This window comes from Aethalodelphis obliquidens, unplaced genomic scaffold, assembly GCF_003676395.1.
Source record: "Aethalodelphis obliquidens isolate GAN/ISIS:26980383/991018 unplaced genomic scaffold, ASM367639v1 scaffold128, whole genome shotgun sequence".
NCBI lineage: Eukaryota > Metazoa > Chordata > Mammalia > Artiodactyla > Delphinidae > Aethalodelphis > Aethalodelphis obliquidens.
Genome location: NW_020838072.1, coordinates 1,079,152 through 1,223,330, shown reverse-complemented (window position 1 = coordinate 1,223,330; position 144,179 = coordinate 1,079,152). Strand labels below are relative to the sequence as shown.

General features: G+C 43.6%; 2 protein-coding genes and 1 non-coding gene across 6 annotated transcripts; 1 reads left to right on the top strand and 2 right to left on the bottom strand.

Annotated features, from left to right (window-relative positions):
• Positions 1 to 337: 337 nt before the first annotated feature.
• On the bottom strand, positions 338 to 19,289 carry POLE4 (DNA polymerase epsilon 4, accessory subunit). 2 transcript variants are annotated; one of them, XM_027099064.1, is made up of 4 exons: positions 19,048 to 19,289; positions 18,351 to 18,435; positions 17,640 to 17,681; positions 338 to 662 (listed from the first exon to the last, which is right to left on the bottom strand). In XM_027099064.1, the coding sequence occupies exons 1-4, from the start codon at positions 19,255 to 19,257 to the stop codon at positions 649 to 651; spliced, it is 351 nt and encodes a 116-aa protein (XP_026954865.1). In that variant the 5' UTR covers positions 19,258 to 19,289; the 3' UTR covers positions 338 to 648. The 2 variants fall into 2 exon arrangements, with proteins under 2 accessions (XP_026954865.1, XP_026954866.1); XM_027099065.1 differs by lacking the exon at positions 17,640 to 17,681 and having other exon boundaries at positions 19,048 to 19,286.
• Positions 16,298 to 16,400, top strand: LOC113616020 (U6 spliceosomal RNA). Its single transcript, XR_003431181.1, has one exon. It is a non-coding gene; the product is annotated as a U6 spliceosomal RNA (small nuclear RNA).
• A 37,890-nt stretch (positions 19,290 to 57,179) lies between the features above and the next one.
• HK2 (hexokinase 2) lies at positions 57,180 to 118,822 on the bottom strand. Of its 3 annotated transcripts, XM_027099107.1 has the most exons (18): positions 118,322 to 118,822; positions 99,008 to 99,170; positions 83,291 to 83,439; positions 78,081 to 78,200; positions 77,376 to 77,471; positions 76,493 to 76,592; positions 75,984 to 76,167; positions 73,185 to 73,340; positions 71,585 to 71,818; positions 70,135 to 70,439; positions 68,659 to 68,807; positions 68,284 to 68,403; positions 65,104 to 65,199; positions 64,556 to 64,655; positions 64,271 to 64,454; positions 62,796 to 62,951; positions 61,352 to 61,585; positions 59,086 to 59,481 (listed from the first exon to the last, which is right to left on the bottom strand). In XM_027099107.1, exons 1-18 carry the CDS (start codon positions 118,382 to 118,384, stop codon positions 59,337 to 59,339), a joined length of 2,754 nt encoding a protein of 917 aa, XP_026954908.1. In that variant the 5' UTR covers positions 118,385 to 118,822; the 3' UTR covers positions 59,086 to 59,336. The 3 variants fall into 3 exon arrangements, with proteins under 3 accessions (XP_026954910.1, XP_026954909.1, XP_026954908.1); XM_027099109.1 differs by lacking the exon at positions 68,284 to 68,403 and having other exon boundaries at positions 57,180 to 59,481; positions 118,322 to 118,786; XM_027099108.1 differs by lacking the exon at positions 77,376 to 77,471 and having other exon boundaries at positions 57,180 to 59,481; positions 118,322 to 118,785.
• Positions 118,823 to 144,179: the final 25,357 nt, after the last annotated feature.

Here is a 144,179-nt window from a genome sequence, read left to right as displayed (position 1 = left end):
AACAGTTTTACATATCTGTGAATATATTAAAAACTACTGAAATGTACACTTTAAATGGGTAAATTGTATGGTAGGTGAATTATCTCTCAATAAAGCTACTGAAATATTTTAACTGGTTTTAAATCTAGGATCACATTTATTTGACCTCTGAAGACCTTAAGTGACATCCTATAAATTCTGGAGCCACACTCTGCTGATGTGCTAAAAAAATGAACAAATAAATGAAAGACTGGGGTTTACAATGGCTAGCAGGGAAGATCAGAAAAATCTGTGGCTAGGCATGGTGGCTCTCCAGTCATGACGCAAGAACAAAGGCAAGATGATAAAACACACTAGGTTGAGGTTGATCAGAAACTTTTATTTGGTCCTTATCATTTATTAAGCAACCTACAAAATCATTTTTGATACCTCTACCACAAGCAGCAGCAGCTGCATCCAGGCCAGAAATGGAAGACACAAGTAGTGGAAGACCTTATAAAGAAAAGCTAACAGGTGAGATCTCTGCTTATCCAGGCTTAGGTGAAGGCAGAACAGGAAAAGTGTGTAAGTCCAGTATTCCAAAGACTCTTCTTCTTCAAAGCTGAGACCTGCAGAGGGCCTAGCTGAAGGATGCAGGTACAGGCTCACAAAACTGCCCAGGCTCAGCAATCAATCCAAAGTACCTAAAAACACAAAGAGCAATGTTGAAAGCAAGGTGCCTCAAGAGCTGGATGAATGTAGCAAACTGGGCAAAGTTAAGTGGCAGCTGCTTTGGTACTGGCATTTCTTCTAAGACCAAAATACTCATTTTGAGGAATATCCATCCAAAAGATCCTTGGGGAAGAACATGTCATTACAGAGGCTGGGCAGTTGGGTCTGGAGAGTTCAATTTAGAGGTGGGAAAAGGGCTAAGAAATTGTGTTGGTTAATGAGCATCTGTGGAGACTACAACAAGGGGTGAGTGATACAAAATAAATAAGTTTTCTAAGCAGAGTGTATAATCTTTGAAAAAGTTCCAAGTCAAGATGGGAAACTGGGGACTTCCCTGGTGGCACAGTGGTTAAGAATCCTCCTGCCATTGTAGAGGACATGGGTTCGATACCTGGTCTGGGAAGATCCCACATGCCATGGAGCAAATAAGCCCGTGTGCCACAACTACTAAGCCTGCACTCTAGAACCTGCGAGCCACAACTACTGAGCCCATATGCTGCAACTACTGAAGCCCACATGCCAGATCCCATGCTCCGCAACAAGACAAGCCACCACCATGAGAAGCCTGCACACCGCAACAAAGAGTAGCCTCCACTCGCCGCAACTAGAGAAAGCCTGCACGAAGCAATGAAGACCCAATGCAGCCAAAAATAAAATTTTTTTTTAAACTTTAAAAAAAGAAGGGAAACTGGACCCTCAAGTTTGTATGCCCTCCCATGCAAGATTCCACGTGAAAGGAAAAAAATCTTTTAACAGGTATATAAATCTACAACAAAGAGATTTGGTTGAAACAAAAAACTGACTGACAGAAATCTGACTGAAGTGTGTTTATAAATAGGGCAGAGGAAAATAAGCCTACAATAAACAGAGGGGGGTGCAGCAGAGGTGGGAACCCATCTAACTAGAAAACTCATGGGGAGGATCTAGACTGACACCAAAAATGACAGAAAGAGATGCAAGGCTAACATGGGTAATGACTAGAGGGTCTATATGAGAAACAGTTGACCACATCTCCTCACAACCCTCCCAAGTGTGCAGCACTACCAGAAAACAAGCATTTAAACTAAATCTAACTTGAAAAAAATCAGCGGGCTCTCTTCTAAAGAACTAAATGAATTATCTGGAGAAGAAGCGGCTTCTGAAAATTCCAGCTTCCCACAGTCAAGTTTTCTGCAATTCTGGCCTTTGGAGGCCCCCAACATAACATCTGGTCCCACCCGCTACCCACACTAAAGTAAAACTGCAAGGCAATAACCACCCTCCATACACATACATACACAGGTTCCAAAGAGCTTTCTTACTCCCTCATTCTAAAATAGAATAAAAATTACAAGGCATCTGAAGAAAGCCTATCCAGTAAAAGGAAAGATTTGAAAGAATAATTCAGGGAAAAGAACACATAAGAAAAGAACAAAGCAAAAAAACCTCAAAATTTTTTTAATAGCCTCTGCTTTTGATAATGTCAAATTTCTGCTGATACCAATTGATAGAACTGATTAAACTATTTTTAAAAAGAAAATCCTTCAGGCATTAAATAGGCCTCAAGAAAAGGCAAACCCAAAATCTAGAGAAGGCAAAAACACAAAGAAAACCCAGCCTTCAAAACTGCTTTTACCTCAGGGGAATCTGCCAATCCAAAAGAGAGCTGAAAAACGTTTGCGATTTTGGCTAAGCAAATGAAGGGTCAAATCTGAGAATGTGCCCAAGTGGAAAGGTTTGATAATTTCCCCCTTTCTAAAAGCTGGATTCCCAAAAGGCTACACCCTCAGAGTAAGGCTGAACTAGAATTAAATCAGTCCCCTCACAGACCTGCCATCACAGTTGATATCACCACAGTGATCAAGGAATCCTCAAGTCTTAGATTCAAAAAGGAGGTTCTGCACTGATACATGCCCCTAGGTGTCTTGCAGAAGCAAATGAAAATCTTTGAAGAAAGGTCTCATTATACTGGCCTCAAATAATTATCCAACAAATTATTTTTTCAAATATTAATACAATGACAAATATACCAAGATAGGGCTTCCCTGGTGGCGCAGTGGTTGAGAGTCCGCCTGCCAATGCAGGGGACACAGGTTCGTGCCCCAGTCCGGGAAGATCCCATATGCCACGGAGCGGCTAGGCGCGTGAGCCATGGCCACTGAGCCTGCGCGTCTAGAGCCTGTGCTCCGCAACAGGAGAGGCCACAACAGTGAGAAGCCCGCGTACCACAACTATATATATATATACACACTAAGATAACTAAGCAAATAGAAAAACCATGAGACAGTACCAACAGAAACAATAGACAGAAAAGTAAATAAATAAGCCAGGCTTAAAAGGTTTTGGATATTAGATTGGACACAGACTATAAACAATTGTACATACTACATTTAGTGATATAAAACACAAGTTTCAAAACATCTGCAGCAAATACAAACTGACAAAATATATTTGAAAAATAACTAAATGGAATTCACAGAAAATGAAAAATACAAAAACAAGAACTGAAACTAATAAATCAACAGGAAAGTTTAAAGGAGACAAGACTACTGAACAGAGAATTAATAAAATGTAAGGTCAGAAAAATTACATATAATACATCATGGAGTGGCAAAATGATGGTTGACTTTTAGCATACATTTAATGTGAATCCCAGAGAGAAAGGAGAAAGAAAAAGAGAAAGGAGAGACAAAGAGACTTCTCCAGGACAGATGAAAGACATCAATCCATAGATTTAAAAAGCCTAAGTAGTTGCTGCCGCCACCAAGAAGCCTGTGTGTGAGCACAGGTTATTATCCACAACCCCCTTCCGGGGAGCCTGTGCAGCCCACCACTGCTAGGGTCCCGGGATGCAGGGACAACTCCCCCGGGAGAACACACGGCGCACCTCAGGCTGGTGCAACGTCACACCGACCTCTGCCGCTGCAGGCTCGCCCCACATTCCATTCCCCTCCCTCCCCCCAGCCTGAGTGAGCCAGAGCCCCCGATTCAGCGGCTCCTTTAACCCCGTCCTGTCTGAGCGAAGAATAGATGCCCTTCGGTAACCTACACGCAGAGGCGGGGCCAAATCCAAAGCTGAGCCCCTGGGAGCTGTGAGAACAAAGAAGAGAAAGGGAAATCTCTCCCAGCAGCCTCAGAAGCAGCGGATTAAAGCTCCACAATCAACTTGATGTACCCTGCATCTGTGGAATACATGAATAGACAATGAATCATAACCAAATTGAGGAGGTGGGCTTTGAGAGCAAGATTTATGATTTTTTCCCCTTTTCCTCTTTTTGTGAATGTGTATGTGTATGCTTCTGTGTGAGATATTGTCTGTATAGCTTTGCTTCCACCATTTGCCTTAGGGTTCTATCCGTCTGTTGTTTTTGTTTGTTTATTTTTAAATTTTTTTCCTTAATAATTATTTTTTTATTTTAATAACTTTATTATATTTTATCTTATTTTATTTTATCTTCTTTCTTTCTTTTTTTCCTTCCTTCCCTCCTTCCTTCCTTCCTCCCTCCCTCCCTCCCTTCTTTCTTTCTTTCTTTCCTTCTTTCTCTCTCTCTTTCTTTCTTTCTTTCTTTCTACTTCTACTAATTCTTTCTTTCTACTTTTTCTCCCTTTTATTCTGAGCCATTTGGTAAAAGGCTCTTGGTGCTGCAGCCAGGAGTCAGTGCTGTGCCTCTGAGGTGGGAGAGCCACCTTCAGGACACTGGTCCACAACAGACCTCCCAGCTCCACATAATAACGAACGGCGAAAATCTCCCAGAGATCTCCATCTCAACACCAGCACCCAGCTTCACTCAAAAACCAGCAAGCTACAGTGCTGGACACCCTATGCCAAACAACTAGCAAAACAGGAACACAACCCCACCCATTAGCAGAGAGGCTGCCTAAAATCATAATAAGTCCACAGACATCACAAAATGCACCACCAGACGTGGACCTGCCCACCAGAAAGACAAGATCCAGCCTCATCACCAGAACACAGGCACTAGTCCCCTCCACCAGGAAGCCTTCACAACCCACTAAACCAACCTTAGCCACTGGGGACAGATACCAAACACAACGGGGACTACGAACCGGCAGCCTGCAAAAAGGAGACCCCAAACACAGTAAGATAAACAAAATGAGAAGACAGAAAAACACACAGCACATAGAGGAGCAGGATAAAAACCCACAAGGCCTAAAAAATGAAGAGGAAATAGGCAGTCTACCTGAAAAAGAATTCAGAATAATGATAGTAAAGATGATCCAGAATCTTGGAAACAGAATGGACAAAATGCAAGAAACATTTAACAAGGACCTAGAAGAACTAAAGATGAAACCAACAATGATGAACAACACAATAAATGAAATTAAAAATACTCTAGATGGGATCAATAGCAGAATAACTGAGGCAGAAGAACGGATAAGTGACCTGGAAGATAAAATCGTGGAAATAACTACTGCAGAGCAGAATAAAGAAAAAAGAATGAAAAGAACTGAGGACAGACTCAGAGACCTCTGGGACAACATTAAACACACCAACATTCGAATTATAGGGGTTCCAGAAGAAGAAGAGAAAAAGAAAAGGACTGAGAAAATATTTCAAGAGATTACTGTTGACAACTTCCCTAATATGGGAAAGGAAATAGTTAATCAAGTCCAGAAAGCAAGAGAGTCCCATACAGGATAAATCCAAGGAGAAATACACCAAGACACATATTAATCAAACTGTCAAAAATTAAATACAAAGAAAACATATTCAAAGCAGCAAGGGAAAAACAACAAATAACACACAAGGGAATCCCAATAAGGTTAACAGCTGATCTTTCAGCAGAAACTCTGCAAACCAGAAGGGACAGGCAGGACATATTTAAAGTGATGAAGGAGAAAAACCTGCAACCAAGATTACTCTACCCAGCAAAGATCTCATGCAGATTTGATGGAGAAATTAAAACCTTTACAGACAAGCAAAACCTGAGAGAGTTCAGCACCACCAAACCAGCTTTACAACAAATGCTAAAGGAACTTCTCTAGGCAAGAAACACAAGAGAAGGAAAAGACCTACAATGACGAACCCAAAACAATTAAGCAAATGGGAATAGGAACATACGTATCGATAATTACCTTAAATGTAAATGGATTAAATGCTCCCACCAAAGACACAGATTGGCTGAATGGATACAAAAACAAGACCCATATATTTGCTGTCTACAAGAGACCCACTTCAGACCTAGAAACACATACAGACTGAAAGTAAGGGAATGGAAAAATATATTTCATGCTAATGAAAACCAAAAGAAAGCTGGAGTAGCAATTCTCATACCAGACAAAATAGACTTTAAAATAAAGACTATCAGAAGAGACAAAGAAGAACACTATATAATGATCAAGGAATCAATCCAAGAAGAAGATATAACAATTGTAAATATTTATGCCCCAACATAGGAGCACCTCAATACATAAGGCAAATACTAACAGCCATAAAAGGGGAAATCGACAGTAACACTTTCATAGTAGGGGATATTAAAACCCCACTTTCACCAATAGATCATCCAAAATGAAAATAAATAAGGAAACACAAGCTTTAAATGATACATTAAACAAGATGGACTTAATTGATATTTATAGGACATTCCATCCAAAAACAACAGAATACACATTTTTCTCAAGTGCTCATGGAACATTCTCCAGGATAGATCATATCTTGGGTCACAAGTCAAGCCTTGGTAAATTTAAGAAAACTGAAATTGTTTCAAGTATCTTTTCCGACCACAACGTTATGAGACTAGATATCAATTACAGGAAAAGATCTGTAAAAAATACAAACACATGGAGGCTAAACAATACACTACTTAATAACGAAGTGATCACTGAAGACATCAAAGAGGAAATCAAAAAATACCCAGAAACAAATGACAATGGAGACATAACAACCCAAAATCTATGGGATGCAGCAAAAGCAGTTCTAAGAGGGAAGTTTATAGCAATACAATCCTACCTTAAGAAACAGGAAACATCTCGAATAAACAATATAACCTTGCACCTAAAGCAATTAGAGAAAGAAGAACAAAAAAAACCCAAAGTTATCAGAAGGAAAGAAATCATAAAAATCAGATCAGAAATAAATGAAAAAGAAATGAAGGAAATGAGAGCAAATATCAATAAAATTAAAAGCTGGTTCTTTGAGAAGATAAACAAAATTGATAAACCATTAGTCAGACTCATCAAGAAAAAAAGGGAGAAGACTCAAATCAATAGAATTAGAAATGAAAAAGGGGAAGTAACAACTGACACTGCAGAAATACAAAAGATCATGAGAGATTACTACAAGCAACTCTATGCCAATAAAATGGACAATGTGGAAGAAATGGACAAATTCTTAGAAATGCATAACCTGCCAAGTCAGAATCAGGAAGAAATAGAAAATATGAACAGACCAATCACAAGCACTGAAATTGAAACTGTGATTAAAAATCTTCCAACAAACAAAAGCCCAGGACCAAATGGCTTCACAGGCAAATTCTATCAAAAATTTAGAGAAGAGCTAACACCTATCCTTCTCAAACTCTTCCAAAACATAGCAGAGGGCACTCACAAACTCATTCTACGAGGCCACCATCACCTTGATACCAAAACCAGACAAGGATGTCACAAAGAAAGAAAACTGCAGGCTAATATCACTGATGAACATAGATGCAAAAAAAATCCTCAACAAAACACTAGCAAACAGAATCCAACAGCACATTAAAAGGATCATACACCATGATCAAGTGGGGTTTATTCCAGGAATGCAAGGATTCTTCAATATATGCAAATCAATCAATGTGATAAAACATATTAACAAATTGAAGGAGAAACAACATATGATCATCTCAATAGATGCAGAGAAAGCTTTTGACAAAATTCAACACCCATTTATGATTTAAACCCTGCAGAAAGTACGCATAGAGGGAATTTTCCTCAACATAATAAAGGCCATATATGACAAACCCACAGCCAACATTGTCCTCAATGGTGAAAAACTGAAAGCATTTCCACTAAGATCAGGAACAAGACAAGGTTGCCCACTCTCACCACTCTTATTCAACATAGTTTTGGAAGTTTTAGCCACAGCAATCAGAGAAGAAAAGGAAATAAAATGAATTCAAATCAGAAAAGAAGAAGTAAAGATGTCACTGTTTTCAGATGACATACTATACATGGAGAATCCTAAGATGCTACCAGAAAACTACTAGAGCTAATCAATGAATTTGGTAAAGTAGCAGAATAAAAAATTAATGCACAGAAATCTCTGGCATTCCTATACACTAAGAATGAATAATCTGAAAGTGAAATCAAGAAAACACTCCCATTTACCATTGCAACAAAAAATAAAATATCTAGGATAAACCTAGTTAAGGAGACAAAAGACCTGTATGCAGAAAATTATAAGACACTGATGAAAGAAATTAAAGATAAAAATAGATGGAGAGATATACCATGTTCGTGGATTGGAAGAATCAACATTGTGAAAATGACTCTACTACCCAAAGCAATCTACAGATTCAATGCAATCCCTATCAAACTATCACTGGTATTTTTCACAGAACCAGAACAAAAAATTTCACAATTTGTATGGAAACACAAAAGACCCCGAATAGCCAAAGCAATCTTGAGAACGAAAAACGGAGCTGGAGGAATCAGGCTCCCTGTCCTCAGACTATACTACAAAGTTACAGTAATCAAGATAGTATGGTACTGGCACAAAAACAGAAAGATAAATCAATGGAACAGGATAGAAAGCCCAGAGATAAACCCACGCACGTATGGTCACCTTATCTTTGTTAAAGGAGTCAGGAATGTACAGTGGAGAAAGGACAGCCTCTTCAATAAGTTGTGCTGGGAAAACTGGACAGCTGGGAAAACTGGACAGCTACATGTACAAGTATGAGATTAGATCACTCCCTAACACCGTATAGAAAAATAAGCTCAAAATGGATTAAAGACCTAAATGTAAGGCCAGAAACTAACAAACTCTTAGAGGAAAACATAGGCAGAATACTCTATGACATAAATCACAGCAAGATCCTTTTTGACCCACCTCCTAGAGAAATGGAAATAAAAACAAAAATAAACAAATGGGACCTAATGAAACTTAAAAGCTTTTGCACAGCAAAGGAAACCATAAACAAGACCAAAAGGCAACCCTCAGAATGGGAGAAAATATTTGCAAATGAAGCAACTGACAATGGATTAATCTCCAAAATTTATAAGCAGCTCAATAACAAAAAAACAAACAATTCAATCCAAAAATGGGCAGAAGACCTAAATAGACATTTCTCCAAAGAAGATATACAGACTGCCAACAAACACATGAAAGAATGCTCAACTTCATTAATCATTAGAGAAATGCAAATCAAAACTACAATGAGATATCATCTCACACCAGTCAGAATGGCCATCATCAAAAAATCTAGAAACAATAAATGCTGGAGAGGGTGTGGAGAAAAGGGAACCCTCTTACACTGTTGGTGGGAATGTAAATTGATACAGCCACTGTGGAGAACAGTATGGAGGTTCCTCAAAAAACTAAAAATAGAACTACCATATGACCCAGCAATCCCACTACTGGGTATATACCCTGAGAAAACCATAATTCAAGAAGAGTCACGTACCAAAATGTTCATTGCAGCTCTATTTACAATAGCCCGGAGATGGAAACAACCTAAGTGCCCATCATCAGTAGAATGGATAAAGAAGATGTGGCACATATATACAATGGAATATTACTCATCCATAAAAAGAAACGAAATTGAGCTATTTGTAATGAGGTGGATAGACCTAGAGTCTGTCATACAGAGTGAAGTCAGAAAGAGAAAAACAAACACCATTTGCTAACACATATATATGGAATCTAAGGAAAAAAAAAAAAGGTCATGAAGAACCTAGGGGTAAGACAGGAATAAAGACACAGACCTACTAGAGAATGGACTTGAGGATATGGGGAGGGGGAAGGGTAAGCTGTGACAAAGTGAGAGAGAGGCATGGACATATATACACTACCAAACGTAAGGTAGATAGCTAGTGGGAAGCAGCCGCATAGCACAGGGAGATCAGCTCGGTGCTTTGTGACCGCCTGGAGGGGTGGGATAGGGACGGTGGGAGGGAGAGAGACACAAGAGGGAAGAGATATGGCAACATATATATATGTATAACTGATTCACTTTGTTATAAAGCAGAAACTAACACACCATTGTAAAGCAATTATACTCCAATAAAGATGAAAAAAAAAAAAAGCCTAAGCAGACTCCATAAAAGGAAATTATACCTAGATAATGAGTGAAACTACAGAATAAATAAAGAGAAAATCTTCAAAGCAGACAGAAAAAAGGGACAAATTTGCTTCAAAAGAGAGAAGAATGATTGTTTCAAGGTGCTAAAACAAAATTCCACCTAGAATTCTATATTCAGCAAAATATCTTTCAATTAAGAAAGTAAATCATTGAGCCAGAGCAGGCAGAGAAAAAAAATAAAATAAAGGCTTTTTTATACCAAAAAAGAAAAGCAGAGTTTGCTACCATCAGACCCTTTAGGATTTACTTCAGAAAGAAAGAAATGATCACAAACGGAGGAGCAGAAATATAAAAAGGAAAGATGACCAAAGACAGGATAAATATATGGATAAATTTATATATCACTGTCTGAATAATATAGCAATAATATAACATAGCCTTATGTGGATTGACAAAGACAACACAAAATAGGTGACAATACCAACATAAGTGGGGGATGAGGGACTTGTAAATTGAGCTAATGGATTCTAAGATCCCATTTTGTTGAGGATAAAGGGAAAGGTACTAACACTAGGCTCTGATAAATTAAGGATGCATGTAGTAACTGGTAGGGTAGCAAAAAAAAGAGTATACAACTTCCAAATTGAGAGGGAAAACTGAATAAGTTATATTCAAAAAAGGTAAAAAATGGAAAGAAAAGAATAAAATAAGACAGATAGAAAGCACAAAATAAGATGGTACTTCTAACCCATATATATCATTAACTACATTAAATTAAATGCCCCACTTAAAGACAAAGAATATAAGCCTTAAAATAATTCACATCACACACATCAAAAATACATCCACATGTGGAGGAATTCTCACTGAAAACTACCTGGAGACTGTCAGAACTCCTGTACAACCAAAGCTGTAAGAAAGATCCACACAGAGTCAGGTAGGAAGGGAAGAGAAGTGGTCAGATTGGGACAGCCTTGGAGATTCTCCCTGGGTAGGGAGCAGTTTGAATCACAACATGGGCACCCCAGCTCTGGGGTCCAACACAAGGAGGACGAGTCCTCTTAGCTGGTTTGAAATCCAGTGGGACTGACAGTGTGGCTGTAAGAAACCTAGACTCCACTCGTGAAGGGTGCACACACGATTGCTTACTCCCAAAACAAGGCAGAGGAAGCAGACTGAAACTGTGACCACCCAGTGCGTGCCCCAGCCCACACCAAGCACCCCCTCCAGCCCCCCTTACTCCACAGCACAGCTCCACACTAGGGCTAAGGCTGCCACAGCTGAGGAGAGCACACAGCTGTGAGGGACGGAGCTGGCTTGGATCTGGCACAGCACCTGAATAGAGCAAGGGAACCCATGACTGGAGGTCACAGGGCAGCAAATCAGGAGTGGTCTGGAGTTCTGACTGGTGCTGGGACCACCCCAGCACGTACCCCAGTCCACGCCAAATGCCCACTCTGGCCCCTCTTGCTCCACAGCCGCTCCCCACTAGGGCAAAGGCTGCCACTGCAGAGGAAAGTGCACAACTGTGGAGGACAGAGTAGGCTCAAACTTGGCACAGCACCCAAACAGGGAAAGAGCACCCATTACTAGCATTCACAGGGGCAGCACATCACAAGCAGTCTGTAGCTCTGACTGGTGCCAGGACCATCCAAGTGCAGGCACCAGCCTCCACTGGGTGCCCAATCCGGACCCTCTGGTTCCAGCACTGCTCCCCTCAGAGCAAAGGTGCTGATGTGGGGAGGGGGGAAGAGCACACACTCAAATTGAACAGAACCAACTCAGACCCTACTCTCAGGGTTTCTGCTCCAGCAGTTTGGGACCTGACACCACTCCTGATAGGGCAGTGTTGGCAACTGAGGAGTGGAGAAGACCCAGCTCGCACCTGCCTCTGGCTCCAACCCCTCCATGTCCAGCCCCACCTTCTACCAAGGTGATAGCTGCCAGCACACTCTGGGGTAAGATGTGACTTGTATTCACTTCAGATCCAGCTCTCCCATCAAAGCCACTGAGCACACACAGACTATATAGTGATGCTCCCACACAAGCACACCCCTTCAAGACCAGGATGGGTAACTGTTTCACCTAATTTCACAGAGACAGAGAAAGTTAAGCAAAATGAGAAGACAAAGGAATTTCTTTAAAATGAAAGAACAAGGAAAAAACCCTGAAAAAACAACTAATGAAACAGAAATAAGTAATTTGCCAGATAAAAAGTTCAAAGCATTAGTAAACAAGAGTGCTAACTGAACTAGGGAAAAGAACAGATGAACAGTGAAAGTTTTTACAAGGAACTAGAAAGTATACGAAAGAACTAGTCAGAACTGAAATGAAAAACACCCCAGAAGGAATTAACAGAAGACTAGGTGATACAGAAGAATGCAAAAATGATCTGAAGATAGAATAACGGAAATCACCCAATCAGAACAGCAAAAAGAAAAACATTAAAAAAGGAATATAGTATAAGGGACCTCTGGGACAGCATCAAGCATACCAACATTCAAACTATAGGGGTCCCAGAAGAAGAGAGAGAGAGAGAGGGATCAAAAATGTATTTGATGAAATTATGGCTGAATACTTCCTGATCCTGAAGAAGGAAACAGATATCCAGATAAATAAAGCAGAAATGTTAAAGAGTCTTCTTTACGTGGAAAATAAAAGGCTACAACAGGAAGAAAGAATCTATAGGAAAGGAAAAATCTCAATTGTATAGGCAAATATATATTAAAAGGCTGTAGATCAACCTCTGAAATAAGCTAGTATGAAGATTAGAAGACAAAAACCAGAGAATTCCCTGGTGGCCCAGTGGTTAGCACTCAGCGCTTTCACTGCCATGGGTCCAGGTTTAACCCCTGGTCAGAGAACTAAGATCCCACAAGCCACATCGCACAGCCACAAAAAAAAAAAAAAAAAGGATAAAAAATTGTAAAATCAACTATAACTATAATAACAGTTAAGGAATAAACATAAAGATGTAAAATATGACATCAAAACCATAAAACATAGGGGAATGGAGTGAAAAAATGTACATCTTTTAGAATGTGTTTGAACTTAAATGACTACCAGTTTAAAACACGTAGTTATATATAGGTCAACATATATGAACCCCATGGTAACCACAAATCAAAATCCTGTAACAGATAAACAAAAACTAGAGAGAAAGGAACACAAGCATAACACTAAACAGAATCATCAAAGCACAAGGGAAGAAACTAAAAGCAGAAGAACAGGAAAGAACTATAAAAACCAGAAAACAATGAACAAAATGGCAGTAAGTATGCACCTATCAATAATGACCTTAAATGTCAATGGACTAAATGCTCCAATCATAAGCATAGGGTGGATGAAAAAACAATACCTATCTATTATGCTGCTTACAAGAGACCCACCTCAAAGCTTCAGACATACACAGACTGAAAGTGTGGGGATGGAAAAAGATATTTCATGCAAATGGAAATAACAAGCAAGCTGGGGTAGCAATAGTCCTCTCAGACAAAATAGCCTTTAAAACAAAGTCTATAACAAAAGACAAAGAAGGGCATTATATAATGATAAAGGGATCAATACAAAGATAGGATGTAACATTCAGTAACATATGCATCTAATATAGGAGTACCTAGTACATAAAGCAAACAGTAACAGACATAAAGGGAGAAATTGAGAGTAATACAATAGTAGTAGGGGATTTTGACACCCCACTTACATCAATGGACAGATCATCCAGATACAAAGTCAATAAGGAAACTGTGGTCATAAATGACATATTAGACCAGTTAACTTAAAAGATACCTACAGGATATTCCACCCAAAAACAACAGAATACACATTCTTTTCAAATGCACAAATAATGTTCTCCAGGACAGATCACACGCCAGTTAACTAAACAAGTCTCAACAAATTTAAGAGGGCAGAAATTATATCAAGCATTTTTTCCCACCACAATGCTGCGAAACCAGAAATCAATCACAGGAAGAAAAATGGGGAAAATACAAACATGCGGAGACTAAACATATGCTACTAAAAAACCAATGGGTCACTGAAGAAATCCAAGAGAAAATCAGAAACTACCTCAAGACAAATAAAAATGGAAACACAACTTTCCAAAATCTATGGGATGCAGCAAAAGCAGTTCTAAGAGAAAAGTTTGGAGCAACAGAGGCCTACCTCGAGAAATGAGAAAAATCTCAAACAACGTAACCTACCACCTAAAAGAATTAGAAGAAAAAGGACAAAGCCGAAAGTCAGCAGAACAAAGGTAACAATAAAGATCAGAGAGAAAAAAAATGAAACAGAGAAACATAAAACAATAGAAAGATCAATGAAACCAAGAGCTGGTTTTTTGAAAAGATAAACAAAATTGAAGTCTTCAGTCAACTCATCAAGAAAAAATGAGGATCCAAATAAACAAAATAAGAGATACAAAAAAATCATAAGAGACTACTACCAACAGTTATATGCCAACAAATTGGGCAATCTAGAAGAAATGGATACATTTCTAGAAACAGACAACATTCCAAGACTGAATGAGAAAGAAATAGATAATCTGAACAGCTGGACCACCAGTAGTGAAACTGAACTATTAATCAAAAAACACCCAGCAAACAAAACTCCAGGACCAGATGGCTTCACAGAGAAATTCTACCAAACATATAAAGAAGAGCTAGTACCTATCCTTCTCAAACTATTCCAAAAACCTGGAGGATGAAACACTCCCAAATTCATTCTACAGTAAGACCACCATTACCTTGATACCAAAACCAGACAAAGAAACTACAAACAAAAAAATTACAGGCCAATTATCACTGATGAATATAAATGCAAACACCCTCAACAAAATACTAGCAAACCAAATCCAATAATATATTTAAAAAGGATCATACAACATGATCAAGTAGAATTTATTCCAGGGATGCAAGGATAATTCAATATTCACAAATCAATCAATGTGATACACCACATTAACAAAAGGAAAGACAAAAACCACATGACCATCTTAACAGACGCAGAAAAAACATTTAACAAAATCCTACACCCTTTTATGATAAAAACGCTCATCAATGTTGTTCCTACCAGACTGGCAAAAATCAAACCCTGATAATACCAAGTGTTGGTGAGAATGAGGAACAATGGGAACTGTCATACACTGCTGATAGAGATGTGAATCAGGTATACAGGATGTTTGGCAGTATCCAAAAAAGATATACATATTCTATGCCATACTCATTTCATTAGGAAAGGCTTAAAAAAGAATATATATATACATATACATAAATATATATAACATATTTGCATTAAATATATATATATATAAACATATTTGCATTAAATGTTTATTTGCATTAAATAAATGTTTATTTGCATTAAACATATTTGCATTAAAATACCCAGAAGATTACACAAGAGACTAATAACCGCTACGTGAAGGGAGGGGACCTATATAAGGGATTAAAGGACAGAGAGGGTAGAGGAAGACTGTTCACAATACCGTTTTTCAACTTCTACACTCAACCTATATAGCATGGAAGAGCTAATTATGATAAGGAGGTATGTTTTCAGCCTTGACACAAAGTGAGAGCTACAAGTGAGCTAAAAATGGGAAAGGAAGGACTAAGAGAACACATACCTTACAAAGTGAGGAGCCAACAAAAAAAAAATGTATTTTAGTATGTTATATAAATTGTAAAGGTAACAAAGGAACTAAAAATAATGATAAAACTACAAAAAATCAGAAAGGAGGGAAGGGACTGAGAGGGTAGTATAGGTTAGCCAAACCTTCATTTATCATAGCAGGAAGTCAAAACATAAGATCTACAGTTGATAAATCAACAACAAAGCATATTATTCAGAAATATAAGAAGCTATCTGAAAAGCTAAAAACAGAAATAATAAAAGGATGAGGGCCATTTCATTATAAGTCGTTAGGTAACTATTTCACTTTTAAACAGGAATATATACTGACTCAATTAAAAAGAAAAAAAATTTCACTTAGAACATACACATCTAAGGACATAAGAACATTTATTTTACCAGGTACAAAATAATATAATACTGACTAAATCCAAGGGGGCTAAAATGACCAAAATTCAGATCTACTAATGTAGAATAGAGCAGAGGGATTCAACTACTCAGATTATTGAATCCAAAGATGAAAATGAACACATCCACCACTCATTAAATGGCCATTTATTAAAAATCCAAGCCAAGCACTATGCATGGTATAGGCTAAAGTGGAAAACTTTAAGTTCTCTCCACTTCTATTCCTAGCACCCTCCAATTTATCATCCTGGCACCAGAGGTTGGCAGTTTTATGTCTTTAAATAGAAATTTGATCACATCACTCATCACTTTGAAAAGATGGTAATTAAAAATAAACAGGTAGGAGTGCACTTCAGCAGTACACTTACTAAAATTGTAACGATACAGGGAAGGTTAGCATGGTCCCTGTGCAAGGATGACACACAAATTCATTAAGTATTCCATATTTAAAAATAAAAATAAACAGGTAGGGGCTTCCCTGGTGGCACAGTGATTGCGAGTCCGCCTGCCGATGCAGGGAACGCGGGTTCGTGCCCCGGTCCGGGAAGATCCCACATGCCGCGGAGCGGCTAGGCCCGTGAGCCATGGCCGCTGAGCCTGCGCATCCGGAGCCTGTGCTCCGCAATGGGAGAGGCCACAACAGTGAGAAGCCCGCGTAACGCAAAAAAAAAAAAAAAAAAAAAACAGGTAGAGTTAGGCTCCAAACATTTTTGATTGAGGAACTGATAGGATGTCAGTCACAAGAAATTGTCTGCCTTAGGTAGGGAGCTAACAAGTTATTTTTAAGAGAAATGAGTAATCAGAAAAGAGATTTTAAAAAGATCTACAAATTAAGAGAATACTCAATAATCTAGGCTCAAAGCTAGCCATGGGAATATATCTTAAAAGACATTTAAAAGAATATATCAAGAGGGCCAGGGGCCTAGGTTGATTACAGATGCAGAACAAAGGAGTAAAAATAGTGAAATAAATAATTCAAGAAAAGATTTCTGAAAGTAATGAGGCTTCAAGGAGATAGTTGAGAACATCCTGGTGTGATAAAGGTGAGAATGAACTGAAGGTGCACGGCTTTCGCAAAGCTCTTCAATTAGAATATATGTAGGGAATAGTAAGCTGATCAGATTTAGGAATTAAGTAGGAGAGAGAGCTCTAAGAGAAATTAGTTAAAATGCGGTATCTCAAATATTTTCTATTTCAATGACAAGATTTAGTTAGTATACAAGAGTTAATCTAAAATTCCTAAGAACAAATAGATACAGGCCAGAATAGAATCTCACTGCGGCAAAATAATCACTTTACACAGACTGCTGAAGAAGAAAAAAGAACAAGAAGCAACCCTTTAAATGTTGGCAATCATTTCTGATCCCTAGCATTATGATGAGGGGTAAGATTTGTATCTAAGAATGGAGATCAAAGTAAGAATCAAACTTCTGAATCCACCTAACTACACTGGGGTCTTTATAGTCCCTTCCATTTTTTTTATGGTTAAGCAGTTTTCAGGAAGAAGTTCTAACTACCCAAGGGAATTTGAATTAGAATTTGTTTTTCCTATCTTAATAGGAAATGGGGAGAAAATTATTCCTACATGAACAAGGAAGAACCAGGCCATCGGTTTTATAAGGTTTTGAAGTCAGATCGTTAGCATGGGAAAGACAGGTGGAAATGATTACCCCGTGATAGAGAACTCACCTTCCAGGAAAGCAAATTCATCCACAGCTTCTATTGCATTATCTGAAACACAAGGTAAAGGGACACCTGACTAACTTCGGTTGGGCATCAACCTCTTACAAAAGCACAACCCACAGTGAAGGGCATGAGGCTTTATGCATATTAGGGCATTTATAAAATTTGTCCCTTGCTATCTTGAGATCCATATCTACTCCACCACCAAATCTTACGTATCAGCTGTCTCTCTGAGAGTAAGAAAATAAGAAAAGCCTGGTTAAATACTGCTCACTGAGGGGAACATCTTTGCTCTGAAAGTCATCAGAGAAGTGTTGCCTATACAGAAGGGAAAGCGAGATTATGATATATGAAAGCTTACAGATGTTCTAGGGTTACCAGCTAAAAAGTAGAGTCAGAAATCAAACCTCTACTTTCTAGGTGAATAAAAAACAGTCAAGCCTGGTACCATATGGCAGAAGGTACAAAGGGGTCTAGTTAGCTTTGGCAACATCTAGACTCCTTCGGTTCTCTGTCCCAGCACCTCTCCAGCCACCCAAAGCAGATTTTCAAAAGGTAGGGTTTTCTGGCACTGTGGCAGCCCAAGAGAAAACATCGTAGGAAGAGACCTGTGGCACCGCTCATCTTACAGTGATGCCATCTTAAACAGTGTAAGGGAAAACCTCAACCAGCCCTCTCGTCTGCCCCCAGATCCAAGATACCAAAGTGACACTCTACCCAAATCTCTCCTCTGAAGGGTTTTCCTCTTCCCCTGTTGAGCACAACAGTAGGCATCTTTTGCAATGGTTTCCACAAACAGTTCCTGTGAAGAAAAGCAGAAAAAAAATTTAAAAAACAATAAAAGTTATAATAAACCAAAATTGAAAAAACAAAACAACCAAGCAGAGTTGTATGGATGAATTCTAGTACAATTCTTGTGTGTGCTTCTGTTGGCGGTGGGGGAACGGACAGGGGTGAAAGAGAGGTTCTCAGGGAAGCTGAAGGTTCTCCTGGACTTCATAAAAGTCTAGTCCCCTTCCCCCTCCTGCAGTCGCCCATGACACATCCGTCCCTCCCTCACTTGTAGATCCACCACACTCATTTACTTGAGGTTCCTACAAGTTCAGTGTTAGACTGGAGATGCAAATTAAAGTCGTGTTCAGGCCCTCAAGAAGAGGTAGGTATGTTAGCAAACCAGTACAACCACTTTACGCGACGCTTTTTCCGTCCTCCCTTCCTATGCTCACACCTCAGAATCCGGCCCCAGAACCTCTCTCACCTCCCGGTGCTCAGCACACCCCGCCCCACATCCTCTTCTGGCTTCCCGCGTTCCCCAAACCTGGACCAAAGGCTCGCTAAGCCCCGCCCTTCGGAAAGGCCCCGAGCCCCGCCCGTCGCCAGGCACCCCCGCCACCCCATTGTGCCCCGGCCGCACCGCGGCTCGTGCCAGAATGAAGATGGCTTCCTGTCCTGCGAGCGTCACGTCGGGGTCCGCCTTCACCAAGGCCTTCACTCGCGCCAGAGGCAGCCTCGAGAGACGAGCCCCGGGCGCACTCGTCGGGGCATGGGGCTGCGGAGCCGCTGCGTCCCCACCGGTGCCCTCCTCCTCCTGGAAAGCCCCGTTTCCAGTCGCCACAGCCGCCATCCACGCCCCGAGCCGGCTGCGCGCGCAGCCGCCGACTGTGTGCACGCAAGCGGTGCCGGCCCCCTCCTCGCGCGCGCTGGAAGCCACGCCCCCTACGGGCGCGTGACTCCGCCCCTCACGCGGCGGGGCGCCAGACTTTTTGCCGCTCGCAGCGCTTCTGGGGGCCTGGTGGCCTGTCTTGCCGTCACAGATGACTCTGACGCGCCATCCTGCCTAGTTGAGCCCTCTTTTGAGAAATTTGATTGTAAAAGTAAACACAGCAGTAATAGAAATATATACAGGAGAAACTTGAACAAGTTTACGTGCTACTGGAAGAGACAGTAAAGTAGAGCAATAAAAATGTAGGAGGGGGCTTCCCTGGTGGCGCTAGTGGTTGAGAATCTGCCTGCCAATGCAGGGGATACGGGTTCGAGCCCGGGTCTGGGAAGATCCCACATGCTGCGGAGCAACTGGGCCCGTTGAGCCACAACTACTGAGCCTGCGCATCTGGATCGTGTGCTCCGCCACAAAAGAGGCCGTGACAGTGAGAGGCCTGCGCACCGCGATGAAGAGTGGCCCCCACTCGCTGCAGCTACAGAAAGCTCTTGCACAGTAAACGAAGACCCAACACAGCCAAAAATAAATTAATTAATTAATTTTTTTTAAATGTAGGAGGGAAAAGAAACAAGTTATGGACATCATTTCAACAATTCTTCCCTCTTTCTCGTGACAAAACCTCATCTATATCAGTTAGGGTCCAATTAAGAGAAAGAAACCGCACAGGGTTTGAGCAGGGAAAGTAATTTGAACAAGAAAGTTTAATATAAAAGTTCCTACCTTTAACAGGGAATTGACTATTAAGGGGCAAAGAAAAGTCTAAAGAATAGAGGAATTGCATGTATGTTCCCGGGGCTGGGGTAGAAAACCCAAGGATGGAATGAACATGCGAGAGCACCCCCTCCCAGCAGAGCTGAGATCAAGATCTTGTTGCAGAGGGCCAGCCACGACTCACTGAAGTGTCCACTGGCAAGACTCATGGGCAATTCACTTTCCTGGGGTGCTTTGGAAAGATGCCTAAGGAGAGGTGCTGCACACTGGTGGCCACTGTGCACTACAAAAACCTGCTCCCAAAACACACTGGGACCAGGAAATGCCCCTTTTTGTCCTCTAGTGCTCTCTACTGATACAGCATAACATCCTAACATCATAATCATCGGGCTGAGGAGAAACGTTCTGACATCACCAGCAAGCAATGAAGATGGACCTGGAGCTAAGACACAATAGGCTGATAGCAGCACACCACACCCGGTTAAATCGAATCCTATGCCTATACTACAGTGACACCCATGCAGCTGTATGTGGACAGAGACAACAACAGAAAACGTCAACAACAAAAACCAAACCAACAACAAAAAAAACCAAGTCTTACCAGTCTTGTCCTCAGTCTCAAGTGAAAATGAAGGGAACCAACAACCCCACCACATTCTGCTCACTTGCCTACTCACCAGATGATTATTTGACACCTTCTCCTCAATCCACTTGGCTCTCTCTGCTGATGATATCGGTTGCTATTTCACAGAGAAAATAGAAGCACTGAGAATGGAGCTTCCGCCGGCTCTCATCACTATGCCTATACACCTAACAGTACCTACACCCAGGTGCTCTGCCTTCCCACCTGCCACTGGACTGAAATGTCATTGCTCCTCTCCAAAGCCATCCCCTCCACGTTTGTCCATTAGATTCCTAACCCTTCTTACCTTCTCAAGGAAATCACTCTGGCATCTCTTTTCTCTCTCTTGCTTTTGCTCCCTTGCTGTCTTTCTCTCCCTCTGCTGAACCATTCCTATCAGCATACATCTTTTTTTTTTTTTTTTTTTTTAGAACTTTGTATATACCCCTTTATTAGCTTCTGGAATGGATGTTGCTGGGGAGACCTGTTAGAGGAGCTTGATTTTTTTTTTTTTGCCTTATAGAAGAAAAAATGTAGAAAGTACATTACATGTATTACATTACATGTAATGTTATGTAATATATATTTTACATACTATTGTACATATATGCATATACACATATACATTAACACATGGGTTTTGATATGTATGCATCAATTTTTGTTTTACTATTGTGTGTTTTTTCAGTATACAGATTTACTTCATCATTTAAGGAATAATTTTTGTTTTTATGATAGGGTTTTTTGTGGGGTTTGGGGGGGTTTTAAATTTTATTTATTTATTTATTTTATTTATTTGGTTGTGCCAGGTCTTAGTTGCAGCATGTGAACCCTTAGTTGCAACATGTATGCAGGATCTAGTTCCCCGAACAGGGATAGAACCCGGGCCCCCTGCATTGGGAGCGTGGAGTCCTAACCACTGCGCCACCAGGGAAGTCCCTATGGTGTTTTTAATGGTTGAATATCTTTTCAGGGATACTAGTTATCCCCAAGTTAGATCATCTTTGTCCTCCATGTTGATTGCCTTGTAATTGTTTTGATTTTGTTCTTTTTTCATTCATTGTGGTTACGTTAAGCCTTGGTTTCATGTCAGTAATTCATTTTATACCTGTGTTTATCTGCTTTCTTTTGTTTCTAATTTACTTATCAGTTTTATAATAATGGCATCTCGGCTCTTAATTTGCTTCCATAGCTATATAAACAGCAATTTAGTCTCATTCTGTTTTTTCATCATTTGCCATCTAGGTTCTTGTTTTAAGTCTTATTAAAATTTTAAATCACATGAAGCACTTGTGGGCAATTTTCCTATTTCACAGAGCATGTTTTCTTCCAGATGGGGTTCTTCAACTGTCTTTTGTACACCACCTTCCATTCTTTTAATATTTTACTTTAGCATATTTGTACATTAGCCATACTCTTTTGTTATTTTTAAAAATGTTGCCTGTACTTAATGGGAGAAGTTCTAGTTAGTCTTCTACTTGCTTGATATAACATAAATGAATTTTCCATGACTCCTTATAATCTACTTGTCCTTTTTGAGTAGTGGTGGGTCCAGTATTTTTTTTAATTTACATCTTTATTGGAGTATAATTGCTTTACATTGTTGTGTTAGTTGCTGCTGTATAACAAAGTGAATCAGCTGTACATATACATATATCCCCATATCCCCTCCCTCTTGCATCTCCCTCCAACCCTCCCTATCCCACCCCTCTAGGTGGCCACAAAGCACTGAGCTGATCTCCCTGTGCTATGCAGCTGCTTCCCCTAGCTATCTACCTTACATTTGGTAGTGTATATGTGTCCATGCCACTCTCTCACTTCTTCCCAGCTTACTACCCTTCCCCCTCCCCATGTCTTCAAGTCCATTCTCTAGTAGGTCTGCGTCTTTATTCCTGTCCTGCCCCTGGGTTCTTCAGAACCATTTTTTTTTTAAGATTCCATATATATGTGTCAGCATACGGTATTTGTTTTTCACTTTCTGACTTACTTCACTCTGTATGACAGACTCTAGGTCCATCCACCTCACTACAAATAACTCAATTTCGTTCCATTTTATGGCTGAGTAATATTCCATTGTATATATGTGCCACACCTTCTTTATCCGTTCATCTGTCGATGGACACTTAGATTGCTTCCATTTCCTGGCTATTGTAAATAGAGCTGCAATGAACATTGTGGTACATGACTCTTTTCGAATTATGGTTTTCTCAGGGTATATGCCCAGAAGTGGGATTGCTGGGTCGTATGGTAGTTCTATTTATAGTTTTTTAAGGAACATCCAAACTGTTCTCCATAGTGGCTGTATCAGATTACATTCCCGCCAACAGTTCAAGAGTGTTCCCTTTGCTCCACACCCTCAACAACATTTATTGTTTGTAGATTTTTTGATGATGGCCATTCTGACTGGGGTGAGGTGCTACCTCATTGTAGTTTTGATTTGCATTTCTCTAATGATTAGTGATGTTGAGCATCCTTTCATGTGTTTGTTGGCAATCTGTATATCTTCTTTGGAGAAATGTCTATTTAGGTCTTCTGCTCATTTTTGGATTGGATTGTTTGTATTTTTGATATTGAGTTGCATGAGCTGTTTGTATATTTTGCAGATTAATTCTTTGTCAGTTGCTTCATTTGCAAATATTTTCTCCCATTCTGAGGGTTGTCTTTTGGTCTTGTTTATGGTTTCCTTTGCTGTGCAAAAGCTTTGAAGTTTCATTAGGTCCCATTTGTTTACTTTTGTTTTTATTTCCATTTCTCTAGGAAGTGGGTCAGAAAGGGTCTTGCTGTGATTTATGTCATAGAGTGTTCTGCCTATGTTTTCCTCTAAGAGTTTTGTAGTGTCTGGCTTTACATTTAGGTCTTTAATCCATTTTGAGTTTATTTTTGTGTATGGTGTTAGGGCAGCATACATCTTCACAAAAAATTCGCTCTTGACTCTACACACTCCTGCAGCTTCTGCTTCATTACTTTATTTTTATTTTGAAAACATTTTTAAAATTTTTATTTATTTATTTTTATTTTTGGCTGTGTTGGGTCTTCTTGCTGTGTGCAGGCTTTCTCTAATTGCAGCGAGTGGGAGTTACTCTTCATTGTGGTGTGCGGGCTTCTCATCGCGGTGGCTTATCTTGTTGCGGAGCATGGGCTCTAGGCATGTGGGCTTCAGTAGTTGTGGCACATGGGCTCAGTAGTTGTGGCACACAGGCTTAGTTGCTCCACGGCATGTGGGATCTTCCTGGACCAGGGCTTAAACCTGTGTCCGCTGCATTGGCAGGTGGATTCTTAACCACTGTGCCACCAGGGAAGTCCCTTCTGCCTCATTTCTTTGCTCTTAATTGCAACAAAAGTCTTTTGCAAACTTATCTATATTCATTGTCTCCAATTTTTCCCTTTTTGCTCCCTTTTGCACTTATTCCAGTGAGGTATTTATCACCACCAGTCCACTGAGGCTGCATTTTCAAGATCACCAATGACCGGGCCACCCCTGATGTGCAGGAACTCGGAAAGATATTTTTTAAGGGCTCTTGTCTATCTAAACAATTTGATTTTAAAATGTATTTCAAAATTTATGGGCCCATGTGAAGTGTTGATATTTAATCAATGAAGATTTAGAATCATCAATAGAGGTATTTACATATTTGTTCATTGTATTAAGACTGCACATGAAGACTCTTCATAGAGTCCAGGCACCAATTATTCCTGTTCAGGTGCAGGAAACATCTTTTTATGCTCTTTTGGCTTATGTTACATCTCTCACAGTGAGAAAAAGGCAGCAACACAATAGCGATAGTAATTGCTCACAATGCCAGAGCTCTTTGAAACCTGTTTGTATTGAAACAGTATGGTTTTGGGTTTGGGTTTTTTGTTTGTTTTTTGTGCCTCTTCAGTCCTCTAATCCCATGTATTTAATTCTGGTTGTATCATTACTCATGACACTGCAACATGGATCATGGCATCTGTGCATACTCTCTCAAAGGGTGTCTCTGTGCTTCATTGATGATGACCAAAAAATGCAAGCCTTACCAAGCCTTGTATGCATGAAAGTATGAATGATAATCAATTTTCTGATTATGTTAAATTTTCTGCTTGAAATTTTATAATGTTAGCATAGAACAACACATCTTCAAACCACATATTCTCTTGAATTCTTTAGGCTGTAATCACTGCATTTTTAAAATGTAATCATTTTTAGTGTTGCCTGCAGTTCTGCTTCCAAACACTACCATCAACAGGGAGGAGAGGTAAGGAAACATGAATAGAGCAAGAAAAACAGTCCTGGTAAAACAAGAAATGTTTATTCCTTGTTGGGCATAGCTTAAGACTGACCTGGGAAAGCACACTATCACCATACCATTTGGAGGCAAGAGAGGACATTGGTTGGAAGAGCCTGTTGGCATTGCAACGCAATAGTCTTAAAAGCCTTCAGAGGAGGTATGCACATCCACCCCAGGAGGACTTTCTGATGTATGGTACAAAGCTTGAGGAGGGCAGGGGATGACAACCCACAGTGGCAAAGGGGTATACAGGGTAAGGAATGCCTGCCACCGTCCCACACCTTTGAGTGCTCTAAATCAGAGATGACACTATGGTTGGAACACAGATGGGTGACAGCTGAGGTATGGGCCCACACATGCAGCTCAAGTCTGAGTAGTGGCAGTGGATCATTAGTAGCCCAGTGCCCTGTGTCTGATGTGAGAGTCACCCTAAATCAGTGTGTCAGTTCCATTCTGGTGACTCAATCTCACACAATTCCATATCAGCCAGTAGGAGCAATTTAGTTGCCAGGCTGCCCTCCCAGACCAGGGCCCAGCCAAGAGTCCTCAGAGGACCCTATTGGCACAAATCTTGGGGTTTCTCAAGACAACAGGTCAACCCTACAAGTGGAGTAGAGGTTGAGAGAGTGCCCCCACAGTGAAAGAAACCAAGGATTGGGGTCCACACATGTTCCTGTCTAAAAACAGGGGCTGTCATTTGTCCCCAACCCCTGGGGTCTACCATGACTAAGTGAGCCCTACTAGAAGAGGAGATCAGATAACCCCATTTATATTTTTCCACTTGCATTGTTGCCCAAGCTTTCTCTCCAGGGATCCTCATTTTTGTTCAAGACTTGACCTTACCCTTGATCACTTTAAGGCCCAGATATAAAATTCCTCATTGTGGGGTTTCCCTGGTGGCGCAGTGGTTGAGAGTCCACCTGCCAATGCAGGGGACATGGGTTCGTGCCCCAGTCCAGGAAGATCCACATGCCGCGGAGCGGCTGGGCCCATGAGCCATGGCCGCTGAGCCTGCACGTCCGAGCCTGTGCTCCGCAATGGGAGAGGCCACAACAGTGAGAGGCCCGTGTACCACAAAAAAGAATAAAAATTAAAAAAAATTCCTCATTGTGAAGAATTAATTTTTATAGTCTTTGGAGATACCCAATGATTCATTAGGAAGTTTGTTTTTTCCAAATATGCTATAGAGTCACAGAATTTCCAAGCTTGAAGGGATTTGAGACATTCATAAAATCATAGACAGTCAGATCTGGAGGAGCTTTAGGGTCATTCAGATCAATTCTTTGTTTCTGAATTCCCTCTTTCTAAGACTCCTTTCTTGGTTTCCATAGCATCCAATACCCTAGTTTCCCTCCTATCTTTCTAGTCACTCTTTCTCAGTCTCCTTTGCAGGCTACTTTTTCCAGAGGTAAACCTTCATACTCTTCGGCTCACTCTAGATCCCTAGGTGAGCTCATCCAGGCCCATGGCTTTAAATACCATCTATATGCTAATGATTCCCAAATTTATATTTCCAGCCCCACTCTCTCCAAGAAGTTTCAAGCTCATATATCCAACTGTCTATTCCTTGCCACTAGTATATCTCTCAAACGTCTCAAACTTGAAATGCTTAAAAATGGACTCTAGAGTTTACCTTTCACACATATCAATGAGTTCCTCCCTTAGTATTCCAATCAAAGGAAATGACTCCACAATCCATGTAGATACCAAAGCCTGAAACCCCAGAATCCTTATTCTTACTTACTTTCTTTTCCCTCAGTCTCATATCCAGTCTGTTAATAAATTCTTTCCATTCTTCCCACCTTCTTTCAAGTACATCTATTTCGCTTAATCTCCAATAACATTCTTATCCAAGCTATCATCATCTATATCTCCTCTGGACCACTCCAGTAGTGTTCTAACTGTTTTTCCCTGTTCCAATATCACCTCAATCCATGCTCTGTATAGCAACTGGAGGATTCTTTCAAGGTGTGAATTTAAATCTTAAATCATCCAATGATTCCCACTTACCCACAATAAATTCCAAACTCATTACTGCTTCAGATGGCTCTGTCACCTCTAACCTCATCTCATACAGCCCCTCTTGCTCACTGTGCTCCAGTATTGCTGGCCTATCATTGCCTTGAACACACGAAGCTTTTTCTACCTGCAGGGACTTCACATACTAAGACCTCTTCCTGGAATATTCTTCTACTAATTTCTTCTTTAGGTCATAGCTTGTCATGGTTTTAAACACATCTACAAATTCTTGGGCTTTAACCTATCAAAAGGTCGAATCTGATTTTCCCTCCCCTTGCTTCCAATGAATAAAATGCTGCAGAAGTGACCCTGTTTAAAGTGACTCTTGACTTCTAAAACTAGGTCAAAAAAGGTGATACAGCTTCCAACTTGGTTCTCTCTCGGAAGACTCACCCTTGGAACCCAGCAACCATGAAAGGAGCCACATGGAGAGGCCACATGCATGTGTCTTAGCTGACCGCCCAGTTCAGGTCCCTAGCAACAGCCAGCATCAACTACTAGACATGTAAATGAGGAAGATTTCAGATGAGTCCAGTCCCCATCCTCCACGCTGCCCCAGTTGATGCTAGGTAGAACAGAGACATGCTCTACCAAGCCCCACCTAAATAACAGATTTGTGAGCAAAATAACAGCTACCATTGTTTTAAGCTGCTAAGTTTTGGGGTCGTTTGTTGCATAGCAATAGATGTCTGGAATACAGCCGATATGTCCCCTTCTCAGAACTGCCCTCCCTGACCATCCTATCTAAGTGTCTGCTGATTCCATCCACCACTAAGAAATGATTAATCATTATTATTAACTTCAATGCCCAGCCTAGTGCCTGGCACATAGGAGGTGCTCAGTGAATATTTGTGGAATGATCGATTAAGTGAGTGGATACTCTTGTCACATTTGAAGCTATCAGTCATTAATAAGATGGAAGTTTGTTTAATCATTTGCAGGGTGGTAACATCAAACATCAACTCAGATAGAGGGAAGGGGAGTTACAGAGCATGCTCTCCTGGTGCTGCTGCATGGGCAGGGTGGGCAGACTTGATGGCCACCACTCAGGGGCCTAGATAACTAGAAGTCACTAGGGCCTGGGAAGTAGAGAGGGAGCCCCAAAGACACTAGTCCTGGTGTCGATGTAGCAGACAGTCTGCCTTATCTGCTATTGAGGAAACAAGTGACTCTCCTTGTTATTTGTTATGCCTGCCAGCACATGTCTTTCTCAGAGGTGGCATATTCCCAATTTGGAAAACAGAAGACAGGTGGACTGAGGCAGAAGAATTTCAGAGAATCATTCTTGCAAGAGATGCTTCACTTTGGCAGAGTTGATAATGACAAACCTCAGATGATTGAGTTTCAGGCTGGTTCCTGGGGGCCCTGTTCATTGCTTTCCACTCCAACTTGTGGTTTCCTTGGTGACAGGACAGCTGCTGGGCAGATGGTGGCTTTGGGACCACCTGACTAGCTTTGAAGCTAACTGACTCTGACAGCTTTGATTGGAATGAAAAGATTTAGGGTTCCTACCGGCTTTCTTAAATTAAACCCTCCCTCCTGGAGTGAGTTTGTTTATAGATGTTGCATTAGATTAGGGGATTTTCCTGTGACAAGAGAGTTCCTTTACCATAGATGTTGACTAGTTGGGGTTGCTGGCAGGTTTTCTGAGGTTGGGTTCCTCAAAGCAGCCCAGCCAGGCAAGGCTACACCCTCATCTGTTCCCCCAAGCAATGCCTCTCAGTGGTGTGTACCAATCAGGTCTCAATAGGAAAACAGAAACCACACCAGTTATTTTGACAGAAAGAATTTAACCTAGGCAATAGGTGATACAAGTACTGGAGGCTGAAAAGGTAAAAAACGAATTTCAAGATAAACACAGAGGCAGTAGCTTCATCAGGCAGCTCCATCTCTGGGACTGCAGAGCAAGGGGAAGAGATTGGGGTCCTAATCCTTTAGGAGTTTGGCAGATGGGCCCTGCAGAGCTGGACCTCCAAGGAGGGGCAACTGCCTAGCATCTGTGAGGCTGGTGCTGGGAGTGTAGAAAAAATTGGAAACTGGAACACATTGCTATTAGAAAGAACAGTCATTGCTAGAGTTATGCTCATGGGAGCAAGAAGCAGTGAGGAAGGAGCGATTCCCTGCTCCCTCCTCCAGCCTCGTAACCCACCTTGTTGACAGAGCCTAACCTGAAGCTAGCTGGCCACAGAGAATTGTGGTTTTTAAAGTCACAGCCCCAGTGTCACAGAGTAGAGTGTAAAAGGGTGGGTCTGAGCTGAGAAACATTAGCTTCATAACCAGCACAGGATTCTGAACAAAAGGATCACAGTAGATGACAAGATAGAACACCCAGGCCACGAATACCCACACCTTCTCTTTCACTTAGTTCTTTGCACATTACAGAGAACTTCTTACATTGTCTTATGTAAGACCTCCAGGATCCCAGCATGACATGTGAAGGAGGTGGGCTCTCCACAGATGGACACTGGGCCACACCCTGGCTGATGGTGGGGGCAGGGGGAAGGTGAAGTGGTAGCTGCTTACAAACTAACTCTAGAAAAGCAGAAATATGATGTTTCTTCACTTTGTTGTGCTTGTCAGTTTTAAGTCTTTTCCCAGTTCTGCCCACCACCACCATACTCTCTTAAGGTTCAGAGTTCTTGCATTTACAACCCTTCATTTTAGTGCCTAATATATCTTTTTTAAACTTTTCATATGGAGAAATTCAGTGAAAGGTAAAAGTAGATAGAAGAGTACAATGAACCCATATGTACCCATCACCCCAAACTTGTTCTATCCAAAATCCCATCTATTTCTCCCCTCCTGTGTTATTTTGAGGCAATCTCAAGTATCATTTGGTTTCATCATTTAATATCTCAGTGTATACCTCTTTAAATTGATTCTTTTAAAAAATTACCTCAATGCCTCTATTAAGGAAGATAAAAATTCTTTAATATCATCAAATATCCATTCAGTGTTCTCATTTCCTTGTCTCCTAAATATCGCTTGTGGTGCTTTGGGAGGGACCCTGGCAGGAGCACAATGTGAGACAGGACAACAGTGGACCTGGCTGTGGCCCAGACCAGGTGAGTGCTCAAGGTTCAAATGGGGGGAAAAATGGTAGGAGATGCCCAGGGAGCATGGGACCATGAACCAGCACTGAGCAGAGGGGACAGAATCCTCTCCTGTTCCTTCCCAACCAGAGGGAAAGGGGAGGTTTGAATAAGAAAGCACTGTCAGAGAACAGCCAAGTTCATTTTCCTCCCTTCTCTCCTGGGAACCTTCCTGGCATACTCACTCCCAACACTTTTGTCTCCCTTCACAGCCTGGAGGCTCCTGAAAGGGAGACAGTTTCTCCTTCACCTGCTCATCTGCAAAGCAAACAAGGTACTTGGTAAATAGTAGGTGCTTGAGAAATGGTTTGCTGGGCACTACCTGGCCATTGTTGGAATACAGGGCAGGCTACTGCAAAATGTGCCTCAATGTCCTATTGGTTATTTTGAATTAAAGTTACTTAAGAAATGCCCAGTGTAAGAGGGACACTCTGTCCCTCCCTTCTGTCTCCCTGAGGGCAGGAAATAAAGGTGCACTCCTGCCTCTGAAGGTAAAGTTCCTTATCTCCAGAGACAGGGAATTTAGGCCCAGAAGCCTATATAAACAAACCTTGTATGAGTGAAAAAGTGTTGCCTGCCATATCAGTAGACAAATGATATTGCAGCCATCAAGCCGTGACCTTACAGTCACCCTGATGGTGAACCCTGAGGGAACTCAGAATAGAAACAGGATGCCCGCCATCAAGCCATCAGCCACTGCAGCCACCCCACAAGTGTGCATCCTGAGGAGACGCAGGATGAGACACACAGGATACTGGCCCCAGATAGCTGAGGTCCATATCAAAGGAATGATTTCAGTGAGCCCAGATTCTTGCATCTTCCCATACATAGAAAATTGCTGAATTCCTTAACTTGAGATGTCTGATTTTCTTTAATTAACAGTAATCTTTTGATGTCCCGACTACCTGGTCTTTGTTGCAGATCTCCTGTGTATCCTGGCTCCTCCCTCACCTCTTCAGGGCAGTCCCTCAGAGACATCTGAGAGGCTGAGACCCAGGCTGAAGTCCCCAGTTTTGCCTGCCAAATAAAACATATTTCGTAACTTTTAGGTTGTGCACTTTTTCAGTTGACACTTATTACTTCTTTAATTTACTACCCCAGGCCCAAACTCTGTATAGAGATTTTTCACTAATTGGGCACCCAAAACCTAACTTTTTTTGTCTTGTCAATTCCTCACAAATGTATTCTTTCTTTGTCTAAAAGTATTAAAGCTGCCTGCTTTGGCCACTTCTTAGGTCCCATTTCAGTGAGACCTCCATGAACATTAATTAAACTTTATTTATTTTTCTCCTGTTAATCTGTCTTGTGTCAGTGTTATTATTGGCCTGCCACAAGGACTCAGGAGGGGCGGAGGGAGAAATTTCCCCCTCCCCCACACTGCTCAGCTCAACAGAGGGAAACAGGGTTGCCAAGTTGGGAGCCTCCAGATGCTGGCGCCAGACTGCCTGGGTTCTAGCCCTACCTCTGCTACTTTCTAAATGAGCAATCTTAGACCTCTGTACCTGGGTTTCTTCACTATAAAACAGAAATTTATATTTTAAAAATTATTTTATTATGTACCTTTGAGGTAATGTGGATAAAGTACTTAGAACAATTCTTGACACCTAGTAAGTGTGCTGGAAAAGCCACGCACTTGCTGGTATCGTTATTATGATAGATGTCAACTGAAAAAAAAAAAGCACAACCTAAAAGTTGAGAGCTGTGTTTTATCTGTCCGACTTTCTGAGGACTCAAGCCCAAGAAGCAGCCTTTCAGCTCTGAAGGACTGCTGCAAAGAGGTAAGGGAGGAGCCAGGTTATCTAAGGCTTTTTGAAACAAAGACCAGGGAGTCGGAACATCAAAAGATTACTGTTAATTAAAGAAAATCAGACATCTCAAGTTAAGAAATTTAGTGCTTTCTATGTATGGGAAAATACTAGAGTCTGGGCTCATGGAAATCATTCCTTTGAATGATAGCTAAGGCCCCACCTTAGCTATCTGGGGCCAGCACCCTGTGCTTTCCCAATCTGAGTCCCCTCGGTGTGCACCACTGGGGGTGGCTGCAGTGTGTGACCACTGGGCAGCCTGTTTGTTTCCATCCTGAGTTCCCTCAGGGCTCACCTTCAGGGGTGGCTACAGTGGCTGATGGCTTGATGGCTGCAACATCCTTTATTTACTGATATGTAGGTGGCATTCTTAGTCCACACAGATAAATAACATTTTGTGTGTGGGCGTGTTGCAACTGTCAGCCATCAGCAGAGGTGTGACTCCTTCACCTGTTGGCATGAGAGGCTTAGATATCACCCAAGAGGCACCGCAAGGCAGCAGTCCCCTTCTCCCTCCCCAACTAACATTCCAGAGCTATCTGCAAGGAGGCCCAAGAGCTCGGGGAGGCGAAGTCCCCCTGCCACAGCTATGTTTTGTCCCAGAGATGGCAGTGCGTCCACTGGGGCCCAGGCTGCTCTCTTGCCAGGGACCTGCCTGACGCCGGCTGTGCGCCCCGCCGGCGCAACCGGGACTACTGCCCAGGACCACCTGTGAGCACCGGGCGCCATCTGGAGGCCACCTCAGAATCTGCGGGGATGCCACGTGCACTTCGGGTGGTGGCAAGGTCCTTTCATTCTATTTCATCCTCTAAATCATTTATTAAGCCACTGCTGTGTGTTAAGCTCTGGCAATGTAGGCAGAAGTAAAGATAACGTCTCTTCTCCCATGGCATTCATGGCATGATGGAGAAGACAAACCCTCAACAAATGTGCAATACCAAGGGCTGGAAAAGAGACAGATATAAAGGAAGGAATAGCTAACACGGTCATTCCCCGAGAAGTTTATTGGTGCCAGAGACAGTCCAAGGCAATAAAAATAAAGAAAGGAACGAAACAGTGCTCCTGCTCCCAGGGAGCTCATTGTGTGGAGGACAGACAAGCAAATTTAGAGGTAAGGTGTAATAGGAAACAGCAAATCTGACTCCATATTAGATCTTTTTTTTTTTTACTTTAATCTTTGTTTTCTGATGGTTTTGCTACAAGTTAATCACTAAAGGAATGTTGTCTATACCTTAAAGTATACATATGGCCCATCTCTGGAATCCTGCCCCCATGCCTGAGTGTTAAACTAAAATATCTTTGTTCAGCTCACAGAAAACTTCCTGACCCTTCCCACCTGTGAATGGCTGCAGGGAAGAAGAAATTAATACATCCCCTCCTGGAGTCTGGCCAAAACCAGGAAATAGTTGCAACAATTTATGGCCTTTTCACTGTACCTCCTCATCTCCCCACTTTGTTCTATAAAAGAAACTAGAATCGAGACCCTGGCAAGATGATTCTTCAGTAATGTCACAGTCCACCGTCTTTTTGGACTCCTGGCTTTCCGAATAAAGTCATGATTCCTTGCCCCAACACCTTGTCTCTCAATTTATTGGCCTGTTGTGTAGTGAGCAGTAGGAGCTTGGACTTGGTTGCAAGGGACAGAGCTAAGAAGGAATTAGAGGTGTCCAGAGGGAGGTCAGGGAAATTTTCCAATTTTCCAGTCTTAAAGAATGGGCAGGATTTTGCCAGGTTGGGAGGTGGGGGAGGAGTATCTTCTGTAAAATTGTGGAAGCAAAAAGATAGGATATGGGTTGGAGAGAGGCAAGTTTCTGTGTCTGAAGAAAAGAAACACAGAAGAGAAGTAGTGCTGGACCTGGGACTGGAAAAGGAGGTGTGGTCAGGTCCTGAAGGGCTTGGTTTGACAGGTGAAAATGTTCAAACCTGATCCAAAGGGCAGCAGGGAGGTTCTAAAGCAGAGCTCTGTGCAATAGAAAGCTCACTCCGAAATGCAGAAGTGAAGATGGGAGAGAAAGCTAACAGCTCAAACCTATATGTGCCAGGGACATGCAGAGAGAGCGCTTGATATCCAGTTTTATTTTTAATCCTCTAAATTGGTCTATTGGTTAAGAACTATCATTATTCCAATTTACCAATGGATAAAACAGGCAGCCATCAAATGCCCACTAGATTCAAGCTAAGTTCAAAGTCAGCCAGCTGTGGAGCCTGAGCTCTTCAGCGGATGAGCAAAGCCAGGGGTGCTGGTGAAAGGGGCAGCATTGCAGTGGGTAAGAGTAGAGTCAAGGCCTGCTTGGTAGGTGGAACCAACAGTATTTAATGATTGTCAGATCTGCAAGATGAAGACTAGGAAAGAGCTGACAATGAGACTCTAATAAAAAGTTTGTTTTTGAGATAATTTTTAGACCTGAAAAAACTAATTGGTCATCCAGAACAACCCCCTGTTCTACCCATGCTCCCGGCACTGCATCAACCCCCATGCATCTGTACCTATATTTCTGCCTCCCCCCACCCTGCCCAGGAAGGATGAGGCTGCAGTTCCCAAATGCAGGCCTCCATTGGATCCCAACCTTGTGCCTACTCACGGCCACCACTTCATCCATTGGCTCATCTCAGACCACCTGAATAATTTTTTATTTTTCTACTGAATCATATCCCAAAACATACGCCCACTATAATTTCCCCCATCCTAAAACAAACAAACTTCCTGACCCCAAAATCTCACCCCACCATCACCACTCTATTTTACTCAGACTCCACTTTCTCTCCTCTTATTTTTTCTTGAATCCATTTCATCAATTTCATTCCCACAACTCCACCAAAATTGCTTTTCTTGTGATCAATAATCACTCCCCATTGAGAGTTTTCATCTTAGGTGACCTGTCAGCAGCATTCAACACACTTGAGTCAGTTCACTCTCCAAAATGAGCTCAAACTGGGCTGTCACAGAACCTCACAAAGGCACACTCTGCTGATCCATGAGTCCTAACACCAAATGCGTCGTAATTAACCTGATCATGAACCTGTTTTGGGCTCACATGGAAGATCCAAGACCCCCAGCTAGCAATTTCCCTTCCCTCCTCCATCATTATTTATTCACTCTCTGTCTCTACTGGGTCATTCTCATCATATTAAAAACATGCTACAGCTCTATTTACAATAGCCAGGACATGGAAGCAACCTAAGTGTCCATCAACAGATGAATGGATAAAGAAGATGTGGCACATATATACAATGGAATGTTACTCAGTCATAAAAAGAAAGGAAATTGAGTTATGTGTAGTGAGGTGGATGGACCTAGAGTCTGTCATACAGAGTGAAGTAAGTCAGAAAGAGAAAAACAAATACCATATGCTAACACATATATATGGAATCTAAAAAAACAAAAAAATGTTCTGAAGAACTAGAGGCAGGACAGGAATAAAGACACAGATGTAGAGAATGGACTTGAGGACACAGGGAGGGAGATACGTAAGCTGGGATGAAGTGAGAGAGTGGCATGAACATATATACTCTACCAAATGTAAAATAGATAACTAGTGGGAAACAGCTGCATAGCACAGGGAGATCAGCTCGGTGCTTTGCGACCACCTAGAGGGGTGGGATAGGGAGGGTGGGAGGGAGACGCAAGAGGCAGGAGATATGAGGATATATGTATATGTATATCTGATTCACTTTTTTATAAAGCAGAAACTGACACACCATTGTCAAGCAATTATACTCCAATAAAGATGTTAAAAATAAATAAATAAATAAAAAATTAAAACATGCTGCAATTCTTCCCATCTTGAAAAATAACCTGTCAGTCCTATATCCCACTCACTTCTCTGTCTCATTTCCCTGCTGCTGTCTTACAGAACTCTTCTAAAGACTCAACTATGCTCACTGCCTCTGGTCTCCTTCTCTGCCTTCTGGAAAACACCTCACCCTCCCTCAAACTGCTGCGGACCATCCAGATCAGCAATGACCTCCCTCTGCAAAATGCAATGGTCAGCAGTGCAGCTCCTTTCCTACCTCATCTTCCAGGCCTCTCAACTTTGGAAATTCTTAAAATTTAGTCTGTAACATCTTTTTTCTCTCACGTTTTATTCATTTTTAAGGTGATCTCATCAAGTCCCATGATTTTCATATATTTATTAATTTAGGACTTCTTAACTGTTGTCCCTCACCTTAACTGTCTCCAGAACTTCAGTCCCACATACTCAACTACTGACTCAACATCTCTGTCTGGATATCAAATTAGCAGCTCAAACTCCACATGCCCAAAACAAAACTTATCTCCTTTCTTCCCTTTCTTCCTTACCTCTTCCTTTCTTCTCTACCTTCTTCTCTTTCTTTCTTATCTTTTCTTTCTTTACTTATAATAATAGGGAATTTCAATCATCCACAAAAGTAGATAGACAGACTGGTATAACAAATCCCCATGCACCCATCACAGAGGTTCAACCATTACTAACTTGTGGCCAATCTTGTTTATCTTCCCTCCAGCCCTGTATTATTTTGAAGCCAATCCCAGACATAGATACTGCATCATTTCAACTGTGCTTCTTTCAGTGTTTATCTCTAAAAGATAAGGCCTCATTTTTAAACACGATCATCTTACCAATAGGCAGTCATAGAAAATAACAATTTCTTAATGTCATAGCCAGTCAGTATTCGCATTTCCAATAGACTAATAATTTTTTGGTAAGTTTGTTTGAATCAGGATCCAAATAAGACCTACACAGTGTGATTTTTTTAAACATCCTTATTGGAGTATAATTGCTTTACAATGGTGTGAGAGTTTCTGCTTTATAACAAAGTGAATCAGCTATGCATAAACATATATCCCCACATGTCCTCCCTCTCGCATCTCCCTCCCTCCCACCCTCCCTATCCCACCCCTCTAGGTGGTCACGAAGCACCGAGCTGATCTCCCTGTGCTATGCAGCTGCTTCCCACTAGCTATTTTACATTTAGTAGTACAAATAAATCTATGCCACTCTCTCACTTTGTCTCAGCATACACTTCCCCCTCCCCGTGTCCTCAAGTCCATTCTCTACATCTGTGTCTTTATTCCTGTCCTGCCCCTGGGTTCTTCAGAACCAATTTTTTTGATTCTATATATATGTGTTATAATATGGTATTTGTTTTTCTCTTTCTGACTTACTTCACTCTGTATGACAGTCTCTAGGTCCATCCACCTCACTACAAATAACTCAATTTCGTTTCTTTTTATGGCTGAGCAAAATTCTATTGTATATATGTGCCACATCTTCTTTATCCATTCATCTGTCCATGGACACTTAGATTGCTTCCATGTCCTGGCTATTGTAAATAGAGCTGCAATGAACATTGTGGTACGTGACTCTTTTTGAATTATGGTTTTCTCAGGGTATATGCCCAGTAGTGGGATTGCTGGGTCATATGGTAGTTCTATTTTTAGTTTTTTAAGGAACCTTCATACTGTTCTCCAGAGTGGCTGTATCAACTTACATTCCCATCAACAGTGCAAGAGGGTTCCCTTTACTCCACATCCTCAACAGCATTTATTGTTTGTAGATTTTTTGATGATGGCCATTCTGACTGGGGTGAGGTGCTCCCTCATTGTAGTTTTGATTTGCATTTCTCTAATGATTAGTAATGTTGAGCATTCTTTCATGTCTTTGCTTGCTATCTGAATATATTCTTTGGAGAAATGTCTATTAGGGCATCTGCCCATATTTCGATTGGGTTGTTTGTTTTTTTGATATTGAGCTGCATGAACAACTTGGAAATTTTGAAGATTAATCGTTTGTCAGTTGCTTCATTTGCAAATATTTTCTCCCATTCTGAGGGTTGTCTTTTCATCTTGTTTATGGTTTCCTTTGCTGTGCAAAAGCTTTTAAGTATCGTTAGGTCCCATTTGTTTATTTTTGGTTTTATTTCCATTTCTCTAGGAGGTGGGTCAAAAAGTATCTTGCTGTGATTTATGTCACAGAGTGTTTTGCCTATGTTTTCCTCTAAGAGTTTTATACTGTCTTGTCTTACATTTAGGCCTTTAATCCATTTTGAGTTGGTTTTTGTGTACGGTGTTAGGGAGTATTCTAATTTCATTCTTTTACATGTAACTGTCCAGTTTTCCCAACATCACTTTTTGAAGAGACTGTCTTTTCTCCATTGTATATTCTTGCCTCCTTTATCAAAAATAAGGTGAACATAGGTGCATGGGTTTACCTCTGGGTTTCTATCCTGTTCCATAGATGTGTATTTCTGTTTTTGTGCCAGTACCATACTGTCTTGATTACTGTAGCTTTGTAGTATATTCTGAAGTCAGGAACCCTACTTCCTCCATCTCCGTGTTTCTTTCTCAAGATTGCTTTGGCTATTTGGGGTCTTTAGTGTTTCCATACAAATTGTGAAATTTTTTGTTCTAGTTCTGTGAAAAATGCCATTGGTAGTTTGATACGGATTGCATTGAATCTGTAGACTGCTTTGGGTAGTAGAGTCATTTTCACAATGTTGATTCTTCCAATCCAAAAACATGGTATATCTTTCCATCTGTTTGTATCATCTTTAATATCTTTCATCAGTGTCTTATAGTTTTCTGCATACAGGTTTTTTGTCTCCTTAGGTAGGTTTATTCCTAGGTATTTTATTCTTTTTGGCACAATGGTAAAGGAGAGTGTTTCCTAATTTCTCTTTCAGATTTTTCATCATTAGTGTATAGGAATGCAAGAGATTTCTGTGCATTAATTTTGTATCCTGCTATTTTACCAAATTCATTGATTAGCTCTAGTAGTTTTCTGGTAGCATCTTTAGGATTCTCTGTGTATAGTATCATGTCATCTGCAAACACTGACAGTTTTACTTCTTCTTTTCCGATTTGGATTCCTTTTATTTCTTTTTCTTCTCTGATTGCTGTGGCTAAAACTTCCAAAACTATGGCGAATAATAGTGGTGAGAGTGGGCAACCTTGTCTTGTTCCTGATCTTAGTGGAAATGGTTTCATTTATTCACCATTGAGAACGATGTCGGCTGTGGGTTTGTCATATATGGCTTTTATTATGTTGAGGAAAGTTCCCTCTATGCCTACTTTCTGTAGGGTTTTTATCAAAAATGAGTGTTGATTTTTTTTTAATTTTTTAATTTTATTTTATTTATTATTTTATTCAGCAGGTTCTTATTAGTTACCCATTATATACATATCAGTGTATATATGTCAATCCCAATCTTGCAATTCATCACACCACCAGCCCCCTCCCACCTCTTTCCTCCCTTGGTGTCCATACGTATATTCTCTACATCTGTTTCTCAATTTCTGCCCTGCAAACCAGTTCATCTGTACCATTTTTCTATGTACAACATACATGCATTAATATACAATAATGTTTTTCTCTTTCTGACTTACTTCACTCTGTAGGACAGTCTCGAGATTCATTCACATCTCTACAAATTACCCAATTGCGTTCCTTTTTATGGCTGAGTAATATTCCATTGTATATATGTACCAGATCTTCTTTATGCATTACTCTGTCAATGGGCATTTGGTTGCTTCCATGACCTGGCTATTGTTAATAGTGCTGCAATGAACATTGGGGTGCATGTGTATTTTTTAATTATGGTTTTCTCTGGGTATATGCCCAGTAGTGGGATTGCTGAGTCATATGGTAATTCTATTTTTAGGTTTTTAAGGAACCTCCATACTGTTCTCCAAAGTGGCTGTATCATTTTACATTCCCATCAACAGTTGAAGAGGGTTCCCATTTCTCTACACCCTCTCCAGCATTTGTTGTTTGTAGATTTTCTGATGTTGCCCATTCTAACTGGTGTGAGGTGGTACCTCACTGTAGCTTTGATTTGCATTTCTCTAATAATTAGTGATGTTGAGCACCTTTTTGTGTGCTTCTTGGACATTTGTATGTCTTCTTTGGAGAAATGTCTATTTTGGTCTTCTGCCCATTTTTGGATTAGGTTGTTTGTTTTTTAGATATTGAGGTGCAAGAGCTGTTTATATATTTTGGAGATTAATCCTGTGTCCATTGATTCATTAGTAAATATTTTCTCCCTTTCTGAGGGTTGTCCTTTCATCCTGTTTATGATTTCCTTTGCTGTGCAAAAGCTTTTAAATTTCATTAGGACACATGTGTTTATTTTTTTTTAATTTCCATTTCTCTAGGAGGTGGGTCAAAAAGGATCTTGCTGTGATTTATGTAAAAGAACATTCTGCCTATGTTTTCCTCTAAGAGTTTTATAATGTCCAGTCTTACATTTATGTCTCTAATGCATTTTGAGTTTATTTTTGTTTGTAGTGTTAGGGAGTGTTCTAATTTCATTCTTTTACATGTAGTTGTCCAGTTTTCCCAGCACCACCTATTGAAGAGGCTGTCTTTTCTCCATCATAGATTAGTTGACCATAGGTGTGTTGGTTTATCTCTGGGCTTTCTATCCTGTTCCATTGATCTATATTCCTGTTTTTGTGTCAGTACCATACTATTTTGGTGACTGTAGCTTTGTAGTATAGTCTGATGTCTGGGAGCCCGATTCCCCCAGCTCTGTTTTTCTTTCTCAAGATTGCTTTGGCTATTCAGGGTCATTTGTGTTTCCAATAAATTTTAAAATTTTTAGTTGTACTTCTGTAAAAATTGCCATTGGTAGTTTGATAGGGATTGCATTGAATCTGTAGATTGCTTTGAATAGTATAGTTATTTTCACAATATTGATTCTTCCAATCCAATAACATGGTATATCTCTCCATCTGTTTGTAACATCTTTAATTTCTTTCATCAGTGTCTTATAGATTTCTCAATGAAGGTCTTTCATCTCCCTAGGTAGGTTTATTCCTAGGCCTTTTATTTTTTTGTTGTAGTTGCAATGGTAAATGGGAGTGTTTCCTTAATTTCTCTTTCTGATTTTTCATCATTAGTGTATAGGAATGCAAGAGATTTCTGTGCATTAAATTTGTATCCTGCAACTTTACCAAATTTATTGATCAGCTCTAGTAATTTTCTGGTGGCATCTTTACGACTCTCTATGTATACTATCATGTCATATACAAACAGTGACAGTATTACTCCTTCTCCTCCAATTTGTACTCCTTTTATTTCTTTTTCTTCTCTGATTGCTGTGGCTAGACTTCCAAAACTATTTTGAATAATAGTGGCAAGAGTGGACATCCTTGTCTTTTCTTGATCTTAGAGGAAATGTTTTCAGCTTTCAACCATTGAGAATGATGTTTGCTGTGGTATGTCATATATGGCCTTTATTATGTTGAGGTAGCTTCCCTCTATGCCCACTTTCTGGAGAGTATTTATCATAAATGGGTGTTGAATTTTGTCAGAAGCTTTTTCTGCATCTACTGAGTTGATCATATGGTTTTTATTCTTCAATTTGTTAATATGGTGAATCACATTGATTGATTTGCGTAGATTGAAGAATCCTTGCATCCCTGGGTTAAATCCCACTTGATCACTGTGTATGATCTTTTTAATGTGTTGTTGGGTTCTGTGTGCTAGTATTTTGTTGAGGAGTTTTGCATCTATGTTCATCAGTGTTATTGGCCTGTAGTTTTCTTTCTTTGTGACATCTTTGTCTGGTTTTGGTATTAGGGTGATGGTAGCCTCGTAGAATGAGTTTGGGAGTGTTCCTCCATCTGCTATATTTTGGAAGAGTTTGAGAAGGATAGGTGTTAGCTCTTCTCTAAATGTTTCATAGAATTTGCCTGTGAATCCGTCTGGTTCTGGGCTTTTGTTTGTTGGAAGATTTTTAATCACAGTCTCAATTTCAGCGCTTGTGATTGATCTGTTTATATTTTCTATTTCTTCCTGGTTCAGTCTTGGGAGGTTTTGCTTTTCTATTTTCTATTTTCAAATTTAGCAATTTGTCCATTTCTTCCAGGTTGTCCATTTTATTGGCATAGTGTTACTTGTAGTAATTGCTCATGATCCTTTGTATTTCTGCAGTGTCAGTTGTTACTTCTCCATTTTGATTTCTAATTCTATGGATTTCAGTCTTCTCCCTTTTTTTCTTTATGACTCTGGCTAATGCTTTATCAATTTTGTTTATCTTCTCAAAGAACCAGCTTTTAGTTTTGTTGATCTTTGCTATTATTTCCTTCATTACTTTTTCATTTATTTTTGATCTGATCTTTATGATTTCTTTCCTTCTGCTAACTTTGGGGGATTTTTGTTCTTCTTTATCTAATTGCTTTAGGTGTAAGGTTAGGTTTTTTATTTGAGGTGTTTCTTGTTTCTTGAGGTAGGATTGTATTGCTATAAACTTCCCTCTTAGAGCTGCTTTTGCTGCATCCCATAGATTTTGGGTCATCGTGTTTTCATTGTCATTTGTCTCTAGGTATTTTTTGATTTCTGTTTTGATTTCTTCAGTGATCTCTTGGTTATTAAGTAGTGTATTGTTTAGCCTCCATGTGTTTGTATCTTTTACAGATTTTTTCCTGTAATTGATGTCTAGTATCATAGCGTTGTGGTCAGAAAAGATACTTGATATGATTTCAATTTTCTTAAATTTACCAAGACTTGATTTGTGACTCAAGGTATGATCTATCCTGGAGAATGTTCCATGAGCACTTGAGAAGAAAGTATATTCTGTTGTTTTTGGATGGAGTGTCCTATAAATACCAATTAAGTCCATCTTGTTTAATGTATCATTTAAAGCTTGAGTTTCCGTATTTATTTTCATTTTGGATGATCTGTCCACTGGTGAAAGTGGGGTGTTAAAGTCCCCTACTATGATTGTGTTACTGTCGATTTCCCCTTTCATGGCTGTTAGCATTTGCCTTATTTATTGCTCCTATGCTGGGTGCATAAGTATTTACCATTGTTATATCTTCTTCTTGGATTGATGCCTTGATCATTATGTAGTGTCCTTCTTTGTCTCCTGTAATAGTCGTTGTTTTAAAATCTGTTTTGTCTTATATGAGAATTGCTACTCCAGGTTTCTTTTGATTTCCATTTGCATGGAATATCTTTTTCCATTCCCTCACTTTCCATCTGTATGTGTCCCTAGGTCTGAAGTGGGTCTCTTGTACACAGCATACATACGGGTCATGCTTTTTTATCCATTCAGCCAGTCTATGTCTTTTGGTTGGAGCATTTAATCCATTTACATTTTAGGTAATTATCGATATGTATGTTCCTATTACCATTTTCTTAATTGTTTTGGTTTTGTTATTGTAGGTCTTTTCTTTCTCTTGTGTTTCCTTCCTAGAGAATTTCCTTTAGCACTTGTTGTAAAGCTGGTTTGGTGGTGCTGAATTCTCTTAGCTTTTGCTTGTCTGTAAAGGTTTTAATTTCTCTGTCAAATTTGAGTGAGCTCTTTGCTGGGTAGAGTAATCTTGATTGTAGGTTTTTCTCTTTCATCACTTTAAATATGACCTGCCACTCCCTTCTGGCATGCAGCTGTTAACCTTATGTGGATTCCCTTGTATGTTATTTGTTGTTTTTCCCTTGCTGCTTTTAATATTTTTTCCTCATATTTAATTTTTGTTAGATTGATTAATATTGTCTTGTCATGTTTCTCCTTGTATGAATCCTGTATGGGACTCTCTGCCCTTCCTGGACTTGATTGACTCTTTCCTTTCCCATATTAGGGAAGTTTTCAACTATAATCTCTTCAAATATTTTCTCTGTCCCTTTCTTTTTCTCTTCTTCTTCTGGGACCCCTATCATTCGAATGTTGGTGCATTTAATGTTGTCCCAGAGGTCTCTGAGACTGTCCTCAATTCTTTTCATTCTTTATTCTTTATTCTGCTCTGCAGTAGTTATTTCCACTATTTTATCTTCCAGGTCACTTATCTGTTCTTCTGCCTCAGTTATTCTGCTATTGATTCCTTCTAGAGAATATATAATTTCATCTATTGTGTTGTTCATCATTGGTTGTTTGCTCTTTAGTTCCTCTAGTCCTTGTTAAATGTTTCTTGTATTTTCTCCATTCTAATTCCAAGATTTTGGATCATCTTTACTATCATTACTCTGAATTCTTTTTTAGGTAGCCTGCCTATTTCCTCTTCATTTGTTTGGTCTGGTGAGTTTTTACCTTGCTCCTTTATTTGCTGTGTGTTTCTCATTTTGCTTAACTTACTGTGTTTGGGGTCTGCTTCTCACAGGCTGCAGGTTTGTAGTTCCCGTTTTTTTTGGTGTCTGCCCCCAGTGGCTAATGTTGGTTTAGTGGGTTGTGTAGGCTTCCAGGTGGAGTGGACTGGTGCCTGTGTTCTGGTGGATGAGGGTGGGTCTTGTGTTTCTGGTAGGCAGGACAGCCTCTGGTGGTGTGTTTTGGGGTTTCTGTGACCTTATTATGATTTTAGCAGCCTCTCTGCTAATGCATGGAGCTGTGTTCCTGTCTTTCTAGTTGTTTGGCATAGGGTGTCCAGCACTGTAGCTTGCTGGTAGTTGAGTGGAGCTGGGTCTTAGTGTTGAGATGGAGATCTCTGGGAGAGTTCACCATTTGATATTCCGTGAAGCCAGGAGGTCTCTGGTGGACCAATATCCTAATCTCAGCTCTCCCACCTCAGAGGCACAGGCCTAATACCCAGCCAGAGCACCAAGACCCTGTCAGCCACACAGCTCAGAAGAAAAGGGAGAAAAAAAGAAAGAAAGAAGGAAAGAAAAATATAAAATAAAAAGAAATAAAGTCATTAAAATAAAAAATAATTATCACAAATAAAAAATTTTAAAGTAATAAAAAAAAGAGAAAAAGAAAGAAAGAAGAGAGCAACCAAACCAGAAAACAAATCCACCAATGATAACAAGGTCTAAAAGCTATCCTAAAAAAAAAAAAATGGACAGACAGAACCCTAGGACAAATGGTAAAAGCAAAGCTGTACAGACAAAATCACACAAAGAAGCACACACATACACACTCACAAAAAGAGAAAAAGGAAAAATATATATGTATCGTTGCTCCCAAAGTCCACTGCCTCAATTTTGGGATGATTCCTTGTCTATTCAGGCATTCCACACATGTAGGGTACATCAAGTTGATTGTGGAGATTTAATCCACTGCTCCTGAGGTTGCTGGGAGAGATTTCCCTTTCTCTTCTTTGTTCGCACAGCTCCCAGTGTTCAGCTTTGGATCTGGTCAGCTTTGGATCTGGTCTCAGACAGGACGGGGTTAACGGAGCAGCTGATTCGGGGGCTCTGGCTCACTCAGGCCAGGGAGAGGGAGGGGTACAGAATGCGGGGCGAGCCTGCAGAGGCAGAGGCTGGCCTGACGTTGCAACAGCCTGAGGCGTGCCGTGTGTTCTCCCGGGGAAGTTATCCCTGGATCATGGGACCCTGGCAGTGGCGGGCTGCACAGGCTCCCAGCAGGGGAGGTGTGGATAGTGACCTGTGCTTGCACACAGGCTTCTTGGTGGCTGCAGCAGCAGCCTTAACGTCTCATGCCCATCTCTGGTGTCCGTGCTGATAGCCGTGGCTCGCACCCGTCTCTGGAGCTCGTTTAGGCGGTGCTCTGAATCTCCTCTCCTCGCGCACCCCGAAACAATGGTCTCTTGCCTCTTAGTCAGTTCCAGACTTTTTCCTGGACTCCCTCCCGGCTAGCTGTGGTGCACTAGCCCCCTTCAGGCTGTGTTCACACAGCCAACCCCAGTCTTCTCCCTGGGGTCTGACCTCCGAAGCCCGAACCTCAGCTCCCAGCCCCCTCCCACCCCGGCGGGTGAGCAGACAAGCCTCTCAGGCTGGTGAGTGCCGGACGGCACCGATCCTCTGTGCAGCAATCTCTCCGCTTTACCCTCTGCACCCCTGTTTCTGAGCTCTCCTCCGTGGCTCCAAAGCTTCCCCGTCACCACCCCACCCCCACCCCCAGCCCCCACCCCTTGTCCGCCTGCAAAGGGGCTTCTTTTGTGTGGAAACCTTTCCTCCTCCACAGCTCCCTCCCACTGGTGCAGGTCCCGTCCCTATTCTTTTGTCTCTATTTTTTCTTTTTTCTTTTACCCTACCCAGGTACGTGGGGAGTTTCTTCCCTTTTGGGAGGTCTGAGGTCTTCTGCCAGCGTTCAATAGGTGTTCAGTGGGAGTTGTTCCACATGTAGATGTATTTCAGATGTATTTCTGGGGAGGAATGGGATCTCCAGGTCTCACTCCTCCGCCATCTTGAGGCTGCCTTGTGATTTTTTGATATATATTTTAAGTCTTTTTTAATCTACAGGTTCTTCCTCTTGTCCTTTTTCTTTTCAACTTACTTGTTGAAACAAGGCCATTTCTTCCACAGAAGTTTCCTCATTTTGGATTTTGCTGAATGCACCCCATGGTTTAGTTTAACATGTCCCACACTCTTCTGTATTACCTGCAAATTGGTATTTGGATTCTAGGCATGCAGGTTCAGCCTTCCATCAGGAGGCACACAATGTCTGTTTCTCTCTCTTTTTGTCATATTCAGAGCAGTTTATGCTCATTGCCTGGGCCTAATACCTCATTAATATTGTCAAATGGTTATATTCAAATTCTATCATTCTTTTTCATTCATTAGCTGGGATACTTCTGTGAAGAGAAACTTACCCTCATCTACTATTTTGTTACCCTATGGTATAGTTTATATAGGAAAAGCAGGATAAATGCTTGATTCTTTCCTTTTATTAACCACTTTTCAGAATAATGGGTTGGTCCCCTATCATTTTCCAACACAAACAAGTTAAGAGAACAATTTTCATATCATCATAAACATCTTTGTTTTAAACATCTTTGATGATGTTTAAATCCATTGCAGTCTGATCCTTATTGATGCTCCCATTATCCCACCTTTAGCAAATGGTTTAGTCCTTCTGCCAGGATCATAATTGTCTTTGATAACTTCCTGGCTACCTGATGTTTCAAGATGCCCCAGGATCATCTGCATTTCCTGCCCCTGATCTGGGATCAGCAAACCTGGGACATGATGTTTGAAGACCATAATCTGGGTGCTAAGGTGACTGTTGCTCCTGAGTTGGTTCAAAGTAGATCTCTTTTCTCCTCAAAACCTGCCCCTCTCCTAGTGCTTTCCCCATCTCAGTGGATGACAACTCCATTCTTCCTGTTACTTAGGCCAAAATCCTTGAGTCAGCTTTGATCCTCTCTTTCTTTCACATTCCCTATCTATTCTACTAGCAAGTTTATTGACTTTATCTTCAAAACGCATCTGACAGCTCTGAAGACTCTGACAGCTTCTCACCTCTGGCACTGCTACCTGCCTGGTCTATCATCTCTCACCTGATTTATTTCAATAGCCTCGTAACTGTTTTTTCTGTGTCTGCCTATTCTCTACATGGCAGCAAATGTACTCTTTTTAAAAACATAACTCAGCTCTTGGCATTACTGTGCTCAAAACCATTTCCAATGACTTCTCATTTCACTTGGAGCAAGTTTCAACGGCCTGACAATGATTTGTAAGGTCTTTTTTTAAAAATATTTTCACTTTATTTTTATTCCATATTATATTCCATATTTTTATTCCCATTATTATAAACATGACTTGACCTCATTTCAAAATGAAGAGAAAAGAGTGATCATGATTTGTCTCGAGAAAGTAAAATTGCTAAAATGAATATTTTAGAATTCAGAATTTGGTACTTTCCTTAGTGGTCCATGAAACACAAAATAATTAGAGATTATGCATTACCATTGGAGCTGAATTCAGAATGAAGATCATATTCCATAATTGAGTGTCTGGTGCAGACAATGCATTGTATACATTGTCTCTAATTAGTATTATGCTACGGGGAAACTGCATTATAGAACTCAATACAGTTGTATGATTTCTGTCTATCAAGAAGTTTTATAATTTAGTCTTTATATTCATTTAGATAAAGGTAATATGCTTGTACAAAACCTTTTTATCTTCCTCTTCATAAAGTAGCTTTATCATATAATTTATAAAACATATAATTTTTTCATGTATTAAATGATATTTATTTTTTAAATATAGGGGAAGGTGGCTACATTTATTGAGAGGCTTAAAAGGTAAAATATCTTTAATTTAATAATCATTTTTAAAATGTTCTTAATGTCAAAACTCATGCTCTTGATTTCTTTCTTTATGCTCTTGTTTTCTTAAACAGAGTACATCAATAATCATCTCATTTCTTTTGATTCTTTGTAATTTTCATCATTTAGTGGCACATTTTCCACCCTAATTTAGTGTAAGGATAAGTTCAGAACCTAGTGAGCTATATAAAGTGGAGCTGCTTGCCACTCCTCCCCTCCAAAGTGTCTTAAAGTCCTTTGCTTTGTGGTGTCCATGTGCCTGAGTTTTTGACTTTTGTTTATCACCCTTCTATTTGCTATAGGTCTGTTATCTGTCCTTCATTCTTTCTTGTATCCATTTATCCAGTTTTTAAAAATCATGCTGAGAGACTGGAGAGAATCCTCAGACAGAGCATCCCTCTGTAACAGAGCTCAACTTAGGCAAATCACTTCTGCTATAATTGTGTGGGGACAGGGTGGAGGCAGTGTGGTTGACAGGAATAAATGGAATGGCATATGGCATATGAAAAGTACCTGGCTTCCAGCGATACCCTACTGCATTTGTATTGACTGCCCGAAGGCTTTCCTTATCAGTGACAGCTATCCTCCTGGATAAATGAAATTATTTGCCAAGTATTTCAAAATATCACTGTATTTTGATTATTATATAACCAAGAATCATACATCTGAAAAGTTTCACAGCCCCACACTCAAGGCAAGGAGTAATGCCTGTTGTGTGCATTCATTTACTCCATAAGAAGAGGCAGGGGCTAGAAAGATGATTACATGAGCTATAAAATATAATATTATCACAACTACCACAAAGCCCGTTCATTCAAGGTATGAGACTTAGTTACTAAATCAAGTTTCATATGCAGACATTGCATATCACCTGAAGGTTCTCTAACCTGGGTGTTGAATGACTGAATGAATGAGTGAGTTGAGGCAAGAGAGAGAGGGAACATCTGGATATGAGGTTGGCCATCTGGAGTAATTTACTGGTTGTGGAGTTCCAGGGGGCCTAGAGGAAGGGTTGAGAGGAGGAAGGAGTGAATGATTAGATCAGAGAAAGAAAGTTCTGGGCAGTCTGAAGATGTTGGGGCTATAGAAGAGAAAAGAACTCTAGGAAAGGAATGTTTGAAACACTGACTGATGAAATCAGAGTTGTCATGTGAGGTGTGTTTTCCCACTGACCCTACGCAGGGTGGATGCTGGAGCTAGTGGACAGAAGATTTTGCTCTGCCTATTTGGGGCAGGCTCTGCCCAGCGACAGTGGACTTGTGCAGTGAGGGGCCTGGAGGCCTCTCCTTTAGCTTTTGGTGGAGGTGGTACTGATCCCTGACCTCACTCTGCCTAGTGAGGTGTTGCCAGTGGGAAATATTACATAACTCTCCCCGTTCCACACTCTGATTAAATGTCCTCTCCTAGCCTTCTACAAAAGTATCCCTCATCCAATTTACAGATAAGTAAGGATTCAGCATTGAATCATCAGCAAAAAAAATTTATTCTAGAGAGCCAGAAGAGACAATGATATAAAGGCGAAAGAAACAGTGTGAGCAGGAGAAAAATGAGAACTCTAGGGTTTCCACAAACACAGAGGGAAGAGAACTTGAAAGTCTCTGTATTCAAAACAAAGCCAGGCGAGGCCCCAAGCACGTCAGTGAGAGGCTAGGCTACCCAGGCACGAGTTTCACAGAGTGCACTTCTTCAGAGCCAGCCTGCTCTCTGCTCCCACTACAGCATTCAGGTGGGAAATCTAAATTATTGATTTACAATAAACCTAACTGACTATTGAGTTGTTATTGATTTACAGTACACCACTGTGGCTTTTCTTTTAGACTGTCCAGGGTGAACCACCTACCTTGAGAAGTCTGGCCATCTCTTTAAGATATTCATTCCTCTCTAGCTGTAGATGGGTGCTGTTGGGAGCACCTATGCAGGATGGGGATATGCAAAATGGGAACCTAGAGGTACTAGAGTTGACGGTGGAGTGAGCAGCTGCACAGTGCCCTGAAAACACATGGCAGACAAAGCCCTCTGCCCATTCTCCCTATACCTCACTACTCTCACCAGGAGGGGACAAGCCTTCTTAGCAACTTCTTCCTCCCTCCCCCCTTCTCCATCCCCTCCTCCTTTGAAATCTTGTCTATAATGTAGGAAGCAAAGGAAACACACACAATTTTAAATCAATCTGCTTGTTTGGAGAATCTAAATAAAAAATATCCATCCAGTGCCTAAGGCTGGAGCAGCTTCCAGTCTTGAAAGTGAATTAGAGACCCAAAGAGGAATTTTGGGACAGGAATCATCAGGAAGAGAATGGTGGGATGGTTCCCGCAGTGGGGCCAGTCCCCACATGCCCCCACAGCCAACCACACAGGGTGTCTCCGAGGCAGAGCTCCTGACAGCCCAGGCATGGGGTGCCAGTATGTCCTCCAGGGCTGCCATATGTTCAGTAGGGTCTGGGCAGCATCTGGTGCAAGATGGGATGGGTTCCTGGACAGGGCTGTGACAGGCTCCAGGTAGCAGGGGTTCTCCAACAGGCTGGGCTGGCTCAGAAAGCAGTGTGCTTAAAGACTAGAGGCCTTTCTCAGGTGACACTGGACTGTCCCCTCCCAGGGATTCCTGCTTCATCCTTAGGAGGGGAAAAGCACCCCAATAATACTTGACATTGGACATCTCATTCTCTTGATGAGGGAGGGCTCAGAGCTAATTTCAGTACTGTGACATTTCTTGCATCCAAATGTTGTGAAGAAAATTCATACTTGCTTCTGCATAATGTATTTAAATTAAATAATGCAAATGTACAAAGGTCATTTTCCAGATGTTTTTGCTGTATGGAGCATGGGGAAATGGCCTTACGGCAACATCTGAGGCCTGGAAATTTGTAGAAAGTTGCCAAGGAAAGCGTCACTTGGTCCTGCTTGGTCCCACCCAGATAGAAGGCAGAGCTGGTCCCCTGGGGCAATTCTGGCACCCCAAGGTGAGGATATTTCTGGCATGACTGAGTAAACTAAAAATAGAGTCTCAGAAACGCACCCTTCCCAGTCCCCAGGGTCAGCAAGCAGCTGCAGATTGTTCTGGCATTTCCCACTGCTTATTAAGAAGGAAAACATTTAATAAAACAGAGAGTACACATTTGTTCCTCAGCGGACCTGAAGTCCCAGCACTGCCAAGGGTACTGATTCCTGTTTATTTCCACGTTCCAATTGGCACCATTCATGCCTGCATTCCCTGGAAAGGGTTTTGCAGCCTGGAGAACAGAGACCATCATGGGAGAAAGAAACGTGTTTATCACTAAATGATAGAAGGCAAAAGGCCACATCATCTCCTGCTAATGCAGAGAGGAATGCCTCCTCCGCGCCCCCACTGCCTGTGGGTGGGACCCTGAGGGCCTGTTTTGTGAGGTTTCCTACGATGCTTGTACCTAAGCCTGGATGACCACCAAGGTGCAAGTATTTTCGGGTAACCACACCAGCAGCAGACGGAGCTTACAAACAACAGAACACAAAAGTTCAAGCTGAGTGAGGAGCTTAAATCCCCTCATTTTACAGAGCAGGATGGCAGGCCAGATGAGTCATCCACACAATCTACAGTGGCACATGTCATCCTTTGTCCATACCAGTGCTCTTACCAACCTAGGGCAGTGAGTGCCATGTGAAATCTTTGACATTCATTTCAATATTAGGAAACAGACAAACAAAAACTGCTGTCCAAGAAGAAAACAAAGGCCATCTATAATTTACCACCAAGAAACTCAGAAGTAACTTATGTTAATCATCTAGAACTTATCCACAGTCACTCTGCCTCTGTGCTTGTGCCTCTCTCTCTTTGCTTAAGTTTATGCACTATACCAGAGAAATACAGAGTTTTTAGATACCTCTAGAAGGGTTACAGCATTGCCCATATACTAGGACACAAAGGAAGACTTGACAAATTCCAAATATTCAATATCAAACAGACCATGTTCTCAGACCATAATGCAAAAAAATTAGAAAAGAATAACAAAAAGATAGTTTAAAAAACATATTCCTGGAGACTTCCCTCGTGGTGCAGTGGTTAAGAATCTGCCTGCCAATGCAGGGGACATGGGTTCGAGCCCTGGTCTGGGAAGATCTCACATGCCATGGAGCAACTAAGCCCATGAACCACAACTGCTGAGCCCACGTGCTGTAACTACTGAAGCCTGCATGCTACAACTACTGCAGCCCATGCACCTAGAGCCCACACTCTGCAACGAGAGAAGCCATTGAAGTGAGAAGCCTGTGCACCACAATGAAGAGTAGCCCCCGCTCACCACAACTAGAGAAAGTTTGCACGTAGCAACAAAGACCCAACGTTGACCAAAAAAAAAAAAAAAAAAAAAAAAAAAAAAAATACTGGAAACTAAATAAGAGAGTATTGAATTTTATAAGATGAAAAAAAAGCATATACCACATTAATTACTTAGAATTCCAGTGAAATGGCAATGTATTAAAATTTGTGGGACTTAAAAACAGTAGATGGAGGGGAATTTATAACTTCAAATATAAGCTGAACAGTTCACTTAAGAAGCTGAAAAAGGAGCATCAAAGCAAGCTCAAGAAACAAGAAGGAAAAAAATACGGTGAAAAATAAATGAAGGAGAAAAAAAATTACCAAAATTCATAAGCTAATTATTTGGAAGGATTAATGAAATAAAATTCTGGCAAGATTGATCAAGAAAAGGGGTGAGAAAGAGACATTATATATTGAAATATGCAAATATACAATAAAAGGGGAACAATTACAGACACATAAAAATAAAAGAATAATGCAAGAACCACTCTGAAGTAGTCTTGCTAAAATACTGAATCTATCAATACATTTGATCAAGAATTGAGATTAAACTACCAATTTACAGGAATACAGAGAACAGGGGAGCATGCCAAACTAGAGATGCAATCATGAGAAACTCTAGACAATGTGATTTCTTCAGAAGAGAGGAAAACAGAGTTGGAAGGGAGCAGAAGGCTATGAGAGATTAGAAGACAGATGACCAAGCACAACATGTAGATTTTGTTTGGATTCTTATTTTTAAAAATTGTATTGACATTTATGAGACAATTGGAAGTCTAAAAACTGACTCGGTGTTTCTTGACATTGAGGAATTATGAGTATTTGGGGAGGAGGTGATGGCATTGTGGATAGGTTGGAAAAAGAGAGTTCTTATCTTTATACCGGAGCATTTGTAGTGGTCATGATAAAATGTCTGAGGTTTGCTTCAAAATAATATGAGGAGATGAGCATGCGGCTATAGACTAAATAAGACTGGCCATGAGTTAATAACTATTGAAACACAGAGGATTCAGTAATCTATTCTGCATACTTTCACATATGTAAATGAAAAAAGAGAGAAAACTGAAAACTGCTCGGCCTTTTTTGTGAAGTTATGTAATTTTTATTTAAAAGTAGATCAGGACAATACAAAAGAAAAAAATGATAGCCTCATTTCACTTATGAATAAGAATGCAAAAAATAATTCACTTATGAATGAGAATGCAAAAAATAAAATACCAGGTGAACTAATCCAACAATGTACTAAAAGATATAATTTATCCCAGCAATAAAGGAAGATTTTCCAGAGAATGCATTGATGCTATTTATTACAGTAAAGCCTAAAGGAGAAAACACATGCATCTCTTTCAATAGATGCAGAAAAAGCCTTTAATGTTGTACAACATCTGCTTAAGATTTTATAATAAAAAAAAATCTTAGCAAACTAGGAATAGAAAAAAGAAGTTCCTTAAATTGGTACCCTAAAACCGACATCAAACATTTTTCTCAATGGAGAAAATTTAGGCACGTTTCTTTTAAGATTGGGAAGGAGACAAAAATGTACTACTGGGACTTCCTTGTTGGTCCAGCGGTAAAGAATCCACCCCGCAATGCAGGGGACAGGGGTTCCATCCCTGGTAGGGGAATAAGATCCCACGTGCCGCAGGGCAACTAAACCTGCGCGCCACAACTACTGAGTCTGCGTGCCTTAACTAGAGAGCCCGCTTGCTGCAAACTACAGAGCCCACGCACTCTGCAGTCCATGTGCCACAACTAGAGAAAGGAAAACCCACATGCCACAACTAGAGAGAAGCCCGTTCACCACAACTAGAGAGGAGCCCACGCGTCACAGCAAAGAGCCTGCGTGCGGCAGCAAAGATCCCGTGTGCCACAACTAAGACCCGACACATCCAAAAATAAAAATAAATAAGTAAATAAAAAAGAAATTTTTAAAAAGTGTACTATTACTGCTACTGTACAGCAGTGCTAGAGATCCTAATCAATGTGGTAAGAAAAGAAAACAAAAAGTTTTAGCAACTGAATGGAAAAATAAAACAAATTATTTATTTAAAAGTATGGTAATCTACATAGAAAAAAACAACAGAATAAATAACCTACGGCAATTAATAATAAAATTGAGCAAGTTTATCAGAAACAAGATCAACATACACAAATTCCTAACTTTTCTCTACACCAGTGATTCCCAGCAAGGAGTGATTTTGCCTCTCAGGTAGGACTGATAAATTGGACAAATAACATTTAAAAGGATACCCAGTTTAATTTGAATTTTAGATAAGAAATAAATAATTAAACATGTCCCATACAATAATTGGGACATAATATTGGGTTCAGTGTTTTATGTGGGTATCTCACTCCCACAGGACTTTCGGCAATGTCTGAAGACATTTTCAGACATTGAAGGGAAAGGTTGCTATGGGCATCTGATGGTGTAAGACAGGAATGGTGCTAACACCCTACACCGCACAGGACAGCCCTCACAACAAAGCCCCAAAGCCCTCACATCCAGCCCCAAATCTTAACAGTGCTGAGGCCAAGAATCCTTGTAATAATCAACAAGAACATATAATAAAAATAAAGGATTTGGGGCTTCCTTGGTGGCACAATGGTTGGGAGTCCACCTGCCGATGCAGGGGACACGGGTTCGTGCCCCGGTCTGGGAAGATCCCACATGCCGCGGAGTGGCTGGGCCCGTGAGCCATGGCCGCTGAGCCTGCGCGTCCAGAGCCTGTGCTCCGCAACGGGAGAGGCCACAAAAGTGAGAGGCCCGCGAACCGCAAAAAAAAAAAAAAAAAAAAAAGCACGAAAGAAATTGGGTCATTTGTAGAGACGTGAGGAACGGAAGGGGGGTGGGATGAATTGGGAGATTGGGATTGACATATACACTACTGATACTATGTATAAAATAGATAACTAATGAGAACCTACTGTATAACTCAGGGAACCCTACTCAGTGCTCTGTGGTGACCTAAATGGGAAGGAAATCCAAAATAGAGGGGATATATGTATACGTATAACTGATTCACTTTGCTGTACAGTAGAAATTAACACAACATTGTAAAGCAACTATACTCCAATAAAAATTAATTTTAAAAAAGCACGCACACAAGACACACAAATAAACTGCACATCAATACAATAACATGGCTGCCACTTGTGAGTGGAGAATGGACAAGAGGATAAAAGGCAATAAGAAAATAAAAAAGCAAGAAGGCTCCTTGCAAAGACTAGAAAATGCCTTGAATTGAGGGGGGGCGGGGTGAGAAGTAATCTAGCCTTCTGCCCCTGGTGCCCCCCAAAAATGAAAACAAAGCAACAAAGAAGGGAGTGAAAGGTAAGACAGGCTGGCAGAGGCTGGAAAAGCTATTTCCAAGCTGGAAGCAACCTGGGTGCAGGAAATAGATTTCCCAGTGGTGAGGAGCCCTACAGAGGAGGTGGGAGTTGGGTAGGGAGAAGACTGTGGGAAACCCATGAGTACGGGTGGCCCAGAGGCTTTCAGGGTCTCTGAGCGCAGAAACCTGAGAAAACTCCCTTCTGAGCATCTTGTCTAGTATTATAATCTATGGGGAAGTAAGGGTCTATGTCCACCCAGGAGCCCCACTGGGAAAAGGGAGGGCTCTTCTCCGAGGCTCTGTGATGGAGCAGCAGCGACCTAAGGAGGGCGGTGCTGCCAAAGTTGCCCTGAGCAGCTGGCAGCTGAAGCTGGCAGGCCCAGCAGAGTGGCCTGCTCCAGAGCCCCACAGGGGTGCCCAAGTCGCAGAGGTGGGGAAATCTGACGGACGGCTGCTGAGGAATGGGGCTAAGGCCCCATACTGTTTGTAACATACTTTCAGCATACTGTCAACATTTTCTATGATACCAAATATCCTTCAGTAACACAGTAATGGTTTTACAGGGTACATGCACCTCACTTATTATTTAGCTCCAGGTCCCACCCTCCCCTGCCTCACAGGTAGAGTCAGTCAACGGGAGACACTGCAGAGAACTAGAGGGTGGGAGGGAGAAGACAGGGTATTTCTAACCACCTCCCACTCCAGCTCTGTGGTTCCAGCTTTCGGAATCTGGCCCAGCCGTTGGGATAGAAGTGGGTTTTTTTGATGTTGCTAATCTCTGGGTTGCTCCTCTATACTGTGGGACTTCTCAGCTCTCCTATCACCTGCATAACCAAGTCCTTGTGTTAAAATCTGTTCGAAATAACTGGAGTCGATTGTCTTCCTGACTGGACCCTGGTACAAGGTAGGCAGACCCACGGTATGGAGTTCCCCTATTTTGTTATTTTAAGTTATACAGTCGCCAGTACCCTTAAAGCTAAATCTTGATCTCCAACTATGTGTACTTCCTCTGCACAAATTTCTAGAAAATTACACAAAACATGGATATTGACTATTTCCCTCCTAAATAATTATATCTTGCATTTCCACCAATAGTATATGAGAATGCTCCTATAATCTCAGCAATTTGAAGTCATAAAAATAGGGTCTAATTTAAATTTCTTTTCCTTTACCACTAGCTAGGTTGAATTTTGTGTTTTGGCTATCTCTAGCATTCTGTTAGCCTTGATCTGCCTCCCCCTTCAGTTGTTGTCAAACAGGGCCATGTCAAAGTCAGTGGGTATCACCAGGAACTTGTGAGAAGTTTATTTCCTAGGTTTGTATTTTGCTTATTAAGGAGAGGGTTTGAAAGACTGTAAGGATAAGACAGAGGCAAGTGCTTTTTAGATGCTCATATAAGTAAGGGCTTTACATCCTGAATGTGAAACACATATGCCTATACGGAGACTACCCAGAGTCTCTGAGGGTTCTGCTACATGTCAGCCAGTAGACTGCTGGGCCAGCCGTGGTTCTTCAGTGGTGCTTGAGATCTAGGGGCTCAAAGACGGCCTAGGAAAAGTCACCTACTTTCCCGTTCCATTGGGACTGTGTTTCTGGAGTGAGAAATATCTGGGGTCAAGGCCAAGAGTTAGCTACATGCCTGTCAAGCACATATAGTCAAAATCAAAACACTCATCAACTACTCAGACGGGCCAGGAAGTACTAATATGCTCAAAAGATGACTGCACTCTTGAAAAATGCTCACGAATCACACACTGAATATTTTGAAAAATGTTAAAATTTATTAATAGTTAACATCACACAGTTAATTCAACTAGTTCTTTATTGTACATGACAACATCTTCACTAGACTGAGGGCTCAAGGATTTGAGATGATCTGCTATTGAGCACATCCCAGTCCAAGACTGAGAGGCAATGTATTTACACGGGCAAAGCAGCGTCAGCAAGGAACTGTCACCTAACTGTGGGAACACAAACATTCAAACTGCATTTTCCAGCTTTCCTTTTTGGAAACCAAGGACACATCTTAAATAGCCACACACACAGCTCTACCTTTTAGAAATGTGCAATTTCATAGATGGTGCCTAATTTTCAAGTTTAAAAGTTAAGGTTCATTTCTATTTCTTGGGCATCCTTTAATGAGACACAAATCTAGACACTATTCCAGTACAAGTTTGATAAATGTGCAAAAATTGGGTGCTGTTGAGTTGCGTCTTTCCATTTTTCTGTTTTGATCCTCGTATCCTACTCAACATTGTTAAAAGGCCATCCCCTCTTTATTATGAAGTATTCAGGTTTAACGTGTGGGGGTGTGATCATTTTAGGGCAGAAGTGGGCTTTCAGATTCAGAATTAACTGCACTCTAAACAGCAGGGTAAGGAAGGTTTTATGTCTCCCCTCACCACCACCCCAACCCCGCACCAAGCAGTTTGAAATAAACACTTCTTGTAAAAACAGCTCAGTGTAAGGAAGTCTGTGGACAACACCTCTTGTAGAACATTTACAAAACAAATTGAAGGCGAACTTTGCTAGGAGGGCACAAATCCACCAAAAGTGTTGTCCCTGAAGTTTCGTTTGTTTGATTGTTTGTTTTGGTTCGGTTTGCTATCAACAATTAGACAATTTTTTCAACGTTTTTGGTGGCTTCCTTTGTATTGTTAGAGAGGTTTAAAATACTAATAACTGCCCTAAGGATGAAGATTTCTAAGCAGAGTCTATTTGAAAGGATTCCTGTTTCCTTTGTTAGCATCTCATGTAATATGGCTCCAGGAAAGTCCCTAGACTGAGCAGCCAGTTAGCGTGGTTTCTTCAATCCATAGCCCCAGCCTCCTTCACTCTGTCCCCAGCCACCTTCCAAGTTTCTGAGTCTGCAGGGAAAGGAGCTGGCAAGGAGCTGCTTGGCCATTCGCTCACCCTAAAGAGGCTTTCCTTCTTTTCCTGAAGATGAATGAGGTATTTCTAGGAACCAATCAGTATCTTCATCTTCCATCCTTTAACTACACTGATCTACTAATGAGACCCTGTGTATTTACAGACATAACAAATTAACATATAAATACGTTACATACAACCGACCGTTACGTACAGTGTCAAAATGAAGGAGCAGATGTACTTCATGAACTAAATAAATTTCAAATATAAATTAAAATGAAAATACAGTGTTTCCACCTCTGCAGGAAAAAATTTTTAAACAGACCAAAAAGTCTTCCCTTCCCCAAAGGTCCACTGCTTATGGATGACTTGTGAACCCACAAGGAGATGTGACAACAAGCCCACTCACAGGACTCTTAGCTTTGGTTTTGCTTGCTCAGACTCAGGATGCTTTGATTCCAGGAACAGCATCCACTGGAACCCACTAGGCAAACGCTTAAAGATGAGGTTGAAGAGGGGCTGCCACATGGCTATCCATGGGTTTCCCCTACATTACCGCCCCTCCTCCCTGCCTATGGGAGAATCAGGCTCAAGTCAGTGGAGATCTCCCAGATCTCTGAGAGGAGAAATAGCATCAGCTTCCATGCTGGGGGATGCTCTCCACCTAGAAATGTCATGTTCAGGCTCCAAGGTGAAGCAACCGTAGTTTTTCATTAGTGTCCCCACCCTGTAGGGTTATACAGGGACATGGAATTTGGCCAGGGGGATTACTAAAGGTTAAATTTTTTTTCAAGTTTTAAGAGAACCCATGGTAATGGTTGTGACAAGTGGGAACAAATCCTTACTTCAAACTGTATTTATCTCAGGAGGGCTAAGCCTTGGGTACCAAACTCTACAGTGAGTAGACAGAGACAAAACCCAGTCCGATAAAGTCCTCTCTGCCAAGGAAAAGCCAAGGGGTCCGTCTCTGACACAAGGGGATCAACTTATAATTTAAAGCAGGAAAGAAGGGAAACCAGAGGAAGTCCTTCCAATTTCAGGGGCTCTACCGCTGTCCAGCCTCTCGGATGCGGCAGGCCACAGCAGTGATGAGAGCCGCCCCCTTCCCGCTGCCATCCTCCGACTCCAGGAAGGACACATCACATTTTGGAGCCAAGTCCTTCACCGTCTCATGCATGACTTTGGCAAAGCTGGAAAAGTTGGGAAGGAGACAGAAAAAATACCTTAGTCACAATTGATTTGTATCCTCAGAGATGGGACCCTAAGAAGTGATGCTGGAAACCCAGGAATAATTGAGATGGGAAAGAGGATGACAGCTACGATGAATGAAACATTATGTATTGTGCTTCAGAAAACTGAAACTTGGAGAGACCAGCAACATGCCCAAATTCTATGTCACAGTGGGCAAGTGGGAAGCTAAGATTCAACTCTAGGACAAAAGTCTGAGATTCTGGCAAGCTGTGTTCTTAAAACTAAGCAGTGAAAGAGAAGTTCAACAGTCGTGGACGCCACAAGCATACCTTGCAGAAGTGTATATATAACCTGTTCATCAACTCTGGAGGGAAGGGTGAAGCGCCACATGTGTGATATTCTATTATTTTCCAGAGGTATTAACTCACATCAGACTCATATCTAACCCAAAATGTCATTAAAGGCAAAAGGAGCAGACTTAGGAGGGTGTGTTGAGAACAGAAATCAGAGATTTTTCCTGATATGGGACTAGAGGAAGAAACCGTTCGTCATCATCTCCCCACCAGAGCAGGGACAAGTTGCTCCTCCCCATCTGCAGAGCTGAGAACAAGGCTCCTAACACCAAGCCCCAGTGCTGGTGGCTAGACTTCTGTCCCCCTTCTGACCCTCACTTGGGACTGAGGTTCCTATTTTCACAATGACACTGATCATCAACAAGAGAAACTTGGAACTTCTCAAGGTCCAGTCTTTTCACTAACTGTGTAGACTCTGGGCAAGTTTCTCAGCTCCCTGAAACAATCATGGTGACAGCAGGTGACAATTCAATCGATGAGTCTCTCCATCCTACCTCATGTCCAGGCAAGGGGCACAGCTCTATTCTTTTAACTTTTAGTTGAAGAGCTTCTAGGGGAGAGGGACTGAGGCACTTCCTAATTTTAAAACAATTTATTCAACATATGCAAGTGAGGGAAGAAAGGAGAAGAGAAATAGTGATGAGAGGAGAAAAGGGAGAAGAGATGGAGAAAGACAGGAAAAAGAGTAAAAAGAAAAGGGAATTCAGTACTTCCATACCACGGGTGAGGGTGGAAAACTTCTTCTACAGAGGGCCAGACGATAGGTATTTTGAGCTCTGTAGGTCATATGGTCTGCTGTTATAACCGAAAGCAGCCATAGACAGCACATAAACAAGTGGGTGTGGCTGTATTCCAGTAAAACTTTAGTTACAAAAACACTTGTGGCTATAATCTGCCAACCCCTACCCTAGACTGTAGAAAAAAATCTTGATCCAGAGTTCCGGCATACATTTACTAGAATGTTGACAGGAGCACTGCTTGTAATAGTCAAAACCTAGAAATAACCCAAATATCCATCATTAGAATAAATTATAGTATAGTCATTCAGAGGTATGCTATACAGCCTTGAAAATGAATTAACTATGATTGCAGACTTCAGTGTGGATGCATCTCAAAACCATAAATGTGGTGTGAGAAAAGCCAGTCAACAAAAGAAAAGATGTCATATGGTAAATTCAAAATTAAGTAAAACTAAACAATGTAGATGCATACGTAGATATATGGAGGGGGAAAAGAAAGCAATAGACTTAATCACCCCGGCACTCACTCATGGTAGGGGGGAGTGAAGGGTGCAATTGGGAGGGGCTCACAGGGGGCTTCCTAGCTGGGTGGTAAAACACAGACCTACTTCTAGTTATTAATCTTTAAACTATAATATATATATATTATATACACTCTTTGGAACGTCTGATAATTTGCCATAAAATAAAGAGAGAGAGAGAGAAAGGAAAGCAAGGAAAGAATGGTGAGAAAGAGGGAGAAAGATGGGCAGGAAGAGTGGAGATCAGGCACTCACTGAGGATGTAGCTTGTAGAGGGTCCCATCCACGCCCACTGTCACTTTGAGGGTGTCCAGCCCACGGTTCTCTCGTATCTTGTCCACCACGGCGGCCATGCCTGCACCACAGAGTTGGGCTGCCCGCCGCGCCACCACAGTGCACACCTCCTTGACAATGATGCTGTCATCACAGGTGCTCTCAAGCCCTAAGTGGTGCAGGATGGCACGGACCTGCAGCAGGGCCAGGCAGTCACTGGGCCAGGAGGAGACAGTGAGTGGTCAGTCACATACCTAGAGGGCATGGTGGCCTGCCACTCCGGGGCCTGGCTCCTTCATCAGAAGTGGTTCTGGGGGACCTGGCCTTCTGAGAGCTGGGGGTAAAAGCCACTGCCCCTGAGAGGTGGTTCCATTCTTAAACTCAGTTCAGGAACTAGTGCTCATCTCACTGACCCTCACAGAGAGAACACGAAGAAACAGCTCCTTATGCCACTTTGCCCAGGCAAGGTAGAGCGCTGCTGCTACAAAACTGACACTCAAAACAAAAGGAAATTCACTGTCCATGTTTTCCACTTATCTGGAAATATTGACAGTAAAGACAGTGATGATGCTCGTATGCGACAGTTTTCAGTTGCAAAGCCCTTTCCTGTCCAATCTCTCATTGTTCACAGGTCAGCAGAACAGGCATCACCCACCAACATTAAATGCCTATTCTATTTCTACTCCCCCACTCCGGGTTGTATGAAATCTACCTGTGCACTATTTATGAAACAAAGATAAATAAAACTATATGGAGAAAATAAACAGACATGCAAACTAGAACAATATTCTATTCACTGGTGCAGATGCCCTAGGGCCCCACTCATGAACGCCAACCAGTTCCTGTTTTCCTATATGCATGAGAGTAATAATGACACAGCATTAATTTTTAAAAGGCTCTGAAATTCAGTATTCTAATTTGGAGCAGACTTCTCCACCATTAGACTGGAGGAAGAAGGCTTTGCTTTAATGAGCCGCCACAAGGCATGTTTCTGCATTGCCTGACATGCCAACCTCACTCAATCCTGGTTGCCTTATTACAGCAGCCAGCAGTTAAGAAGAACCCTTTTGCCAAGCATAAAGTGCTTTAGTGGGTTATCTTCCTCCGTGCGTTCCAATTTACATTCTATGAGCAGCTATATTTCTTTCTACCTTTGAAATTGGTCTAAAACCCAACAATACTTCTTTGCACAGGCTCATCCAGCTTACCATGATTTTTCATGAGAATATTATATATTTTCCCTTAAAATGCCAACTGTTCATAACGTACTTTAAAACAACACTATATAGATACAAACATGTGAACTACTAAACTGACCTTTATGTAAGCCACACCCTGATCTTACTTGAACTGTGGAAATCCCAGCTTGTCTGTCCATGAAAAGGAGGATATACAGTCTATCCTATTCCAGGCCCTAAATTCTCACCTCTCAATCTGAGACAGGAACTTGGTTTCAAAGATTCCCCGTGTCTTGAGCCGCTCCGAGATGCGGCCACGGAAGAGCAGCCCATGTTTGGTGAAATCGATGAGGATGTTACGAACAATTTCGCCCAAGTACATGCCACTGATCATTTTCTCGAACCTGCAATGCAGGTAATGTTCATGGAGGTTAAGAAGGAAGGTGGTGGGATGTGCTGAGATACACCAGCTCCGTCACCCCCATCGCATTAGAAGGTAGAAGGCATACAAATTCCCCTTTGTGGGAAGGAAATGCTATTTGACTCACTGAGGCAGGATTCCTGGCATCCACACATACTGACTCATAGCCTTCAGTAAAACGTGTCCTGAGGCCCAAGGGGTTCCCTGAGATTGACCCCATTTTGTGGTTTCATTTCCCTTCCAAGGCTTATTCCCAACTCCTCAAGAAGGAACGCACACCCAAACCCCACCACACTTCCAGAAGGGTAAGATGCTGTCTTAATCCCCTGCGTTGCTGAGAATTTAGCACGCTTTCTCTTCAGCCTAATCACTTATTGCTCAAGTAACTAGTGCCAGCTGGAGACCCCTGTTCTGGCCACTAGAATGAAACATGACTACTCAATGGCATGAGGGTCTTCTGGCTCTACCTAGTGCCTTTAAAAAGTCAATGTTCTCAGTTTCAACCAAAACCCCATCATCATTCAATCTTGTCTTACTCCAGCCTGTTTCTTTCATTAATGTTGCCTGCCTGGCTCCTGGAGGCATTTTAGCCTGTGACCTCTACTATAAACAAATATTTTGCAAAGTATATTCTGCAGAAGTATGGTCCCTGATTAATCTAGTTAGGAAACACTACGTGCAACCTCTTCCTAATGAGATCCCACCATACCAGGGGCTTTGTGATGCTGGGGCTACCCCCTTGTCCAGTATGACAGTAAAGGGTGCTATATACTGGATGGATGGAGGAGAAAGAAGTTTGCTTCTATTGCTTCCTATTCCTATCTGCCTCACCCCAGCAATGCTTCTTCACCCTGATGGCAGCAGGTGGTTCAACTGTCTGTTTTTCCTCAAGTTCCAGATCTAGATTTTAATACTCTCTCCCACCTGTTCTCCTAGTCCTCAGGGTAGGAGCTGATTGCTACATGTACTAACTGCTCCTCAAAAAGCATCCCCTTTTTGTATTTTCATCCCTCTAAAACCTGTGTGACCAGTTCCCTATATGATATTCTCCTTGCAACATAACTGTTGTGATTTGTTTTCCCAATTGGACTTCAAGAGCATCACAGTCCAGCAGGGGGAAAAGGACTTAACCCAGAACTTTCCAGATGTATTTGACAAGAAGCCCTTTCCAAAGAAATCTCTTCTATTAACATCTCAAGAGAATGAGTGTCCTGGGGTTTGCTGTTGTGGAGGACCAGATCACTCATCACTGTTCAGCTCTGAGATGAACAGACCAGGGCCTACATGCAGTCGGGTACCTACCTCTGTTTGCCAGGGTTGAGGGAAAGTTCATCCACAGCTGCATCAAATTCTGTGCGGAAGTCATCTAGGCATCCATTGTCCCCGAAGGCCCCCCACTCCATGTTGACACACATCCGCCCCTCTTCCCCTTCCACCAGCTCAACATTCCGCATCTCCTCCATGTAGCAGGCATTGCTGCCCGTGCCTGCCAATCAAGAGATGTCAGTCAGGGCCTCACTCTGCACTTGCCATCCTCCCACCCTGGGTTGTGTGTCCCCACACAGGAAGGACAGCCCGAGTCCTTACCAACAATGAGGCCAACTTCACAGTGAGGGTCTTCATAGCCACAGGTCATCATAGTCCCAACTGTGTCATTCACCACAGCAACCACATCCAGGTCAAACTCCTGAGAGCAACAGCAGATCCCAATCCACAAAGGAACCACAATATTCTCCCTTCAGACCCTTGCAAGGGAGATTTAAATGGATCTAAAGCTTATAAGGCAGGGCTCATTTTCTCTGCTCAAATATCACCTCTTCAGAGACCTTCCCTGGTTATGCTGTTTAAAAGACTGCCCTTCCCCAGCCCACTCACTCTGTCCTCACCCAACTTCATCTTCCTTCATAGCTCAAGAGCACCTGACATTAGCTCATGGGATTGTTTATATAACAAGAGCGTTCTGTGGGCGTTCCTGAATCCCCAGTTGCCAAGAGCAGGGCTTGACACACAGCATACACTCACCAACTGCTGAAGAACTAGGTTAACTCTCCCTTTGACCAACACAACTGCACTTAACACTTCCCCCAGCTCTGAACACCCAGATCACTTCGGGCCTCATGTCACGCCTCTCCCACCTCTCGCCGGTGGATGGCTTCCTTCAGCAGTGTAACCACGTCCTCACCCTCGCAGCCAGATGCCTTGAAGCCTTTAGTCCACTTGAGGAGGATGCTCTAAAAATCACACATGGGCAGGGATGTGGATATCAGAGAAGGGCTCCTGGGTCATTTTCTAGTTCACAACCTCACAGGTTATACAGATGCCCTTTAAAAACCAATCATCTCACCCACAAATTATTCTAAACCTGTTTCACCTACTAGGAGTGCCTACTATGCAACAGGTACTGGGCTAGGCACAACCCATGTGTTACAACGTTTAATCCTCACAGCACTTTCGTGGAATGTTTATCATTATCATGCCCATTTTACAGGTAACGGTAGCTCTGGAGTAACTTGCCCAAAGCCTACAGCTTGCAAGAGAGGAGGACTCACCCCCAGGCCCAGCAATTCCAATGGATGGGCTCATAAGCACCATACGATGGCCCCTGCCAAGGAACTAAGTTCTAGATGCTTGTTCCTTTCACTGGGAAAAGCAGTCTGCCCTGTACATCGTACAGAGGGGCGGGTTTGTGTCTCTAAATTTTCAAACTCTAGTACGAAGTGAACAAGTACCCTTCGCTGTGTCAAAGGGCCCTCCAGGAGCAGATACATGGCGGCTTTGAATATGGAGGACTGTTTCCTATACTGTTCCCTCATTCCCTCTTTGCTGCCATAGCCTATCAGGGAACAAGCACCAAGGACCCCCAGGCCCCCTTCCTGAGAGATCAGAACCTATAAGTGGGCTGTGTGCTCACTATCCACCCCCTTGTATTGTTTCTCCATGACTTGCTTGGTTGTTTATACCAACCAACTTGGCATTTCATGGCCCAGGAGTTTGGTCTTACAAGTCCCGCTGTGTTCAGATCCCAGGAAATTTGGAAAAACAAAGTACAGTCTCAGCAGTGGCCTGGTTTACACACCCACATCCAAACAACTATGTGCTTCTCTCCACCTGATTTTCTTGTCTACAAATTAGCTTGACGTCTCCGATGAAATTTTGTATTTGGCACTTTCAAGCGTACAGAATGTTCGAATTACATTATTGCAGGTGGTCCTTAATAATAAGACATGGAGAGGCCCCAACAGCTGAGGAGAACTGCCCGTGGCCACCAGCTAACCCAGGCAGCTTGAGGCCTCTGGACCTCAGCACCTGCTGGTTTTCCCATCAACAGGGTGATCTCAGCAGAGCAGAATCCAGCTTACAGACAACAACAGACAAAACCCGGCTTCTGCTTCATTTGTTCTTAGTTTTCACAGTTCTAGACTGAATACATGCTCCTTACAGAAACTTAGAACCTATGGTATAAAGTCCAATACAATGACCTGGAATTTTACAATTCAAGCACTAACAGAAACAGTTAACATGCCTTGGGAGCCACTAGATAAATATATAAACACATATACATGTTGCTATACTTGAAAAGTAAGATAGTGTCTGTTAAAAATATTTCAGTAGGAAAAGTCTGGAAGCATATACACTGGAATGTTATGTTTTTATCTTCCTATTAATCACGTTTTGTATATTTCTATATTATAGAGATTATACTTCGATTAAAAATATTTTTTTAGTCTTACCACGAGTGTTCTCCCAAATCATTGAAATTCCTTGAAAAAACTAGTTGCTGATATGAGGCAGTGAATGACTCATGATTTAACTATTTCCCACTGTTGGACAACTTGGTTTGTTTCTAATGACTGTTATAATAAGCAATGTTTCATTAAATATCACATAAATATTTATACACGTTTGATAAGTCCTTTTGGTAAATTGATGCAAATGTGAAGGCTTTAAAACCCAATGCACTGACACTGAAAAAATATATGTTGAGACAAAGAAGTTGGAAAAGCTAAAAGCAATTCTGGACTAGCTAACACTGGACAAATGTTAACAGCTGTTGGGAAATACTGGATTAGGCAGGGTTTTTATTGCGGGACTTCCTAAAACCATAGGAAGTGCACGTGCTAGTGCACGTGGTGGATTTAACCCTCAGAAGGGAGGAGTAAGAGGCATTTACAAAACTCAGCTGAGCAACGTAAGGCCTCCTGTTCCAGGGACGCTGTTGGAAACGCAGGCCTTTTCCCGCCACTGGGCCAAGCCCACTGTACCTATGACTGTTCCCACCTACATGCCTTTCTCCATACTGCCAGGCCTGCCTGCCTTTCTTCCTCAGCAGCTCATTCTTCTGACCAAGTATTCCTCATGCCCTCCAGGTATGTGCTCAGATTAACATCATCCTCAGGGCTTCATCATTCCACTGCTGCCACATTCCAAAGAGCAGCTCTTGCTTTTCTGAGCTTGCTTCCTCAGTCCAGTTTGTTTGTAGGCACCTATAGCAGGAACCATGCCCTTTGTACCCTGGTAACTCCATCCACAGCATATGTCCACCTGTACCAAGCATGTAAGCTTCTAGAACACCGATCGAGACAGAGAGAAACAACTGCTTAAATTAGAGTATTCTGATATCTAACATACCAATTATCTGCCCTGAGTAAGCCTAGGCGTTGCCTACTCAGCTCTCCTAGGCTTCAACACACCCATGTCCAGAATATGTGGGAGCACCAGCTCTTCAACAACCTGCTTCATTCATCCGAGGCAAGGTGACAGGGAATGAAAAGCAAAGGTGACACTAGAGAAACACCAGGGCAGCCAAGGGAGATGGAGTGAAATGTCCTGAGCCCAAAACAGGAGCCTCAGGAGCAGCTGAGCATAATGGACAGCATGGACTCAGGTGTCAGGAAACCGGAATGAAATCATGACTTAGCCACTCCCAAGCTATATGACCTGCAAGATAGTTGGCATCTCCGCAGACATTGTTCTCCTTTCTGCAAAACGGGTATACAAACACCTACCTTATATGGTTGCTCTAAGGGTTAAATGAGATTACGCACACAGGAAGCCTAGGAGTACCTCGCATAAAATGCTTTAAAAATGTCAGTTGTTGATATTATTAGCATCATCATCATTATTCCAAAGATTGTTACCTGCTTGACCTCTATTAGCTCTGACTTGCTCATTCCCATCAACAAGCCCTTCCCCATGATTGGTCACTCATGCCCTTGTTTTCTTCCTCTCAGCTCAGCATTCTCCCCTGCTCGAAACTCTGGCTGGTTCAGAGTCAGTACAGCCCATAGGAGAGTCCTCCAGGAAGGCACTATTACCTCGTCCAGGCTGTTCTGCTGGCAGGGGAAGGAGAAGGTGAAACCCAGAGGCAGGGACACGCCCTTCATGCCCATGTACTCAAGGAAGTCGGCAATGCACTGGACGATGTGGTCAAAGAGCTGCAAGCAGAAATTGGGCTCTGAGAGGAGGAACCCTGGCCCGGGCGTGCTGCCCCACCAGGGTCTGAGCACCAGCTCGAGGCCTCCACCCAGGAGAGACGCCAGCTCAGGCATGCACCTAAGCAAAGGCCAGCCCAGGGCCCTAGCCCATGTAGCCCTCCCCAGGACCACGGGTGAGCAGAGAAAGCACTGTCCTCCCAGGTGAGAAGTGGGTGTCTCCTGGGGTCCCCTCCCAGATGTGCCACCCTGCCTCACCTCATCCCCTGTGCCATGCATGACCTCCCGCGGGATAGAGTAGATCTTGTTGTGCATCTCCACTCCACGTCGCTTCCCATTCCGCACGCGCACCAGCAGGACCCGGAAATTGGTACCCCCAAGGTCCAAGGCCAGGAAGTCACCTTTCTCTGGAAAATAAGCCCAGGAAGATGGTGGGTTGGGGCTGGAGAGAGTGACAGTCTAAACACCTTCCCCTAATGGGGAGCTCTCCCAGGAGGCCCTGGACAACCTCAGGGTGATGGACTGTGAGCTCCACCTAATGATAAAGAAAATAAGATCCCCGGGGCCAGAACCCTGCTGGCTCCTTAGTGGTTCTCAAATGAATTCAAGTTGTGGGGCCCCAGGAGTCACAATGAGCTCCAGAGCTCCAGAACACAGGAAAGAAATGGTGATACAGTATACTCCAGGATATCTAGACACGCCACTTGTACTAAATCAAAGGCCACCTCACATAAGTCTCTAGAATACAGAAGGAACAACAGAGTCCAACTCTTTAAAGGAAACTGAAGGGAAATGTTTCTAGAATGAGAAAACCCTCCTTTTTAGGACAGTCACAACGCACGACGTGTGTCACACACAGTTTCCATGCAACCCTCAGGCAGCCCTAAGAGGGAGGCCTTGCATTCCCCTCTATGGAGGAGAGAGATCTGGCTGTGCTCAGGGCCACACAGCCTGAAGATGGTAGAGCTGGGACCGAGTCCCAGTCTCCATCTCTGGAACCTGTACCAGCTGTACCACACTGGACTGGTCAGTGATCATTTTTCTGAATTGGGAAAAGACGTTCATTTCTTAGATTGCAAGACCTAGAGCAGGGCTCAGCAATCTTTTTCTGTAAAGGGCTGAGCAGTAAACATTTTAGGCCTTATGAGCCACAGTCCCCGCTGCAACCATACAACTTGGCCATGATAGCGCAAAGCAGCCATAAACAGCATGTAGGCAAATGGGCATGGTTGTGTACTAATAAAACTTTATTTACAGAAATAGGCACTGGGTCAGATTTAGCCCATGGACCTCAGTTTGCCAACCCCTGGCCTCATAAGAGCTAACCCTGGAACCAAAATTCCCGATTTGAATCCCAGCTCTGCCATTTTTCTAGCTGTGTGAAGTTGGGCAGATTTCTTAATTTCTCTGTGCCTAGGTTTTGTGCAAAACGTAGTAGCTTGTTAACAAACAAAATGAACTACTAATCTCTGTTAACAGTTAAAAATTAAATGAATTAATATGTGTCGAATGCTTAGAGAAGCACTTGACACATAGTAAGCCTTCATTAAGTATTTACTATTATCACCATTCAGTTTTAGCAGAGGAATGCATTGGTTGGGACCCCTGAACACTAGAATTTCCCAGTACTAGAGCTGAAGAAACATGGTCAACAGTCTGGCCTGAACACCCAATGCTAAGGCTAAGGGAGTCCTCCCACAGCGACTGAACCCTGTGGTGAGCTGGGTGGCATACCTGTGCCATCAGGGGTGGCACACACATAGGTGGGCAGCATCTTGACGGGGGCAATGGTGTGAGTCTCCTTGCTCAGACCTCGCTCCATTTCTACCTTCATCCTCCTCTTGACCTCCAGCAGCTGCTCACGGCTCAGCTTCAGAGACTCCAGGGTCTTCTGGCGGGCTCGGTGTTGATCGGCCAGCCGGTAGGCCACTGCTGTCACCATGGCTGCCCCCTTGCCACTGCCGTCCTCAGAGCGGAGGAACCGGATGTCGCAGTCGGGCACCAGGCGCCGCACGGTCTTGTGAAGACGCTTGGCGAAACTGCAGTCACAGACGTGGGGTAAGAGGTGGGTGTCCACAGTTAGAGTCAATGGTACAAATGGTGGGGGCAGTAGCTCACCACCTCAGCCCAAATGACACCCTAAACATCCTCTCCCTACTCTTTCCCAAGTTAAGGGTCACTGTATAAAAGCTCAGCTATTCAACTGCGACCACCCTGCTAAAAGGAAGGGTGGCCTTCTGGGAAGCCAGTGTCGCCTGCATGCACTCACAGAAGACTCCCTTCCCATAGGCCACAGTTCCTTTGCCCAACTTCTCAGCCTCAGGTGATTCTGACACCAACTACTATTCATGTTTCATCCTTCATTTCATTAGATGCTGCTTATGAAAGACCCAAAAAGGAAAAAGTCAAGATGCTCTTCTGGACTTTGGCCTCTCTTTGGCCCATTTCTGCCAACAATCCTAGAGGTGTCTGAACAGCTAAAGATAATAGGTGTGTTCAGCAAGAAATTCTCGTGTGGTGGTTGCTTGGAGCCATGGTCCCCAGGGCCTACTCCAAGTGTGGCCTATAGGCCACCAGCATCTCTGGGGGCTGTTCGAGATACAGGATCTCAGGCTGAACACAGACCTTCTGAATCAGAATCTACCTCTTAACAAGATCCCCAAGTAATTCGTGTACAGCTTAAAGTTTTAGGAGCTTTGGACTAGGAGCCTAGGGAATGGAATGGCTGAGACCTTCCACATCTACCTTCAGTTAATGAAGGCCCACTGACCTGGCACTCATATTAGGTGAAAATGATGGGATAGTAAGTGGGCACAATTGAGAGAAATCCTTCAGGTCCCAACTGAAATTTGAGTATTTCAGCACTTATGACCAAGGGATCAAACCATGGAGGGCAGGGCAGGATCAAATCAATACCCAGGTGAGCCAGAGAAGCTGGAAATAAGAGGGTGCAGAAAAAGAGCCCCTAGAAGCCAGGAGAGCTCTGAGTAAAGCCCTAGTTGGCAGCCTTCAGAAATAGCCTCTACCCATGCCAAGGAAAACACACTCATAGCTCCCGCTTGCCCCACTGGGAGCTCTTATTCTACAAAGAACCTCAACTCTGTGGTCCATCTCCACCACCCCACAGTGCAAAACCGGGTTCCTGTGGAGTCAGGTCTATCAGAGGCCCCGAATGCTGGCTCACTGGGGATGCTTCTTGTAGACAGAACCGTCCACCCCGATGGTGGAGCGCAGCCGCTCCTCGCCCTTGTTCTCCTTGATGCGCCGCAGGACGGCTGCCAGCGTAGCCGCGCACAGGCTGGCTGAGCGTGTGGACACGATCTGGCAGACCCGGTGAGTGGCCACACAGTCCTCCCGTGTCGGGTCCAGGCCCAGCCGCACCAGGATCTCACGGGCCTTCCGGATGCCATCCTTCTCCCTGGGAAACAGAAACAGCGTGTGGGCAGGGGTCCACTCACTGTGGCCAGTGGGCGGGGTATGTGGGCCGACATAGAAAGCCCTCGGCTCCAGCAAACACTATGTCCCAGGGAGGGCAGACACCCACCTCACTGCTCTGTCCACCTATGGGGGCGGCGGTGAGCAGTGAATAAGGAGGAGAGGAAAGCACAAGCTGAGTTCCTCTCCCAGACACACACACACACACACACACACACACACACACACACACACACACAGTACTTCAGGTGCCCATTTTTCCCCCAGTGAGAACAATTAATTTTTCTCACACACATCCTACGGGAGGACGAGGCCCTGGTCTTGGGGCTTTACGCACCAAGTTGTGCGTGTGTGAGCTTGCCTTTCTCAGGTTAGTGGGAATGGTTTCCCTCTGACCACAGGAACCCAGCTGTGGAGCCCATCCTATTTTCTCTCTATAAGGCAGTCAGAGTCTATTGCACTTCACAATGGAGTCAGCACTGCTTTACCTTGCATCTAAAGATGGCGATAAAGGGTTGATGCTATGAGATTAGCCCTCTTCTTAGGGGAACTAAGAGCCACACAAATATGAAGACTGTCATCCCCTCCAACTTTAACAAGTAGGTCCAGTTCCTTCAAGAATTCCACTTAAAACAAAGTCATTTGAACTGTCTCACTGCTCTCTTTAGCACCAAAATCACCTCCTCTCCACCATCTGGTCCCTGAGACAAGGCCTCATCAAGCGACAAGTGGAAGTCTCAAGGACGGGAAACCAGGCCCAACACTTTGGATATTGTTAACTGAAAAACAAAAATCAGGCCATCCTCACTCCCACTCCTGCCACTCTGTGAAGATGTAGGTAGGCCTCAGCCCTACCTTTTGGAAATAAATGGGTCCATCTCAGGGCCACCCAAGGACCTATTTTTCTGTTATGAAGCAGGGGTCAGGACAGATCCCTTTTTGAAAATCACCAATAGGGAATGAAATGTCAGGGTTTCAGGAGAAGGGAAAGGAAGTAGATGCAAGTGAGTCATTAAAAGACCCACAGGGAGCCTCCAGCATTAAGCTTAGGTCCCTGGGCCAGGCAGGAACACAAGTGCAAAAGCACGAGTCCCTGCGTGGGGGCCAGCTGTCCCCAGCACCATGAGTCACTTTGGTAGTCAGCACGTTCAAAACAGACAAGAGTGGAGACTATCTGGCTGGTGACATCTAGCCACAGGCCTGCCATGTGAGGCCCAGGCCTCAACAGTGGGTGAGACCCTCCTGCCATCCACATTTGAAGGATCAAGGGTCCATGCGTCTTCCTCATTCCCCGGCCACCTGTCCACCCTTCTGGGGTCCCAGTGAACAGAGAAGGACCCGAAGCTTACCCTTCAATATCTGAAACATCTTTGGTCTCAAAGTGGCCCGTGGCGAGGAGTTCAGGGCTGAGCTTCCCCCCAAAAAGCAGCTCCTCCTTGGCCATCTTCACTAGGATAAGCCTCACGAGCTCCCCCATGTACATTCCACTGATCATCTTCTCAAATCTGCAGGGAGAGACACACCAAAAAAATTAAGTCTCTGCTGCCAATGAACTCGCTACTTCCTTGTGGAAGCCACATGCACACACGTGAGGCTGATGCAGGACAAAGCGCTAACTTGTGTGGCACTAAGAGTGAGAGATGTAGAGAAGTGATGGTATTTCCTTCTCTAGCAAGGAAATGCTCTTTTAAAATGAAATCTTATGTAGAACCTCAATATTTATTTACAAGAGGAGAAAAAAAGGTCAATCTGATTAAATTTGGGGCACAGGGCCAGCAACTCATCACCTCACACTGTCCCTCCCCTTGCAGGCCATTTGTGGATTCCTGAGAAAACTGTGAGAACAACCTGGGGTGGGAGGACGATGAAAAAGAGTAGAAGGACAGGTTGGGACAGGTGAGAAGGAGTACCAAGTGTCAGGTGGTCTTGGGAATCTGGGAGTGAGACATGTTGGAAGTTTCCGAGGAGGAAGGTGACTGGATAGCTGAGAGGGCAGTTGGGTAATTTATTTTTTCAACACTAGGTGACACTGTTTTCTTTACAAGATCGTCTTTCTGGCTTAGATATGTGACAGGAGAAACCAAGCCCTTACAATTCTTTCTAGCAAAAAAGGCCCTTTCTTGGTATCTTAGAAAGGATCTAGGTCCTAGAGAGAGGAGGCACGCAGGGCCTTGGGCCACTAATCTACACAGGCCTTCAGAGGAGGCCCAGAGCAGGGGTGTGGATGGGATTCCGATGTCACCTGGTGCAAACCAAAGAGAGGAAGCCGGGCCCTCAGGAAGTGACTTGCTCAAGACCCAAAGCCAGGTATGGCAGAACCGGAGCTAAGTGGAGAGCTGGCAAAACTGCCTGAACAGAAGGTATGTTTAAAATGTTTAAGCACCAGCACAGGCACGCTGCCTGAGAGGTAGCCCAGCTTCAACAGTAAGGAACTCACAGGTCTGCTTCTGCACCTTCTCCAAAATAGCTGGTTCTACGACAGGTAGGGGAGGGGGCCAGTGGGGCTCTGAAGTGTGAGTGGTAAAAGTTTTTATTTCAGTTTTTAAAAACACTTTGTTTCAGTCAATGTTTGGAAAATATTTATTTAGAAACATATAAAGAGTGAAAAAAAGTTCCTCCTCAAGCCCAGTAATAACTTCAGGGACAGCTGACACGTTGGTACATGTCCTCCCAGCATTTCTTTTTTTCTTTTTGAGCAGTTTTTTCAGTCCATGAATTTCCCACCAGCCATGGCAGACACAGCCAGTCTATGAAATGGACTCATGTTTCAACATGTGAGAGAAGCTTGTGACTTAAATAGACTGTGCTTTGAGGAAGCAAGGAATCCCCCTGTAAAGAAAAGGACTCTCTTTTATAAAGCTGGTTTATAGGTTGGATTTTCCTCTCCAAGCAGGGATTGGTACTAGAAGATTTCCTACAACAGTCACAACACCAGTAAGACCAGAGTGGGCATGGGAATTCCCTGGTGGTCCAGTTGTTAGGACTCCACGCTTTCACTGCTGAGGGCCCTGTTCAGTCCCTGGTTGGGGAACTAAGATCCCGCAAGCCTCGAAAAAAGACCAGAGAGGGCCTGATTGCTCAAAACGTTTTGTAACTGCCTTCAGAGCTTGCAGCAATCCCTGTTTCAAGATCTTTAATAAGGACATTGGGCAAATGTTTGTGAGAGTGAAATAATGTTTTGTAAGAATCAAAAGTAACTAAAGGGCTTCCCTAGTGGTGCAGTGGTTGAGAGTCTGCCTGCTGATGCAGGGGACACGGGTTCGTGCCCCGGTCTGGGAAGATCCCACATGCCATGGAGCGGCTAGGCCCGTGAGCCATGGCCGCTGAGCCTGCGCGTCCGGAGCCTGTGCTCCGCAACGGGAGAGACCACAACAGTGAGAGGCCCGCGTAATGCAAAAAAAAGAAAAAAAAAAAAAAAAAGTAACTAAAAACCAAGTCTGACCAGGTTGGAGAGACTTCAGGGGTCCAAAATGCTAGAGCCCCTCCTCCAGGCCACTCCAGGATCCTGGCTGGACCAGAGGTCCAGGGAAGGTGGCCGAATGGGCTCCTTAACCAACTTTTCTACATGCGTTGGGTCTGGCTATGTCTGGAGCAGGAGGCCCTGGGACTGCTGCGACCCAGCCTAGCTCATAATAGGCAACGCTGCAGGAGTCTGAGTCAGAACCTCAGCCAGTAATTAGGAGCCAACTCTCACAGCTTCATCCCCTGAGCAGTGACAGAGCTGGGAACTACAAAAGGAGCTTTCAGATCCCTAATCTTTGCCATCTCAACATGACTTTTCTTATGTGGTGCACAAACTGTTTCTATGGACGGCTTACAAACTGAAGGTGGAAAGAAAGAGCAGGGCCGCACACTTCGAATACGAAGAATACGACCTTCTAAATTGACTGCTCTGAGAGATCCAGTCAAATCATTACCCATAATCTGTTTTGTCCGCTTGCTCTATCTTTTTTAGAGCTCTCTCAGCAACTGATAGTCACAATGTATTAGGAAGCGCAACATTCCCATAAAGCAGTGGGTGTCTTGGCAACTTTTGGGGGCTATAATGTTGTAAAGTAAAAATGAGAGCCACCCCCGGACCCGGCCAGCCCCCACCTCAGCTCTGGAGCCCACCCCCCGAGCCCACCGCACACAGGGCAGCTGCTTACAGTTGCTTCCCGGGGTTCAGAGAGCCCATGTCGATCTCCTGGTCAAACTCCGTGCGGATGTCATCAAGCACGCCATCATCCCCAAAGGCTCCCCACTCCATGTTGATACACATACGGCCCTCGTCACCCTCCACCATGTCGATGTGGCGCATCTCTTCCATGTAGCAAGCATTGCTGCCCGTGCCTGGACAAAACAAGGGACTGCTCGGCACCCACCCGCACCATCCTCCCCCCAAACCCCACATCTGTCCTAAACCTCCGTCCTGAGACCACCCCAGGGTGGCTGGGATTCCTCGGTGCAGACCCCCAACATCCCAACATGGTCCAACCCACTACCACCCACAACTCCACAAGTCCTGGCTCAGCCCTCCAAAGTGACTGCACCATTATCTTCCAATATGAAGTATTCAATACAAAGGAACATCCAGGCCATGGACCCCTCCTCTCTTTGCAGCCCACCCCCGCAATCCATCGGCCAGCACTGCTCCTCACACCCAGTGCTCACGCACCCACAATGAGACCAATCTCGCAGTTCTGGTCATCATAACCACAGGTCATCATGGTCCCAACTGTGTCATTCACCACTGCCACAATGTCAATATCAAAGTCCTGCAGGGATAAAAGGGGGGCTTCTGACTTTCACTGTCACAGAAAGGTTACAGATGTGAAGATGAAGAGAAAGAGCAGTAAGACACACAGCTCAAGTGCAAGGCTAGAGCTGGAAACTGGATCCAGATCCAGTCTAACAGCAGCATCTCACTTCCCACCCTGCTGGTCCTCATCTTGTAGGGCTTCGCTGACAGCAGCCCTGCAGTCTAGTTCACAGCCATCACTGCACTGAGAAGAGCCCGTCTTATCATTTTCTTCTCATTCTCTTTTTTCTTTTCTTTCTCTCCCTCCCTCCCAGAAGGTCTTGTCCTTCTGTGACAAGACCTTTATCATGTCCTTTCTCTACCTTATTCCACCCTGATATCAATATCATCCCAACTTTCTCATTTGAAAATGATATTCGAGTCTTCTTCAGATTAAGAACTAAAGGGTTTTTCTTGTACCAAGGCTAAGATTAGTTGTCCATCACGCTAATATGAAGACCCCAAAGGCATTTGATCATATATAAGATCACTGGCGTGCTAACTCTCTCAATATAGGTATGTCATTATGCAGCACACCTTAAACTTATACAGAGCTGTATCTCAATAAAACTGGAAAAAAATAAAGATTATTGAGTAACATAGCAGAGAAGAAGACAAGAAAACTTCTCATTAAGAACCACAAAAGATTCTCATGCTGATTTGAGGACAGACAGGGAAAGACTTCAGAGTGAACCCAAGAGAATGTAAAGAGCCTCCAGACCCCAAGCTCCTGCCTCCCCATCTCTGCTGCCCTACTCACCCCTCTCCTCTGGATGGCTTTCCGGATCAGAGTAACCACATCTTTCCCTTCCACACCACTGGACTTGAACCCCTTGGTCCATGAGACCAGGAAACTCTGCAAAAGGACCAAGGAATATTGATTCCCCACAAAACTCAACCACACTCCTCATCATTAGGAGACCTCGTCCATGGGGCTAAACTAAAGTCATGACTGAATTTGTATATTTCTTCCCGACTAGTCTAGGAAGGAGAAACTCTGTCAATGACCAAGAAAGGAGACTAAATGAATGATTTATTGCCCCCAAGAAGTGGAAAGAGCAGGTTGTAGAAATGCCAAAATAAGACACTTGTATCCTAACGTCATTAACTTTCAACGATGTCTATCATAACACTTTAGAACAAAGGAGTCCTAGACTAATATCTCACTCCTTCTTCCCTAAGAGGGATAAGGATAATGTGCAATGTATATGGTCCTGCAAATTGCCATTTGACAGTGATAAAGACCCCCTCTTCTCCGATACCCCTTTACCATCGCTCTCACACATACCTACACAAACTCTCCCAGAAGGACAGAACTCCCAATACTCAAACATTGTCCACTCGATCCATCACAGCAACCTCCTTTACAACCTCCATTGTAAAGGTAGCAGGTGGCTCAGAGTTCTTCCCAGTCCTCCCAGTCCAAAGAATGAAGCAACAAAAGTGTCTGAAGAACTCATCTTACCTCGTCTAGTTTTGTTTGGAGACAGGGGAATGAGAAGGTAAAACCCAAAGGGAGCTTCTTGTCTTTGATTTGTAGCTTATCCATGAAGTTGGCCAGGCATTCAGCAATGTGGTCAAACAGCTAAGGGCACACAACACAGGAAGATGAGCAGGGAGGCAGAGTAGCTTAGGGATTAAGAGCATGGACTTTGGGCTCAGAAAGGAACTAGCTTAGCTGAATGTGTGCAAGATATGTATCCCCTCTGAAGTTTTAATTTGTTCATCTATAAAATGGGGGTGATAATTGTACCTGCCCATGAGTTACCAAAAGGATTAAAAGAGTCAATACATATAAGGATTTAACACTAGTTAGTGATTATTAAATACTGTCTTCCACTTACACCATTTATCCAAACCACCGTCAAAATAACTGCATTAGGCAGGGTAAATCATAGCCAAAGCTAATCAGAAAGTCATTGCGAGCCCTAGTAACGGAATATCCTTTGGTGGCTCTGTCAGAACCTCCCTTGACATGGATGCACAGCTGATTGTCTTACCAGAAAGGGCAGCCCATCTCACTGCCAAGAAGTATTTTAGCATCCCTGTCTCTTGTGATTGGGGGAGGGCATGGGACATTCTCTGTTAGCATTCTATAAATGAACTTAACGAAAATAAGTAACTTTTATATTTTTCCTCCCTCTAGAAAACCAGTTTCCTGGGGGCAATTCCAAGAAGTTAGTTTTGTTTTCTAACTTCAGTATGGAACACCCAAGTGAGTCCACAAAGAGCACTGAAGAATAAATAGGGTTTTATGAGTGGGCAGCCTCACAACCGTGACTATTCTAAGGAGGACCCAAGGCCCCTAAGAAAAATCCTAAGCCTAAGAAATCATCCAGACTTTCAATCTGCCCCAAAGCTCGCAGCCCCATGGTTTCCTTTTTGCCCACTCAGCATCCCCAAAGAGAAATTGGTGACCATTCCAGACACTTAGAGACTGAGGCCAGGAACATTCTGACGCAAAAAGTAAGCAAAGGTCAAAAAGACTGAGGAGCAGACATAGAGAATGGACTTGAGGACACGGGGAGGGGGAAGGGTAAGCTGGGACAAAGTGAGAGAGTGACATGGACTTATATATACTACCAAATGTAAAATAGATAGCTAGTGGGAAGCAGCCGCATAGGACAGGGAGATCAGCTCGGTGCTTTGTGTCCACATAGAGGGGTGGGATAGGGAGGGTGGGAGGGAGGGAGACACAAGAGGGAGGAGATATGGGGATATATGTATATGTATAGCTGACTCACTTTGTTATAAAGCAGAAACTAACACACCATTGTAAAGCAATTACACCCCAATAAAGATGTTAAAAAAAAAATAAAAAAAGACTGAGCAGAATCCAAGGGCCATGTTGACCAGATGGCAAAATCTAAAAGCCAAGGGAGGTGAAAGCGGACAACATTCCTTTCCTTCTCTAGGCAGAAGCAAGGAAGATTCCACTAAACCTGGGGTCCCCAAAGTGTGGTCCACAGCAGCATCACCATCATGTTACAAATGCAAATTCTAGGGCCCAAACCTAAACCTCCTGAATCAGAAGGTGTGGTAGAGCTCCAGGTGATCCTGAAGCAGTGGTTTGAGAACCACTGCACTAAACCAAAAAAGGGTTTGCATTTATAAAGGAACTGAGAGGCTCGGGGTGGCAGGGTAGATTGAGAGATGCACTGGCTCCCCAGATGTCTGGGGTATGCTCAGTAAGAGGCTAGAAAGACAAGCCCCTCCTAGAAGGGGGCCAGCTCTAACTGAGCTTCCCACATCGATCCTGTCTCTCTGTCTGATCATGTGCAAAATTAACCTCAGCTGATGCTGAAACTCTCAATTTCCAAACCAAAACATTCTCAAGAGCAAATACTGGGCAATGACGGGGCTCTCTCACTAAGAGGATCCCCAATGCAAAGTGCCAACTCCCTTGAGCAGAGATCAAGTATTTTAATGTGGAAATAGGGTTTCTAGACAGATACTCAGCGAGTTCTGTTCTGTTGGGAAGTTGATCAGAGACAAAGTTTACAATAGGGTTAAACAAATTCCCAGCACTTTCTTCCTGGTACTCTAGTCAAAATGATCTTTAGTACAATAGTTTTTATCAAAAAAATGGAAGTTGCAGAAGCTGTGCAAAGAGATAAGGCCAATCATCAGAGATGGGGGAGGGGTTGGAAAAAGTAAAATGGTTTCCCCTCATCCAGCCCTGATTACTGCTCTCTTTCCAATTGCACTACCAACAGGGGAAGGCAGAAAAAAAAAAGAGAGAGACAGTGAAGAGGCATTAAATAATGTGTTGCCCAATACAGTAGCCACTAGTCATCTGTGGCTATTTCAATTAATCAGAATTTTAAAAAGTCCCTTCCTCAGTCACACTAGCCATATTTCAAGTGCTCAATACTACACGTAGCTAGTGGCTGCCTCACTAGACAGGGCAGATATCAAATGGTTCCATCACCATGAACAGTTCTATTGGACAGTTCTGAGTTAGAAGAACCTACAGCTCTTTAAAAGAGGGTAAAAGGAGACCATCTGCTTCCCTTAAAGGAAGACTATATCCTTTTCGGTTAGCTGATGATCTAAGGATAAGATACTGGGAGAAACAGCTAACATCTTCCTGCCATAAAAAGGCTCAAAGAGCATCATTTTATGAAGGTAGAAAGGTTTCCTCTTCCTTATTGGTCTGAGAATGTGTTCACTCCCTTTCCCCCAGGAAACACCTTAAAAAATCTAAAGTGGCTGCTATTACCATTTGTAATTCACTGCTATCATGTGGAAGTTCATGTGGCAGAAGACAGACTCTGTCCAGGGACCCACACTGCCCAGGTTCACAGATCTTCAAAAACTTTTGCAAGTTTTGAGTTTGGTTATTTGGTCTTGGTTTTAACTAAATTTTATTTTTTAAATCCATTTGTTTTCCTATAGTTAATTAAAAGATTGATACCTAATATTTTAAAAAAGAAAGAAAGAAAAAGGAAAAGATAGGAAAAAAAGCATCAGTAATTCCACCACTAAAATAGCAACAATGAATTTCCTTCCAATCTTTTTACCAAGTGTTTTCTGCTGCTTTTAGAACAATAACATTCTTTCCCTTTCTTAGGATGGAATAAGCACCTATATTTTCTAGCTTTCTTTGTTTCATTTTTATATAGCATTTTTTCCCATTTATTTGAAGGATTCTTAATATCACAGTAGATTCATAGTTTCTTCCAGATGGATCTGATAGATTCTTTTGGACTAACACATTTTGTTTCAGTATACTGGAGCCACGTGACAACCTCAGTGCAGCTCAAATCCCACTGTCCCAGAGACTCAGCCTCCCGTGTCCAACCCCAGCATTAAAACAAGGAAAACAGTTTTACCCTCAGGGCCACCCCCAAGGACATAAAAGGGTCTAAAGATATCTCCCCCATATGTCCTACTCATGGTCCAAAATTCCTTTCCCAGGTGGCCTGCTGTGGTGGGAAGAACAGTGCACTGGAAGTGAGAAGGTTCCACCTCCTCCAAGCTCTAAGGCTCAAGAGATGACCATGCAGGAAGAGCATCTTACTTAGATTTCATTTTCTCCATTCGCTCTTTTATTGAGTACATATTAGGTATAATAAAATACAGCAGGAACAGCCAGCACTCAAGAGTGATCCCTATAGCTATGAATGTCTTTGGTGATTCCTCTCCATGGACTGAGAGCAGCTGTAGTAGGAGTAGAAGGAACATCCCAAGGAAGCTTTTTTAGAGCAGGTGAAAGGGGATACCCAAGAGCAGAGAACAATGGCTGGACCTGTGGCCATCACCCACCAACAAGCCAGATACTTCTGGTGTGGTAGCAATGAGTGCCCCCTCTGTAGGAAGGCTCTCCTGGGAGAACTTTTGAGAGGGAGAGCCCCAGAGGGCCTGCCCTGCAGGATCTCACATCTGCATGAGCACCAGCCCCTTTGGAGAGTGCTTCCTACTCTGGAAGCAGGGGCAGGTAGTAGGGACCCTGGACCACCATGTTGCCTAGTTCCAGGAAGCACCCATGGACTACATAATGTGGCGTAAAAAGTGGAGCCTCCTAGAGTTGGACAAACACAGACTCCTGTCATATGAATCTGACTTTGTGTCTTGCCTCTGGCCCCTCCCACCCCTGTAATCTAAGGCCAAGTCACTCAATCTTTCAAAGCCCAATTCCACATCTAGGAAATGGAGATAGTAGGAGCACCCAGCCTTAGGGCTAGTGTGAGGATAAGATGAGGAAATCCATACAAAGCGCTTTCACTCAGCCTGACTCCCGTCAGCTCTTCCTCTTGGTGGTTGCTCATCCACTTCAACACAACATGTATTACTTTCTGTGGGATGATATGTGTGTCTTGGTGGTCCAGTTGGACTTGAAGCCCTGGAGGGGAAGGACCAGGACTTTGATTCCCAGCAAGGATCAGTGGCCCAGTGTCTAGTAGATGCTCAAAACATGTTTGGACACTATCATGACAGCAACTCCATCCTTGCTCGTTCTCTTCTAGGTGTTACTGAGAGGACTCTTACTTGGATTTCACATTTCTTCTCCATCCACTCTTTTTATTGTATGTGCCGAGTACAAAATGTGATTCTAGAGGTCACAGAGATATGGGGATGACTAAGCATAATTTGGGGCCAGTGTGGAAGCACACGGAGCCCACTGCAGTGCCAGGTAGAACAGACTCCCAGAAGCTGTATTTTAGTGTTTTCTCAACAGGCTGAGAAAGCAAATAACCAAAAAGGCAAAGAGGCAGGTTCCATTTCATGCAATGCTATGCTAACAACTGTGAGTCAGAGGGCTACAGAATGACCACCGTGGCGGGTGGCAGTGTCAAACCACAACCGTGTATTCTTGACACTAACCATAGGTGTCCAGGTATACTGGCCCAGCCTCCTGGCAGCAGGCTTTCCTCAATAACCAGTGCATGCAAGCACACCTCAGATGAGATGGAAAATCAAAATCCCTCCCACTAAAGCACATCCAGACCCTGGGGCCTTGTGCACACACTCCCTGCCCTCTGGCCGTGTGCACCTCTCCTGATGGAGGTCCCCCACCTAGCCTCCAGGCATGGAGGGGGATCACCCAGCAAAGAGAGGACGGGGAATCTGAGCCTCAGTCAAGATCTCCTCCCTCCAGACCACAGAGAAGGAGCAGTATCTGCTCCTGTGGGGCCCAGAGCCCCAGTGGCCACCCCAAGAGATGGGTCATACCTGGGTGCCACTGCCTCGCATGATGTCCTCGGGAATGGCGTAGATCTGGTTCTCCATCTCAACCTTCTGGAGCCCATTGTCTGTTACTTTCACCCAAAGCACACGGAAGTTGGTCCCTCCAAGGTCCAGAGCCAGGAATTCTCCATGTTCTGCAGCGAGAAGGACCACTATTAGTTCGGAAAAGACAAGGCATAACTGTTTCACAGAGACCAAAACTTAAAACCCAAGAATCCTGCCATAAACACTGGTCATCTCTGGGTGATGAGGTGGCCAGCGGGTCTTTTTTCTACACACTTTTATGTATTGTCTGATTCTTTTTCTTAATGCTAAACACTTCTATATTACTTTCAGAATTCACGTAAAGAATCAGACAGTTTCACATCCAGTGATAGGGTGCCCACCCCCTCAGAGCTATTTCCCAAGGGCTTTCAGCCAAGTCCCCATCAAACTCACAGGGCCCATCAAGCCCTGCACCAGGAGAGTAGGCCTCAGGTTTTTGGGGGTTTTTTTTTGTTTTTTTTTAAATTAATTAATTCATTTCTGGCTGTGTTGGGTCTTCGTTGCTGCGCTGCTGCGCACAGGGTTTCTCTAGTTGCATTGAGCGGAGGCTACTCTTTGTCGCGGTGTGCAGGCTTCTCATTGTGGTGGCTTCCCCTGTTGCGGAGCACGGGCTCTAGGCATGCAGGCTCAGTAGTTGTGGCTCTCGGGCTCTAGAGCGCAGGCTCAGTAGTCGTGGTGCACAATCTTAGCTGCTCCGTGGCATGTGGGATCTTCCTGGACCAGAGCTCAAACCCATGTCCCCTGCATTGGCAGGTGGATTCTTAACCACTGCGCCACCAGGGAAGTCCCCCAGGCCTCAGTTTTGTTCTTCATGGCCCCAGGACACCCAGCACGCTGCTACAAGCTTGTGGCCCCCTGGGCCTTTTGCCAAATTGTAATCCCTGAACAAAATGTACTCTTTTATGTTTGTATACAGTGACAGCAACATCTCTCGGCAGGATGAGGGTCACAAGATGGAGTGGAATGGGATCCAGCTGGCTATAAATTAAGAGGCCCAGCAAATAAGTCAAGTAGGTGTCCCCACCAATAAAAGATCCCAGGTGCTGACTTAAGAGTATATAAGACAAGAGTCAGGCCACTCAGAAAAGCCACAAGGCTGGGGCAGAGTGGGGAGAAGGAGACTCCACAGACACAAGGGGGTCAAGATCTTCAGGTGTCACCAGGAAGGTACAGTCCAGTGTCCCCAGGAAATAAGCAGTGCAGAACAGGAAACGTCCAGATTCCAGATGATAATACCGGCTACAGGGATACGCGCCATTGTACAGCACAGAATGGAAGTGCTGAAGAGGCTCGGAGGCCAGAGCCAGCGCTGGGGCCCAGCGGGGCAGGCAAGGACTGGGGAACAAGGCGGGCTCGTCCCCTCAGCAGCCTCTTCAACCAGTACTGCTCCACCAGTCTTCCAATGTCCTGCCGCACACCTTCTTGAAGGATACATGATTATTTCTGGGGGGATTCACTTGTTGGCATGTTTGTCAACACTCGGCCACTTTCCTGATGGGAGACTTGCCACTGAAGTAAGGGAGAATGGATCAGATGGTCAGGGAAGCGCTCTGACTAAACGAAACAAGGATTTATTCTGACCCACTTCCTCTCAGCGGCAATAACTGTTTGGCCCTGAGAAAAGCTACATCTGCCCAGCTCCCTGAGGGCACTTACCCACACAGTCCCTACAGTCCAGAGGGGCAACTTGGGGTGGGCATCATTCACCCGACATTCCGTGGGGACTTGCCTCCGCACAACAATGGCTTGCTGGTAACAATATACAGAGACTGGCTCTGGAGCCCACATTACCTGCATCAGAATCCCAGCCACATTTTGGCCATGGCAAATTCCTGAGCCTCTGAGCCTCAGCTGCCTCATCTCTAGAGAAGGAACATCATACCTCATGTGGTTGAGGTGAGGGGAAGAGCAGATAATGTGCCTCAAGTAACCAGCACAGTGCCAAGAACTCAGGACACACTAAATAAGTACTAGAAACTTTCCATCCAGGCTCTCGGCAAACACTGCCTGACACCCACACTTAAAAGTCTCCCAGGGGGCTTCCCTGGTGGCGCAGTGGTTGAGAGTCCGCCTGCCGATGCAGGGGACACGGGTTCGTGCCCCGGTCCGGGAAGATCCCGCGTGCCACGGAGCGGCTGGGCCCGTGAGCCATGGCCGCTGAGCCTGCGCATCCAGAGCCTGTGCACTGCAACGGGAGAGGCCACAACAGTGAGAGGCCCGCGTACCGCAAAAAAAAAAAAAAAAAAAGTCTCCCAGGCCCAGTATTAGGACTGCCTCTCAGACTGAAAAAAGTAAAAGCAACATTCTGAGGCGAGACTGAAGAAACCTGTCCAAGGAAAGCCATTGAAATCTTCTCCAGTGACTTTAGCATTCCTCCTCAGGGGTACTATTTTCCATCCCTTCCCTGGCATCTGGAGGTCCCCCCAGCCCTCTAGCTACAGTCGCTAGATAGCTTGGGTAACCTCAGCCCCATCTGGGGAGACTGCCCCTCTTGTGGCCATGGATGACTTTTCCAGGCACTCCAGTTCTGAGCCTCCCCTGGTAGTGGGACGTCAGCCAGTTCGTAGGGAAAACTATGTGTGGTTGTCATGGGGGATGAAAAGGAAAATCAGAGATGAACTGCCTGCATCAGCACTCTGCCCCAGGACACATGAATCTGCTGAATCGGCAACCGTGGGGGATTGAGGCTGCAGAGGCTGCCCCTGGTTGGTCACGATTTAAGGCCAGCCCAGCTGGATTCACTGGAGAGGACAGCTCCGTCAAGAATGGTGGTTTTGCAGTATTTGCTGATGGACTGAAGGGAAACCACAAATAATACAGTGCTGCTGATAATTCCGTTCCCAGGAAGGAATGTCATTCTTTTCAGACTCCACCAGGTCAGACATTCCTCTGCATCCCTCCTCCCTGATGCTCCCTCCATAAACACACAGGATCACAACTACCAGAGCCAAAGACTTTATTCCTTCCAGAGTCCAATATCTCTGAGGCAGGCCCAGCATCATGACTCCTGGAGCTAAATCCTGAGGTGACCCCTTGGGACAGTGGATGGACCCCTACCCTAGTGCCTGCCTCTCCACCACCCATGAGAGGCCCTCACACAGAGAAGCAGCAAGCTTTGCTTTGAATTCCAGCTCAGCTGCTTCACTACCTGTGTGGCTTCTCTGAGCATGTCACCTCAGCTGCAGAACAGGGCACATAATGCTGACTTTCCCAGGGGTCATGAGCTTACATGAAATACAGAACACATTATGTGAATATATAGGTATACTGTAAGCCATCAATAAACAGCTGCTGCTGTCACTGTTATTACTCCTTTGATTATGTAGCTCCTCTCGTATCCCTACCTACTCCTATCCTACTCCTGGCCCAGGTCCTACCTACACTGTCAACCTTCCGGGACACCCCAGAAGCCCAGAGCAGAGAGTGTGTGATGTGGTGTGAAAGAGGATGGCATCTATGGGCCTGGGACCGTCAGACTGGACGGGCAGGAGTGAGGCTCTGGGGCAGGAGAACATGTCTACAGCAAGTTTCTTAAGTACACAGCCACAGGGCAGACAACCCAGTAAGGTCCAGCGAGATCATTCTGCTGAATGAGTATACTTGGTATTCGAGGCAATGTATTAAGAAAACATCTCATATTGCATCTGCTTATTGATGGTTCATTTATTAAACAAAATATTTGAGGAGACCATAAGACCAGAGGTAAGATTTCTTTTATTGTTAAGCATGCTGTTATGTCTAGAAAACATTTTTAATATCTGATTTTTAAAATGTTCAAACAGTACAAAAGTGGAAAAAATGAAAAGCAAACATCTCTTCTCTTCCCCATGCCCCAAAAGTAACCATTATTAACATTTCTTGAGTGTCCTTAGATACATTTATATTATAAAAACAGGGAAGACTGTTAACTGACACATTCTAAGAAAAGAGTTTGAATTGCTGGTTCTAAGGATTTATGTGTTTGATTACCAAAGATATTTGCAAATTAACTTCCTAAAAATTCTCTCCAAATTCCACATAAACCAACAGGTGGGTGTCACTGTCACCAGTGTCCTATGTTATGTACAATTAATCTTTGCCAACCTCATAGGTCAAAGTGGCAGCTCATTTTTTAAACTTGGTTTCTTTCCTTTGTGTAGGTTAGACATTTTGAATTATTGACTGGCATTGTGAATTCTTTCTTCTGTGAATTTTCTGCTCAAATGTTTTGTCTTTTAAAAATATATATTTATTATTTTCTTAATAATGTAAAAGAGCTCTTTGCATATGAATGAAACTAGTTTTGTTGGTTGTATATCTGCAATTATTTTTCTCCAGTTGGATATTTGTCTTCACTGCCCTTTCTAAATCTCTCCAGTTACTTCTAAATGTTGTCACCAGCACTGCTAAAATAAAAGAAGCAAGGTTTCACCATAGGTTTATTTAAAAGATCAAATTCATCTTATACTTTCTTATGTGACTTTTTGAAAAAAATGAAGCCCAGAACCCTGTCTTCATCTCTCTTGTCTCTGGGACACAGTTCAGACTTTTCCACTTGCATCTGGATTATTGTGGCAATAAAACAATGGAAAGACAGAGGCAGGTGTGGAGGAGGTTTAGTTAATTTAAGGCCCACCATGTAGATATTTTTAAAAGAAGAAAAATATGTTGTGTGATATTCATAAACATTATCTCATTAATCCTCAACAACCTTATTGGACATCATGATCCCAATTTCCAGATAAGAAAACTAAGGCTCAGGTCAAGTAACTGAAACCAAGATTTAAATCCAGGTCTAGCTCTCTAGCAAAGTTTTCTACTGCAGTGAGCAAGAAGGCTGCTCATGAGAAAGTTGTAAATCCTCAAATAAGGAATTCTTCATTATTGGGACTTCCCTGGTGGTCCAATGGTTAGGGCTCCGCGTTTTCACTGCTGAGGACCCGGGTTCAGAGCCTGGTTGGGGAACTAAAATCCTGCAAGCCGCGTGGTGTGGCCAAAAAAAAAAAAAAAGGAATTCTTCATTATCGATGCCAAGAGCATAAAACCCAAAGGTTGCCACAGGCTCTAAGCCGGCCTGCGTGGCAAAGGAAGTGACACTGTGGTTCAGAAGCTGAGTCACTTAGTTAAGATCATACAGGGGTAAACAACTGCTGGATTTGACCCCAAGTTCATCTGACCCCAGCACCCGTGCCAGTCCCTATGCACCTCACCCATATCTCTCGTGGTGCTGGTTCCTGGAAGCTGAGGATTACCTGACGCAGAATCCAGGCTGGAAGCAAATAAGCCATAAAGTGATGAAAAAGAAAGCAAAACTGCCCTAATCTTTATCAGTAACTTGGCCCATCCCTCTGGGCCAAGTGTCCTCAAACTTGAGTGGGAGGCGGCAGACACACATCCACTGGCAGGAGGTGACACACCCTTCTCCCCAAAGGAACCCAGGACCTGCGAAGGCTTTTCGAGGCAGGTTTTTTCAGTAGCCGCAAATTGGTGCCGTCTCATACAATTATACCAAACCTCCGTTCCCACCTTACTGGACACTCCCCAATCTCTCTCTGTTGAAGGTTCTCCTAATTAAGAACATCCCCCTCCAAAAGCAGACAAAAGAAGAGGTAACAACCCCCTATCAAAAGGAAATAAGGGGGCTTCCCTGTGGCGCAGTGGTTAAGAATCCGCCTGCCAATGCTGGGGACACGGCTTCGAGCCCTGGTCCAGGAAGATCCCAAATGCCGCAGAGCAACTAAGCCTGTGAGCCACAACTACTGAGCCTGCGCTCTAGAGCCTGTGAGCCACAGCTACTGAGCCCACAAGCCACAACTACTGAAACCCATGCACCTCAATGAACAGTAGCACATGCTCACCCCAACTAGAGAAAGCCCGCACACAGCAACAAAGACCCAACACAGCCAAAAATAAAATAAATAAATTAAAAAAAAAAAAGGAAATAAGGACTCATAGTTAAGAGGAACTGGCAATAGGAGTATTAGGTCTTGCCACCCTCCATCGAATTACCCAATGGTTAAGATTCAAGTTGCTGAGCTTCCCTGGTGGTGCAGTGGTTGAGAATCCGTGTGCCAATGCAGGGGACACAGGTTCAAGCCCTGGTCCAGGAAGATTCCACATGCCGCAGAGCAACTAATCCTGTACACCACAACTACTGAGCCCGCACTCTAGAGCCCGCGAACCACAACTACTGAGCCCGCACACCACAACTACTGAGCCCGCGCACCACAACTACTGAAGCCCGCGTGCCCAGAGCCCGTGCTCCACAACAAGAGAAGCCACTGCAACAAGAAGCCCGCACACCGCAATGAAGAGTAGCCCCCGCTCGCCACAACTAGAGAAAAGTCTGCGCACAGTAAAGAAGACCCAACTGCAGCCATAAATAAATAAATAAATTTATTTATTTTAAAAAAAAAGGATTCAAGTTTTTCCCTCTGGCAGAGTTTGTTTGCTGACTCATCTCCCATCCTGGACTACCACTCTGCCCACTCTCAGTGAGGTTCTTATCAAATACATAAGGTCAGCGAGATAAAGGGGTTTCAATTTCTCCTGGGAACTCACCTGTCCCAGGGAAAGGCTAAAGAGGACTAAAATGGCATCTAAGTAAGTAACCACCTGAACATGATAGTCACTGTCATCTCGGTTGATGGGACATCAGTAATGTATTTGAGCAGGCCATAACTCCAGCATTATTCAAGTCACTCACTCACAATGTCCAAGCAATTTGTGAGGGGTGAGGGCCAGACGAATTTCCCAACAGTCTATTTTCAATCACTAGGTATTTGCCACTAATTAAAATAGATCACCACCTGTTCCTCCCATCAGGAGCTCAGAGCAGTGTGCCAACCAGTGCACAAAGGACGACTTGTGAACAGAACAGGTCTGGTTTTGTTTTGCATTTTTAAGCAGCAGTGCCCTTTTGTCGAAGGCAACTGTGTTCAGAAGTGGCAGAGCACTGCCTTGTTAAGGCTAGAGCCAGAGCCCAGTCCCTCACCCTGGGCAGGGCTTCTTCAGGTGATCAAATGGACTTCTTCGGAAGCCTCCTTTAGACAAGTAGCTTTGATGCAGCGTTCCCAGAGCTCTGAGGATCCTTGAAGGTGCCATAGTGCCTGCTAGCACTCCGCGACAGATGGCTAAGAATGTACGGCATGGACTCCAATTGAGAGGACAACTAAAAGTCTCTAGGTCTTGAGTAGGTAATCCGGCAAAACTAACTTTGCCAGACACAGGTTTCAAGGCATGCATTTCCCAAGTACCTGGAAACACCACAGTCACTACCACCTCTGGCAGCCTCTTTTTAAGTTCCAAGATTTCGGATACTCCATTATAGTACAACAACAAGACGCTGAATGCCAAAATGTAGAAACAGAGAAACGTAAAGCTGCTTCAGGTGGAGGGAGAGGCCTGGAGCACATACCACTTTGTAAGTGCCCCGCAAAACTCCCAAAACACCATCAGAAAGCACCACCCTGCTGCTTTTATACTCAGGAAATGTTTCTTAAGCTCAAAATACGTGCCACTCACAGAGAAATGTTATACTAGCTCCACAGATGTGAAACTACTCTTCAAAGGATTAAAATATGATTATCTTTCAATACTGTGTAGGCATTGAGTGTGTTAAGATTTTCAGGCAGGCCAACATGGGTTCAAATCCCATTTTAACATGTATTAGCCATATAAATACAGGTAAATTATTAGAAATCTGATACTCAGATTTCATCATCTGTTAAAAGGGGACAGTAATAACCTCCTGTCTAGCCAGCCCCTCCCCATCACTCGCCAGGACACAGAGACACAGACACACAGACACACAGTTTTTGGTCAAGAATCAATGCAATGAATGCGTAAGGGGTTTGGCACAATGCCTGGTATACGTAAAATGTTTAATAAACTCCAGTTACCACTATATGGAGGCTACTTATCAATACAATCTTCATTTTATATTGTAGGCACCATATAAATCCACTTATTAATTTGCATGTATGCAAGCTATTAATCTATGTCCCCATGACACAGCTGTTGATACAATGCTGAGCGACCAAGATAAGGGCTCCTTTCAGAGTAAAGGGCTCCTTTACCAGCCTCCATACACCCCATCACCAGCCTAGTCTCTCTTTATCATATCATGTACTTGCATTATATGACCTAGTATCATTTCCTTTATGATGACAAATGATATCCTTATGGCCCCAGGATAATGTGCACTCTTCAAAAGTGGGGCACAAGGCTGCTCAGCACATTGCTGCCCCACAGAGGACCAGCCTCAGAGGGGATTCTATTGAATGAACTGAACAGCTAGGCCTGAGTTACAAATAGAAGAATGAATGCATTGTGCTAGCAGTGTTGGGGGCCTCTAGCGATATGCCTAAGGGCCCAGGCTTTGGAACACAGATGGCTGGGTTCAAATCCCAATGCTTCTACTTGCTCATTATGTGACTTTGGGCCAAGTTGCCTAATCTCTCTAAATCTAGTTTCTTTTTCTCTAAAACAGGGTTTATGGTGTCTACCATGGAATCACTGTGAGAATTAATGAGATAGTTCAAATACAGTGCTCAGCATAGTACCTGGCATTTATAAGCCTACATTTTAAAATTATCATGATCATCATCATCATCACCATTCCCTGCTCTCGAGGGAATGAAGTCTAGCTAGAGGGTAGAGATACATTCACCTGCAAAAAATAATTCACAATTCATGGAAGTGGGGAAGTATCAAAAGATCAATACAGCAAAGGTTTCATCTTACTCTGCCTTAAGACATGCTTATATCTAAACAATTCTGCCAAGACAGTGAGGGCAGTAAAGATACTACAAAGATAATTTATTTCTAAATTGGAACGCTGGAAAAAAAAATTTGTTAAAAATGTAAATTATTTATTAAATAAATAAATCAATTGGAATGCTGGAATATCTGTAGATTTTTAGTTGGGTCTACTTGAGCTTCTTATTATAATGGTACAAAGTCAATCCATATTTATGGTCAATTTTAAAAGATAATAATCTGATTTGCTCCAGAAACTTTTGTTCAGCAACATGAGCCAATGTAAAGCATGAATCTTATGGCCTTGGAGTCAAGACTACCTATGCTTAAAGTCCAACTGTGCCACTAACTGTACACAGGTGACCTTGGCAATCTCTTTTAGCCTCAGTTGCCTTATTTTTAAATTGGAAATGTCTCCCTTGTAGAGTTTGCATGGAGAGTAAAACAGATTGTTTCCGTAAACAGATATCATGGGTGCTCATTAAATGATATCAGTTATTCCTGCATTTCCTCTTAAGATGGAACTGTCCTCTGAAAGCCAGATGCCTTGTGATGTGTGTAATGGGCCCCCTGACAGGGCTGTGACTGGGGCTGGTACTGCAATCACATGCATAGTTCAGCTTAGGTTAGGGCTGCCTACAGAGAGGTCAAGGTGGTGAGATTCCTGACAGATACAAATAAAGAACTTCTCTGTTCAACTCTGCACTGCCAAAAACAAAAAGGGTGGGGGGAGTCACAGACAATAATTATTGGGGCAAGTGGAACTCTCATACAGCATTGGTGGAAGTATAAAATAGTTCAACCACTTTGGAAACCAAAGTTCAAACCACTTTGGTCTGGAAGGTTCTTATAAATTAAACACATCCCAAACCCTACGACCCAGAAATTCCACTCCTAGTTGTTTCCTCAAGAAAAGGAAGAAAACAAAAACATATGTCCACAAAGAAGCTTGTGCAAGAATGTTTATAGTAGCTTTCATCAAAAACTGGAAACAGCCCAGGTAGCCATAGAATTCACTGTCATATAGGATTCCAATCACACCACGGAATCAGCACCCGAAAAGGAGCTACTGATATTACACTACACAGATAAAGCCCACATTTTGATGGGTAAATGAAGTCTTGCATAAAGAGTAAATACTATATGATTGTATATATGGGAAGTTCTAGAACAGGCAAAACAAATACATGTGGAAAATTTAAAACAGTGATTACTTCTGGGGGTTGGGGACAGGGACTGCCTGGGAAGTTTCAGCAGGGAGCTTCCTGGGCTGATAATGTTTTCTATCTTGATAGGGGTTGTATTAAACAGGTATATGTATTTGTCAACTCATCAGATGATATTGAAGATTTGCATCTCGTACGAAATTTTACATCAAAAGAAAAAAGAGCAAATATTGAACTCTGGTTAATAATGGGCCTGCTGAAGTTCTGGGGTTGAAATGAACTGATTTCTGCAATTTACTTTGCAATGCCTCAAATAAAACAAGAGGGACTGATGGGAGGAAGGATAGAGGAGTGTGATAAAACAAATCTAGTTAAAATATCAATGTAGACTCTAGGTAGTCTGTATACGGATGTTCATTATACAATTCTTTCAACTTTTTTAAACTGTCTTAGAGAAAAAAACAAACAAGGAGCATTTTTTATATACATACCAGCTGACACCAAATTCAGTTACCTAAGTAAGATATTCTTGAACCATTTACATTTTCATTTTTATCTGTGCCAACTATGTTTCTTTGCACTGCATGGTCCACACAGTCTACAAAGCACAGATATTTTAAAATCAGCCCCCACAGGGCTCTGACTGTTGACATTCTCTTCCTTCTCACAGAGAACTCAAACCATAATTTGGAAGTTCATATTTCATGTGTGCAATGGAAGGCTCCATCATAAACAAATGGCCTGAAACCTCCTGAAGTCTCTCCCACGTTCTCTACCAGGTCTTTGATTACCATTAAATAGCTGAGACCTGATTTATGAAAGCTGGAACCTGGTCCTTGCTCCAAAATGCAGGGAGGGCCTCCAACGATGGGGATGAACCCTCACAACTGCTCCCTCCAATCAAAAGGACCTGGGAGATTCACTCACCCTCTCTCAGTAAAATCGGTGCTGGCTGTGAGTCTTGCCATGGTGGCTGCATAGGACTGTGTTTACAACACACATGGGAAGGTAACATAACCGAGTCCCCCTTAATTCTCAGAGAGCCAACCCTCTGATGTTTCTTCTTTTTACAAATGAGAAAATGGAGGAACGGGGCATAAATGAACTGCTCTAAAGCACACAGCTTGAATTCAAACCCTTTTAAACCTAGAATTCTGATCTTCACTCCTCATCACACACTGCCCTGAAACCACCTCTCACCCCTGGCAAGAAATAGACAATTTTACAAAGGTCTGACCAGGACAAAACTGGGTAAGGAGCATTTGACAGTGGCTTTCACACTGCAAGCTGAAAAAGAAATTAGTGAGACCTGACTAGAGACAATTTTAAAGTATAGAAGATAATAGATCTGGGGCTTCCCTGGTGGCGCAGTGGTTAAGAATCCGCCTGCCAATGCAGGGGACACAGGTTTGAGCCCTGGTCCGGGAAGATCCCACATGCCGCAGAGCAACTAATCCTGTATACCACAACTACTGAGCCTGAGCTCTGGAGCTCGCGAGCCACAACTACTGAGCCCACATGCCACAACTACTGAAGCGCACACGCCTAGAGCCCGTGCTCCACAAGAGAAGCCACTGCAACGAGAAGCCCGCACACCGCAACGAAGAGTAGCCCCCACTCGCCGCAACTAGAGAAAGCCTGCATGCAGCAACGAAGACCCAACGCAGCCAGGAATGAATGAATGAATTTTTTTTAAAAAAAGAAGATAATAGATCTGTCACATTCAAGAATAAACATTAGTTCCTGAAACTTGTTTTGGTTGTATATCAACATTCATATGTATGTGTTTCTTGCTGTGAGTATGCAGTCCAAAAAAGTTAGAGAGCCACTGACTAAGTCCCTTTAGAGCAGAGGTTTAGATCTGAGGTTTACCTTCCCAGATATGAAAAAGTAACACTGGAAAGGGCTGAGCAACGTTCTGAGGAAGGCTAGCCTGGAGCAGGTGCCACTTGAGCAAGGCCTCTAGCCTTCTGTAGAAGAGAAGCACAGTCACCAACAGCAGCAACAGTGCCGGGACTGCGGCCTTGGCCAGCAAGCAGATGCACCAGCCAAGCCTCACAGGCTGTGTGACCACGTCCAGGGGAAAGGCAGTGGTCCCTGCACACAACTGCTCTCTCGTTTCTCCTCTCAGCATTTTACCGGGGTGCCAATAAAAAGAAGAATGTTCATTTTTGACAGGCTTTATCTAGTGAAGAGGTACTGGTCCTCACTGCCACATTCCATAACACACAGCCCAACTAACGAAATATAAAACTCAAAACCTTGATGTTGAACACTCTCAATTATATTCCCTCATGTTCCCCTCCCAGTTCCATTTTCTTTCTCTCTCTCCAGAAGCAACCCCTATCATTTACCTGGTACACATTTTCTAGCTTATATCCTAACAATTTTAGGATGTGTGTGTGTCCATGAGCAACATAGAGCATTACTTGGAGAAGTTTTTTTAAAATAACATTCAACTACTATGAGGTACATGTCCTTCTGCAATTTTTCACTCTTCGTTTTGTAAATGTTTCCATATTTATACATGGTCATTTTTGTGACATGCTATATTGTATCCCTTCCCATGCACAGTCTATAAACTGTTCCCAATATGCTGTCATTATAAGCGGCACTGCCATGAACATCCTTAGACATGTCTCCTCGAGTTCATATGGGAATCTGTTCAAGGTATAGTTGGAAGTAGAATTGCTAGTTGTCATATACATATATTTTCAACGTAACTAGTCACTGCCAACCTCACACTCTGGGCGAAACACTACCAATAGCTCAATACATATCCTTGAGACTGTACACACCTGTACACACATATATAGTTATATGTGTATATACATATTCTGTAAAATCACACACATGATTTTACAGAATATGAATTTACATAAATCTATCTCATGCTTTATGATGGGTTGCAGAGGACTGTTTTCTGCATTAATTGACCGGTGCCCAACTGATGGACATTAAAGGGGTTTTCCCTCATTACAGTAAGTCAAGGAACTTTGTGCATAAATACACTGACACACTAGCTCCAGGACATGTGTAGAACAGACCAGGACTGCTGGATCCACCTCTTATTTTTACAAAGGAGAAAAGGCTGAGTCCCAGAGAACTGAGATGAGGAGCTGGCCCACAGACCCCCCAGCAAATGAGGAATGAAAGGGCTTGGGGACCCCATTTCCTACAGTCTGGTCTCTAGTACTCTAGGGGGCACCTGTTCTGCTTAAGTAAATAAAACATCCCAATACACAGTATTCCTTTCACACACTGTCTCCGTTTACACTGTAGAATCTGAGGTTATAAAGAGGTACTCTGGGTATCACAAAAGTCACGTAAAATCTCCCTGCTTCTGTGTGGAAAGAAGGTCAGGCAGATACGTCTTGCACCAGACCCCCCCACCCCAAGAAGCCTACAGGAGTCAGCCTCTGGCTCCTGTCCTCAGTCCAGGCAACTCAAATGCATAGAAGCCAAAATCATGCCTGCTGCTCCACTGTGGGTAGAGGTGGGACAAAGACAGGCTCCAAGGACTCTGGCCAGGTCAGAGAAAGAGACTTAATGACCACACAATACAGCAACGGATGCAAACTCTAAGAGGCAGTGGGAGGTCTCCATGCTCCAATCTCAGGAAAACAACGAGAATAGAAAAAGTTGGCCCCATACCTAGTTCTCCCCAACAAACTTACTCATCTGCCTATAATCCAGGCCAGACATCCACTCCCAACCCCATTTCAAAAAATTTCCACTGAGCATATGCGTCCTCTGGCGCTGAGTGTACAGGCTCACACGTGCACATACACACATAATGTATCAAGCTCAGTCTTGATGCCTGGCGTTTGGCATACATGAGTTTGAATCCTGACTCAGCCTCTCATTAGCTATATGACCTTAGGCAAGTTATCTGACCATCCAGGCTCCCAACTCCTCATCTTTAAAAAAAAAAAAAAAAAAGTACTCAAAATTTGTACCTACCCTATAGGGTTTTGTGAAAAGTAAATAAGTTACTACATGTAGATGCTCAGAAAAGCTGTTAGCCCATAATATATATTTCGAAAATATTTAGGATACTTGCTTAGTGCTAGTGCCTTAAATAAAGACAAGGTCCCTGGTCTTAAGGAGCTAGTAAATTTATCAGAATGTCATAAAAACAGTACAAGCAGGTGTGGCTGCCAGTCAGAGGGAGTGGTAGGTATAGTAAATGCGCCATTCTAGAGGGCACATGAGGGATATCCGAGAATTGGAGGAGGCCCCTCACCTCAAGAAGCTCTTTGAAGGGCTAAGACACACACACTCAGAACAATCCTGAACAAGGTCACACCCTCAACGTTGGGTTCCAAGGCTTTAGCAAACACATACTTATTTTAGAAATTGTAGAAAGGTACAAAATCTTGTTAGATGAACAGGTCCCCAAAGGCTCTCACGCAAGTAAGCCTCAGGGACACAGACGTGATGGAGACACTGAAGGCATGTGGTACAAACGAACAAGCCCTGTCCTGTGCCTTGCCCCGCCCACCCCTCCCCAGGGTTTCTCTGCAGATGCAGATGCTTCACCAGCAACCAGCCAGCATTTTGGACTTCTGTCCTCCCTCCGGTTCTCAGACTCTGTGCTTCCTGGTTCCTCCATCACCCTGGCAGCTGCCCCCGGGCTCTTTCTCTCACCCTCTATATATAGGTAGCCATCCCACACCCTTCACCCCTCGTGGCCCCAGAGGTACCTCATCTCTAAAATGGAAGGTTGTCATGAGGATTAAATGAAACAAACTGTGTGAAAGTGCTGGCACAACTTAGTTCCGTTCCCTTCTCTGAGGATGTTGCCACCCCTGGGCAGCTGGGCTCAACACCCTGGCATCACCTTTGAATCCTCTCTGGTCTCTGCCCACTACATCCCACCAGGGCCATGCCCTATGCTCTACCATCCACCCATCACCACCCCCCCACCCGCTCTGCATAAACTGCTAATGATGTGCATTACCAATACAGTTCTGCTCACACCCCTCAAAAACTTTCAGTTACTCCCCAGTGCCTATTACTGAAGAAAGACTCAGTGTTTCAGGTGTGCATGCAAGGCCTTCTGAATCTAGCCCCAACCCACCTTCCAACTTCAGTCTCCATCATGTCCCTTTTCTCCAGTTTAATTAAATCACTTGCTGGGCAGTGCATCATGAAATAGACTCTGTATCCAAATAAGGGGATAACACAAAGCTTGACAGGTTCTAATTGCACAGTTTCAGAGCCTTTAATACCTTAATATGTACCATGTCTCTTTCACATTCTTCCAAGTTTATTTGGACTTCTAGTAGTCTTTATTCATGGAGTTCAAAACACAGTCTAGAACAACCTATACCACACTGTTTCTCCAACAAGTCTGTGGAATGTGCCAGTTAGATGGGCCCAAGAGTGACTGACATGGCCTATGGCCGTGACCATATTAGGCACGTTTGTTATTCATCACTTTCATTGTGTGCAATCTCAGTGAAGCTGTAAAATCCCAAACTGAGCCAAACAGTCTTTCTCAGCACATGGATGGGAAACAAATGGCTGACAGCAGTACCCCAGCAGGGCTGACAGAGATTTACTTCTCCTTGACTGCCAGGACTTCCATTCAAATCCCTGCATGCTTAAGTTAACAAGGGTTGGCTTCTGAGGCTTGAAACCAAAGAACCTTCACTGTTGTATATAGTTCTTTGGGTCCCTAAGCAAAGTTACCCAAATCTCTCCCAGGCAATGGAGCACCCAGAGCCTTCTCCCAGGGGTATAATACCTGTCCCATCTGGAGTAGACCTCACAAAGGTAGGTAGCATTTTTACTGAAGCAGTGGGGTGGGTGGTAGCTCCAAGCCCTTTCTCCATCTCCTTGCGGAACCGCTTAGCAATCTCCAGGAGGGTCTCATCAGAAAGACGCATGTGGTAGAGATACTGGTCAACCTGAAAGAGAGGAAAAAGAGAGTAGCAACCTATATGTTAAATGAATTATGGTATGCATCTACATCATGGAACATCACTCAGCTCCTCAAAAGGATAAAATCTGTTATGTACGGAAGGTTATTATTAAAGACCATTTAACCAGACTCTATGACAGGACTTGTCTTTAAAAAAAAAAAAAAAAAAAACTAAACTACAAATTAAAATTAAATTTTATTTTGGGAGAATGTTAAAGACCAGGGGAAAGGCCAATTAGGGAAGAGTTCTTTTCAGATAGGTTGAGTTTAAATGCCTATGACAACATCCCTGGAGCTGGGGTTCATTACTGGCCCTCATCTCTTGTCCTCCCCCACACTCATAAGGCCAGTCATGCCAACCCTATTAGCCCTCACCACAGGCCAAGCAGCCATAGCTTCTTGCCTGGACTAATAAAATCCCTGATTCTACAATACTATTCCCTCTTCCATCCATTTTCCATCCCCAGACAGACTACTATTCCCCTGCTTAAAGACTTTCAGTGACTTCCCATTGGCGCCAAACCCTAAATCCTTCCAAGGCCCTACCTATATATCCAGGCCTCTCCCACTCCCCATCTTACTGTGTGCCTCTGCACTCCTTGTGCAGATGAGCCTTGGTTCAGTCCCCCAACTCACCCAACTCGCCCTTCCCTGCCTAGAAGACTGTTCATGCAGGCCCCATAGATCCTCACCTTGCTCTTCATCTGCGGATCCCTTACCAATCCTTCAGGCCTCTCTGCATGGAGGCCTTCTCTACTGTCCCTAATAAAACAATCAGGCTTCACTGTTTTTTCTGCAGACTCAGACTTTTCCCTTCACAACACCATCCCCAATTTGGAAATACATATTTATTAGGGTCCAGATCATAAGCACCAAGGGCAAGAAGAACCATGACTATTTGTTCACCCTTGCATTCCTGGAGCCTAGCACACTGCCTGACACATTAACAGAGGCTCGATACACATGGTAAAGCAACCTCCCCCATCCTCAGAGGCAGAGGCAGCTCTCCCTAGTCATTTCATTTATCTTGCTTCCAACATAAATTTACAAGAACTTTTCCCAGATTTAACACCAGGAGAAGGAAAAACAACAGGAGTCCCCCTCAGACAGTCTGCTTCTTGAAAGCTCTCATCGGCCCCACCTACGGATATTCCCAGTTTTCTCCTATAAGGAAAAGGTCTGATAGAAATCCATCCAAGGAGGCGCACAAGTTTCCACAACATCCCTGTTCTCAGCAGCAGTGTCCAGGACGGGTAAGGCTGCTGGCCACAAAGGGTAGGAGTAGAATCAGGACCCTTGGGCCAGGTCATAGCTGTGCCCTCAAGGTATGAGGGTGGTGGTCCTGGCACTCCCAGCCTCATCAGCAGACTGGGGGACCAGAAGGGACCCTGGTCTTCCCAGCTCCAAAACTCCAGGATTCCCAAGGGCAAAGCGTGGCTGATGACCACTACCACTGCTTGTCATGCAGGGTTTTAAATTCGCAGAAATGAGGATTTCCCCCAATTCCCTTGCTGCCAGCTTTTATTAAAGAGCTACAGCAGACATCTAACTCCATTGGTCTAAACCAGGACGACGCCAACCATCAACTCTGTTTTCTGGTTTCAGGCTCCTGGCACCTCGATGGCCTTGAGCCCACTATCTGCCTCAGCCTCCTGGGGCTGTGGGGCACCAGCCCCCACCCCAAGCTGGGTCACTGATCTGGGCTTCCTACAATCCTGGGGAGCCAGGGTGCTCCTGAGGAGGCTGGCCTAACCCCATAATGATATTTGAGGCTCCCAGGAGGAAAAAGCATACAGCCTCAGACAAGTTCTCTCCCTGTTGGTGCAGTGGGAGACAAATTGCTGGAGACTCTGAGCCCAAGGCAACGTAAATCACCGCAGAGACCTCCTGTTCCAAACCCAATGACGCCTGGGCTGGCCCAGGAACACTACATTATGGCTTACGCATCTCAGTGCTAGCATACAAAGTCCCAGCCACCAGACCAGAGGCTAACGCCAAGTCACGTCCAGGTACAGCCTGAGACGCCCTCAGAGGCAATAGTAATAACGGCAAACCCTTCAGCAAAACCTGTTTTCAAGGTTTTATACCCATTAACCCATTTAATCCTCATAACAGCCCTGTGAGGTAGGTAGTGTTATCTCCTCCATTCCACCAAAAGGGAAAGGCAACATGCCCAACATCACACAGGTGCAAAAGCTAAGCCAGGACTGGACAGGGCAGCCCAGCTCATCTGTGCTCTTCTCTGCTCTGCCTGATGAACGCCCCTCTCTGCTGAACAGCAGGGTCTATACAGGCCAAATGGCACTACAGCACATTCAGGCTGGCCATGTCCACTAAAAGGCCATCTTCTATTCCAGTCATCCCACCACACAGATAGGAAGGGCAAACAGTGGAGGGCATGGCCCATGGGGCTGCCCTGGCAGATGAGAAGGCAGCGGACATATCTCTGGACATTATCATGAGTTTGACACATGACTAAGTTGGAGCTCCCACGTTACTACTTTCCCAAAGAGAAGAGAGGTCCAGAGGCCTCACTGCCATCCACCCCCACCTCCATGGATGGCTCCGGATGTTGCAAAGGAAGCAAGAGAGTTCCTGTGTGGGAAAGCAAAGCCTGTACTGCCTTGTTAAGAGGCTGCACTGTCACTTCTTGGAGTGTGAGGTCACGAGCACAAAAGAGCAAATGTGGAATGGCCATAATTCTACAGCAGCCATGCTTAATTTAACTCTGATGTTTAAACTGCTACAAGCCTTGTTGGAAATCCAGTCTTAACTCTCAAAGAACCTAACAAGTTAAACAGTCAGACTTTACTCAAAGAGATTATAATCATATTTAAGTGTTCAGTGACAGATGAAAACGATGATGATCGTTACAGTAGCTAAACATTTACCCAGCATTTCTTACCTGCCAGAAACCATCCTATGGGTTTACTGACTTGACTTCCTTTGTTCTTTTGTAATACTTCTACAACCCTGTTTTACAGGTCACTTGGTGAGGGTCAGAACTAGGATTCAAACCGAGGTGTCTGGCTCTAAAGCCAGGCCCTTAGGACCACCACAGTCGCCTTTCCTGTGGACCCTCTTAGTGCGGGAGAGCACCCTCTGCCCTGTAGTTTCTTGGATAACCTCAGTGCTTCGATTTCCTCTCCATCAGATGAGACTAAGAGAAAGGATATGGGACAGCTATGAAAAATGCAACTATAGCACCCTGGCCCGAACTTCTTCTCTTTGGGCCATGATGACGGGCATGATGATGTATCCTCCCTGAGTTTCTTAGGGTCACTCAGGAAAGGCTGATTAATCACCTGATGTTACAGCTTCCTAAACACACCACTGAGGCCCACCTAGCCTTGGTCAGAACCGCTGTGTTGAGTGAAGGGTAGCCAAGGGAAGCAGAAGTTAGAAACAAGAAGCAGTCTCCATACGAAGACCTTTTTCCTGGATTGGGAAGGAAGAAAATGAACTTGGCATAATCCTTCCAACTTTCACTCACAGTGCAGCCAGAAGGAGGGAGCACAAGGAACGAGCAAAGTCATGGGAGAATGTCGTTCATGTTACCAAATGTAAACAGCATAGTAAGACTATGGCTAAAAAATACTAACTCTTAGAAGGGATCTTGGGGTAATGTGAGTTCAAAATCCCACTGAACATAGCATTTGAGTTTATCTAGTTTGTCCCTTTCACCCCAATAGTCATAAGGCCTAGGTTTGAATGCTTCCAAGCATGACAGGCTCACCACTTCTCAAAGTTGGTCAGCTTCTACTGTTGGTCAGCTCTAGTTATTAGAAAGCTTTTCCTCAATCTGACATAAATCTACTTTCTGATCATTTCCATCTATTCTCTATTCTGCCACTTGGGATAATAGTTCCCAAACTTGGCTGCACATAAGAATGACACACTAAGAATTCCAAAGATCTATTCCAGACTAATCAAACTGACACCTTTAGGTCTGTCTGGGTGCTCAAACATCTCCCCCTCTCCTTTGGCTGGTATCCACCATGTCAATAATGTAATAATGATGGGCTATGTTCTGGTCAACACTGCTCAAGGTCATTTTTACCACTTTCTGCCTGGGATCTTTGAAAGTCATTACTTAAGACATTAGGCTAAAGTGTGAAATAATCCTGTGTTGATCCTGGGTGCTGGGAGTTGGAGAGACAAACCCTGTACTTGTTGAAAACAAATTTCAGTTGTTGGAAACTATCAAAGTAGAAACATTCAAGCCAACCCTTATTTAGTAGCTGGTTGTGGTGAAGTACAGGCTGTGGCATCAGAAAAGTCAGTGTTCAAATCCTGGCTCTAGCATTTGTACAGGTGTCTGAGTCCCAGTTTCCTCCCTCTAAAATGGGAGGACTAGCACTCACAACAGAGTCACTGGCATAAATGAGGTAACATATGTAAAGCTCTCCATCTATCTAACCTTTTTTGCTACCCATTTTCCTCTTCTTCTCCCAGACTCATCTCTGACAAGTGGTACCCTCAGAGGATCAAGGACATTTCTTAACCCTATTTAGTCATATTGGGGTTAGCAAAACAGGGGCTGGTTCCCCAAATTGCTCCTTCTCTTTCTGCGGTGGGTGTGTGGCCTATCACACTGGGCTGCTCCTCTTTAAATCTCTATCAGGAATAAAGAAGGAAAGGAGGGGGCATTCCAGGCTGGGGAAACAGAGGCAGGCCAAAAGCAAAGCCTGGCTGAGGTATGGGAAGGCCACTTGCCTACCCAGAAACAAGGGACTAAAGAGAGATAGTAGTTTTAGATACATCTATTTAGCAATCTCGAGATTAGAACTTCCTCATTGAGCAATTCTGGTCAATTTCTTTCTTCCCATAACATACCAGTCCATGCCTGCCTCCTCTACAGAACTGTGGGTACAGGCAGAAGTTCTAAAGAGAAACTGGAAACAAGCAGGACCCTTTAGGGCCTTCCCAGGTACAAAAGCCTTTCCGAGTCCTAGTTCATGTTTGTGGGAAAAAGGCTTCAGCCTCCTAGACTTTCGCAGAGTTCTAAAGGTCGGATTCAAACAGTTACTAACTAGGGAAGGGAGGGAATGCAGAAACAAAGGAGGAGCAGTCAAGAAACAATAGTGAAGCGATAAAGCAGAGTCCTGGTTCCTCCTCAAGGGATACACATAACAATTATCTCTGAGTACTTCTGCAAGAACTAAGGCCCCCATCCAGATAGAGGATGGGAACTTAAGGCTCAGCACAAGATTCCTGGAGCACCGCCCAGTTACCTCACCACCAACCAATCAGAAGAAAGTCACATACCTTGTAGCCCTCACCCCAAAATTTGCCTATAAAAACTCTTCCCTGAAAACAATCAAGGGAGTTCTAGTCTTTTAAGCACAAGCCCCCCGTTCTCCCTGCATGGCCCTTGCAACAAACCTTTCTCTGCTCCAAACTCCAACATTTCGGTGTATTTGGCCCCACCGTTTGTCGGGCATGTGAACTTATGTTCAACAACAAAATTAACCCCATACTATTTATGAAATAAGATAACACTCCAAATGGAAAGCCCATCTTCTTAAGTGCCCACAGTTTCCTCCAGACTAGCACTGAAGAGGGGAAACTGTGTCATAGCAATGATGCAAGGAATGGAGGAAGCAGAAGATCACCCTTGTAGAGGCTCCACCTCAAAGAGGGCAGTGGCTCAGGTGTGGCAGACACAGCCCCAGCCTGGTATGAGGAAGCCCAGAAAGGAAACCCTGGAGGTGAGAGCTAGAAAGGAACCTCAGAGAAACTGAGGCCAAGGTAACAGCCTTGACTAAGGTCACAGAGTTGACACTAGAATTTGGATCACCCAGATCCCTTACTCTATTGTCAGAAACAATAAATGATAATCCTACCCCCAGTCATCCCCAAGGGCCTGTATCATCTTGCAGGCCAATTCCAGTTGAATGGCTAGTGACCTTCCCCGGGTTGTGAGGACACCCTATCTGGTCCCAGTGGGAAAATGGTCCTGATCAAACTACTTACATCCAGAAAAGAACAATATTCCAACGCTGAGACTTTGTTATATAAACTGCCATAAATCCTACCTTGAATACCTTAAGAGGTCTCAAAGGAAAGTATAGAAGAAACCTTAAATTTCAACATCTAAATCTGTAAGATTCCTATCATACAACCCCTGAATCGCTGACCCCAGATTCTCTCACTTTACAGTCTGTGTTGAAAACCAATTACATGCAAAGCACTATAGTATACAGGAACATAATTTAAAAAGAAATCAGCTGTGGAGATGGATAGTGGTGATAGTTGTATGTGAATGTGCTTAATGCCACTGAATTGTACACTTTAAATATATATACAGTTGACCCTTGAACTACACAGGGGTTGGAGTGCCAACCCTCACGCAGTGGAAAATCCACAGTCGGCACTCCTTATACATAGTTACGCATCCAACCAACTGCAAATCATGCAGTAATGTAGTACCATAGAATATATTTATTGAAAACAATCTACATATAAGTGGACCCATACAGCTCAAACCCATATTGTTCAAGGGTCAACTTTACACACACACACACACAAATGTTTTTTAAATTTTTTTAAGAAATCAGGATTCCTGTTCTCTAGGACTTTACGAAAGAGCACAGAACTCAACTCACTATAGACTCAATCAATGTCTCTGAAATGAATGGAGGGATGGGTCTTAGGAGTTAAGAAAGGCAAGAACAATGCAAAGCAGCCCATGGGAAGTGTCGCATGTATGAGTAAGTGGCCTGTGAGACTGGCATTCAGGGGAGAGTTCTTCCAGGCTAAGAACATACATATCCAACATACATGTCACTGGATGTATGTTGACGTGGAGACAGTAGGGAGATCATGTGAAAAGGCTCAGAAGGTGTGGGCAAGCCCAAGATCCTAGAAGGAGGTTATGAACTTTAGAACCAGAAAGCCACTCACCTCACTACATTGCATTAGCTCCCTTTTGCAATGCCTTCATATTAGTATGATTTAATCCTATCACCTTTAATCATGGGAAGGAAGAATCATAAAGATCACCCCACTGTGTAAAGTTGCTGTGTTGTTCACTGATCAGTCAATTCTCTGTAGGGTTTAGTGTCAGGAGAAAGTCTGGCTGCCCAGAGTCACTGTGCTTCCTGCTACAGGCCAATGAAATTAAAACAACTGACTCAAGGAGAGCTGTCCTGGGCTTCCCTGGTGGCGCAGTGGTTGGGAATCCACCTGCCTAAGGCAGGGGTTACAGGTTCGAGCCCTGGTCTGGGAAGATCCCACATGCCTCGGAGCAACTAGGCCCGTGCACCAGAACTGCTGAGCCTGCGCTCTAGAGTCAGAGAGCCATAACTGCTGGGCCCATGTGCCACAACTACTGAATCCCACACACCGCAAAGAAGAGTGGCCCCCGCTTGCCGCAACTAAAGGAAAGCCTGCGCACAGCAATGAAGACCCAAAGCAGTCAAAAATAAATAAATAAATTTCTTTAAAAAAAGGAGAGCTGTCCTTTTTGCCTTGACTATCAGGAAGCTCAGGGCTCCGTACTCGACTTTAACGCACTAAGTTTTTTGATAATCATTTCTGCCTGTTCCATGACTCTTATTCTCGAAGTCCTTTCAGTGAAAGCTGAACCATATCACCCGTACCACCTAATTCTTTTAATAAGTAGGCAGAAAATAAATAATACATAATCGAGCAAACGCTCATCAGTCATCCCTACAGAACCCACCCTCCTGGTAGAAGGGTGAATTCAAGTGACCAAACTGGATAAGACAGCAATCCCATAAGCATAGTCAGAGCCAAGGACACAGGAACACCCTGAGGCACTATTGCACTGCTGGACTTCTTTCTCCAGTCTTTGGGTATTTCTTTTTTTTTTTTTTTTTTTTTTTTGCAGTACGCGGGCCTCTCACTGCTGTGGCCTCTCCCGTTGCGGAGCACAGGCTCCGGACGCGCAGGCTCAGCGGCCATGGCTCACGGGTGCAGCCGCTCCGTGACATGTGGGATCTTCCCGGACCGGGGCACGAACCCGCGTCCCCTGCATCGGCAGGCGGACTCTCAACCACTGCACCACCAGGGAAGCCCGTCTTTGGGTATTTCTGATTTAGTACCTAGAACCTTCTCTCCAAGAGGTGCTGAATGAACTCTAGCTAATTCCTACATTTTAGCTGCTTCTGGACCTCAAGCAGACCAACTGACTGAATTTTAGCTTTCCTAGCACTCATGTTTTTGTCCTAAAGATACAATCAGGTGTATATATATATTATATATATACTGTATATATATAATATATATGTATATTATATATATATATATATGTGTGTGTGTGTGTATATATATATATATATATATATATATATATTAGACCAGACTCCAAGGATCCAACCTAGCCTCCTAGAAAGAAATTTAGGAAGAACCACACCCTCTTGAAGTGAAGGGCTTTGACTAATCTCATCTGCTTTAATTCAACTGTAGTCAAAACAGGGTTAGAGAGGCAGGGGCAGGGTACTATACAGCAATGAGAAGGCAGTACTTACCGTCACATCCAACTACATATATAGATGAATCTCACAATATAAAGTTGGGTAAAAAAAGCCAGATACAAAAAGGAACAGATCATATGAGTCCATTTATAGTAAGTACAGAAACAGATCTAGGCCGGTAGAAGTCAGGATAGTGATTATACTTAGTGGGGGGTATACCTGCTATTGTTGGTAATAATTTGTTACTGGATCTGGGTGGTAGTTACCTGGTGTGTTCAGTTCTCTATATAAATTATACTTCAATTTAAAAACATAGGAAGGAAAAAGGACAAGGCACTGATTAGGCCCTAGTCTACCTACTCACATGGTCTGGCCAAAGAGGTCAAATCAGAGGGGAAAGCCATAACCTAAATGCAGCCGTACATAGCCTTCCAGTGACTCTATGTGCTGACACATGCTTGCAACTTAGTTTCAAAAGAATTTCATATCTTCCATTATTCCTTTGCCAGTGTTTCACTGCAAATCTTTGACAAGGAAACCAAGGTTTGAAGAAGCTTCCCCAAACCGCAGGCCAAAGTCCCTGACAGGACCCATAACACCCAGTGGCCAGATGAGTGCCCTAACCCGGGGCATAGGTGTGCCCACACAGGGAAAGCTAGGTAACTACCATCAGTGGCCTCATTAGTAATAGTGTCTTCACAGACTCCTCCTGGGAGGACCGAGACTGTGCAAAGAGCAGCAAGTTTATCCTGTAATGTTGCCAAGCCAAGGCCAGATGTTTCCGATAAGATTTTTAAAAAAAAAGGATGAGTTGGGGAGGAAAAGACAGAGCAGATCCTGGATTCTTTAAGCCTCCTGTCCTCTGAAACACAGCTAACGAAGTGACAGATCTGCCTCGACACTTTTTTCAGATGGGACAAGGCGGACCCCCACTAGGGCGGCGCGCCACCTCAGGGAGATTCCAGCTGACGCACTGCCTACTCACATGGCTGGAGCAGCACAGGGTGAGTGTGGAGCTCACTGAGGAGGCTTACAGGCCACTCCTCCAGGATCCTGTTGCACCGTGAGTCACAGGGTTTCCTGTTCTTCCAGTTCTTGGGCTGCATCGAGTTACAGCCAGACAGACCTCAGGCAGTAGCACCTGTCTGGGGTCCAGGAGACAGGCATTTGGGACGCCTGTCCCAGGACCCTCCTATCCTCAGACTATGGGGCAGCAGTGCAAAGGAATAATATGTCCCCATTCGCCTGCACATAATGATTGAGCACTAAATTGAGTGTGCCAGCGCCAGGCGCTGAGGATGCCGGGATAAAGAAGACCCTTCTGCCTGCAAGTGTCCAGTCTATTGGTGGGAGGCAAATAGGTCAACAAGTTATTATAAACTGAAGGAGTAAGGCAGAGAGTAAGCAGTTTCTTTCACTATAATAAAAGACAGATTTACAATCACTTAAATCACATACATCAGTACAATTCTGAGGAGTTTTTGTCTTGAAAAGGTTAAACATATGTGTTGACCCCATGCCTAGAATGTTCTCCTGCTCTGGCCTAACAAACTCCCACTTGTCCTTCACCCCAAATACATTCCCCAAGTTCCCAGCTGGTTATACTAACACACTTTTGACACTTGTGTCTCTTGCTCTCACTGGTCCCAGAGGACTAAAAGGCACTGACTACATGTTCCCAACTTCATATTTGTGATGCCAGAGCTCTCTCAGTACTGAGATACAGTAGATGCTCAAGACATATTTGTTATGGTGACATCAAGGGGTGACAGGAATGCCGAGGAGAGGAGTGAGAGAGTAACTTGGGTAAAGGGGAAGAGCTGGCTACTGCAGACTGCCCAGGTGCTCAGAGCCTGGCCTTGTTCTTCAGGCCTGGGCCCACACTGCATGTGATCCTGGCAGCAGCAGAGTTTCCTCTCCATCTACCTAGCTGCCCTGGCCAGTACCCCAGATCCCCTAGGGGTCGAACTCTGCCTCCCCTGGCCAGCCCCATGTCAGGGACCAGAGTCTGCCCCTGAGCCCATATGCCCACAGGGGCATCTGAACTCCCCACTCTTGTCTGCTGCCAACTGTCCACCTGCTGGACCAAATCACTTTGGGTCTGTCTCTTTATACCATGTCCAGCCCCAGAACTTCCCAGTCTGCTCTACCCACCCCAGACACACCCACCATAAGCAGGGCAACCATATATCCCAGTTTGCCCAGGACAATGTTTACAGTGTGGTAGCAGCATAACTGTTAACAGTGTCTCCTTTTACTCTCAAAAGTGGCCCAGTTTGGACAATAAATTATAGGGTCACCTTAGGTACAGGCCACAAATCAAATCCTGCTCATGGTTCTTAGGGAGCCCACACCTGAATGATGAGAAGAGCCCATTCTATGCCAATGGCGCTGAAAGGAATCTGGGTTACCTTTCAGGAAATGGTGGAGAAACTGGGTTCTTAGCTGGTCCCTTAGTACATGGCACCCGTTTTCCTCAACTGCAAAATAAAGGTTTGGACGAGATGATCTCAAAGGTCCCTTCCCAACTGACCCCGGACTGATAACCCCATGAAACTGAAAGACAACTGGCTATCTCCAGTTGTCCCAGGCAGCCCCACACTGGGGCTAAGTGCCTGGGCTCTGGAATCATACTGCCTGGGTTTGAATTCTGGCTTGCCCTTGAGCAAGGTACTGTCCCTTTCTGTGCCTTGGTGTCTTCTTCTGAATAATAGGTAATAATAACGTCTACCCTGGAGGGCTGCCCGAGGACGACCTGAGTTGTAGTAGAGTTCACAGACAGAGCCCAGCACTCCGCGAGTGGTGTACATGTTTGTTAATTTAAGACCTTTGGGAATTGAGGGGAAAAGAGGACTGGTGGGACATGGCTGGAAGGCTTCATTAGAAGGGGTTGAGACAGGACAATATGGGAGGAAGCAGGAGGAACTTTTGTCCCTCAAATGGGAAAAAGGAAAAGCGACAGCTTCAAATGCCCTTACTCAGCCCAAATCAAAGCTGTCCAATGGCTTATCTGGTTTCACTCCTTTATCAGACAATACGGTGCTGCCAGAAGGAAGAGGTTGGGAACAAGGCCTTCCAAGAACATAGACCATCTCCAGGCCTCCAGGGCAGGGATGCTGAGCTGAAGGTGAGAAGAGGCAGGAAGGCTGGCTGAGGTGGATGGGCACCGAGGGTTCCCAGAGCCAGGTTCTCAGGTCTGACTCACGCTCCAGGGAAGGACTCTTAAGGAATTGCTTAGAGATCCACAGACAACAGTGCAAAAAGCATGGTACTTCAAGGAAAAGGAGATTGTCTAGCTCCTGCTCCCATGGAAACAAGGCCAAGACTCCCAACCAAGTTTGGACAAGACAGAGGCTGTACAGGGATGGGGGGAGTAGAGTGTGGGTTCCACACTGAGGGTCCTCTCCGGCTTTGTCGAGAACCCCAAGCACCTCAGTGTCAGAAGGGGCCACACTAGACAGCCCAGAGTCTACATAGGAGGGGCAAAGAGCTCTCTGCTGAGAACCAAGATGGCCAGGGACTCTCCATTCAATGTGCCAGAAAATGTGAGAATGACTGTTCCCTTCATTGAAACTCCAGGGGTCAGTGGGACTGAAACCTACCATGACCCGGTCCTGTGACTCAACAGCACAGGGCACCCCAAGTGGTTCCCCCAGTGGGAAGCCAGAGTCTGGGGCAGATGTGAGGAAGTGTGAGCAAGCATCTCATTGGCCAATTTCAGCGTAAGTGGCCTCAGCAACTGCCATTGGAGCCTCTGTGATTTTGCCCTCCAGGGGAGGTACCGACAGGGAGTGGACTAGACTTCTACAGGGAAAAGGGGTTGAACAAATGCTGTGACTATTCAGTGTGCAGCTTTGTCTCTCATGACTTCCCAAGGAGGACGCTTCAAGCTGAGGTGTACCAAAATGCCCCAGGCAACCCAGAGACTCCCCCCTCCACCCAAGGGGAATGCTGTATCCCCAGAAGACCAGAAGGAAAGCAAGTTAGAGGAAGAGCTCAAAAACGGGTCTCCTATGCCCAGAAAAGAGAAGGTTTTAGAAGTTGGATGGGGCAGTGAGGAAGCTTCCTTATTTCTCAGCTTTAGGAACTTTCCATCCTTCTGTCCGCCCTGTCCTCTGCTCTAATCCAACATAAGACAGAGAATATAAATGGCCCAGAACCCATATGCCCTAAAAGTCCTTAGGAAAAAAGAAGCGGGGCCTCTTTTGCTTCTGCCCAGATGGATAGCGCAGTCAGGTATCTGAGAGTGTGTCTATCTCTATGTACTAATATTTGACACATAAAGTGTTGACTATGTAACAGGCACAGCTCTAAGAACTCCACATATATTCACTCTCTCTTAAATCCTTACAAAGACCCTATTAAGGTGTTATCCACTCTCCATTTTATAAGCGGAAGAAACTGAGGCCTAGAGAGGTTAAATAACTGGCCCAAGTTCACACAGCTGGTTTGTGGTGAGCCAGGATTCCACCCCAGGGAGCCTGGCTCTACTTCTCAGCACACAGCCTCTCCCAGTGACTGCTGGACTGTCCCTCAGTGGGTACCAACGGCCCCTTCCCTCTGCTTCCTGAGATAGGAGTTCCACCAACTCACATGCCTGCCTTGTTCAGAAGCCTGGAAAATGCCTGGCTTTCAGGGAAACCCCAGCAACAGCCAGGGTGAGGTTCTCCTGGGGTCAGCTGAGCAAACTTCTCTCCCACTGGCTTCCTGGAGTGCTTACCTTGCCCACATTTTTCTGGCTGAAAACAGAAAACATTACTCAGGTAACCCACACTTCAGCCAGGGGTCATGGACATCTGCTAACTACTGTGGTCTGCAGACCTCACCTTAAATTCATCTTTTGTAAAAGGCCACTCCCCACCATGACTATCCCATGACATGGCACACTGAGAGCTAAGAACTATGGTCCTAGTTGCAGCTACTACTAAGTAGCTGTATGACCATTAGCGATGCACTATAATACTGGAATGGGGGATAGACCATGTTCTTCTGATGCAGTTTCTCAACCTATAGATATTTGGGGTCAGAAAAGTCTTTTTTTTTGGCAGGGGGGGCTGTCCTGGGCATTGTAGGATGTTTAGCATTATCCCTTGCCTCTGCTTACTAGATGCAATGACACGTCTTCATCCACCTGCCTGTGAGGACCAAAAATGTCTTCAGACACCACCAAAGTCCACCTGGGGGATGAAATCACTAATAGTTGAAAACCACTGCTCTAAAGGAGTAGTTAGAAACAAACAAACAACAAAAAACCACAGGCTTCGCCCCTGTAAATTGGGGTAGGGTAAAAACTCTTGCTCTTTATGATAGGCTGGGTAGCCCCTCACAAGATTATCCAGCCCAAAATGTCAATAGCACCAAGATTGAGAGACCTGCTTTAGAGGTAAGCAGGAACAGCTACCTGTGATCTATGGTGTGAGATATTAAGTCGCAGCCAGCGAACTCCGCGATTTGATTTGCCACACCTCCACCCCCACTACTTTTGAAAGTCAAAGACAGACAGCACACAGTGTTGGAAAACAAACCAAACTTGCTGACTTCAAAACTCAACAGTGATAATGAGGAACCAGTTATCAAGAGCCACCTTTTAAACCGGAAGTGTCTGAAAAAAGGAAGCCAGTTTTCTGGGGTTCCTGAGCTCTTTTAGTACATCAGATCTCCTTACTACGGCTACCAGATTTTGAGAAAACTGTTGTGGTTTGTGTTGTTTTGAGTCTCCCTGGAAAAGGGTCCCTAGCTGCCCTCAAACTCCTCAGGGTGCTAGAAAAGTTCAACTTTGAAAAGTGATGTTAAAAAAAAAAAAAATGTCGGCTTTGTCTGAGGAGCCTCAGAGAGAATTTTAATTCATTCAGGGGTAAAGAAAAAAGAGCTTCTTGGCCGCTCTCTGAAATAGAAATTTGACAATACAAAACAAATGGATGATTAGTAAAAGCTACAAAATATTCCTGCTACCATCAATTGTCTTCGGAGCAGGAAAGGGACTTGGTACTAAGATACTAAGTTGAACAAATGAGGCAAATTGTACCTGTCAATGTCAGTTAACTCAGCCAAAAATAATCTTACTAAGGTTTTAATCAGTACTTTACTCCCATACTTTCATCCCCTATCTGAAGATTAATGGCACATAGTAGGTGCTCAAAAAATATCAGTTGAGATTCCCTTGAGGTCCCTAATTCCCCATCCCATGAGAATGACTGCCATGACCCTTTAGTGGATGTAAAGTACCTATTTCTAGAGCCTCATCTCACCAGACAGCTGAAAGGTGTCGTAGTCTCAATTTCCCACATAGTAACTATACCCACAGTAGGTTCTCAAAAAACATTAAACTCTTATCTCTTGGGGGTTCTGTTGAATCTTTCTGCTTCCAAGATATTCTCCCCTCTCATTAACTCCAGAGTTGAAAGCTACCCCTCACTAATGTAGTAAAGAGCCCAAGTGAACTATCTATATTCCAAGATTGTATGTCACCAGTCTGTGTGTGTTAAAATAATCGGTTAATGGCTAAAGGAAGGCATGTATACTTCATTTCACTTCCATGGTTAATCCTGATTATCAAGCTTAAGAGACAAAAATCCTGTATCTTGTATACTATTTATAGCTCAATTAATCAAAAGAATCCTCTAACTCTGCAGACAGGACAAAAACCCTTGATTGCTGGAGGACAGTAAACACCCTTTTTCTCTCTCCCCCTCTCTCCCTGCCTCCCTTTCCCCTCAGGATCAGTCTCACGCCAAGCCTCAGGCCTTGCTGAGGGAACAGCTCACTGTCTTTCCCTCCAAGGGTCCCTCCACCCTTGGATACCCACCCCTTCAACCCAGTACCAGCACCCCCCCAGCTGCCTCTCACCCTCTTCCACTTCCTGCAGCCCTTGCTCTGCTTCTTTTCCCAGGAAGGTCCACTCCTTCATTCTTGGACTCACTGAACACCTCACCAGTGGCCATAAACTGGCTATAAAGGTGAACAGCTAGGATTCTCCCTGCCCTGTAACTACCAACTCCAATGTATGATGGAATGGTGACCAGGTGTGACATTTAGAGGAATGGTGATTCAAGTCTTCGGGAATGCAGATAGAGAAGATGAGGCTGAGGTGAGGGGTGGGGTCAGGGAGCAATCAGTATGCAGTCTTTTTTTTTTTTTGGAGGAATATTTGATTTACAATGTTGCCTTAGTTTCTGGTATACAGTAAAGTGATTCAGTTATACATACATATATACATATTCTTTTTCATATTCTTTTCCATTATGGTTTATTACAGGATGTTGAATATAGTCCCCTGTGCTATATAGTAGGACCTTATTGTTTATCTTTGGTTTTTTGTTTTTTTTTTTTTTTTGCGGTATGCGGGCCTCTCACTGTTGTGGCCTCTCCCGTTGCGGAGCACAGGCTCAGACGTGCAGGCTCAGTGGCAATGGCTCACGGGCCTAGCCGCTCCGCGGCATGTGGGATCTTCCTGGACCGGGGCACGAACCCGTATCCCCTGCATCGGCAGGCGGACTCTCAACCACTGTGCCACCAGGGAAGCCCCTGTTTATCTATTTTATATATAGTAGTTTGTATCTGCTAATCCCAAACTCCTAATGTATTCTTCCCCCACCCCCTTTCCCCTTTGGTAACCATTAGTTTGTTTTCTATGTCTGTGAGTCTGTTTCTGTTTCATAAATAAGTTCATTTGTGTCATATTAGATTCCACATATAAGTTATAGTACACAGTCTTCTGAAATGATCCAGTCTGGCTCCAGAAAGAGACTGGAAACACACCCTAGGAGGCCTCTGAAGTAACCCAGAGACCAGCTGACCAAGGTAAAGCAATCAGAAAGGAAAGTCAGTGAAATGGGTCCAGGGCTCCCAGTCAGAATAATCAGAGGGTACTGGTGCCACTAATCTGACCAAGAGAAGAGCTACCTGCATTTCTGGACATGCTGGGTGAGGGTGCTGCCAGCATCCAAGAGTGAACACAGACACGGGCCAGGATGGGGTCTTCTGATGGTCCCAGAGGCAGGGGGTGTGGTCAAGAGCATGGGCCTCTGGAGCCCAAATGCATGGCTTCAATTTCCAGCCTTTACAAAAAAGCTAGTGACCTTGAACAAGTCACTCTGTGCCTCAGCTCCTTACCAGTAAAACAGGGATGCTGATAATAGTATCTACTTCATGGTGTTGTTATGAATGTTAATAAGCTAACATATGTAAAGAGCTTAAAACCACCTGGTACACAGTAAATGCTATATGTGTTTGCTCTTGAGTTTCAAAGTGTCAATCAGCACAAAACACTAGGCTTGTCTATCAGGGGACAAGTGATTCTGATGGGGCTAGTTTTGGGCAGGTGAACCTAAACTTTCCCTGCCTCAGACTACAACCCAGATTATGTAAAATAATAGGGATTTCAGAAGAGTTCAAATCAAGGCCTTTTCAAAAGACTGTAAAACTAAAGCTTCAACCTTCTCTCCTAATTCTTCCTTCTAGTAGCAACTTTAAAAGATCCTTCCATAATATTCTCTCTGATTCTCTCCCTATTTCCTAACTGCTGCTGGAAACAGGCAGCTTTGCTCACCTAAACTGGGAGGCCAAGTCCCAGCTTCCACACCTGCTGAGTTAAGGCCTGACTCAATTCTGCCCCCATTGGTAATTTGGAGGAAATACACCCAAGTGTCCCTGAGACACTTGACAGGCTGCAAATGTAGAGAAGACTACAAGAAAGACCTTTTCACATGGCTGTGCTTAATCATCACAACTCCCTAAAGTGAAGAAGGTTGCTGTTGTCATCCCTGTTTTACAAAAAGAAACTGGCGGTCCAAAGAAGCAAAGTGACTTGCTCAGAGTCCTGTGGTTAATAAACCACAAAACAGAGATTAGAACTCATTTCTACACACCCTGTTTAATTCTCTTTCCAGTTTGGGACTAAAGCTATGACCCCTCCCCATTCCAGGCCAGGAAGGTTCCAGTCCTAGCCTCCATCCTCTGGTTTCGGGGAGGGTAAATTTGTGGTCCTAGGTTCCTTCCTCTGGACAGGGGGTGAGTAAATTTAAATGTCCTGGGGCAATATTCAACCAACTGAGAAGACCTCTCCTGAATTAATGGTCCTCCAGCTTTGTATTCTAGGACTTGCCAAGAGACGACTGTCACAAGGGTTAACTCACTTCTTGAGCAAAGAAGTCCAACGAAGTTGCCAAGGTCCTGCCGGATCACAGACACGTTCTTAAATAAACTGAATTAAAGTTCAGAGCAGAGCCTTATCCCAGGATTGAGTTAGAAGGTAACAGCCACTTACAAGCAGACTAACACTCAACTAAACCAGCGGCCCTCTGCTCCCTACTCCAGTCTGAGGCTAAGTAATGTCACGGTATTTTGGGGTTCATCTACCACGGCTTTGAAAACACTGTGATGGCAACCCACCTTCCTCTCCTTTGCTCTCAGGATCCCCAGAATGGGAGTATGAGCAGGTCGCCCCACATAAAGATAACGTCAAAACATTTGCCCAAAAATGTGTTCCCATTGAGATACAGAAATTTCAAGTATGTAATTGAGCAACGCTCTGTCATTGACTCACAGATCTGGACACCCTCCACCCCCGCCCCAGCCCACCCTCTCGTCTCAAGTCCTAGCTGAGGCCCAGGGCCAGGAGCCAATCCCGAAATCCCGAGCGTTTCAGAAACTCAATTCTCCCCAGAGAGCGCCTGGGGCCCAGCCTAGCCCCACCCACTCTCCATACCCAGAGGCACAGAGAGCGAGGCTCCCCGGCGGGGCCAGAGGCTTTGTCTTACGTAAAAGACCTGGCCGGAGCAAGAGCTCGGACTTAGGCGGGGTGCTGCTGAGACAGAAGCGGGCAGACAGGTCAGGGCTCACGACAGGGAAAAGCTCGTTTTCAGAAGGACAAAAATCTCCAGGAAGACGGCAAAGAGGGGAAAAGGGGGTGTTGGTTCTCTCGGAGAAACTTTTAGGTACACCAGAAGTAACATCCAAAGTCCACCCCCCATTTGGGGGCGGGCCCGAAGATGGGGTACTCAAGGCAGGGCGGCCCCGAGGCAGGCGCTGGGAATGGGCGTGGGGGGGGCGTACGCCCCTCGCGGAGCCACAGTTCCGGGCGCCTCAGTTCCGGGAAAGGGGTGCGGCGGGCGGAGTTTCTCTGACCCTTTCCCAGCTTCTTCCCTCGTGGTCTTCTCCCCAAGCCCACCTCCGCAAGGCCGTGAGGAACGCTAGGGGGAATCGTAGGTCCCCAAAATGTGGTCCTTTAGCGCGGGAGGAACCCAGGCAACCCCGCGCGGCAGCGGAGCCTTCCCCCAACTCACCCCCCCGCCACGATTCTCCCCACGTGCTCTGGCCGGAACTCTGGCAGCGAAAGGGGGGCTCCTCCCACGTGGGCCCAGCAGTCAAAGACTACGTGCCGGGTGGCCCGCCCCTCCAAAAAAAAAAAAAGCGCGAGCGCGCGCAGGGCCGCAGAGAGGGAGAGCCGCGCGGTGCGCGAGCCCCGGAGCCTCGCACGCGCGCACACGTCTGCCCGTGCCTAGCGGACGTGGCTCCTCCAGCCCAGGACTTTCCCCGCCGCGCTGATATTTTCCGCGTCCGCGGCCCGGAATGGGAAGGAAGCGGGTCCCCGCAGGGTCTAAGAGGAGAGTCCCAGCCGGCCGGGACCCCGGAGAGAGGGCCGGGGACAAAGCAATGTTGTCAGGCGAGCCAGCCGCCCCCGCCCGCGCTTACTTACCTTCTGCACTTGGTCATGGTTGAGCTCCGTAAAGAAGTAGGCGAGCAGATGCGAGGCGATCATCCTGCTGCGGCCCGACAGCGCCGAGATGGGAAACCGAGGCTGGAGCGCTTGCGGGGGAGGAGGGCGGCGCGGTCTGACCGCTTTGTCCGGGCTTGGAGGCCCGGTTGGGAGCGATGAGTCCGGGAGGTACACAAAGAAGGCACACGATGGCGCGCCCAGCTGGAGAGTTTCGGGACTCTAAAAACAGGTTTTGATAGTCACAACTGCTGAAGGACCAAGAATCACTCCCAGCGACGTGCTGGGATGCCCCCACTGTCAAGGTACTAACTTCAGCCACAGAATCACTAAGGCTCAACTTGAGGAGAATAGCAGCTTGGCTCCACTAGGGCGACAGGACCTCTTCGGCTCACACGCGCGCTGCTCTCGCCAGCGGATCTTCTCGGCTCGGTGACACGCTGGTGCTAGCGGCGGTCCGGGACTCCTGCGCTGGAGTTTCGTGCAACAATGTGGCTTATTGAGGGGTTGCCGGCTCGCGGGCCGCCGGGTCAGTGACGCGCGCACGCCCATTGGCTGCGCGGGGAGGGTGTGTGTGCCCACGGGCCGCCCGCCGCCGCGGTGCAGCCAGTCAGAGCGGACGGCCCGCGGGCGCGGCCGCTCAGACACCCGAGCCGGCAAGCTGGAGGGGCGCACCCGGGGCAGGGGGAGGGGCCAGGCAGCATGGATGAGACGTGTGGTCCGTGGCAACAGGCTGGGGCGGAAAGGCGCATGAGCCACCGCCGCGTCAGGCCCAGCTATGGGGGGGGGGGGGGGGGGCGCATAATCACAGACCCGGAGTGTGGGGTGACTGGAAAGTCGGGTCACCGGACTTGCACACGCCCTGGGCGGGGAGAGAAACACTGTCTGGCATCTCGGGGTCATGTGAGGGGCCCCCGCTACTGGGTCACATTTCTGAAGCATCTTAGTTCTCACCTATTGTGGCTCCAGGCGTCCGCGCAATGCTGATGCAAAGTGAGCCGCCGCAACTGCTGCTCACTTTATGCCAGGCACCACAAAACTGAATGGATGTGAGTTTTACTAACCTTGTTTTACAGATGAGGAAACGGAGCCCTTAAGAGACTTGCCCAAGGTCACACAGTTAATGAGTGGCAGGTAAGGGAAGAAACCCACGTCCGTCTTTGAGGCCCTATTCTTTTCCCTATTATCCCATCCTGCCACTGTAAGAGCTGGGAAGTAAAAAGCAGGAAAAGAACTTTGTCTGCAGCTGTGGGACTGACGCGTGGGTGAAACTGGGTGGGTGATAAGTGCGTAACCAAATGATCCTGGACGTGTGTGGGGTGGGGTGGCTTATGGATGCTGAGAGGGGTAGGAGCCACAGCCACAGCTAATGCCCGGCATCAAACGTTTTCTTTTTTTCCTTTTTTTTTTTTTCTAATTTTATTGAAGTATAGTTGATTTACAATGCTGTGTTCATTTCTGCTGTACAGCAAAGTGATGCAGTTATATATTCTTTTTCATATTCTTTTCCATTATGGTTCATCACAGGGTATTGAATCGAGTTCCCTGTGCTATACAGTAGGACCTTGTTGTTTATCCATCCTATATATAATAGTTTGCATCTGCTAACCCCAGACTCCCAATCCTTCCCCCCTCCCCCCGACCTGCAACCACAAGTCTGTTCTCTGTATCTGAGTCTGTTTCTGTTCCATAGATATGTTCATTTGTATCGTATTTTAGCTTACATACATAAGTGATATCATGTATTTGTCTTTCTCTTTCTGACTTACTTCACTTAGCACGAGAATCTCTAGGTCTACCCATGTTGCTGCAAATGGCATTATTTCATTCATTTTTATGGCTGAGTAGTATTCCATTGTATATACATACCATATCTTCTTTATCCATTCATCTATAGATGGACATTAAGGTTTTTTCCATGTCTTGGCTATTGTAAATAGTGCTGCAATGAACATCGGGGTGCATGTATCTTTTCAAATTATAGTTTTGTCTGGGTATATGTCCAGGAGTGGGATTGCTGGATCATATGCTGGCACCAGACTTTTATACATGGTGGAAGCCAGCAAGAGTGAGTGCAGCCTATGGGAGACTGGTGACTGTGCAGAATAGCAAGCCTGGGGTTGGAAAGGTCGCAGGGGAGGGAAGGTGAAGGTTTGCAGTGTTCTCCTGAGGAGTTTCTCCTTCTCTCATAAACAGTGGGGTGCTATCTGCAATGTATAATAATAATAATAAAACACAATATTAAATGTTCATTGTTGGAAAATAAGAATATACAAACAGAAAAAAACATAAACCTCCATGATCTAGCCTCTCAGCAAAACTTCTTGAAAGCTGTGTACCCTTGCCAACTACACATTCTCGCCCCTCCCTCCCTTACTCCAATCAGGCTTGTCCAAAACTGCTTTGGTCATAGTCACCGTAATGACCTACAAAGTGCCAAATCCTCTGTTCCTTTCTCTTTTCTTTTTTAATTTAACTTAATTTTTTATTTGATGTATAGTTGATTTACAATGTCATGTTAGTTTCAGGTGTATGGCACAGTGATTCAGTTTTGTGTCTGTGTGTGTGTGTGTGTGTGTGTGTGTGTGTGTGTATTCTTTTTCAGATTCTTTTCCCTTATAGGTTATTACAAAATATTGAGTATAGTCCCCTGTGCCACACAGCAGTAGGTCCTTGTTGGTTATCTATTCCTATCTCTTTTATACCCTTGTCTTACTCCACCTCTCAGGGACATTGTGCACAGTTGACCAAATCCCTCATCTGAACACACCATCCTCTGCTAAGCCAGGGAAGCTCTACCCTCCTGGTTTCCCTCTAACCTCACTCTCCAGGTTCCTCAACCCCCATTTTCATTACTGGTAAATGCTGGCATATTCCATGGCTGATCTAGTTACACTCTCTCCCTGGCGTTCCCTGCCAGCCCCATGACAGTTATATCATTTACACGCTGATGACTCACAAATGTAAATCTACAGCGAGGACCTCTCCCAGAGTTCCAGACTTATTTGTCATCTCCCACTGAAGTGACTAGCATCTCCCACTTAACATGTCCAAAGCTGAACTCAACTTTTCTTCCCAAATCTATTCCTTTCCTGGTTGTCTCAGCAAATTGTATCACCATCCCCCCTAAATCATCCTTGATTCCTTCCTCCCACTCACCTTCATATCCAGTTAATCCATCAGCAGTCAGTTTGATCCCTAAAATAGATCCTATTAATTGACCTCTTCTCTCTGTGTCCTCGGACATCTCCTAGCCAAGCCACCAGCAACTCAGCCAGAGCCAATACCACATTGTCCTACCTTGCCCCCTGCTTCCATTCATGCCTACCTCCACCCTGACCCCTGTAGTCAGTTCTTTACTCAGGGGCCAGAGTGACCTGTAAAATATAAACCATTCTGTGTCTCTCCCGGGCTCAAGTTTAATGTCTTCCAAACTTAGAATAAAATTCAAACTCCTGACAATGGCCTCTAAGTCTTTATATGATATGGCCTCTGCCTCCCTGTCCACCCCACTCTACACTACTTTCCCCAGTACACTGCTTGGCACTCACACTAGTATGTTTTCCTCGAAAATGTCAAACTCTTTCCCACCCAAGGGCCTTAACTCTTCCTTTTTCTTCTTTCTGAAATATTCTTCTCCAGATCTGTGTCCAGCTGTCTCTTCCTCCATATTGAGGTTCAAGCAAAATATCACCTCCTCAGAGGACTTTCCCCTGACCAGTTTATCTCAAGGAGTTCCCCAAGTCACTATCACATAACTCTGATTTCCTATTGATTTTCCATATATGCTTTAGGGCCTATGCTGTACCTATGCCGTTTCCTCATATCCACAGGGCCTAAAATGGTGCCTGTCACCTGGCACCAATAAATATTTGTTGGATAAATGAATAGAAAAAATCTTAGAGATAACCATTTTTCACATTTTTTATAACAATTCATACACCCAACATCTCTCACCTGATTGCAACAGTCTCATAACTGGGCTTCCCCCTTTAGATATAGAAACACCATAGATATATAGGTTTAGCTATCCAACAGAGATTCTTAGGGAAGTGATGTGATCTGATTTGCTTTTTTAGGGCAATAATTGCCCTCCATGTGGATACAGGGGAAGGAGATCAGAGACCAGAGGCAGAAAGAGGCTGAAGCTGAAAGATAGGACCAGGGCCTGAACGAAGGTAAGGGTGGGTAGGGAAGTCAGGCTATAGGTTTAGATGTTTCAAAGTCTGAGGTGGAATTGATGGCTTTGGCTAGGAGTGGGGAGGAAAAAGAGGATACCTACTGCTTAGAAATACTTGGAAACCCAATAGTCCAGTGCTACAAAACCTGTTGACCCCAGGCAGATGGGACCAAACCCAGTGGGTCATGTTAGCTATGATCGCTTCTCCACACACTAATTTTAGAGCCTTTTCCCCACTCCCCTCTTTGGTCCCATTTCATGAACCAGATAATAATCACAAGGTAATTTAAGTGCATATTATCTCTTACAAAGCTCCCAATCCTGGGAGGTGGCTGGAGTAGGTATTGTTATAAGCCCCAACTTATACATGGGAAACTAAAAGGTATTACTCACTCAAGGCTGAGACTTACATCTTTGACTTTTCTGACTCCAAACTCCACGCCTGGAATTTATTATTTATAGATCCTTAGATCTCTCTCTCTCTCTCTCTCTCTCTCACAGACACATACACACACAGAGAGAGACACACACAAATGTTGAAGAGTAATAACACATCCATGTAATTTACATTCCACAACCCCAAGAGAGAAATCAATCAGCAAATATTTATTTATTTATTTATTTATTTATTTATTTATTTATTTATTTATTTTTGCGGTACGCAGGCCTCTCACTGCTGTGGCCTCTCCCGTTGCGGAGCACAGGCTCCGGACGCACAGGCTCAGCAGCCATGGCTCACGGGCCTAGCCGCTCCGCAGCATGTGGGATCCTCCCGAACCAGGGCACGAATCCGTGTCCCCTGCATCGGCAGGCGGACTCTCAACCACTGCGCCACCAGGGAAGCCCAGCAAATATTTATTAAACAAACCCTTGCTATGTTCAGGACAGTCTGTTTTTACACAAGGCTGGCTCTTGCCTCACATAGGACTGACCTGAGCCTGACTGTTAGGCTTCAGGGAGCTGCCCTGGGAAGAGGCCACTTTGCTAAGAGACCTCTACTTGCCAAATATTCCTTTTTCTAATTAGAATTTATCAAGTTTGCAACATGTTATAAGTAATGGGATTTCATGGAGAATTTTAAGACTGAGCGTGGGCCTGCCCTGAATATAAATATTAGGACTACTTGTATTGCATTGTCTTTAATGCTGGGCACTAATAATCTGCATAATCTCTTGTGTTTCACAGTTCAATGTATGAATTTGAGGGATTGGGGAAAAGAGGCATTTAGAAGCAATTAAAATTGAAAACTAGAAGCCACAGTGTACACAGCAATCTAATTTTATCTGTCACAGTTACAAACTGAACCCATTCAAACTAGTTTAAGCAGAAAAGGAGTTTACTGAAGAATCTATAGTCCCTTTCAGGATCTTCAGCAGGGCCAGAGACTCAGACTCAGAGGCTAGCCATCCAAGCATGTTGTGCAAGTTATACCATCAAACTCCACTGGTAAAAATGTTATCTGGTGGCCACTGGGCTCAGACATCTCTGCCCAGCTCCTGATTCTGGGCATAGGATTTTACATCCAGGACGTGCCATAGACACCTTTGACAGTTAGATGTCTGTCTCTCATCATCCTTGCTAGAAGGCATTCTACACGGCACCCCTTTCTTTATGGTATTTGCTTCTGAACTGACATCTTACAGTTGGTTGCCAGAGCCTGGGCCACATGCCCAGGCTCGAGCTTCAAGGAAAGCTGGGGAAACAGGCCCATGGGGTCAGGAGTCACAACATGGAGAAGTCCTAAATTAAGAGGGTGTTCAAAGGGGCTGGGCAGGCCCAAAGATTGACAACACATCCACCGCACCCAACAGTCACTGAATGTGCTGCATTGCAAAATTTAAGACAATCCACAGATTCAGTGCAATCCCTATCAAATACCAATGGCATTTTTCACAAAATGAAAAATTCTAAAATTTGTAGGGAAACACAAATAGCCAAAATGATCCTGAGAAAGAAGGAAAAAACTGAAGGTATCACGTGCCCTGATTTAAAACTATACCACAAAGCTACAGTCATCAAAACAGTATGAAAAACAAAAAAACAAACAAAAAAAACAGTATGTACTGGCACAAAAATATACACATAGATCAATGGAACATAATAGAAAGCCCAGAAATAAACCCACACTTATATGGTCAATTAATCTATGACAAAGAAAGCAAGCATATAAAGTGGAGAAAAGACAGCCTCTTCAATAAATGATGTTAGGAAAACTGGACAGCTACATGCAAAAGAATCAGACTGGACCACTTTCTCACACTACATACAAAAACTCAAACTGGATTCAAGACTTAAGTGTAAGACCATAAAATTCCTAGAAGAAAACACAGGCAGTACTCTCTTTGACATCAGTCTTGGCAATATTTTTTTTGGCTGTGTGTCCTTAGGCAAGGGAAACAAAAGCAAAAATAAACAAATGACACTACATCAAACTAAAAAGCTTTTGCACAGTGAAGGAAACTATCAACAGAACGAAAAGGCCATCTACTAAATGGGAGAATATATTTGCAAGCAATATATTTGATAAGGCGTTAATATCCAAAATATCCAAAAACACACACAACTCAACAAACAATCCAATTTAAAAATGGGCAGAGGACCTAAATAGACATTTTTCTAAAGAAGACATACAGTAGGCTAACAGACACATGAAAAGATGATCAACATCACTAATCATCAGGGAAATGCAAATCAAATCCACAATGAGATATCACCTCACACCACCAGAATGGCTACCATCAAAAAGACAACAAATAGAGACGAGGGGAAGATGGCAGAAGAGTAAGACACAGAGATCACCTTCCTCCCCACAGATACACAAGAAATACATCTACAAGTGGAACAACTCCTACAGAACACCTACTGAACGCTGGCAGAAGACCTCAGACCTCCCAAAAGGCAAGAAAGTCCCCACGTACCTGGGTAGGGTAAAAGAAAAAAGAATAAACAGAGACAAAAGGATAGGGACAGGACCTGCACCAGTGGGAGAGAACCGTGAAGGCGGAAATGTTTCCACACACTAGGAAGCCCCTTCGTGGGCGGAGACTGCGGGTGGCGGAGGGGGAAAGCTTCGGAGCTGCGGAGGAGAGCACAGCTACAGGGGTGCGGAGGGCAAAGTGGAGAGATTCCCACACAGAGGATCGGTGCCAAACGGCCCTCACCAGCCGGAGAGACTTGTCTGCTCCTCCGCCGGGGCCGGCGGGGCTGGGACCTGAGGCTCGGGCTTTGGTCGGAGTGCAGGGAGAGGACTGAGGTTGGCGGCGTGAACACAGCCTGAAGGGGGCTACTGCACCACGGCTAGCCGGGAGGGAGTCCGGGGAAAAGTCTGGAGCTGCCGAAGAGGCAAGAGACTTTCTTCCCTCTTTGTTTCCTGGTGCGTGAGGAGAGGGGTTTAAGAACGCTGCTTAAAGGAGCTCCAGAGAAGGGCATGAGCCGCAGCTAAAAGCACGGACCCCAGAGACTGACATGAGACGCTAAGACTGCTGCTGCCGCCACCAAGAAGCCTGTGTGCGAGCACAGGTCACTATCCACACCCCCCTTCCGGGGAGCCTGTGCAGCCTGCCACTGCCAGGGTCCCGGGATCCAGGGACAACATCCCCAGGAGAACGCACGGTGCGCCCCAGGCTGGTGAAACATAACGCCAGCCTCTGCCACCGCAGGCTCGCCCCGCACTCTGGACCCCTCCATCCCCCCGGCCTGAGTGAGCCAGAATCCCTGAAGCAGCTGCTCCTTTAACCCTGTCCTGTCTGAGCGAAGAACAGATGCCCTCCGGTGACCTACACGCAGATTCAGGGCCAAATCCAAAGCTAAGCCCCAGGAGCTGTGAGAACAAAGAAGAGAAAGGGAAATCCCTCCCAGCAGCCTCAGAAGCAGCGGATTAACGCTCCACAATCAACCTGATGTACCCTGCCTCTGTGGAATACATGAATAGACAACGAATCATCCCAAATTGAGGAGGTGGACTTTGAGAACAAGATTTATGCTTTCTTCCCCTTTTCCTCTTTTTGTGAGTGTGTATGTGTATGCTTCTGTGTGAGATTTTGTCCGTATACCTTTGCTTCCACCATTTGTCCTAGGTTTCTATCTTTCCATTTTTTGGTTTTTGTTTTTTTCCTTAAAAAAATTTTTTTTTCTTAATAATTATTTTTACTTAAATAACTTTATTTTATTTTATCTTACTTTTATTTTATGTTATCTTCTTTCTTTCTCTCCTTCCTTCCCTCCTTCCTTCCTCCCTCCCTCCCTCCTTTCTTTCTTCTTTCTTTCTTTCTTTCTTTCTACTTTTTCTCCCTTTCATTCTGAGCCGTGTAGATGAAAGGCTCTTCGTGCTTCAGCCAGGATTCAGTGCTGTGGCTCTGCGGTGGGAGAGCCAACTTCAGGACACTGGTCCACAAGAGACCTCCCAGCTCCACATAATATCAAATGGTGATAATCTCCCAGAGATCTCCATGTCAACACCAGCACCAAGCTTCACTCAACGACCAGCAAGCTACAGTGCTGGACACCCTATGCCAAACAACTAGCAAGACAGGAACACAACACCACCCATTAGCAGAGAGACTGCCTAAAATCATAATAAGTCCACAGACACCCCAAAACACACAACGAACATGGACCTGCCCACCAGAAAGACAAGATCCAGCCTCATCCACCAGAACACAGGCATTAGTCCCCTCCACAAGGAAGCCTACACAACCCACTGAACCAACTTTAGCCACTGGGGACAGACACCAAAAACAACGGGAACTACGAACCTGCAGCCTACAAAAAGGAGACCCCAAACACAGTAAGATAAACAAAATGAGAAGACAGAAAAACACACAGCACATAGAGAAGCAGGATAAAAACCCACCAGACCTAACAAATGAAGAGGAAATAGGCAGTCTACCTGGAAAAGAATTCAGAATAATGATAGTAAAGATGATACTAAATCTTGGAAATAGAATAGAGAAAATGCAAGAAACATTTAACAAGGACCTAGAAGAACTAAAGATGAAACAAGCAATGATGAACAACACAATAAATGAAATTAAAAATACTCTAGATGGGATCAATAGCAGAATAAATGAGGCAGAATAACGGATAAGTGACCTGGAAGATAAAATAGTGGAAATAACTACTGCAGAGCAGAATAAAGAAAAATGAATGAAAAGAACTGAGAACAGTCTCAGAGACTTCTGGGACAACATTAAATGCACCAACATTTGAATTATAGGGGTCCCAGAAGAAGAAGAGAAAAAGAAAGGAACAGAGAAAATATTTGAAGAGATTATAGTTGAAAACTTCCCTAATATGGGAAAGGAAATAGTTAATCAAATCCAGGAAGCACAGAGAGTCCCATACAGGATAAATCCAAGGAGAAGTACGCCAAGACACATATTAATCAAATTGTCAAAAATTAAATACAAAGAAAACATATTAAAAGCAGCAAGAGAAAAACAACAAATAACACACAAGCAAATCCCCATAAGGTTAACAGCTGATCTTTTAACAGAAACTCTGCAAACCAGAAGGGACAGGCAGGACATACTTAAAGTGATGAAGGAGAAAAACCTGCAACCAAGATTACTCTACCCAGCAAGGAACTCATTCAGATTTGATGGAGAAATTAAAACCTTTACAGACAAGCAAAACCTGAGAGAGTTCAGCACCACCAAACCAGCTTTACAACAAATGCTAAAGGAACTTCTCTAGGCAAGAAACACAAGAGGAGGAAAAGACCTACAAAAACAAACCCAAAACAATTAAGAAAATGGGAATATGAACATACATATCAATCATTACCTTAAATGTAAATGGACTAAACGCTCCCACCAAAAGACACAGTTTGCCTGAATGAATACAAGAACAAGACCCATATATATGCTGTCTACAGGACACCCACTTCAGACATAGAGACACATACAGACTGAAAATAAGGGGATGGAAAAAGATATTCCATGCAAAAGGAAACCAAAAGAAAGCTGGAGTAGCAATTCTCATATAAGACAAAACAGACTTCAAAATAAAGACTATTAGAAGGGACAAAGAAGGACACTACATAATAATCAAGGGATCAATCCAAGAAGAAGATATAACAATTGTAAATGTTTATGCACCCAACATAGAAGCACCTCAGTACATAAGGCAAATACTAACAGCCGTAAAAGGGGAAATCGACAGTAACACATTCATAGTAGGGGATATTAAAACCCCACTTTCACCAATAGACAGATCATCCAAAATGAAAATAAATAAGGAAACACAAGCTTTAAATGATACATTAAACAAGATGGACTTAATTGATATTTATAGGACATTCCATCCAAAAACAACAGAATACACATTTTTCTCAAGTGCTCATGGAACATTCTCCAGGATAGATCATATCTTGGGTCACAAATCAAGCCTTGGTAAATTTAAGAGAATTGAAATCGTATCAAGTATCTTTTCCGAGCACAACGCTATGAGACTAGATATCTGTAGGGCGCGGTCAGCTAACTGCCACGCAGCAGGAAGCTGAAGTAAGCTGAATCATCCTTCCTGTGGCCACTGCGCTTGCGCTAAGTATACTAATGAGGTTTTAAAGTAGCGACCTATCCGATGCTGGCTCACAAGTCGCACCATCGGCGAAAGCCAATCACAGAGCGACACATGTTCTTAATCCCTATATAAGCAGACTGCTATAGGATTGCGGGGTCTTCCTTCCATCTTTTCTTTAACCAAGCTGTGCTCCAATAAAGTGTGATACGAGAAGAATCTTGCGTGTGGCGACTCGTCATTCTGCTGGTCGGAGGCGGCTCGCCGCATTTGGTGCCGAAACCCGGGAACTTCGCGCCCTGCATGGAGGACCGATTCAGAACTCGACACACGGAGTGAACCGTCGGTGAGTAGTCCAGTCAGGATCAAGATCCGATCTGGGTGCCATCAAGACTGACGAGAATTGTTGAAGAAAACTTCAGAGAAGATGCTGAGCTGGATGTTCCTGATGATTCTTCCCTTGCTTAGGGCAGAGAATATGACGTTCTGGGGAATTAGCCGGACCTGGCCAGTTCCCATGCCGGTTCACTCTCAGAGCAGAGTTCTTCCAATATTTTATTCCACTAGTTGTGAAATGAATACGGCCTGTACCCAGCCATTGAATTATGACTGGGCACCGTATAATGCCAGTGATTTTATTTTGAATCGAAGTCTTTGTATTAGTTGGAATTCCACAAAGGATTGTATCCTTTTGGCCAGGATAACCTTGACCACTTGGAACAATCCACTTAGAAATAATTTGGTTCCATTGAATATGTTGAATGAAGCTTTGAGCAAGATAACTCAAGGCCACACTTCAGGTTCAGGTATAGGGAATTCCAGTGAAAATGAGATGAATATTACCACTTTAGTTTTGGAACATACAGGGATAGTTCCTTTAAGAAATAATGCTTCTGATAAAACAAGTGCCAACAGGACTGTTGTCGCCCCCTATTGTGAGCCAGTCACATCAACACCCCCAGTCTTTACCCCTTGTCGGGGGGAACTTATGCTAAGTATGAACTTAGTTCAGGCTTTCAATTTTCCCCTGATTTAAAGTCCTATATGGGAAGAAAGGAAAAAGGAAATGATACTAATGAGACAAAAGGAAATGATAGTACAAAGTGGTATTTTGAAGGATGGCCATTTTATTCTTGGTTATTAGTTAATGAGGCAGGAGTAGGCATGGATATTTCTGCTTTGGCCACTTTACAGATGCCCTGAATAGGAGTGCAGAGATTGGAGAATTCCTAAAGGGAAACTGGTCTCAAGAAGCTGAACGGATGATATTTAAGCAAAAGATTCAGATTATGCAACTGAATGCTACCAAGCTGGAACCCGTTACCTTTGGAGATTTTACCTCTTGGCTCTCTTCTGCCTTTTCCTTCTTTAAAGAGTGGGTAGGGGTGGGGATCTTTGGGCTCTGCTGTATATTTGGGATTATAATATGTCTCTGGTTGGTCTGTCGCATGCGCGTCAGGGCACATCGAGATAAGGTCCTACTCACTCAAGCACTTTTGGCTGTTAGTGAAGGTGATTCTCCCGCAGCCTGGATCTCCGTCCTAAACAATTCGAATGGATTGCCCTTGCACGGAGAGGCCCTGTTGCCATTGCACCTCTATAGGGAATCAAAACTTATTCTGAGTCAGCCTTTGCACCCTGCAGCCCTTGTTGGCATTGCACGCAGGAAGGTGTCTCAGACATGCCAGCGGAAGGCTGCCCTCGAACAGTGAGCACATCATGAGGTGAACACTTGTACGGGCTACATTCTGCTTGGTGATTCTAGTAAATAAAAAAGGGGGAGATGTAGGGCGCGGTCAGCTAACTGCCACGCAGCAGGAAGCTGAAGTAAGCTGAATCATCCTTCCTGTGGCCACTGCGCTTGCGCTAAGTATACTAATGAGGTTTTAAAGTAGCGACCTATCCGATGCTGGCTCACAAGTCGCACCATCGGCGAAAGCCAATCACAGAGCGACACATGTTCTTAATCCCTATATAAGCAGACTGCTATAGGATTGCGGGGTCTTCCTTCCATCTTTTCTTTAACCAAGCTGTGCTCCAATAAAGTGTGATACGAGAAGAATCTTGCGTGTGGCGACTCGTCATTCTGCTGGTCGGAGGCGGCTCGCCGCAGATATCAATTACAGGAAAAGATCTGTAAAAAATACAAACACATGGAGGCTAAACAATACACTACTTAATAACGAAGTGATCACTGAAGAAATCACAGAGGAAATCAAAAAATACCTAGAAACAAATGACAATGGAAACACGACGACCCAAAATCTATGGGATGCAGTAAAAGCAGTTCTAAGAGGGAAGTTTATAGCAATACAATCCTACCTTAAGAAGCAGGAAACATCTCGAATAAACAACCTAACCTTGCACCTAAAGCAATTGGAGAAAGAAGAACAAAAAACCCCAAAGTTATCAGAAGGAAAGAAATCATAAAAATCAGATCAGAAATAAATGAAAAAGAAATGAAGGAAATGATAGCACAGATCAATAAAAGTAAAAGCTGGTTCTTTGAGAAGATAAACAAAATTGATAAACCATTAGCCAGACTCATCAAGAAAAAAAGGGAGAAGACTCAAATCAATAGAATTAGAAATGAAAAAGGAGAAGTAACAACTGACACTGCAGAAATACAAAAGATCATGAGAGATTACTACAAGCAACTCTATGCCAATAAAATGGACAACCTGGAAGAAATGGACAAATTCTTAGAAATGCACAACCTGCCAAGACTGAATCAGGAAGAAATAGAAAATATGAACAGACCAATCACAAGCACTGAAATTGCAACTGTGATTAAAAATTTTCTAACAAACAAAAGCCCAGGACCAGATGGCTTCACAGTCGAATTCTATCAAACGTTTAGAGAAGAGCTAACACCTATCCTTCACAAAGTCTTCCAAAATGTAGCACAGGGAGGAACACTCCCAAATTCCTTCTACGAGGCCACCATCACCTTGATACCAAAACCAGACAAGGATGTCACAAAGAAAGAAAATTACAGGACAATTTCACTGATGAACATAGATGCAAAATCCTCAACAAAATACTAGCAAACAGAATCCAACAGCACATTAAAAGGATCATACACCATGATCAAGTGGGGTTTATTCCAGTAATGCAAGGATTCTTCAATATATGCAAATCAATCAACGTGATACACAATATTAACAAATTGAAGGAGAAAAACCATATGATCATCTCAATAGATGCAGAGAAAGCTTTTGACAAAATTCAACACCATTTATGATAAAAACCCTGCAGAAAGTAGGCATAGAGGGAACTTTCCTAAACATAATAAAGGCCATATATGACAAACCCACAGCCAATATCGTCCTCAATGGTGAAAAACTAAAAGCATTTCCACTAAGATCAGGAACAAGACAAGGTTGCCCACTCTCACCACTCTTATTCAACATAGTTTTGGAAGTTTTAGCCACAGCAATCAGAGAAGAAAAGGAAATAAAAGTTTTCCAAATCAGAAAAGAAGAAGTAAAGTTGTCACTGTTTGCAGACAACATGATACTATACATAGAGAATCCTAAAGATGCTACCAGAAAACTACTAGAGCTAATCAATGAATTTGGTAAAGTAGCAGGATACAAAATTAATGCACAGAAATCTCTGGCATTCCTAAACACTAATGATGAAAAATCTGAAAGTGAAATCAAGAAAACACTCCCATTTACCATTGCAACAAAAAGAATAAAATATCTATGATAAACTTAGTTAAGGAGAAAAAAGACCTGTATGCAGAAAATTATAAGACACTGATGAAAGAAATTAAAGATGATACAAATAGATGGAGAGACATACCATGTTCTTGAATTGGAAGAATGAGCATTGTGAAAATGACTCTACTACCCAAAGCAATCTACAGATTCAATGCAATCCCTATCAAACTACCAATGCCATTTTTCACAGAACTAGATCAAAAAATTTCACAATTTGTATGGAAACACCAAAGACCCTGAATAGCCAAAGCAATCTTGAGAATGAAAAACGGAGCTGGAGGAATCAGGCTCCCTGACTTCAGACTATACTACAAAGCTACAGTAATCAAGATAGTACGGTACTGGCACAAAAACAAAAAGATAGATCAATGGAACAGGATAGAAAGCCCAGAGATAAACCCACGCACATATGGTCACCTTATCTTTGATAAAGGAGGCAGGAATGTACAGTGGAGAAAGGACAGCCTCTTCAATAAGTGGTGCTGGGAACACTGGACAGGTATATGTAAAAGTATGAAATTAGAACACTCCCTTACACCATACACAAAAATAAGCTCAAAATGGATTAAATACCTAAATGTAAGGCCAGAAGCTATCAAACTCTTAGAGGAAAACATAGGCAGAACACTCTATGACATAAATCACAGCAAGATCCTTTTTGACCCACCTCCTAGAGAAATGGAAATGAAAACAAAAATAAACAAATGGGACCTAATGAAACTTCAAAGCTTTTGCACAGCAAAGGAAACCATAAACAAGACCAAAAGACAACCCTCAGAATGGGAGAAAATATTTGCCAATGAAGCAACTGACAAAGAATTAATCTCCAAAATTTATAAGCAGCTCATGCAGCCCAATAACAAAAAAACCAATCCAAAAGTGGGCAGAAGACCTAAATAGACATTTCTCCAAAGAAGATATACAGACTGCCAACAAACACATGAAAGAATGCTCAACATCATTAATGACTAGAGAAATGCAAATCAAAACTACAATGAGATATCATCTCACACCAGTCAGAATGGCCATCATCAAAAAATCTAGAAAGAGTAAATGCTGGAGAGGGTTTGGAGAAATGGGATCACTCTTGCACTGCTGGTGGGAATGTGAATTGGTACAGCCACTATGGAGAACAGTATGGAGGTTCCTTAAAAAACTTCAAATAGAACTACCATATGACCCAGCAATCTTACTACTGGCCATATACCCTGAGAAAACCATAATTCAAAAAGAGTCATGTACCAAAATGTTCATTGCTGCTCTATTTACAATAGCACAGAAATGGAAACAACCTAAGTGTCCATCATCGGATGAATGGATAAAGAAGATTTCACACATGTATACAATGGAATACTACTCAACCATAAAAAGAAACGAAATTGAGCTATTTGTAATGAGGTGGATGGACATAGAGTCTGTCATACAGAGTGAAGTAAGTCAGAAAGAGAAAGACAATATATATGCTAACACATATATATGGAATTTAGGGGAAAAAATGGTTTTGAAGAACCTAGGGGTAAGACAGGAATAAAGACACAGACCTACTAGAGAATGGACTTTAGGATATGGGGAGGCGGAAGGGTAAGCTGTGACAAAGCGAGAGAGTGGCATGGACATATATACACTACCAAACGTAAAATAGATAGCTAGTGGGAAACAGCTGCATAGCACAGGGAGATCAGCTCTGTGTTTTGTGATCGCCTGGAGGGGTGGGATAGGGAGGGCGGTAGGGAGGGAGACGCTAGAGGGAAGAGATAGGGGGATATATGTATATGTATAACTGATTCACTTTGTTATAAAGCAGAAACTAACACACCATTGTAAAGCAATTATACTCCAATGAAGATGTAAAAAAAAAAAAGATAACAAGTAAATGTTGGTGAGGATGTAGAGAAAAGGGAACCGTCCTCACTGTTGATGGGAATGTTAATTGGTGCAGCCACTATGAAAAACAGTGTGGAGGTTCCTCAAAAAATTAGAAATAGAACTATAATATGATCCACTAATTCCACTTCTGGTTATTTTTCCAAAGAAAACAAAAACATTAATTTGCAAAGATATGTGCATCCCTATATTCATTGCAGCCTTATTTACAATAACCAAGATATGGAAGCAACCTAAATGCCCATCCATAGATGAATGGATAAAGAAGATGTATATACATACAATGGGATATTACTCAGCCATTAAAAAGAATGAAATCTTGCATTTGTGACAACATGGTTGGACCTAGAGGGTATTATGCTAAGTGAAATAAGTCAGACCTCTACCATATGATTTCACTTATATCTAAAAAACAAAGCAAACGAACTTTAAAAATAGGGTATCTGTATTCAATGGGAAGGAGAAAATAGTCAGCAGGCTAAATGACACCAGGAGAACTAACTATAAACGAATTGACCTGGCTGGATGATTCACCCTCTCCACACACATTCTGTAACCCAGTGCCTCTCCACAGATGTATTCAGTGTCACAGTAAATGAGGAAAAGGCCACTATGAAATATTGCCATGAGTCCCCCCTGCAGTGCCATCCTAAACATGGGGGCTATCATGTCTGATCCCCTCATCCCGATGGCCACAGGATTATGTATCCCGCAAACAGTTTGCCTGAGAAGAGCATGGTGGCATGCTGAGGGTGACATGGGAACACTGTGTGGTCTCAGGCCTTTCTGAGCCCTAGTTACCTCCTCTGCAAAGTGGAGATCATGAGACAGAATATACAAAGACATTAGTTCAGAGCCTGGTACATGGTGGATCCTGAATACCAGTTACCTAAGCACATCACTCATAATATCAAGTTTCTATGCGGTAAGAACTCCGTGATTAAAGAAAACTCCAGATGTCAGAAACAGCAAATGCCCCGTCTTGGGGACATAGGAGAGATTGGTCTGTTCTGAATGGCATGCAGTGCTCTGGCCTAGAGAGCAGATTTCAGTGGGGATTGGCAGGAGGGAGGCTGGGCAGGTAGGCAGGGAAGGCTCAACCAAAAGGGAATAGAATCCCATCAGCACTCAAAAGCACAGCACCTAGGCTGGAAACACTGTGGAGGATAGACTGGTGGGAAGTGAGACTGAAGTCCTGGGGAAAGATGCTGAAGGCCACTACTAGGCTTATGACAGAAGGACAGAGATGTGAAATTAGTGAGAAAAGTATGAGATAGCCCAAACAGGACATAATAAAAGATTGAAAGTGAGGGGTGGAGACGGGAAAGACTCCAAGACAGTGGTTCTCACCGTTGGGCTGCTCTTTGGAAAAATGGTGTACCATATATAAGAAAAAGAAATTTAAAAACCCTTGAGTTGGACTTCCCTGGTGGCACAGTGGTTAAAAATCCGCCTGCCAATGCAGGGGACACAGGTTCGATCCCTGGTCCGGGAAGATCCCACGTGCCGCAGAGCAACTAAGCCCGAGCATCACAACTACTGAGCCTGCGCTCTACAGCTCACAAGCCACAACTACTGAAGCCCGCGTGCCTAGAGCCTGTGCTCCGCAACAAGAGAAGTCACCGCAATGAAAAGCCCACGCACCACAATGAAGAGTAGCCCCTGCTCTCCACAACTAGAGAAAGCCAGTGGGCAGCAACGAAGACCCAACGCAGCCAAAAATAAATAAATAAATAGATAGATTTATTTAAAAAAAAAAAAAACTTGAGTAAAGGAGACAGAGAGTTCAAAGGAAAGGAACAAATGGCTATTTGATGTATGAAAAATGATTGACGTCACTCAGAATAGCGAAAATGCAAATTTAAAACATATTGATGTACCATTTTTCACCCATCAGCTTGGCAGAAATCAAATAATCATGACACACCCTACCACAGGGAAAGAGCTACTCTTTCTTCCAGCACATTGTTGACAGGAGAACACAGGCTCCATGAGGTCAGTTTGACACTGTCCATCAATTACAAGTACTCCTGCCCGTTGATCCTGAGATCCCATTTTTCTTACAGGCATACCTACACGTGTTGTGTAAGTTTATTCACTGGGGCATAATTTGTCATAATAAGGCCGGGACCAACCTAAATCCTATTATTTGTGGACTTGTTAGGTAAATTAAAGCACATCCATACAATGGAATTACTTAGTCATCACATATTAAAGAACAAAGAGGCTAAGTATTAATATGGAATGATCAGTAAGATACAGTTAAGTCAAAAATACAAGATGTAGAACAGTGTGCATACAAAGTTATCATTAGTGTATAAAAAGGAACTGAAAATAAAATAAACATGTACCTGTGTAGTATAGTCATAAACTTTCTTCTGGATAGAGGAACTGGGTGATTGGTAGACAGGCATAGGAGAGAGACTTTATTGTGTAATCTTTTACACCAGGTGCAAGTATTATTTATTCACCAAAAAAAGGGATTAAATTAATTACCTACTAGTGTGAAGGCAACACCATCGAGTGAAAAGGACTTGGGGTTAGACACCTGAATCCACCAAATGTGAAAAGTTTAAGTTAAAAAGAAACGATGCTCAGCCCACACACTGGTCCAATTACATCAGAATCTTGTGAGGAGGGTAGGGGGAACCCAGGCATCAATAGTTTTTAAAGCTCCCCAGGTGATTCCAATGTGCAGGCAATGGTTTTAAAAAAACAAAAAACAAACAAAAAAAACCCCATGACAGTAGCAACTCTGGTGTTTTGGCTTCAGTGCTTGCGGGGGATCAGTTGAGCCTGTGTCAGTCTCAGCACTGAAATCTGACTCCTCCACCCCATAAGCACAGCTTGATCCCTTTGCACTTCTCTGTATCTGTTTCTGGCCCAGCATCATCTGGTCCTTATCTTTGTAGCTTCCTCACTCCTTCCCCCTAGACAACAGGAGCTCAGTTTTCTTATGAACTTGCCAAAAAGCCAAGTAAACTTCCTAACCTCCTGTCACTTCAGTGATGGGAAATGTATTACTTTTAATTAAGAAGGCAATTTTCCCAGCAGGAATGAGTGAGGGCCCTCTCGCCCAATGACTTCAGTTTGGATGATTTCAGGTTCAAGGAACAGAACACTCTGACTCCAACAATAAAGATACTTGTTGTTTCTAATAAAAAGCTTCCTGGTGGTGGGCTGGGCTCCAGGCTGGGTGCATTAGGGCTCTGGCCCCACTTCTCTGAGAATGTCTTGGCCTTGTCTTGCTCCCTGAGTTGGCTTCATCTTCATGCTGGTAGCAAGATAGCTGCAACGTGTCCAGATTTCATCCACAAACTACAAGATCCAGAGAAAGAGAAAGGACCTGCCTCCCCCTGGGTTTCTTTCTTATAAGGGAAAAAAAACATATCCTGAAACTCCCAGCAGCCTTCTTTCCCCTTAATCTCATTAGTCAAATTGCCACATAGCCATTCTAAACCTTCTAAATCTTGAAAGAGGAGTAAGTTTATCATGGTTGGTTTACACCAGTGGTTCTCTGCTGGGAGGGTGATTTTGCCTCCCAGGAGACATTTGACAATAACTGAAGACATTTTGGGTTGTTTCAACTGGAGTTGGAGATGTCACTAGCAAAGATGCTGCCCAACATTCTATAATCACACAAAAGCCCCAACAACAGAGAATTATCCAGTCCAAAATGTCAAGAGTACCAAGACTGAGACACCTGGCTTAGACCAACCAGGGGCCATCCCTGGAGCTGAGGACAGGGTTACCTTCCCCTAGTCATTTGGTGGACCCCAAACAATATCAGGTTTTTTTAGGGAAAAGAAGGGATGTGGTAGGCAGCCAACAATGTCCCCTATATTACTTCTTCAAAGGTTTTGGGGTCCAGCACCTGCCTCCTGCAGAGTAATCCAGACACAGAATTTATAAACTGGTGGAGAAATCAAAACAAAATACATGGAACTATAGTCCCAGAACCCAGTGAGGCTAACACTCATGATTTAGTATTTATATTTTTGCAGAACTAGAAAGCTGGCACTCAAAATGACCACAGGACACTTGCTCATTGGTCAAAGAACATTAAAACTTTGCTTCTCTAAACCTTATCAGAGGGGACAGTGTGGCATCACTGTCGGTAGGATTTTAGCCATCAGAGAAAATATGTGGTTGGCTGCTCCACTTGCAACACTGGTGTGTGTCTCAAAGAGACATGGAAGTTCAGGGAGTCAAGATTAAAGTATCGGGCTTCCCTGGTGGCGCAGTGGTTGAGAATCTGCCTGCCGATGCAGGGGACACGGGTTCGTGCCCCGGTCCGGGAAGATCCCACATGCCGTGAAGCGGCTGGGCCCGTGAGCCATGGCCGCTGAGCCTGCACGTCCAGAGCCTGTGCTCCGCAATGGGAGAGGCCGCAACAGTGAGAGGCCCGCGTACCACAAAAAAAAAAAAAAAAAAAAAAAAAGATTAAAGTATCAGCTAAAACATCCAGAACAATATATCCCTGTTCTTTGTTTTATAGCTGAGACAGTTATTTGTCCAGTATCTCTTTGGCCTAAAAACAAAACCATTAATTACAAAGACAAACTTTTTAGAGCAAAGAGCAGGGTTGACATGCCATCCTGGAAACTGTGTATGTCTGTATAGATTTCTGATTACTAAGCCTCTGGAAATATCTTGAGAACTAACTCATGCCTACAGAACAGGCACAAACTTCTGCTGTCATCAGGACTCAGCCACCCCCAGTGGACGGCAGCTGGTTTCCATGCCAACATGACTCTATCCAAGAATTCTGTTCTATAACTTAGTTTTATTAAACCTAAAACTTCATTCACCCCATGGTTCATATCCCCATAGGTTATAGTCACTACCGGTGGTAGTCATTAGCTCTAGTCACCAAATGTTTCTAGTTCTCCCTCTAAGTTCATGGTAGGATTGCATAACCCCATCCCTTTAAATTTAGATGTGATCATGTGACTTGCTTTGGTCAATGAAAACTTCAGCAAGTGCACACCAAAAACTGAGCTTTGGCTATATCATGGAAGCACAGAGACAGCCTCTATCAATCTGGATCCCTAAGTGAAGATGACATGGAGCAGATGTAATGTCAACCTGTAATGTTGGTTTTAGGAAGTATAAACCACTTTATCCTGACTGATACCATCCCCAAAATGGTCACTCCCCTCCAGTTGTTTGTTTCCTCCTGCATCTTCTCCATGTATTGCTCCAAGTTTGCTGTCCTCCATCTAATTTCCTACCTCTCTTTTCACATCCCAATATCTACAGTGTGTCTTCTGGAGCCCCAGTTTTGTACCAGAGAAATTCTCCTGCATCCTTAGCTTCTCCACAGAATGTGTTCTTTACCTCTGGACCTTACTTGAACCCTGGCTCTCCTCTACAGGCTTCTCTTCCTGAGGGTTGGAAGGTGAGATCGGAATTCCCAGTGCCAATGCTGGCTCTATTCTTGAGTAAAAGTCCCACTCCTTTAAGACTCACGGCCTCCAGCTGGGTCACCCCAGGTCTTTCCTCATTTTACTGACATCCTGCCCTCTTGGGCACCTGGACCATAGTCTTCCTGTCTTCTCCAAGTCCTGCAGAATTCTGGGAGATTTCAACAGCCCCATGGACAACTACCAAGCACCCCAGCCTCATAGTTTCTGGTCCTTTCCATATCCAGCGACCTCCACCCTCTTTGTATTCTGGTCATTCTCTCTGAGGCTACATCCTGAACCTTGTCACCACTCAGAATTGTTTCCCTTCTGCAGTCAAAGCTATGATGACCACTGTGGAGGTATGATGAAATGGCTCAGTAGGTTGAGTTGCACTGGATTCTAAGCAAACTTCCTCTTCCCAGACTATGTCCTAGAGCAGAGGTTCTCAAATTTTAATGATTTTTTCTTATCACCTGGGGACCTTGTTAAAAGGAAGACTCTGATTAATCAGGTCTGGAGTGAGACCTGAGATTCTGCATTTCTAACAAGCTCCTAGGTAATAGCCATGTCTCTGGTCCATGGACCTTACTTTGAGTTACAAGGAGCTAAGTGTCCATGAAACCTGGCTACCCTGTGCTTTCTATTCTTCCTATGAGAAGAGCTCACCACTACCTCTTTGAGTTCTAATCAATCCCTGTATAACCTGCCCCCAAAATAGAGACCTGCCTCAAGGAGTCCAGTGAACTGTGAGTTCTGCCTGGAGTTTCGCATTTTGACTTTTAATTTTTAAAAGAATCTCAGATGTAAATGGTTCACTATTCTTCGATGCATAGCACACTCTCATCAGCCCATGAAAGGTCTCGCTACTTGTAGTTTATTTCTTTTCATTTTCATTTTTTTAACTCTTCAACCCTGATAGCTGCACCTTTTTCCTCCCCAGAGCTTATCATAGGCCAGCACTCTAGTATGTTTGCTATAGGTCATTAAACATGCATGCATTCAACCTTGTAAGATGAGTTGTGTATGCTTATGTTTTTAAACTATATAAATGATGTGCAATTTACAAAGAAAAAAACATGAGACCTTCCTGTGAGATCTTGTTGTGGGCTTCTTCTGATGAGGTGGCTGAGATTCATGACCCCCTTATTTATATAGCAAGAGAATGAGCCCTTATTATTTGAACCAACCCAAGAGAGTCTCTATTTCTTGCAACCAAAATAACTCAAGGAACACACTACATCATAGGGTGGTTGTGAGCTCAACTGAGAGCAAGATGTGGTGTCTAGACATCCCCAGCCCATTGCTCCTAAAGTGTCAGACCCTCTTTTGTTGTAGTTGGCAAAGGACTGGATGATGAGTGATTTAGGCCAGGATTAAGAATTCAGTCTCCATATGGCCCAGTTAGCTTTGCTAGATACCAACAGCGCCCCTAACACTAACCTAAAATACTGTTGTAACCCCTTTGACATAATGATAGAAGTTAAAGAGTTTAAATCATGATTAGACAGACCAGAGACAGACCCAGAAACAGACCCAGAGACATATAGGGGTTTAGTATATGCTAAAAGTGGTTTTTCAAGTCAGAGAAGAAAAGATGGATTAACTAATAAATAGTGTTGGAGCATCAGGGTGATGATCAGTAAAGAAAAATTAATTTGGATTATTATCTTACTGCTTACAACAAAATAAATTCCAGATGAAACAAAGATTTATATGTTAAAAAATTAATTGTTAGAAAAAATCATGGGAAAATTTTTGCAGTAACCTCCAATTAAAGCTTTTCTAAGCATCACACAAAAACCCAGATGCCTCAAAAGAAAGATGAATTTAGCTACATTAAAAAAATTTTAATTCCTCAAGACAAACCTACCATAAACAACCTTCCTTAAAATATAATCACTTACATTGGTTCAGCCACTATGGAGAACAGTATGGAGGTTCCTTAAAAAACTACAAATAGAACTACCATATGACCCAGCAATCCCACTACTGGGCATATACCCTGAGGAAACCAAAATTCAAAAAGAGTCATGTACCAAAATGTTCATTGCAGCTCTATTTACAATAGCCCGGAGATGGAAACAACCTAAGTGCCCATCATCGGATGAATGGATAAAGAAGATGTGGCACATATATACAATGGAATATTACTCAGCCATAAAAAGAAACGAAATTGAGCTATTTGTAATGAGGTGGATAGACCTAGAGTCTGTCATACAGAGTGAAGTAAGTCAGAAAGAAAAAGACAAATACCGTATGCTAACACATATATATGGAATTTAAGAAAAAAATGTCATGAAGAACCTAGGGGTAAAGCAGGAATAAAGACGCAGACCTCTTAGAGAACGGACTTGAGGTTATGGGGAGGGGGAAGGGTGAGCTGTGACAGGGCGAGAGAGAGTCATGGGCATATACACACTAACAAACGCAGTAAGGTAGATAGCTAGTGTGAAGTAGCCGCATGGCACAGGGATATTGGCTCGGTGCTTTGTGACAGCCTGGAGGGGTGGGATGGGGAGGGTGGGAGGGAGGGAGACGCAACAGGGAAGACATATGGGAACATATGTTTATGTATGACTGATTCACTTTGTTATAAAGCAGAAACTAACACACCATTGTAAAGCAATTATACCCCAATAAAGATGTTAAAAAAAAAATTAAAAAAAAGTAAAAAAAACAAAAAAAACAAAAAAAAACAAAACAAAACAAAAAAAAAAAAAAATATAATCACTTACAATTCAATAAGAAAAAGACCATTATCCTATTTGAAAAAATGGGCAAGAATATGAAGAGTTCATAGAAAAGAAAATATAAATGCTCTAAACATATGAAAATATACTTGAGTTCACTTATAATAGGGAAAATGCAAATTAGAGTTACAATAGTGATACATTTCTTCAGCTCACAGATTGACAACTTTGAAAGATTTTAGAAACTACACTGACAAAGATGTATGGGAATAGACACTCTTGTAAGTTACTCCAGACAGCAATTTGACAATATATCAAATTAAAAATAAACATACCTTTTGACTTCTAGGAATGTATTCACAGATATACTTGAATATGTGTGAAATTACACATCATTTTATTAATGCAAATTATAAATTTGCCTAAATAATGGAACACTACATGCATCTATAAAAAGTTGTAAAGCTTTTGGATTATTGAAGCAGAACATGTTCAAAGGAAAGAGAAGGCTGCAGAACAATGTAAGAGTTGGGGGAGGGGAAGGAGAGTGAAAATATATGCATGTTTGTAAGTACATAGAAGATCTCCAGAAGGTTATGCAAGAAAGTTACAGAGGGGAAGTGGGGACAGTGTGGGCAGGGGAGAGAGACAACATTTCGTGTTTACCTTTTCATACCTGCTGAATTTTATAGCATGTGCATCATTATAAAATATAATGAAATTTTAAACAACAATTAACAAATACACCTAAGGCAGTTTTTTCCAGCAGAACTCTGGTGTCCATTAAGTTATGCTTCTAATTTCTATTGACTGTAGATACAAACAAACAAAAAAGGAAGTAGAAAGAGACTATAGAGAGGGTCTGTTTTCATTCTGGGGTTTGGTTTCTCTAGGCATTTAGTGATGAAGTAATGCCTGCTTTCTTAAACCACAAGAGCATGAGGAATAGCTCTCACTCCCTCATGAGAGACAGCTACAGTGTAGCCTCAGAGAGTGGGTGTCAGGTCACAAAGCTAACCTACTGTTGGTGAGAGTGAGCGCTAGCTGGTGGGGGCAGGCAGGAGGTGGAGGCTCTCTAGCCAAGGCAGTCGGCAAGCCCAGAGGGAAGGACGCAAGCACCGTGTTGATTCAGCAGTCACCCCCAAGGCGAGGGCCAGAACGCCGGAGACCCCTCTGCAATGCAGGGCCAAAAAAAAGAGAGGCAGCCTTCTGGACATGGAGCCTTCTGGGCATGGAGAATGGAGCACCAAAAAGATAAATAAGTAGCAGAGGCAGAACACAGCAGCTTGAAGGGGCAAAGAATATCAGGGTATGGAATGAGGGTGTAAGAGGAGGGAGAAAGGCAGAGGTTCAGCCTGGCTGAGGCAGAGAATACCCATCTGTCTCCATTTTGTGTCTGGTGAACATCCAAGAGATAAGGCCTAGTACTGT

Coding starts and splice junctions, on each gene's coding strand:
- HK2 (XM_027099107.1), bottom strand. CDS start 118,384: ATGATCGCCTCGCATCTGCTCGCCTACTTCTTTACGGAGCTCAACCAT. Junction 83,440..99,007: donor GTCTACTCCAGATGGGACAG/GTATTATACCCC, acceptor TTCTCGCTGCAG/AACATGGAGAATTCCTGGCT. Junction 77,472..78,080: donor TCCAAACAAAACTAGACGAG/GTAAGATGAGTT, acceptor GTCCTTTTGCAG/AGTTTCCTGGTCTCATGGAC.
- POLE4 (XM_027099064.1), bottom strand. CDS start 19,257: ATGGCGGCTGTGGCGACTGGAAACGGGGCTTTCCAGGAGGAGGAGGGC. Junction 18,436..19,047: donor TCATTCTGGCACGAGCCGCG/GTGCGGCCGGGG, acceptor TTTTCTTCACAG/GAACTGTTTGTGGAAACCAT. Junction 17,682..18,350: donor CCTTCAGAGGAGAGATTTGG/GTAGAGTGTCAC, acceptor CTTGTGTTTCAG/ATAATGCAATAGAAGCTGTG.